This window comes from Heloderma suspectum, chromosome 4 (assembly GCF_057233095.1).
Source record: "Heloderma suspectum isolate Gila_16-S chromosome 4, 16-S_ref, whole genome shotgun sequence".
Lineage (NCBI taxonomy): Eukaryota > Metazoa > Chordata > Lepidosauria > Squamata > Helodermatidae > Heloderma > Heloderma suspectum.
This window is the reverse complement of record NC_139461.1, coordinates 118,560,304-118,704,482: the sequence shown is the minus strand read 5'-3', so window position 1 is coordinate 118,704,482 and position 144,179 is coordinate 118,560,304. Positions and strand designations below refer to the sequence as shown.

At 46.9% G+C, this 144,179-nt stretch overlaps 1 protein-coding gene across 1 annotated transcript; it reads left to right on the top strand.

The window, feature by feature from the left end:
- Positions 1 to 39,748: 39,748 nt before the first annotated feature.
- On the top strand, positions 39,749 to 91,422 carry LOC146347366 (glutamate decarboxylase 1-like). The gene is made up of 15 exons (XM_084848133.1): positions 39,749 to 39,881; positions 56,381 to 56,515; positions 60,449 to 60,691; positions 62,925 to 63,015; positions 66,528 to 66,640; positions 67,906 to 68,021; positions 69,481 to 69,560; positions 72,226 to 72,280; positions 76,281 to 76,397; positions 79,328 to 79,392; positions 79,981 to 80,059; positions 80,932 to 81,081; positions 82,318 to 82,425; positions 87,265 to 87,354; positions 90,192 to 91,422. Exons 1-15 carry the CDS (start codon positions 39,827 to 39,829, stop codon positions 90,363 to 90,365), a joined length of 1,671 nt encoding a protein of 556 aa, XP_084704259.1. The 5' UTR covers positions 39,749 to 39,826; the 3' UTR covers positions 90,366 to 91,422.
- The last annotated feature ends 52,757 nt before the right edge of the window (positions 91,423 to 144,179 follow it).

Below are 144,179 nucleotides of genomic sequence, written 5' to 3'. Positions count from 1 at the left end.
GAGAAGGATCTTGGAATTGTTGTCGATCACAACCTGAATATGAGCCAACAATGTGATGTGACTGCAAAAAAGGCAAATGCGCTTTTGGGCTGCATTCATAGAAGCGTAGCTTCCAAATCCTGGGAAGTACTAGTTCCCCTCTACTCAGCACTGGTTAGGCCTCATCTGGAGTATTGTGTCCAGTTCTGGGCAGCACACTTTAAGAAGGATGCAGACAAACTGGAGAGGGTTCAGAGGGGGGCTACAAAGATGATCAGGGGACTGGAAACAAAGGCCTATGAAGAGAGACTGAAAGACCTGGGCATGTTTAGCCTTGAGAAGAGAAGACTGAGGGGAGATATGATAGGGCTCTTCAAATACTTGAAAGGTTGTCACAGAGAGGAAGGCCAGGATCTCTTCTCGATCATCCCAGAGTGCAGGACACGGAATAATGGGCTCAAGTGACAGGAAGCCAGATTCCGGCTGAACATCAGGACAAACTTCCTGACTATTACAGCAATATGACAATGGAACCAATTACCTAGGGAGGTGGTGGCCTCTCCCACACTGGAGGCATCCAAGACGAGGCTGGACAGCCATCTGTCAGGGATGCTTTGACTTGGATTGCTGCATTGAGCAGGGGGTTGGACTCAATGGTCTTGTAGGCCCCTTACAACCCTACTATTCTATGATTCTATGATTAACATTCCTCCCTTTCCCTGACCTCCAATTGTTTGGTGGTTTCCTGGCTTTTGTGCAGTTTTTTTTCTCATTGTAAAAGGTTGGAAGGCCTCTGCTGAAGCTTAGTTACTGTCAAGCAAGAGCTTTAAGTGGCAATGTGGTGGTAGTTCTGGTATTTTTGTACCAACTCCTTTTGCCTTTGGCCCTGTCTCTTTTTGCCTTCAGCCCCACCCACCACTGGAACATGCCCCCGAGAGCTTCTCTGAAACTGAATTTGGCCCTCAGGCTGAAGGAGGGTTCCCATAGACCTCTATGTGTGCAGGCTGGGGATGATCCACATAGACTAGCAATTGCCAGATGTCCAGCTTGTAAGCTTCCAGAAGCGTTTGGCTGGCTGTAGTTGAAAGCAGACATCTGGGCTAAATGGACCTTCCAATCCAGGAAGGCAATTTTTATGGTCTTGTGTTCTCCACCCACTGATTTTGTGGGTATGGCTTTCAGGCCAGAAAGGTGGTACCAAGAACATTTAAGCATCAGCACCTGTCTTCTTGGAAATGAACCCTTCAATAAAACTGGTCATCACTGTTAACCGGGTACACTGAGTATTCTTCTATCTGCCATGGGTTCTACCATTGGAGAGGGAGACCTGAGCTGGTGCTTCTCCAGCATCAGAACTCCAGCACTGGAGAACACAAAAAAGAGGGTGTTCCATGGGCATGCTGGGAGAGGCTGCATATCCATGAGGTCCATAGCCCTTTGTCCTTGACATGCCCCAGAACAGTCTGTGTGAAACAAAGGTCAGAGACATGGACTTTCCAACTATATGTAGTTTCTTTCTACAATTTAACCTGTTGCACCCATAACTCTCCATGACAGAAATAAAGCAGGTTTTAATCATAAAGGTAGGAAAGGGATGGAGTGAAGCATTGTTTTTTTGCCCCAGGAAAGCATCTCATGACCATACCAAGTCAACTCAATCCTTAAGCTGGGCCACATGTACATGGCTGCATCCAAGTCCATGGAACATGAAGCTTCTGCATGCAATCGAGCATTGGCTTTGGGCTGGGAGGGAGTCTGACAACAGGGAATTAAAGTAAACTGGCCTTTGCTATTGCCTGAAGAGTGTTGTGGGGCTGGGTAGTTTGGTCTGGAAAACTAAACCAGAAGAAAGTGATCAGATGGGGTGGAGTAGTGGTGGTCCGAACTTCTGCTGCAGACAACTCTGAGACTCAAATTACAATTACAAATTGTTTCATTTTTCATTTTTATTTTAAAAAAGGGAAATATAGGCTGGGGGAGTACAAAGTTGGTTGCAACAGTAGCCTGTGGGGGAGGAGTGATTCTTTCCCTTCAGGCTGTTTTTGTGCTCAAATCCACAATAACTCCCCTTTTTCTCCACACCCACAAGAGCTCCCCCTTGAGTGGAAAGGCAATCACCCCATCTGCTCTTAGTCTATAGGGTTATTATTAGTCTGTAATTGTGTTAGTCTTATAGGGTTATTAGTTATTTGTTATTATTAGTCTGTATAGTCTGTATTAGTCTTAGTCTGTAGGGTTATTATTTCCGAGTTCAACAAATCTGGGCAGACTAATTATGAAAATCATGCAGTTGGCTGGAGAAGCTTAAGGATGCAATCCTATGCACGTTTAGAGTGAAAAAAGTCATACAGCTCCCAGCATTCCCCAACTAGCACTGTTGGCTGGGGAATGCTGGGAACTGAGAAGGACTTTTTGTCTGTCTAAACATGCATAGGATTGCACCTTAAGCAACCTGCAACATTTCACACCAAATCATCCCTTCTCCCCTCTGCTGCTGCTGCTACACTCAACTTCACAGTGCCTCAGTGGCATTTCCTGAAAAAACCAACACACTAGGAGAATGGATAACAACACTGGATATGCTGCGGGGTTGTCATACACTACTCTCTGAGCTTCTCCACATGGAAGCCTTTTGTCCCGTGATTTCACCAGGGCCTCGGCTTCCAGAATCTTTCCCGGAATTTTCCGGAATTAAGATAAGCCCTTTACATAGACTTCCCTTCCCCGTCCCTCCCCCCCTTTATCTGTGAGTTCTACATGTTTCATTTCTACAGCCACTAGATGGCGCAGTGGTCTACCTCCTCTTATTGAGAGATTTCCTCTTTATGCATAGAAATGTAAACTGGATCTGTGTGTTACTAGTTGTTATTTCCATTTCAAATTAATCTGCCAAAATGCTTGGAAAACACAAGAGCGGTGCTGGTGGTTGACGACATTGTGTAATTGACCTGTAAACGTCTGTGAGTGGCCAATCACGAGTGTGCAATAAATCACTCGTGTAAAGACCCCCTCTATCACCCCCTACCAGCAATATGGCTTTAAAATACTGGGCTACTTTGCAGGTATGGCATAATAACTCATGCTCTCTCAGCCACAGCACCACTGCCCTTCAGTATGGACACAATAAGTGTGGGCTTTATTCACATTGGCAGGGTGTTCTTTTTATCCTGCCAGCGGGAATATACAATATATACATATACATATACATATACATACATACATATATATGTGTGTGTGTGTGTGTGTGTGATGTGAATTAGAAACAGCATACATGAGCTCCTGTCTTTGTTGCTACTTTTTGTTTGGGGTATGATATGTTACTTCCCAATCCCAGGTACATTAGCATGCTGGATTTCTCCATTGTTTCCATGGGGCAGCAATCACTTCTCCAAGGGAGAACAAGATGGATCATATGTGAATCAGGGGATGTCTTCTCCAAACAACTCTAAATTTTTGATCTTTATGGCCCACTAAATGTTAATTATAGCTGTGACTTCACTCATTGGCTGAAAACACCGAAAAGTGGTAACTATGTCATTTCTCACAACATGATTGGTCAGAATAGTGTCTTCGCATTTTGCCGTTTATCTCTGGTGCTCCAAGGACTATAGACTTGCTTTAAAAAAGAAAGAAAAAGAAAGCTTGGAATCTGAGTGAGCTAATGGTCCAAACCGGCACTGGGTGGCATGGCTAGAATCCTGGTAAATCCAGCCAGCAATATGGCAACCCTATTAGTATGGTTCTAATCTGCTCTCAAGCCTGGTCTTGCCCCTCCATTATCTGGCTCTTATACACTTGCTTCTCTGTGTATCCCAGTTGTTAACATGGTCCCAGCAAGAGAAGGCAAGGTTACCAAAGCACTCCGTCTACATTTTTTAATTACTGAACAAACTTTTACAAGGGGAACAATTCAAAGAAAATACTCATGTAGTTAACAATTTCACAAGTTATGTTCAGTCCTTAGCCATGATCTTCCATGCCCCCAGACACATCTGACTACTCCAGCCATAGCTTCACAATTAGGTTGGGTTTGTTTTTTTTTTTAATTTAGCCATAAGGTAGCTTGGGATCATCCAATTAAACTGATTGACAGTAGATTTGGAACAGAGAAAAGCAAGTACTTCTTCACATGATGCATAATTAATTTATGGAAGTCTCTGCCACTAGCTTAGACAGCTTTAAAAGGAGATTAGACAAATTCATAGAGGATAGATCTGTCAGTAGCTATTAAGTAATGACAGCTATATGGAACTGCCAGGTTCAGAAGCAGTATACTTATTTATTTATTATTACATTTCTTTACTGCCCAATAGCCGAAGCTCTCTGGGATGTTCACAAAAGTTAAAACCATAAAATAAACCAATATGTAGGTGATACGATACACATGACACAGCACTCCAAAACAAAACAAATGACCAACAATAGCACATCCAGTATATAAATTCATACACACACACATGAAAGACAGAAATCCTAACAACAGAGTATTGAAAACGGGCGTCAAGAGCGGCAGTTTGGAATGCCTGGAGATGAAAATTCCTTAGGAGAATTGTTCTCCAGATTAAGGCCATTGGGACTAAGAGTTCTCAGTCTAGAAATGCAGAAATATTCCCTTTCTTCCAAGCACGACATTATCTTTTGTTTGTTCTGTTGGAAGCAACTGCAAATCAGAGAGACTATGTGAAGGTGAGTCGAAATGTCTTGCAACAGGCTGCCCCAGGTTGTTGTTGTTGTTGTTTTGGTAAGAATCACAGATTTGTGATTACAGAAACATGTTCTTAGGTCTGTTGTAGTTTTCCCTACATATTGCATACAACATCCTTTTTTTTTTTTTACATTCAATTAAATAAACCACATAAGTAGAAGTGCATGCTAATGATTGTCTAATGCAATAGGTTTTGTTAGTAACTGTGCTCCTGAAAGAAGTGGTTTCTTGGAGAGAACTGCAGGTAATGCAACACATTGATTTACAATAGTATGATGCAGGGTTGCAAGTATTTTGTAGAATTGCAGCCTTAACTAACAATTTATGCAGATTGGGTAGTTTTCTGAATGCAGTGCATGGTGGAGAATTAATGGCTTCCATTAAACAAGGACGATAGTATATAACAGAGTAAGGGTGCAATCCTATAGAGATAGGCGGTCACCTCCAAACTCGGAGGCAACTGCCTATCCAATGCAGGGCAGGAGAAGCACGGAGGGGATCGTCCCCTCCACACTTCAGCCACCCTGCATTCATGGCACCCTGCAGCCACGGGAAGGCGGAGTGGGGGAGGCGGCTGCTGGATAACACATAGGATGTGTTATATCGGCATTTCTGCCTTCTCTGCCCTGGAATGCCCCCCGGAACTCCCCATTTTCACTGCTCCATGCTCCTCTTCCGCGTGTGGAGCACAGGGCCATTTTGAGCTGCCCGCGAGGCAGCACGGGAGGGGGGGAAGGTTGGTTCTCCAAGAACTGACCTCGGAGTGTGGGCTTTGAGGTCGGTTCCCGGAAACCCACATATCCTATGGCCATCTAGCCACTGACTAGTGGCCATAGGATTGCTCCCTTACTGTCTTTAATTATCTTGTGGTAACTAAGGGCAGCTGGATGGTAGTCCACAACAAAGGGAATGCAATTTTCTTTTGATGAGTTAGCCTTTGCATCACAAGGGAAGGTATCCCTGGATATTACTGATGCTTGACTGATGTTGTAGTCAATGATATTATATATATAAACAGATTTTGAAATGTGAAACGATTCAGCATAAAACACCAGCTTCAGTCACAAATAAGAGTATGCTACAATGCCACTTATAACTATGTTAACCTCTCTGTTAGGGTGTGTCCCGGCTCATTTGCAAAACACCAAGCAACTATTAGATGAGTTTCATCAGATGGAGTTTGTGGACATAAATCATATGGAGAGCTTCGATCTTGAAGCTCTGTACACCAATGTGGATAATGACGGAGCAAGATCCAGTTTGATAGAACTTTTAAAAGAAAACTATCATTTGATGAATTGTTATGCTTCCTGACTGAGGACATCGATGAACTGATAGCTGCATGTTTACAGCATAATGTCTTTCATTTTAATGGGGAAAATATTTCACAGAAACATGACTTAGCAACGGAAAATCAATTGGCACTATTAGTGGCCATCGCAAATATGAACTCAGTTGAAAGACACTGTATTGATCATGACATCCTCCTGTATCACTCATATATAGATGATATTATAATTATAACACGTACAGCCATAGAAGTAGATAAAGAGTTTGATGCAACGAATGGGGTGGGCAGTATAAAATTAACACAAGAGCAGCCAGATGTAGGTAACTGGCTTCCCATTTTGGATGTGGAATTAAAGATCTGTAACACACAGTTCGAAACAAGGCGGTATAGAAACCTATGAAAGGGGATATATTATTAAAGTATAATTCAATTATAATTGTATTTCCGCAGTACCCTGTGCTAGTGAAAAGGCATGTAATAAAGAACATGATTCAGAAAGCTGTTGGGGTGTCTACAATTAATTATGCTGTAAATCATGCTATTTACAGAAGGCAGTAAAACTGGCAGAGTCTAATGGTTATAGCATAGCAGGTCCAGCTGTTAGGAGTGTGAGGGATACCAAAGGACTACCTGTTTTGAAAATTTCCGTTTGTGACAGATAGATTTGTATGGGAAGCCCATACAAAAGATCCTTGATTGTTGTAACATCAAGGCTAATGTTCTTTGTACTGCCCCTGTAATATTGAAACAACATCTTGTGATTGTGAGGTCTCGGCTGTATGATACTAAATGCTGGACATGGGAATGCCCTCTCTGTGTGGAAGGTAAGGGGGAATATACAGTTAAGGGTGCTGTTTTCAAAACTGAGTATTTGGAATGTAATTCCTTTTACCTTGGTGAAACTGGTAGGGATAAGGGATGTACGAAAGTCACCTTTTTGAAGGGTGACATTCGCGGTGGGGGGGAGGTGCTCCGTCCCTCCCCCTGAAATTCTCTCTGGCCGGCTCCGCTCCGCAGAGATTCCTCAGAGCCACCAGCTGGGGCCGCCCGCAGCCAGACATCCGGCCGCTGGGCAGCCTGCACAGGAACGCAAATGGCGGCTGCTGTAGCCGCCCCCATTTGCGTCCCTGTATTTTGCCATGATATGCTACGTAAATATGTACATAGCCTATCACGGCAAAAACCAAAACAAAACAGCGAACGCAAATGACGGCGGCTACGGCGGCCGCCATTTGTGTTCCCCTTTTTTTTTTGCTGTGATAGGCTACATAAATATTTACGTAGCCTATTACGGCAAAAAAAAAAAAAGGAACGCAAATGGCGGCCACTACACCATTTACGCCCCTCTCTTTTGTCGTAATAGGCTACATAAATATTTATGTAGCCTATCACATGGCAAAAAAAGGGAACGCAAATGGCGGCCGCCATAGCCGCTGCCATTTGCGTTCCCTTAGTTTTTCCGTGATAGGCTACGTAAGTACTTACGTAGCCTATCACGGCTTCCGCAGGGACGCAAATGGCGTCCCTGCGTTAGCCATGATAGGCTACGTAATGTAAGTATTTACGTAACCTATCACGGCTATATGGAAGAAGCGAATGGCGGGCGCAGATACGGCCGCCATTCGCAATGCAGTGTGGACAGCAGCAGGTAGGTACTCCATTCTGGGCCCATTTCGCGGGGGGGGGGCAGGGGGCTTCGTTCTGCCATGGATTTCGGGGGGCCAAATGCACTGGCATTCAGCCTCACCGAGATCCGTGGCAGAATTCTCTGACATCCCTAGAAACTAGAAGACGTCTCCCAAAAAGATATCAGGAGCAGGTGGCTGATATTCAGCATAATGAAACACGTGCTAGACTTTGGTCCCCTCATGAGGGAGACACATGCTGGCAGAGCAACTTTAGTGAAGATCTCTGGGCTAGCAATTGAATGGAGCCTCCAAAGAAGAAAGATTAAGGAGGCAGTGTTTAGTGATCAGAAGAATCTTGATGTCGATGTGAAGGATGAGTTGAAACAAGCCATGATGTTTATTAATGATGCTTGATTGGCTGTCGAATGTTTCCCTCACTGAAGTTTGTCCTGTTCCTGAATGGTTCTGGCTCAGTTTATAAGTGGTATTATAGCATACTCTTATTTGTGACTCAAACTGGTGTTTTATGCCAAAATGTTTCACATTTTAAAATATGTTTATATATTTTTTAAATCAAAAAATTCAAAACTATGATAAAACCTAATATAAAACTTTTAAAGTTTAAAACTATAATATAAAAACAAAGTAAAAGCCAGCAGCAGTGCAAAGATTAAAAAAATACAACAACACATTTAAAAACAAGATAAAATGAAGGACTAAAATGCATTGAAGAGTAAAAACACCTTTACCTGGCACCGAAAAGACCACTGTGTAGGTGCAAGAGGAGCCTATCTGGGCTGAGTCCACAACTGGGGTGCCATCACTGAAAAGGCCCTCTCCTCCGTAGCCCCCACCTCTTTTGGGCAGTAGGTATCCACTTCTTTTGGCAGGAGCACCTGGAGAAGGACCTGTGAAGATGATCTTAGGGTTCAGACAAGTATATATGGGAGGAGATGCTCCTTCATGTAACCTGGTTCCAAGCTGTATTGGGCTTTAAAAGTTAATACTAGCACTTTCAATTGGGACTGGAAATGGACTGGAAGCCAGGGAAGATCTAATATGTTCATATTGATGAGTCCTCGTTTACAATCTCGCTGCCCTATTTCGGACCAGTTGAAGTTTCCTAACCATTTGCAAAGGCAGCTCCACATATAATGCATTGTACTAATCTAGATGAGAGGTTACCAGATCATGGATAACTGTATACCACTGAATCTAAAGAGGACCAGATGGGCCCAATCCAACAGGGCTTTCCCTATTTTCTTAAAACTATCAGTAAACACTAATGATTGCACATAAAACCAATGCAAAGATGAAGTGAATTTTTATTAAATTTTATAGGAGCACCCAAAAAAGCTGCAATCTGGCACACATTTGGAGGTGTGAAGGAGGAGGAGATTGTTTCTTAAAATTCTTGAACAATAGTAACAGAGTTAAATTCAGTCAAGATATATTGTGTTGGATCCAGTTTTTGTTTAAAGTAGACCCACAGATATGAACTAAATTTGAGTTAGTCATGACTGACGTAAGTCCCATTAATTTCAATAGGTCTACTCTAAGTATGACTGAAGTATGACAGACACAGCATTTTAAAGGAATGCTTAGTGCAATTTTGATGTTTGGGGGAAAGATTTCCCAATGCGAATTATAGTAACCTGCTAATTCAGGCCACCACAAATTGGATTGCTGCACTAAAGAAGCATGCTTGGGCAGAGACTAACTGAGGTTTTATGCAGATTTTATTGCAGTGCAACAGACTGTCAGTAAAATATTTAAAAACTGCAGAGTTGGAGCCTTGAGACATTCTCAGTTCATTATTTGTTCCATTTCTTATTGTTTTTCTGGCTGAGGATCTATCTGCAATGTTAATTGGTAGACTAGACATCAGCTGGTCCTTCGTAAAGAAAAGGCTCAATTAGTTCCTTGATTTGTTGTTTGGTTTGCTGCTGGCTCCTTATAGATATGAGCTGATGCAAACATTTTATTATAAGATAAACATCATAAAGTGTAGCCCAGACTCCCAGAGCACATTTCATTTCCCACTATCACCATCTTTCCCAAGAGACAGTGCAGAGAGATACATTACTCCATCACAGTTTTCTGAAATATTGCCGCCATAGTGATACTGAAATGAATTACACAAAACTTATCTGCTCTGCTTCTTAAAAGGGTTGGAATGTGTGTCTGCCCACCACTGCTCATCAGTGCCAACAATAACCTGTGTTTTGCGTCTCTGCAGTACTGTTCATGCAGCTGCCTTGGCTTGTCGTTGTGATACTGTTCCCACACTCTTCTGCATGTTCACCGTACACTGATGGTTGATATATACATCCTAAGCATGTTCAGTCAGAAGTGTGCCATTGAGGTCAAGGGGCCTTACTAGGGAAAAAGTGGGCTTAGGTCTACCACCTTTGATTCCCTATGCTCCTCACATGGGAAGGAAGGACGTTGTGCTAGCCAGATGGGGTCCAGAAGGGCTACCATTTTGGAAAGCCTTTGGCTAAGTCCCTTCATTATCATCCTCTGCTCCTACTGCTCAGAAAAAAAAAAAACCCATCAGAGCTCTGCCTCTGCTGAATCTGGTCATTGAGGAGGAAAGGGAGGAGAGCAGTAGACATGTTTCTGATTTGACGGGGGTGTCCTTCTTGATGCTCATTTCTTGCCTGAGTTCCTTCTTGGTATCCTGTGGCTGGGGGAAGGGGCAGTATATGCCCATATATGGCATCCAGGTAGTGGAGGAGGACCCAACAGCCTGCTAGAGCAAGTGGAGGAGAGCCCCTTTTGTGCATGCTCTGGAAAACCAGGCTATGCAAGAGCAGTCACTCAGCACTGGAGTGCAATGGTACAAAGAAGAAAGAACAGTTAAAAAAACATCAATTTGGGGCCTGGCTAGGGGTAGGGTTGATGTAGGGACACTAGTGGAGCTCCATCCGCCTGCTCTAAATGATGGCCCGCCATTGCTTGTACCTGCAACAACATGTTGCCATCTGTCATCTCCCAGTTGGAGATCATGGTTTCAGCAGGCCACTACATTCCCCCCTGCCCTCAGTTTTCAGTTCTTCCTTTCTGATAGTCAACATCTTGTGACTACTAAGCATGCTCAGTCCCCACTGGGCCATTTTTGGGGGGTCCTCCCCTTAATTTTTTTTGTATTTATGCAAACTTTGGGGTTCTTCCAAACATGCTGATAGCTCCCCTTTGTTTATGAGTGGCTCTGTTTTTCAATCCTGTTGGCACTCACTACCTGAGTTTGCTATTAGAAGGAGTGATTGTTTCTGGTCATCTTTCTTTCGGTGCCTACTTGATTCTCTATCTCTAACATAATTGTGTCACTTTTCTGATACTGAGGGATCTGTCTTTGTTTACTAAAATTTCCTTATACTGCAATTCCATAAATGATTACTCAAAGGAAGCCCCATTGCGTTCAATGGATCTTACTCTATTTGTTGTTGTTTATTTGTTCAGTCGTTTCCGACTCTTCGTGACTTCATGGACCAGCCCATGCCAGAGCTTCCTGTCAGCAGTCGCCACCCTCAGCTCCCCCAAGGTCGAGTTCATCACCTCCAGAATATCATCCATCCATCTTGCCCTTGGTTGGCCCCTCTTCCTTTTGCCTTCCGCTTTCCCTGGCATCAGCATCTTCTCCAGGGTATCCTGTCTTCTCATGATATGGCCAAAGTACTTCAGTTTTGCCTTTAATATCATTCCCTCAAGTGAGCAGTCTGGCTTTATTTCCTGGAGTATGGACTGGTTTGACCTTCTTGCAGTCCAAGGCACTCTCAGAATTTTCCTCCAACACCACAGTTCAAAAGCATCTATCTTCCTTCGCTCAGCCTTCCTTATGGTCCAGCTCTCACAGCCATAGGTTACTATGGGGAATACCACTGCTTTAACTATGCGGACCTTTGCTGTCAGTGTGATGTTTCTGCTCTTAACTATTTTATCAAGATTTGTCATTGCTGTCCTCCCAAGAAGTAAATGCCTTCTGATTTCCTGGCTGCAGTCAGCGTCTGCAGTCATCTTTGTGCCTAGAAAGACAAAGTCTGTCACTGCCTCCACGTTTTCTCCCTCTATTTGCCAGTTATCAATCAAGCTGGTTGCCATAATCTTGGTTTTTTGAGGTTTAACTGCAACCCCGCTTTTGCACTTTCTTCTTTCACCTTCGTCATCTTACTCTCTACTAGATGTAATTAGAATAGCTGTAAATTTGAGATGACGATGATGCATAAAGTTGCCAGGGGCTGTGTAAAAATTAAGAATAAAATAGGCCCTCTTTACATGTTTACAATCTAGAACAGGGGTAGGCAATCTGGTGCCCTCCAGATGTTTTGGACTACAACTCCCATCAGCCCCAGCCAGCCTGAGCAGTGGTAAGGAATTATTGATCTATTTTATTCCTAATTTTTTCAAGAGGATTGCACGTATTGTTATTAATATTGCATACATGATAGATGTTCTCAACATGATGGTTAGGCAAGTGCAATACTGCAGTACTGCTTGCTATGTCTTTAAAGTGACCTGTGCTTTGGCCCATAGACCCAAACTTCTGGAGGGCACCAGCTTGCCTATGCCCGAGTTATGTACTGAATATTGTTTTTAGGGTTTGATTATGTGTTGTTGTTTACATTTTTACTTAAGGCACTGTCCATGCTAAATATAGACTATAAATCTGAATAATAATAAAATAATAAGTTCATCAATGAAATATATAAATAAGAGATGGGATGCTACAACCCCTATGCTATCTTTGCTGTACCTTTCTTGACATATACATTCCCTGTGTTTCTCTGTCCCTTCTCTTCTCTCCGTGTGAGCATGTGGCTATCTCTGGGCACATCCACGTGATGCTTATGTGGATTGCCTTGTGCTCAAGCACGGTCCACTTGTGCCAGGGACTTCAGCCTGAACTGCTCCCCTCCTGCTCACGTGTCCAGTGGGAACAATTGAGGATGAATATAATCTGTGAAATGCAGCTGGCTTCCTTGTTATGATGTGGAAATGTCCCCAGGGTGCAGGGCAGGACCTGCATGGCTTTTTGAGGCGATTCCCATGTTTTCCATTGTGCATAGCATGGCTGAACAAAGAGTGTGGGCAGCTGCTGTGCAAATGTACCCTTAGGGAGGCCAGATGTCTCCTATTATAAAAGGTCACGACTTATTCCAGAAGACCAGAATGCTTGGCAACCGCTGGTTTTTATGTTATGTAATGTATTTTTCTGGAATAAAACAACAACAGTGGCATGAGCAATGCTAGCGACTAACTTCAGTTCCTGCAGTGTCACACATAATGGTCAGTGTTCTATTTAGCAACTTGCTCAGATGAAGTTCACCTACCAAAGTAAAGTCATTTACAATACAATCATGTACATGTCTACTGGCTTCAATGGGACTTACGATGATAACAAGACAGACAACACTAGCAACACACACTAAGAAAGCTTTAGTAAGCCATCCCCTCAAAACAATCAGTGATTTACCAGGGACAAGAACCAGACAGTAATGAATTACTGTCCCTGGTAAAAGACTGCAGAAAAGCCAGGAAACCAACCACCAAATGATGAGCAGTCAGTGTAAAGGAGATGTGGCCACCTGAAGAACCCTGGAGGCTCACTTTGGAACCTCAGGAGAGCCACTTTGGGACCTCAGGAGAGCCACTTTGGGACCCCAGGAGAGCCACTTTGGGACCCCAGGAGAGCCACTTTGGGACCCCAGGAGAGCCACTTTGGAACCTCAGGAGAGCCACTTTGGGACCCCAGGAGAGCCACTTTGGGACCCCAGGAGAGCCACTTTGGGACCCCAGGAGAGCCACTTTGGGACCCCAGGAGAGCCACTTTGGGACCCCAGGAGAGCCACTTTGGGACCCCAGGAGAGCCACTTTGGGACGTCAGGAGAGCCACTTTGGGACCTCAGGAGAGCCACTTTGGGACCCCAGGAGAGCCACTTTGGGACCCCAGGAGAGCCACTTTGGGACCCCAGGAGAGCCACTTTGGAACCTCAGGAGAGCCACTTTGGGACCCCAGGAGAGCCACTTTGGGACCCCAGGAGAGCCACTTTGGAACCTCAGGAGAGCCACTTTGGGACCCCAGGAGAGCCACTTTGGGACCCCAGGAGACCCACTTTGGAACCTCAGGAGAGCCACTTTGGGACGTCAGGAGAGCCACTTTGGGACCTCAGGAGAGCCACTTTGGGACCCCAGGAGAGCCACTTTGGGACCCCAGGAGAGCCACTTTGGGACCCCAGGAGAGCCACTTTGGAACCTCAGGAGAGCCACTTTGGGACCCCAGGAGAGCCACTTTGGGACCCCAGGAGAGCCACTTTGGGACCCCAGGAGAGCCACTTTGGGACCCCAGGAGAGCCACTTTGGAACCTCAGGAGAGCCACTTTGGGACCCCAGGAGAGCCACTTTGGGACCCCAGGAGAGCCACTTTGGGACCCCAGGAGAGCCACTTTGGGACCCCAGGAGAGCCACTTTGGAACCTCAGGAGAGCCACTTTGGGACCCCAGGAGAGCCACTTTGGGACCCCAGGAGACCCACTTTGGAACCTCAGGAGAGCCACTTTGGGACGTCAGGAGAGCCACTTTGGGACCTCAGGAGAGCCACTTTGGGACCCCAGGAGAGCCACTTTGGGACCCCAGGAGAGCCACTTTGGGACCCCAGGAGAGCCACTTTGGAACCTCAGGAGAGCCACTTTGGGACCCCAGGAGAGCCACTTTGGGACCCCAGGAGAGCCACTTTGGGACCCCAGGAGAGCCACTTTGGGACCCCAGGAGAGCCACTTTGGAACCTCAGGAGAGCCACTTTGGGACCCCAGGAGAGCCACTTTGGGACCCCAGGAGAGCCACTTTGGAACCTCAGGAGAGCCACTTTGGGACCCCAGGAGAGCCACTTTGGGACCCCAGGAGACCCACTTTGGGACCCCAGGAGAGCCACTTTGGAACCTCAGGAGAGCCACTTTGGGACCCCAGGAGACCCACTTTGGGACCCCAGGAGAGCCACTTTGGAACCTCAGGAGAGCCACTTTGGGACCCCAGGAGAGCCACTTTGGGACCCCAGGAGAGCCACTTTGGAACCTCAGGAGAGCCACTTTGGGACCCCAGGAGAGCCACTTTGGGACCCCAGGAGACCCACTTTGGGACCCCAGGAGAGCCACTTTGGGACCCCAGGAGAGCCACTTTGGGACGTCAGGAGAGCCACTTTGGGACCCCAGGAGAGCCACTTTGGGACGTCAGGAGAGCCACTTTGGGACCTCAGGAGAGCCACTTTGGGACGTCAGGAGAGCCACTTTGGGACCCCAGGAGAGCCACTTTGGAACCTCAGGAGAGCCACTTTGGGACCCCAGGAGAGCCACTTTGGGACCCCAGGAGAGCCACTTTGGAACCTCAGGAGAGCCACTTTGGGACCCCAGGAGAGCCACTTTGGGACCCCAGGAGACCCACTTTGGGACCCCAGGAGAGCCACTTTGGAACCTCAGGAGAGCCACTTTGGGACCCCAGGAGACCCACTTTGGGACCCCAGGAGAGCCACTTTGGAACCTCAGGAGAGCCACTTTGGGACCCCAGGAGAGCCACTTTGGGACCCCAGGAGAGCCACTTTGGAACCTCAGGAGAGCCACTTTGGGACCCCAGGAGAGCCACTTTGGGACCCCAGGAGACCCACTTTGGGACCCCAGGAGAGCCACTTTGGGACCCCAGGAGAGCCACTTTGGGACGTCAGGAGAGCCACTTTGGGACCCCAGGAGAGCCACTTTGGGACCCCAGGAGAGCCACTTTGGGACCCCAGGAGAGCCACTTTGGGACCCCAGGAGAGCCACTTTGGGACCCCAGGAGAGCCACTTTGGGACGTCAGGAGAGCCACTTTGGGACCCCAGGAGAGCCACTTTGGGACCCCAGGAGAGCCACTTTGGGACGTCAGGAGAGCCACTTTGGGACGTCAGGAGAGCCACTTTGGGACCCCAGGAGAGCCACTTTGGGACGTCAGGAGAGCCACTTTGGGACCTCAGGAGAGCCACTTTGGAACCTCAGGAGAGCCACTTTGGGACCCCAGGAGACCCACTTTGGGACCCCAGGAGAGCCACTTTGGAACCTCAGGAGAGCCACTTTGGGACCCCAGGAGAGCCACTTTGGAACCTCAGGAGAGCCACTTTGGAACCTCAGGAGAGCCACTTTGGGACCCCAGGAGAGCCACTTTGGGACCCCAGGAGACCCACTTTGGGACCCCAGGAGAGCCACTTTGGAACCTCAGGAGAGCCACTTTGGGACCCCAGGAGACCCACTTTGGGACCCCAGGAGAGCCACTTTGGAACCTCAGGAGAGCCACTTTGGGACCCCAGGAGAGCCACTTTGGGACCCCAGGAGAGCCACTTTGGAACCTCAGGAGAGCCACTTTGGGACCCCAGGAGAGCCACTTTGGGACCCCAGGAGACCCACTTTGGGACCCCAGGAGAGCCACTTTGGGACCCCAGGAGAGCCACTTTGGGACGTCAGGAGAGCCACTTTGGGACCCCAGGAGAGCCACTTTGGGACCCCAGGAGAGCCACTTTGGGACCCCAGGAGAGCCACTTTGGGACCCCAGGAGAGCCACTTTGGGACCCCAGGAGAGCCACTTTGGGACGTCAGGAGAGCCACTTTGGGACCCCAGGAGAGCCACTTTGGGACCCCAGGAGAGCCACTTTGGGACCCCAGGAGAGCCACTTTGGGACGTCAGGAGAGCCACTTTGGGACCCCAGGAGAGCCACTTTGGGACGTCAGGAGAGCCACTTTGGGACCCCAGGAGAGCCACTTTGGGACCCCAGGAGAGCCACTTTGGGACGTCAGGAGAGCCACTTTGGGACCCCAGGAGAGCCACTTTGGGACGTCAGGAGAGCCACTTTGGGACCTCAGGAGAGCCACTTTGGAACCTCAGGAGAGCCACTTTGGGACCCCAGGAGACCCACTTTGGGACCCCAGGAGAGCCACTTTGGAACCTCAGGAGAGCCACTTTGGGACCCCAGGAGAGCCACTTTGGAACCTCAGGAGAGCCACTTTGGGACCCCAGGAGAGCCACTTTGGGACCCCAGGAGACCCACTTTGGGACCCCAGGAGAGCCACTTTGGAACCTCAGGAGAGCCACTTTGGGACCCCAGGAGACCCACTTTGGGACCCCAGGAGAGCCACTTTGGAACCTCAGGAGAGCCACTTTGGGACCCCAGGAGAGCCACTTTGGGACCCCAGGAGAGCCACTTTGGAACCTCAGGAGAGCCACTTTGGGACCCCAGGAGAGCCACTTTGGGACCCCAGGAGACCCACTTTGGGACCCCAGGAGAGCCACTTTGGGACCCCAGGAGAGCCACTTTGGGACCCCAGGAGAGCCACTTTGGGACCCCAGGAGAGCCACTTTGGGACCCCAGGAGAGCCACTTTGGGACCCCAGGAGAGCCACTTTGGGACCCCAGGAGAGCCACTTTGGAACCTCAGGAGAGCCACTTTGGGACGTCAGGAGAGCCACTTTGGGACCCCAGGAGAGCCACTTTGGGACGTCAGGAGAGCCACTTTGGGACCCCAGGAGAGCCACTTTGGGACCCCAGGAGAGCCACTTTGGGACGTCAGGAGAGCCACTTTGGGACCCCAGGAGAGCCACTTTGGGACCCCAGGAGAGCCACTTTGGGACCCCAGGAGAGCCACTTTGGGACGTCAGGAGAGCCACTTTGGGACCCCAGGAGAGCCACTTTGGGACCCCAGGAGAGCCACTTTGGGACCCCAGGAGAGCCACTTTGGGACCCCAGGAGAGCCACTTTGGGACGTCAGGAGAGCCACTTTGGGACCTCAGGAGAGCCACTTTGGAACCTCAGGAGAGCCACTTTGGGACCCCAGGAGACCCACTTTGGGACCCCAGGAGAGCCACTTTGGAACCTCAGGAGAGCCACTTTGGGACCCCAGGAGAGCCACTTTGGAACCTCAGGAGAGCCACTTTGGGACCCCAGGAGAGCCACTTTGGGACCCCAGGAGACCCACTTTGGGACCCCAGGAGAGCCACTTTGGAACCTCAGGAGAGCCACTTTGGGACCCCAGGAGACCCACTTTGGGACCCCAGGAGAGCCACTTTGGAACCTCTGGAGAGCTACTTTGGGACCCCAGGAGAGCCACTTTGGGACCCCAGGAGAGCCACTTTGGAACCTCAGGAGAGCCACTTTGGGACCCCAGGAGAGCCACTTTGGGACCCCAGGAGACCCACTTTGGGACCCCAGGAGAGCCACTTTGGGACCCCAGGAGAGCCACTTTGGGACGTCAGGAGAGCCACTTTGGGACCCCAGGAGAGCCACTTTGGGACCCCAGGAGAGCCACTTTGGGACCCCAGGAGAGCCACTTTGGGACCCCAGGAGAGCCACTTTGGAACCTCAGGAGAGCCACTTTGGGACGTCAGGAGAGCCACTTTGGGACCCCAGGAGAGCCACTTTGGGACGTCAGGAGAGCCACTTTGGGACCCCAGGAGAGCCACTTTGGGACCCCAGGAGAGCCACTTTGGGACGTCAGGAGAGCCACTTTGGGACCCCAGGAGAGCCACTTTGGGACCCCAGGAGAGCCACTTTGGGACCCCAGGAGAGCCACTTTGGGACGTCAGGAGAGCCACTTTGGGACCCCAGGAGAGCCACTTTGGGACCCCAGGAGAGCCACTTTGGGACCCCAGGAGAGCCACTTTGGGACCCCAGGAGAGCCACTTTGGGACGTCAGGAGAGCCACTTTGGGACCCCAGGAGAGCCACTTTGGGACGTCAGGAGAGCCACTTTGGGACCCCAGGAGAGCCACTTTGGGACGTCAGGAGAGCCACTTTGGGACCCCAGGAGAGCCACTTTGGGACGTCAGGAGAGCCACTTTGGGACCCCAGGAGAGCCACTTTGGGACGTCAGGAGAGCCACTTTGGGACCCCAGGAGAGCCACTTTGGGACCCCAGGAGAGCCACTTTGGGACGTCAGGAGAGCCACTTTGGGACCCCAGGAGAGCCACTTTGGGACCCCAGGAGAGCCACTTTGGGACCCCAGGAGAGCCACTTTGGAACCTCAGGAGAGCCACTTTGGGACCCCAGGAGAGCCACTTTGGGACCCCAGGAGAGCCACTTTGGAACCTCAGGAGAGCCACTTTGGGACGTCAGGAGAGCCACTTTGGGACCCCAGGAGAGCCACTTTGGGACGTCAGGAGAGCCACTTTGGGACCCCAGGAGAGCCACTTTGGGACCCCAGGAGAGCCACTTTGGGACGTCAGGAGAGCCACTTTGGGACCCCAGGAGAGCCACTTTGGGACCCCAGGAGAGCCACTTTGGGACCCCAGGAGAGCCACTTTGGGACGTCAGGAGAGCCACTTTGGGACCCCAGGAGAGCCACTTTGGGACGTCAGGAGAGCCACTTTGGGACCCCAGGAGAGCCACTTTGGGACGTCAGGAGAGCCACTTTGGGACCCCAGGAGAGCCACTTTGGGACGTCAGGAGAGCCACTTTGGGACCCCAGGAGAGCCACTTTGGGACGTCAGGAGAGCCACTTTGGGACCCCAGGAGAGCCACTTTGGGACCCCAGGAGAGCCACTTTGGGACGTCAGGAGAGCCACTTTGGGACCCCAGGAGAGCCACTTTGGGACGTCAGGAGAGCCACTTTGGGACCTCAGGAGAGCCACTTTGGAACCTCAGGAGAGCCACTTTGGGACCCCAGGAGAGCCACTTTGGAACCTCAGGAGAGCCACTTTGGGACCCCAGGAGAGCCACTTTGGGACCCCAGGAGAGCCACTTTGGAACCTCAGGAGAGCCACTTTGGGACGTCAGGAGAGCCACTTTGGGACCCCAGGAGAGCCACTTTGGGACGTCAGGAGAGCCACTTTGGGACCCCAGGAGAGCCACTTTGGGACCCCAGGAGAGCCACTTTGGGACGTCAGGAGAGCCACTTTGGGACCCCAGGAGAGCCACTTTGGGACCCCAGGAGAGCCACTTTGGGACGTCAGGAGAGCCACTTTGGGACCCCAGGAGAGCCACTTTGGGACCCCAGGAGAGCCACTTTGGGACCCCAGGAGAGCCACTTTGGGACGTCAGGAGAGCCACTTTGGGACCCCAGGAGAGCCACTTTGGGACGTCAGGAGAGCCACTTTGGGACCCCAGGAGAGCCACTTTGGGACGTCAGGAGAGCCACTTTGGGACCCCAGGAGAGCCACTTTGGGACGTCAGGAGAGCCACTTTGGGACCCCAGGAGAGCCACTTTGGGACGTCAGGAGAGCCACTTTGGGACCCCAGGAGAGCCACTTTGGGACCCCAGGAGAGCCACTTTGGGACGTCAGGAGAGCCACTTTGGGACCCCAGGAGAGCCACTTTGGGACGTCAGGAGAGCCACTTTGGGACCTCAGGAGAGCCACTTTGGAACCTCAGGAGAGCCACTTTGGGACCCCAGGAGACCCACTTTGGGACCCCAGGAGAGCCACTTTGGAACCTCAGGAGAGCCACTTTGGGACCCCAGGAGAGCCACTTTGGAACCTCAGGAGAGCCACTTTGGGACCCCAGGAGAGCCACTTTGGGACCCCAGGAGACCCACTTTGGGACCCCAGGAGAGCCACTTTGGAACCTCAGGAGAGCCACTTTGGGACCCCAGGAGACCCACTTTGGGACCCCAGGAGAGCCACTTTGGAACCTCAGGAGAGCCACTTTGGGACCCCAGGAGAGCCACTTTGGGACCCCAGGAGAGCCACTTTGGAACCTCAGGAGAGCCACTTTGGGACCCCAGGAGAGCCACTTTGGGACCCCAGGAGACCCACTTTGGGACCCCAGGAGAGCCACTTTGGGACCCCAGGAGAGCCACTTTGGGACGTCAGGAGAGCCACTTTGGGACCCCAGGAGAGCCACTTTGGGACCCCAGGAGAGCCACTTTGGGACCCCAGGAGAGCCACTTTGGGACCCCAGGAGAGCCACTTTGGAACCTCAGGAGAGCCACTTTGGGACGTCAGGAGAGCCACTTTGGGACCCCAGGAGAGCCACTTTGGGACGTCAGGAGAGCCACTTTGGGACCCCAGGAGAGCCACTTTGGGACCCCAGGAGAGCCACTTTGGGACGTCAGGAGAGCCACTTTGGGACCCCAGGAGAGCCACTTTGGGACCCCAGGAGAGCCACTTTGGGACCCCAGGAGAGCCACTTTGGGACGTCAGGAGAGCCACTTTGGGACCCCAGGAGAGCCACTTTGGGACCCCAGGAGAGCCACTTTGGGACCCCAGGAGAGCCACTTTGGGACGTCAGGAGAGCCACTTTGGGACCCCAGGAGAGCCACTTTGGGACCCCAGGAGAGCCACTTTGGGACCCCAGGAGAGCCACTTTGGGACGTCAGGAGAGCCACTTTGGGACCCCAGGAGAGCCACTTTGGGACGTCAGGAGAGCCACTTTGGGACCCCAGGAGAGCCACTTTGGGACCCCAGGAGAGCCACTTTGGGACCCCAGGAGAGCCACTTTGGGACGTCAGGAGAGCCACTTTGGGACCCCAGGAGAGCCACTTTGGGACGTCAGGAGAGCCACTTTGGGACCCCAGGAGACCCACTTTGGGACCCCAGGAGAGCCACTTTGGAACCTCAGGAGAGCCACTTTGGGACCCCAGGAGAGCCACTTTGGGACCCCAGGAGAGCCACTTTGGGACCCCAGGAGAGCCACTTTGGGACCCCAGGAGAGCCACTTTGGGACCCCAGGAGAGCCACTTTGGGACCCCAGGAGAGCCACTTTGGGACCCCAGGAGAGCCACTTTGGGACCCCAGGAGAGCCACTTTGGGACCCCAGGAGAGCCAATTCAACATCACTGCTGTAGTATTTACTGTGCCCCATGGAACTCTATGGGGGCTGTTGTGAAATGACCCAGCTCTGTCTGAATCAGCAGCACCCTTTCACTTGCATATCACTGGTCTATGTACTGTTTCTTGGTGTGACTTGTATCAGAAGCCTGGGAAATGGATGTGTCTGTGACTCTGTGTAATTACTTATGAATACCTACATTGCCTCAGGTTCTGTACTGTCTCTTTGATCTATAGCATTGTTTAATCATTACAACAAAAGCTGTTTAATTTCAGGGCGAAGCAAATGGTTATCACTTCCCTTTTATATGTTTAAGACTTCCACAGACGCAAGAAGGGTGGATACCTGTGGCAACAAAACATTTAGGACTGAAAAGCAGTCAATGAACTATTTTGTTTGCGTGATTACAGTTGATAAAGGAGAAGCTTATTTAAAGTCTGCGCACCTGTACTTGCTCCTATGTTTCTTTTTCCTACATTATATTACCTCTTTTCAACCTTCCATTAATTGATTCTGTTAGCCCCTATAATAAATTTCCCAGATTACCTAACTGCCTTGCATGATATGGGACTGCAATCATGGCACATCCATTGGTATGTCAAAATAAAATAAAATAATAGGTGTACTGAATGCAGTTTCATGGATAAATTCTAGCAATCTCATAAACCTGCATTTCAGTGGAGGGTGGTGGCTCCGATGTCAGTGGGGTAGTAAATCCACTCCAGGTTTCAGTTGGAACCAGTCAGAACTCTAAAGGAGCTAAGATGCTTCACACCTTGGAGAGCTCCTTTAGAGTTCTGACTGGGTCTAATTGAAACCCGGAGTGGATTCACCGCCCCACTGACATCGGAGCTGCCAGCCTCCACTGCTTTCTTTAAAAGAAATCATTCTTTTACACTGCTATCATTCTTTTAAGTGTTAAAAAAAGAGAAGATCTTACAGATCTTGGGCAAATGTCCCACAAAATGATTGTGTGAGGAAGATAGGCAGAGAGAGCAGCCTGCTACATGTTGCCACAGCAGCTTCATTGGTGGTGCCTCATGGCTTTTGCTCATGTGGCTAAGGTGGCATGTTGCTTATATATGACATTCGCAAGACAGGTCTTGCCTGGTAGCCTTTATAGCAGTCAGGACCTGTTACCTGACAAACCAGGCACCAGCAGGCAGCACACTGGGGCAGGTGCCTTGGTCCCAGGAGACTCAGCAGGTCTCCCTGCTGCTGCTGAGGCTACCCAGCCACTTACCTGCCCATGGTGGTGACTAGTGGTTAAGGTGAGCAGCGCTGCTTGGAGCTCTGGACCACACATGCGTACTCACTAGCCCTGCCATCTTAATTATATCACCCCTGATGTGTGCAACAGGGGCAGGGCTGGCATAATTAAAATGGTGGGGTTGCTTGGTTTGTGTGCACGGCGCAGAACTCGTTTTGAGCCAAACTGCTGGGTGGGCATGTAGCCTGCCTGCCTGTGTTGGGGGGTGCCTGGGGGTGTTGTGACTGTGACCCTGGTAAATCTCTCTTGGGTGGTGGCAAAGAGGCTGAATTCATGCCAGACATCCCTTAGGTCCAGCATTCAGAAGAATGCACTGCAGGTGCAATCCTCAGCACAGAACAGTTGCTTTTTATAGATAGTGGGGATGTATGGACTGGGTAAAATCCATTCTGTCTGTATTTTGCAGATTGCCAGGCGCCTTTTAGTCCATTGTCCATTCATCCATGGTATTGGATTTCTTTTGTTTCTGATTTTGCACAAAATTGCATGCGCACAAATCCACACTTCTGAAAATGCACACATTTCCCCCCCCAAATATGAATTTTTGCATTTTAGCCGATGGGGGAAATGCACATTTTTGGCCATTTTTTTTTTTAAATTGCGTATTTTTCCATGATGAAAGTTGTGCAAAATTCAGGAAAGTTAGAAAAAATGGTCCGTAAGTCCGCAGAATCCGCCCGATGGTCCACTGTGGAATCTGCAGGTCAGATTCATGACAATCCAAACTCATTGGTCCCATTGCAGATTCCTCCAGCATCCCTAATAGATAGCCATTTGGAATGCCACTGAAAGACAAACCCCAAAGCCTGGGAGCTAGAGGCTTAGTGTTAGAGAACCTGCTTTGCATGCAGAAGGTCTCAGGTTCGATCCCCGGCTTCTCCAGGTAGGGCTAGGAAAGAATCCTGCCTGAATCCCCGGAGAGCTGCTGCCAGTCAGTGTTGACAATACTGGGCTAGATGGACCCATGACTCAGTATAGGGAAGCTTTCTCTATTCATAGTATGCATTGGTTTTTCTTTTCACCCTACAATGATGTCCCCTCTCCCATCTTGCTTTTGTGAAGTTATGTTGCTTCTCCTTCTCCCTGCTTTAATTCCCATCAGTTATACTATAAGAAATGTAGGTGGACTCCTCTTAAGGTAGAATTCAAATCCCTCTGTTTATAGGAGTCTTGGAAAGAGACTCACCGTTCTGCAATGTGGGAATCACAGTACTATTTAAAAGAAAAGAAAAGGGAGATATTCACTTAACAGACCTTATCCTGCGGCTAATTCTGTTAGCTGTAATCCTGTTAGCTGTGGTTAATTCTGTCAGGGGAAGGCTTGTGATGGTGACTGTTAATGTGCTTCCATCATCAGGGAGAAATTGGGATCAAACTGCTGGACATCAGTGATTTTGCTTTTTCCTCTTGTAGAATTTTATTAATGCACCTTTTTGAGTCAATCTGTTCCCTGGAATGAAGCAGTGTAATAAAAGGTAGATTTTTTATTAACTTTCTCGTTTTCTTTGTGCCCCGAGGAAAAGTAAACTTATTAAATTACTAGCTGCCCCACTGCCTGTATATGAAGAAATTCAGGAAAGCTTATTAGAAGCAATATAAGATTCATTTTGCCCTGATGAGGAAAATGCTATGAGCACAGCAGCTGCTTGAAAGGCAATTAGCTTCCCTAATGGTTGTGGTAGACAGTGAAATTCCTCTAGAATTAGGTGTAGATGTAGATAGACCAGCTAAAGTTATAGAGTATCATAGAATAGTAGGGTTGGAATAATGGAGTAGGGATAAGACTCATTCTCTCTCTCTCTCTCTCTCTCTCTCTGCATCTCTACAGCAGCCTAAAATTCTGCAATTAAAACAGGGCTTTCTGCTTCTGTTTTAAATGCAGGATCACCACTGACTCCCTTTACATGCGCTTCCTCCCCTGGCCCCCTCCCCCATATCGGAGTCTTCCATTATCTGTCATTGATCTCACTCCTCTTCTTGCCGCTTTAACTCTTTGCATGGAGGGAACTCAAGCGGAACACAACGGGGTAATTTGATTGCTCATTATCTGCGATCTATTTACAAATGGAAGAAAGGGCATTTAGTGCAGGAGGGTCATGGCAGGGTCATGGCATCATGTAAAGAGCCCGCAAACTTCTGTGAAGGAGCAATCTCAATCGCAGGATAAAAGCTCCGTGTGATGAAGCCTTCTCTCTCTGTGTGTGTATGCGCGTGTGTGTGTGGCCCTCAAAGCTGAAAAGTTTGTGCACTCCTGCATTAACTCTTTCAATTTTAGGTATACACTTGACATTTTAGATGTACATGTGAAATCATCCAGAGAATTCTTTCAAAGCAAGAGAAATCCTAGAAGGCTGAAGAAGGAAGATTCAGCAGGAAATGATAGAATAGTCAGGCTGGATATGAACAATGAGAGTGGGGCCCCTCAACAAAACATTGCAGCATAACCCTGGTGTGCATGTGAACCCATGGCTGATGGGGTTGAAAAAGCAGAAGTTAGCATCAGAAGACAGTATTCCATGCTCTAAATTTGGATCTTGCTTCATGCACAAAATGTATTTTCACTTCTTCTTTTAGTGTTTTAACATCAAGGGAGCAATCCTATGCTCTGTGTGTGTGTGTGTGTGGGGGGGGGGCTGTTGGATGTTATGGACTACCCTCTGCATGGATGGAGATGGAAGTCTATAAGCAGAGGCCTCCCTGGTGTTGCACAGGAAAGTTCTACTCCCATTGTTCTAAACTGAGACACTCATTTAAAAGTGCAGCCAGTTTGCATGCAAGTCAATGGAGTACTTGATTTGGCCTGGGAGGAGGTCTGAGGAGGCAATTTACTTTTCTGCAACCTGAATGATCTTGGGGATTTTGACTGAGAATCCAAATCAGGCGCAGCCCCACCTTAACCTAGGGATGTACAAAATTGCCCTTACCTGGCTCCACCGGGTTCCGCTGGGGGGGGGGAGGAGGTGCTCCGCACCTCCCCCCCAGAATCCTTGGGCTGCAGGTCACGACACAGGAAGTCAAAGGTTGGCAGGAGGCTCAAGTCAACAGTTTAGTTATAGTTAACAGTTAGGTTATAGGAGTCTGGATGTTTGCTCAGGAAGAAGAAAATAATAATTTGTAGAAAGTTCAACTAAAGGTCAGAAGAAATATTAGGAAAATAAATTTATGTTGCAAAAGTGAAGAGGAAACAACCCTCCTGATTAGTTAAGGTTGGGGAGGAGAAACAACTTACTTAAAGATATAAAAGCCTAAGGCAGAAGCAGAGAGAGACAGATAGAAGCAAGGAGTGAGAGAGAGAGAGAGAGAGAAGGAAAGAAACCCAGAAAATGAAAGAGTCAAAGCTGTTGGAAGTGGATAACTGGTTGAGAGAGAGTGAGACTTATGACAGTAAGATGCTCCTTGGATAAGGAACCTGGATAAAATAGGGACAAAGTTTAGTTAGGCTGGCTGGCTGCATTTATCCCTGGTTGTTTTATTACGCTACTGCTCATATGGTTTTTGTGTGTGCTGTGTGCATATATCCTTTCAGATTTTAATTTTTTTTCCTGGTAACATTTTTCTTCTGTAAAATGGTAAACTTTGTTGTTTGAAACCTTGTGGTAATTTTTCTCTAGGATTACCTGCCCCTAAATGAGATACCTGAGACCCAGAGAGTTTTAAGGCTGGTTTGGTGGAGGCAGCCAGAAAAAAGATTTCCACCTGGTGGCAGGAGAGAAGGCCACAGGAAGAGAAGGGAAAAAAGGAGGGTGGGCACATTATTTTGCCTGTTCTCCTTCCATTCATTGAACAGCGTATTCCTGGTCCATGACAAAAGCTAATATGTGTTGGCTGCATCAGAAAAAGCATCATAACCAATATATGAAAAGTAATAATACTAATCTAAAAGGTAAAGGTGTCCCCAACCAGTTGTGTCCGACTCTAGGGTGCGGTGCTCATCCCTGTTTCTAAGCCGAAGAGCCAGCGCTGTCCGAAGACGCTTCCGTGGTCATGTGGCCGGCATGACTGAACACCGAGGTGCACGGAACGCTGTTACCTTTCCCGCCGAAGCGGTACCTATTTATCTACTTGCAATTTCTTGCTTTCGAACTGCTAGGTTGGCAGAAGCTGGGACTGAAGACGGGAGCTCACTCGGTCACGCAGTACTTGGGTCTCGAACCGCTGACCTGCCGACCTTCTAGTCTGCAGTACAGCATCTTAACCACTAAGCCACCATGGCCCCAATATACTAATCTACCCAATACTAATGATGCCTCATTTAGAACTGTCATGTATCTGATCAAGTAAGCACTTACTCATGTGACAACACATTTGTTAGTCAGACAAGACTTTCTTTTTGTGCCAACAGATTTACACAGTTACTCTTCTAGATTCTTGAATTCTTTATCATCTGTTTCAAAAAGAAGGTTGGGGAACTTAGGACTGAGCAAAAATGGCCTCCTGAAATTTCTCCATGCTGTTTGTGAGCAGAAAAGTGTGTGTGTGTGTGTGTGTGTGTGTGTGTGTGCCTTTTGCCAAATATTCTTGGGAGGGGGAAGTGCAACTTTCTAACAGTTTGGGAGGGGGAAAGAAAATGCTCAGAAAATCTGTCAGAATATTCTCTTCTGAGAATCTCCTACAGGGCTTCGGGGGGAAAATCAATTATTTATCAGAAAAATCTTTTATAAGAAATTTCAGCTCAGCCCTATGTGAAGTGGTTAAAACAAACAAACAAAAAAAAAGCATTGGAGCAGAGCATCAAAGGCAGGGCAGATGTGAAACATTAAGTGATGGGTGGAAATTTGGAAGGAATAGGCAGAAAATGAGCTATTGGACTTAACATATATCATATCAGCAAAAATGCAATGTAAACAGTACAATGTTAAGCACAGTCAGAAAGGCATCATCCTCAGCTTTGAGGGTTTAAATGTAAAAGGAGCATTGTTTTCTGCCTCATGGCAGATGTTTGAATGAATGATCCAACTGGTGTTTTCAGCTTTATATGATTATACCAACCATAAGCTCTCAAACAGTCCACCATGAGGTCCAGAGGTTATAAGGATGTGACAAGTCCTACATATGCTTGGCTCCTGATCATAACATCTTTTGTGTAATCTTCTTTGGTGCAATATGAAATTCCCCCTCTTAAGAAGTCCTAATTTCATTGCCTTTTGAAGAATCTTACCCTAGGATGTTTGTTTGGCCGCAACATTTACCTTGTCATTGGCAAGGCTCATCCATCTCAGGCCCTGAGACAAGCTTTGGGGGCTCATAGTCATAATCTCACCTCAAAGAAGAGGAGCATTTCTACATGGGTCCAAGCTCTTCTCTGGCTTGGGTTAAAATATGAGCTGGAGAGAATGCCCTAACTAGGGATGTATGAAAATTCCACCATGGATTTTGGGGAGGCCGAATGCCAGCGCATTCGGCCCCCCGAAATCGATGGCGGAACGGCCGGCCCCCCCCAGGATGAGACTTACCTTGGGCGGATCTTCCTGGCGGCAGCGGCTCCAGTGGTGGCTCCAGCGGCGGCTCCGGCGGCGGTTCGGCGGCGGTTTGGCGGCGGCAGCTGCCGGTCTTCTGACCGGCTGTCGCCACCGCCATTTCCAGTTAAAAAAAACACACACAAAAAGTGATAGGCTATGTAAAGATTTACGTAAAGAATCGCTGCGGAGCACAGCCGGCTGGCCAGGATTTCGGGGGGGGGGGAAGGAACGGAACGCCTCCCCCCCAACCATAAACATAATCTGCGAAAGGTAAGTACCTTTCGTACATCCCTAGCCCTAACCCCAGCGTCAGCTTGTCTGGCAAAAGGGGGGGACGTTGCAGGCAGGTGGGGTGAGAAGAGGTGGCTGCTGCCTATTGGGTGCCCCCCCATGGCACCACCAGGCAGGGGAGGGGTCGGCAGAGCCCTCTTAAGCTCTGCGCCCCCTCCCAAACGAGCTCTGGCGGCTTCCTCCCACCCTCCCTTAAGCAGTGTGGGTTTATGCCGGTTACCCTTTTGGGAGCCATGTAGGAATTTTTGGCTCACAGTTAAAATTGGCCATTTACTGTGTATCTTTTTGCCTACTTCACACTATTATTGGGGCTAGGGTGCATTCAGTAGGTGAATACAGTCCAATCTCTCATAGGTGACATTCCAGTTGGCGGCTAGGACGGGCAAAAGCAAAAAGAGATTAGGGATGGTGCGCATGCAGAGGCACCTTATGGTGACAGGTGATGCCTGAGGCCCCCCGAACGGGTTGTGCAGCTCGGCGGGGGATAAGGGTTGCCTGGGAGACCAACCCTCCTCACTGACCCAGGTTGGGGGTGACAGGGGAAGGTCTACCTCCCCCAGAAGAGGGCAGTCCGGAGGGGCGGTGACATCACCGCCGCCCCTCAGGCTGGGTGTGCTTTCGCCTGAGAAGTGCCAGCTAGTTGCTGGCACAGTCAGCTGCCCGTCCTAGCTTCCTCTTTGCAGATATTTTCAATAAATGTGGCCCAATTTTCAACCCAAGCCTTGTTGTTGTCTGACTCTTCTATGACCCATCTCCACTCGCAAATTCCTAGCTCACAGTATAGCCACACTGCTGTGCAGAGGAAGGTAAGTTAAAATTCAGAATCCTTTTGAGTGGTCTCCTCGGTGGCAGTCGTAAGGGGGGAAAGTCCTGAGCTATAAAGAACAAGCATAGCAAAAGAAGTGGTCTGCAATACTGTTGTTGTTGTTGTTGTTGTTGTTATTATTATATTTCTTTATACCCCACCTTTTTCCCAATACTGCGACACAAGGTGGCTTACAAAAATTAAAACATATACAATTAAAACATATGAAAATATACAAAAGTTAAATATAAATTAAACAACAATACAATTAAAATTATATTAAAACAGCATTTTAAAACAGCATTTTAGCAGCTTACCCCCAGGTTCCAACTATGTCTCAAAGGCCTGCTGGAACAAGAATGTTTGTTTATTTACTTATTTATTGCATTTATATCCCACCTTTTTTCCTCTTGCAAGGAACCCAAGGCAGCGTACATAATCCTCCTCCTCTCCATTTTATCCTCACAACAACAACCCTGTGAGGTAGGTTGGGCTGAGAGTCTGTGACTGGCCCAAAGTCACCCAGTGAGCTTCCATGGCTGAGTGGGGACTAGAACCCAGATCTCCCGGCTCCCAGTCCAACACTTTGCGCACTACACCACACTGGTTTTAGTCCGCCTCCGGAAAACACATCAAGGAGGGAGCCATCCTAGCCTCCCTAGGAAGGGTGTTCCACAGCCATGGGGCAGCCACCAAGAAGGCCTTCTCCTGAGTTCCCACCAAACGTGCCAGTGACAGTGGTGGGACTGAGAGAAGGGCCTCCCCAGAAGATCTCAGGACATGGGCAGGTTCATAAGGGAGGATACGGTCTTTGAGATAACCTGGACTTGAGGTGTATAGGGCTTTATAGGTCATAGCTAGCACTTTGAATTGTGCCCGGAAACAGACTGGAAGCCAGTGAAGCTGTTAACAAGGGAATTGTATGCTCCCTGTAACTAGGCATGGCAGAGAATTCCACCATGGATCTCGGTGAGGCCAAATGCCAGCGCATTCAGCCCCCCGAAATCTATGGCGGAACGAAGCCCCCTGCCCCCCCCCCTGTGAAATGGGCCCAGAACAGAGCCTACCTTGGTCGGCCGTTCTGGTGCTCCTCCAACGGCGGCCGCATCTGCAGCTGCCATTCGCGTCTTTCGAATGGCCGTGATAGGCTACGTAAATACTTACGTAGCCTATCATGACTAGATAACGCAGGGACACCATTTGTGTCCCTGCGGAGGCTGTGATAGGCTACGTAAAAAAAAAGGGAATGCAAATGGCGTCTACGGCAGCCGCCAGTTGCGTTCCCTTTTTCACCGTGATAGGCTACGTAAATATTTACGTAGCCTATCACAGCTAAAAAAGGGAACGCAAATGGCGGCCGCTGTAGCTGCCGCCATTTGCATTCCTTTTTTTTCCCCCCATGATAGGCTACGTAAATATTTATGTAGCCTATCATGGGCTGGCGTAGGGATGCAAATGACATCCCCTACACAGGACGCCATTTGTGTCCGCACCAGCCTGGCAGCGGCTGGAGGCCCCGCTGTGGGTTGGCCCGGCCAGTGGCTCTGCGACCTGGCAGCAGAGTGTAGCCAGCCAGGCAGGATTCCAGGGGGGAGGAACAGATTGCCTCCCCCCCGTCAAGGATTCCAGGGGGAGGAACGGATCGCCTCCCCCCACCTGCAGAACCCGGCTGAGCCAGGTAAGCGGGGTTTCGTACACCCCTACCTGTAACCAGCCCCATTCAACAATCTGGCAGCAGCTCTTTGAACCAACTGCAGTTCCTGAACACTCTTCATAGGCAGCCCCATGTAGAGCGTGTTGCAGTAATCCAAACGGGATGTAACTAAGGGATACACAGTGTTTTAGGAATACTGTTGTACTGTATCTTGGCAAGTGAAGAAGGTTAGGATATGCATAGATTGAAAGTTCAATGCTACAGAACATTTCTCCACAGGAAAATATTACAGTTCCAGCAAGTAATGGATTAGGATGTTCAAGTCTGACCTTTTGAAGTTTATGTCCAAACTTTAAATCAATAACTAATAACTTAGATTTTACTGCAGCTCTAGGGAAGATTAATTGCCCTTCTGGATGAAGTAAGGTGCAGCCTTTAACTGCAAGTGCAATTCCTAAGAGGACTTGATAGGCAAATTCACATTTACTTAACCATAAAATGGGTATTCTTTCATTTATGATGATTGAAATGAGACACCTCTCAAAAAATTGTCACCTTCTACTTGACATTCATCAGCTTTAAATGCACAATTGGCAGAATCATGTGAATTCCATCTGTCATACACAAACTGTAGTGGTTCTTCAATTTCCCTGTGCACTCATAAAGCTCTGTTAGTGGAGTGTTGAATTCAACACCTTGTTGCAGCAAGTCATAAGACTTTAAAATTTTTTTTTTTTTTTACTCTAATGTATATACCACTTTCCACAGAGTTATCAAAGCGGTGAACATACAATGTCTGTCAAAACGACTAGAAAACATTGCAGTAAAACTACATAATAATAAGTAAAAGCTGATCAGCAGCAAAGTTCCACACTGTACTGTGCACTACAGACCATAGCTGTCTGAGTTACCCTTCAGGGAAAGCCTGTGTAAAGAAATGGGCCTTGAGAAGAAGTCTGAATGTCCGAACTGTGGGGGCCTGTCTAATGGCAGTTGGTAAGGTGTTCCAGAGGGTGGGTAGACAGTGTCTACCAAGAGCTTCACCAATAATTTCCAGCTGTACTGTATCAGCCATGGAGAGAAGGAGTGGACGAAAGTCCCTTACCTGTCCTCGAAGGACGTTCGCGGTGGGGGAGAGGCGCTTCGCTGCTCCCCCCGCGAAGTTCAGGCCGGGGGGGGAGGCTTCCCGCCTCGCCCTGGCCAAAGTTCAGGCCGGGGGGGGAGGCTTCCCGCCTCGCCCCGGCCGAAATTCAGGCCGGGGGGGAGGCTTCCCGCCTCGCCCGGCCGCGAACGCGAAAGTTTTTTTTTTAAAAAAAAAAACGCCCCCTGATAGGCTACGTGACGATTAACGTAGCCTATCACGGCTAGATCTTCAAAGTCAGCCATGATAGGCTACGTTAATCGTTACGTAGCCTATCAGGGGGCGTTTTTTTTTTGTTTCTTTGATTGCAATGGTGGCGGCGGCAGCCGGTCGAAAGACCGGCTGCCGCTCCTGCCCCGCTCGAACACCCACCGAACCGCCGGCCGGACCTGCCGCCGGGAGGGACATTCGGCGAAGGTAAGTCCCGTCCCGGGGTGGGGGGCGGGGGGGGGGTTCGGAGGATTTCTCCCCGAAACTTGTTCGGGGGGCCGAACACGTTGGCGCTCGGCCCCCCGAAGTTTCGGGGAGAAGTTCTCCGCCAACCCTAATGGAGAGACATAATGCCAGCACCTGTTGCGTTTAGGACTAGAACATCAGACTGTGCTTAAGTGTACTGATATCCTTGTTCGCTAACAGTGCATCTCTCAGCTTCATCAGTCTCATCCACGTACCCAGTCTATCAACTGTCCTGACCTTGGCTGGAAGTCTAATACATGCTATGTTACATATGTAACACAGGGATGCTTTGTGACCGAAGGATGGTTTATGCATTTTAGACATAAATAAATTAAATATGTAGCATACAGTTGATCCTCTCTTTTACCTCCAGTTCAGTGCATGGGGCCCCAATCTGGATTGAGACTGCTGCGCACAGGTAGGGAAGGTTTAAACCTTCAGCCACTTTTCCCCCTAAATCCCCCCCACCCATGAGGCTTTTCCTTTTTTTAGTCCCCACAATGGGGGAGGAATTTAAGGGTGAAGGAGCTGGATGGGGAGGTTTAAACCTCTCTTGCCCATCTGCAATGGTCCCAGTCCAGACCAGGGCCTCACACACAATCTTAGGTGGTAAAAAGAGGAGATCACATCCAGATTATGGGAAACAATAGTTCCCCTCTGTTCTGTGCTGGACAGGACACATCTGGAGTGTTGTGCCCTGTTCTGGGCACCACATTTTAAGAAGGACATTGACAAACTAGAGTGTGTCCAGAGAAGGGTAACCAGGATGGTGAGGGGTCTGGAAACCAAGTCCTATGAGGAATGGTTGAAAGAGCTGGGTATGTTTATCTTGGAAAAGACTATGAATAATATGACCATTGTCCTCAAATATCTGAAAGGATGTCATGCAGAAGATGGAATACAGTTGATCTTTGTTGCTCAAGAGAGCAGGATTAGAACCAATGGGTGGAAATTACAGGGGAGCAGATTTTGGCTAAAAATTAGGAGGAATTTTAATCATCATTATCATCTCTATACTGCCCAATAGCTGAACCTGTCTTCGTTACAAACCACAAATACAAGATAATACAAACATAATATAAAATCTTTAACATACAACATTTAAAACAATTTAAACAGCTAAAGTAGTTGCTAGATACTTGACCTGATAAAAACAACTGACATAAATGCCTCTTCATATACCGTCAAATGCCTGGGGTTAGGGAACAGCCTTAACCTGGCGCCGAAAACATGACAGTGTTGGTGCCAGGCAGAACTCAGAGGAAGGCCTCAGATGTTGATTGTAGCGTCTGAGTAAATTCATGACTGGGTAGGTTCACTTTAAGAGCAGTATGACAGTGGAACAGACTGTCTCTGAAAGTGATGGGGTCTTCTTCTCTGGAGGTATTTAGGCGGAGGTTGGATGGCCATCTGGCAAAGATGCTGTAGTGGCAACTTACACTGCAGATCCTGCAGTAGGCATTGGGGTAGACTAGATGATCTCCAACATGTAGCCCTATGGAGGCCTGGCTGTAGTCCCTGCATACTCTCATAATCCAGGGGTGCAGTAGCTCCTGTTTTCAGGCCTAATCGGGCCCTTAGAGCACCCCGGTGTGGTCCACACAGCCTCTTGGGTTTCCTCCAGGGAACGGGGCTTAGGCCCCAAGCCCTGCCCCCTGGAGGAATCTCCTCAGAGGCCATCCTCCTACTGCTATCTCCAATCTCAGGTCAGAGATAACAATGGGGATTCCCGCTGGCATGTGTCAGCAGTGAAACCCCCACTGTTATCTCTGACCTCGGATGGGAGATGGCAGAAGTGGCTATTGGGACTCACTCATGCTGGGTAAAGTGGACACTCCCCCCAGGCATGGACAAAGCCCCATGCTCCTCAGCCCCACTGCTCTCTCTGATCTGAGATGACTGAGATCAGAGAGAGCAGTGGGGATGTGTGCTGTTGGGCATTGGGGTTCGCCCATACCAGGGAAATGCTCTACTCATGTGCAGACAAGCCCTCTTCTTCTTTGCCCACATCACTTCCTTCCCACAATGGGGGAAAGATGTGGGGCAGGCAAAGAAGCTGAGTCCCCTTCGGAGCAGTGACAGGGACTCAGCCGCTTATCCTTTGCCCACCCTGCCTCCTTCCCTCATTGCAGGAAGGAGGCAGGGTAGGTGATGAATGGGACAGTGCTGACCTAGTCCCCATCAGAGGAGCAACTGGGTTAGGCTGGCTTCACTTCGCTGCCTGTAAACTTTCCCAGTGAGGGAGAGCCCGGAAGCAGTGGCCCCAAGTCACTGACCAAAGCGCCAGTTGGAGGAGCTCTAGCCAGTGCATTGGCCAGGGACTGGATGATGTCAGAAGGCATGGCCCCACCCCCTGACATTATCCAGCCTGCAGAGGGCTCAATGCAGGGTCATCCAGCCACCCAACAACAAACAGTTTGACACCCTGCTATAGTGCTTCTTCACCTGGCTGTGAGCTAGACCTTCATGCACTGAACATACAAGTCTGAAAAGAGTTCTGTAAGCACATTCAGCTGAAACCCGCATCAGAAACCATGATAAGGCAGGGTTTGTGATCATGGGAGCTCTCTAAGCATTTACAAAACCCTTTCCAGAACTTCAAGCTCAGAACTTCAAGCAAATTAAGGTTTAATTTGCAGCTGCATGTGCAGAGACATTGGGGGTGGGGCTTACATATGCGCCCACATCCCCCTCCCCACTTCTGCCCTATATGCAAGTAGACAAATGCCTGCATGAGTCTTCTACGGTTCTTAGAAACCAGAGAATTTTACAGCCGGCATGAACAAATGGGCCAAGTTACCTGCCATGCTTTGTGCACTCACAGTTGTACACACACACACACACACACACACACTTCCAAGCCTGCACATGCAACTGTGAACAAAGACATTTACACAGCTGGCATAGCATGCTTTCAGTGGTTGTTGTTCAGTCGTTAAGTCGTGTCCGACTCTTCGTGACCCCATGGACCATAGCACGCCAGGCTTTCCTGTCCTGTGCTCTCTCCCAGAGTGTGCTCAGGTTCATATTCATTGCATCAGTGATGCTATCTAGCCATCTCATCCTCTGCCATCCCCTTCTCCTTTTGCCTTCAATCTTTCCCAGCATCAGGGTCTTTTCCACTGAGTTTTCTCTTCACATTAGGTGGCCAAAATATTTGAGCTTCAGCTTCAGTATCTGTCCTTCCAATGAGCACTCAGGGTTGATTTCCTTTAGGATTGACTGACTTGACCTCCTTGCAGTCCAGGGGACTTGTAAGAGTCTTCTCCAGCACCACAGTTCGAAAGCATCAATTCTTCGGCGCTCAGCCTTCCTTATAGTCCAGCTCTCACAGCCATACATTACTACTGGGAAAACCATAGCTTTGATTATAGGAACCTTTGTCGGCAAGGTGATGTCTCTGCTTCTTACTATGCTGTCTAGGTTTGCCATAGCTTTCCTCCCAAGGAGCAAGCGTCTTTTAATTTCATGGCTACAGTCACCATCTGTGGTGATCTTGGAGCCCAAGAAAACAAAATCTGTTACTGCTTCCATTTCTTCCCCTTCTATATGCCAGGAAGTGATGGGGCCAGATGCCATGATCTTAGTTTTTTTTAATATTGAGTTTCAAACCAGCTTTTGCACTCTCCACTTTCACCCTCAACAAGAGGCTCTTTAGATCCTCTTTGCTTTCTGCCATTAGGGTGGTATCGTCTGCGTATCGGAGGTTGTTGATAATTCTCCCGGCAATCTTAATTCCGACCTGTGATTCATCCAACCTGGCGTTTCTCATGATGTACTCTGCATATAAATTAAATAAGCAGGGCGACAATATACAGCCTTGTCATACTCCTTTCCAAATTTTGAACCAATTGGTTGTTACATGTCTGGTTCTTACTGATGCTTCTTGGCCCTCGAACAGGTTTCTCAGGAGACAGGTTTGGTGGTCTGGTACTCCCATCTCTTTAAGAATTTGCCACAGTTTGTTGTGATCCACACAATCAAAGGCTTTAGTGTAGTCAATGAAGTAGAAATAGACCTTTTTCTGGAATTCTCTTGCTTTCTCCATGATCCAGCGAAAGTTGGTGATTTGATCTCTAGTTCCTCTGCCTCTTCGAAACCCAGCTTGTACTTCCGGTAGTTCTCGGTTCGCATACTGCTGAAGCCTAGCTTGTAGGATTTTGAGCATCACCTTGCTGGCATGTGAAATGAGTGCAATTGTGCGGTAGTTTGAACACTCTTTGGCATTGCCCTTCTTTGGAATTGGAATGTAAACTGACCTTTTCCAGTCTTGTGGCCACTGTTGAGTGTTCCAAATGTGTTGGCATATTGAGTGCAGCACTTCAACAGCATAATCTTTTAGGATTTTAAATAGCTCAGCTGGAATATTGTCATCTCTGCTAGCTTTGTTGTTAGTAATGCTTCCTAAGGCCCACTTGACTTCACTCTCTAGGATGTCCGGCTCAAGTTCAGTGACTGTGCTATCATGGCTATCAGGGACATTAAGATCTTTCCTGTATAGTTCTTTTGTGTATTCTTTCCACCTCTTCTTAATCTCATCTGCTTCTGTTAGGTCCCTGCTTTCTTTGTCCTTTATCATGCCCGTCTTTGCACAAAACGTTCCCTTGAGATCTTCGATTTTCTTGAAGAGATCTCTAGTCTTTCCCATTCTGTTGTTTTCCTCGATTTCTTTGCATTGTTCATTTAAGAAGGCCTTCTTGTCTCTCCTTGCTATTCTCTGGAACTCTGCATTCAGTTGGATATATCTTTCCCTTTCTCCCTTGCTTTTTGCTTCCCTTCTTTCGTCAGCTACTTGTAAAGCCTCATCAGACAGCCACTTGGCTTTCTTGCATTTCTTTTTCTTTGGGATGGATTGAGTTGCTGCCTCCTGAACAATGTTACAGACCTCTGTCCATAGTTCCTCAGGTACTCTGTCTATCAGGTCTAATCCTGTAAATCTATTCCTCACCTCCACCGTATATTCATAAGGGATATGATTTAGGTCATACCTGAATGGTTTAGTGGTTTTCCCCATGTTCTTCAATGGTAGCCCACCACAAGCAGCAAAATTCAGGCTATCATTCAAGTGCAGCAAATTGCTGATTTTTAAAATGTTATTTTACCATTAGCTGAAGGTACTGTTTGGATTTCTGCCTCAGGTACCAAAATGTCTTGGACCATTTCTGCAATATGGAAGATTTATAATTAGATCAGAGGGTTTCTGGTTGTTTTCCATAGCCGAAATCTGCTAACGTAGGTGAACAATCTCATGTTTTAAAATGTGACCCAAATTTCTCTTAATAAACCACATGATTGATGATGTAACTTAATTAAACAACATTTCATAGTTCCTTGGTTTAATTTTTAAAAACTGCTTGATCTTCCTGCAAAACATGAGAGATGCTTACTAAAGAAGTCTCTTGACAACAAACATTACTGTGGAATCTTATCTCCTATTATCCTCTTTATTGATTTACTTCTACTATTACGAGATGCATGGTTAATGCCTGCCTGATTACTCCCATTTCCTCCAGTGAAACAAAAGCCCATATGATTGCTCAGCTGGGAAATTACAAAGAACTTTGATCAAAACCTGATGAGTGTTCCCAAAAATGAAAGGAACATCTAGAAAGTCACAGGAAATTAGATGAAAGGCATTTAAAAATATGAAAGGAAGGTGTGAGGAATTATGTGGTCCATGGAGAGTATCTGAAAGACGTGAATAGAAAACATAACCTTATTAAGGCAGCAGTTCCTACGCACACTTACTAGGATGTCAAATCCCATTGAACACAATGGTACTTATTTCTGAGTAAATTGGTTTCCTCTGTGAATGGGTTTTTCTCGCTTTAGCAAAGAAGGAATAAAGCAGAACTTGGTGGACAAGTCACATATGTAGGGCCAGCTTCAGGGTTTGTGAGCTTTTGGGCACAGACTATCATTGGACCCCTTCGTCATCTTATAAACATAAAACATAGTGATATACAATATTTATTTATTTATTATTATTACATTTATACCCCACCTTTTTTCTTCTTGCAAGGAACCTAAGGTGGCTTACATTTTTATCCTCACAGCAACCTGTCAGGTAGGTTAGGCTGAGAGTCAGTGACTGGCCCAAAGTCACTCAGTGGCCTTCATGGCCGAGTGTGGACTAGAACCTGGATCTCTGTAGTCCCAGTGCAACACACTAACTGCACTAGTTCTTAGATGGGCACTTTACTACAAAGCATTTGATTAAAGACATGCTGGTCCAGTGCCTCAACCAAACTCTATGGCTGCATTGTTTATGCTTATATTTGTGTAAACGAGGAAGCCCTGCCCTCCACACTTGTAAAAGGAGCATGGGGCAACTGAAAAGGGCTGGGGCTGGGGGGCGTTCTGGGGCAGGGAGAGTGGATCTGTGCGTACGACACATCCTATGTGTCGTATGGCAGCTTCCTCTCCCAGGTGGCCGCCCCAGAATGATAGCGAGGCAGGAGAGGTGCAGAGGGCATGATTCCCCCCCCCCCGTGCCTCTCCTGTCTTGCTTTGGATATGCAGTTGCCTCTGATTTCAGAGGCGGCCACCTATCTAGTTAGGATTGAGCCCTTAAATGCTAATTGATTGTCAATTGACTGATCAGATATGCTCAGTTAACTGGCTATTATTTGCCTCTAGACAAATATCCCTTAAGTAAAAAGCCTGAAGGGAAAGAAGAAGTACTCCTAACCTCATATAAAACAACAAAAACAGGGGCATTTAATAAACAGTTTGCCATTGAAATAATGTACAAGTAACAACAGAGAATTATAATATAATAATAACAACCATGATGCTCTGTGATATACAACTCAGCAAATGTAATCTTGCAACTACAATGCTGTATATGGTACAACATCGTCTGCATAATAAAAATCCCCAAACAAAATACATTGATATGTATATTTTTTTTCTGATCAGTTATGAACTAGCTCTGTACAAACACAGGCAGGATTGATAAGTATCCTTACCCATGACACCTATTGCTCCCTATGTGACAGTACATGAGCTAGGGAAATGGCCATATTCAATTTCTGTAAAATGACATATATTCTCCAATAGAAAGCCATATTCTTAATAGAACACAATGGATGTGAAAGGTGCTTTACTGCACCTGAGTCAACAAGCTGTTAGAAAATCCTAAGAGCCTTAGAGCAGCAATATCACTTTAAAAAGAAAACCCCACACAAAACAAAACAGAATTCTTTGTCTCCACCCATCTTGCTTAATAAGTAGCCGAAACGCCCAGAGGCACTGAGCACTCAACAAATATAAAACTATGTGCTACATAATAAAACAAATTAGTTCAGCAGCACATGCACTCGAAAAGCAAAATTGTTCTGTTACTACTGTGGATATTTTTCTCTGGTGTATGATAATTCAGAGAGACAAAGAGATGGATTTCCAGGCGGTTACCCACGCGACAAGTAAGTCTACAGATATCACTAGATGATCAGAAAACATATCTAGCTGTTCGAGACCTTTAAAAAGAGTAATCTGCATTAGATGCGTTTCATAGGTAATGAAAGGTTGAAACAGCATTCTTGTCCTTCCAGTGTGCACAGATTTATAATGTTGCAACTCCTTCAAGGTGTTTCAGTGACAACTATTAGATTCAGGAAATTTGGGATTAGAATCCTTAATTCTTTAATTACGGGAAGAAAAGTATAGAAAGTGCTCCCTAAGGATATATAACAAAAGTGATCTGCTCCTTAATACAATTAATTTGCGGCTTTTAAAAAGTGCCAGGAAAGAAATTATGTCTTAAAAAATTTCTTCCTTCCCTGAAAGTTGAAGAAAAGATTATACAAATAATCAGAAGGTATCAATATCAAATGAGTCTCTTCAGTAACTTATTGCAAAACCAAATTTTACTGGGCATATGATATTATCTCTGTCCTCACACCAAATGTGTACTTGCTTGCAAGAATTCCCCACACCCTTCAATAACACACTATTGTTTTTCAGTAGTTAAGGCAACACTTTCTAAGAAATCACTGGTGGTTTTCTTTTTCTGCTGATCTAGCTGTTGTGGCATTGTAGTACAGATGTAAAGAAAGTGAGAAGTTGTGTCCTCTGGGAGCTAATTCAGATATTACATTTTTGCTGTGTATTCAGATTCAGTGAGAAATCTGAAAAAGTAATATGTGTTATGCTTCTGGGCACAATTCAGGGCAATAGTATTAGCAGTGCAAGCTGGTGGCTTCAATTTCAGTGGGTCTGCGAATCTATTTCAGTCAGAACCAGCCAGAACTCTAAAGGAGCTATCCAAGGTGCCAAACCTATTTTGAGGATAGAGTTCAGCATCTTGGATAGCTCTTTTAGAGTTCTGGTCAGTTCTGACTGAAACCCAGAATGGATTCGCAGCCGCACCAAAAGCAGAGCCACCAGCCTCCACTGAGTATTAGTCTCTAGAACCTTAAATAGTTGTGGCCCCATATACCGCCATGAGATTTGGGGTTGGTCTGGATGATCTGGAAAATGATTCCAACCTTTTGATACTGTGATTGTGACAAGGACGTAATGAAATGAAACTGGTAGGACTGCTGGTGAAGGCTTGATGGCTCTGGCAAAGTGACCAGGTACATTTCCTTTTTATTGACATGGGCAGAGAGCACTGTATAGGTGGACTCTGTTGGGGGAAGAGAGTTTTTGGGGGATGGGCTCACCTTTCCCATTCCTGATGAATGTGCCAATTTCGCCTGTGTAGGATGTGGACAAAGGGAAAAGTTTGAGTTAGTTGTAGCTGGGAGAGACTTAGAGATGAGAACATAAGAAAAGCCATGCTGGAACAGACCAAGGGTCCATCTAGTCCATCATTCTGTTCACACAGTGGCCAACTAGCTGTCAACTGGGAACCCTCAAGCAGGACACAAGTGCAACAGCACCCTCCCACCCCATGTTCCCCAGCAACTGGTGTGCATAGGCATATTCCCTCTGATACTGGAGGTAGCACAGAGCCATCAGGACTAGTAGCCATTGACAGCCTTCTCCTCCAGGAATTTGTCCAACCCCCTTTTAAAGCCACCCAAATTGGTGGCCATCACTACATCCTGTGGTAGCAAATTCCATAGTTTAACTATGTGCTGTGTGAAGAAGTACTTTCTTTTATATGTCTTGAATCGCCCATCAATCAGCTTCATGGGATGACCCTGCGTTCTAGTATTATGACACAGGGAGAAAAAAAGCCTCCCTATCCACATTCTCCTCACCATGCATAATTTTGTACACCTCTATCATGTCTCCCCTTACCCTCCTTTTTCCAGGCTAAACAATTCCAGCTGTTGGAACCTTCCCTCATAGGGGAGACGTTCCGGTCCCTTGATCTTTTAGTTGCCCTTCTCTGCACTGTTTCCAGCTCTACAATATATCTTTTTTTAGGTGTGGTGACCAGAACTGTGCACACAGCAGTCTAAGTGTGGTCACAATATCAGAGAGGTCAACAATATCAGAGTGTCAGAGAGTAAGTTGGAGCTCTGGAGGCCTCATCAAAGCACACGAGTCCCTGAACTGACTGGGAGAGCAGTATCTATGTGTGAATGCTAAATTTGTGAATTCCAGTCTATGCTCAACCTGTATTTGTGTGTAAATAAACCATATATTGCAAGTAAGGATGGCACTGGTGCCCAATTCTGTCCAAGAATCTAGCGGAACCCACCCGCCCGTGCCCCTGAGTCACACTCACTGAGCCCCTATCCCCGCTCACCTCCTGCCTGTGCTTGCCGAGCCGCCCGCATGCATGGTGGCATCGTGCTCCTCGATCACCATTTTTTAATAAAAAAGGTGATTGCAAAAATGCACATATTTCCATATACACAAATGGGGCTGTGAATAGCCCATATACACAAGATTACGGGTGTTTGCTTGGCTGTAATCTTGCGTATATGAGCCATTCATGGCTCCATTTTGCATATACACAAATCTGCACATTTGCGAAAATGCTCAGATTTGCATATATGCAAAATGGGGACTTGAATGGCCCATATACGCAAGATTACAGGCAAGCAAATGCCTCTAATCTTGTGTATATGGGTGATTTACAGCCTCATTTTGCGTATACACAAATATGCACATTTTCGCGATTGCCATTTTATTTTTCAAAAAATGGTGATCACAGAGCTCAATGAGGCTCTCCGGGTGAGTGCCGGCAGCTTGGTGAGCAGCAGGGAACTTGAGCATGGGTCTGAGTGTGTGAAAGTGGGGGCAGGGACTGGGTGGGCACCCAGAGAACCCAGACAGGAGGGTGACTGCCCATGCCTAATTGCAAGGACATTGTAAGTTCTTCATTCTAAGGAAAGAAAAACTCTGGGTAAAGCTTGCAGCCCTCGATTTGTCACCAGTTGGTGAACTGGTTGCAAGGGTGTAACAATACTCTTCCTGTATTTGCCCAGGAAACCTGTAAGATCTGTTGGAGATGTTTGTCTAAGGGTACTGGCAGTAAATTGGAGTGGTTGGCTAAGGCACACTGAATGTCTTTCTTGGGACTGCACATGTCTTCTACAGTTGTGCAGTTCCATCCTAATGTTGAACCCAAACTTTCTAACCATCTGCAAGAGCTTTGTTTGTTTATTATTCAAGCAAACATTCTGTAGCCAGGAAAGGATATGTACGTACAATGTCAGGTTTCCATACTTCCTATTAGTAGCTGCTTAGTTCCTTTCTGCCTTTTGCTTATGCAGGTATATATCAAAAAAGGTGCACCATGAGAGGAGCAGAGGGATCATTGTTGGCTGTTTCTCTATGGTACAGATTACGGTGTGGAGATCTTCTGTGTCCCTCAAATGATTCCAAAGAGAGGGAGCCCCTCCAAAAACTAATCTGGCCTGCAAGCTTGTTGGTCTTTCGATCTCTGGGAATAACTGCCTCGCTACCCTATTGAAATTAGTTGCTTTTTATGCACCCCCTGTGGGTGTTGTGCTGAGCTGTTATAACACTACACCCAGTTTCCACACTGCTGAGGACTGGGATGACTCACTTTGTTGGGACTTGTTGACCTGGTTGACACATCATGACAAGAAATTGTGGGTTATTTAACTCATGATTCGATGGGACATGGACCACATGTGAACTGCTTCCAGTTTCTGTAAACAACCTCTGATCAGCCCAATCGGAGATTATGAGCATGATGTGTGAACCTGGACCAATGGGTTGTTTAGGGGCTAAACAACCCAGTGGTTTACCCAACTAAAAATCATGGGTTAACCAGTGGGTTGTTTAGCCCCTAAACAGTCCATCAGTCTGGCTTTGCCTGTTGTACCAACAACCTCTGACTAGGCTAATTGGAGGTTGTTTACAGGAAATGGAAGCAGCTTGCACCAGGCACACATCCCAGCAACCCATCATGAAGTGTGGACTGGCCCTTAGATTCATTCTCAAGATGTACTCATTTCTTACATTTTTCTTCCATCCTTCCTCCAAAGAGCTCAAGACAATGTACTTTGTCCCTCCATTGTTTATTCTCACAAGAATCCTCTGAGGTAAGTTAGGTTGAGAGGTAGTGCCTGGCTCAAGATCTCCCTGATTAAGAAAACCTAGCAAGCTTTGTGGGTGAGAAGGGATTTGAAGCCAGGTCTCCCTAGTCCAAATCAAACACTCGACCAACCCTCCCCAACATTTGAGGGTTGGTGGTGTATCGCCCCTGCAGTGGGCAGTGAACTCTTAGGTTAGAAGTGCTAAGATAGTGATAGATCAGATTCAAAGGTTTACTTACAAGGAGTACTTTATTGGGTAACTTACAGCACACAGGCATACCCAATGGTTGGATCAGGCTGCTTCTCTGAACCATGAGCTGTTGGGTCAAATGGGTTTTATACCATACATGTTAGCAATGAGGCAGCGCAACACTAGCAAGCACCCCTAGCATTCATTCCCAGCATAGGCTAGAAGTGCTTGGTTCTCAAGCACAGCCACTTGTAAACAAGCTTCACTTCTCAGTAGGGATGTCAGAGAAATCCACTGCGGATTCAAATGAGGCTGGATTCTTTGGAATCTGGCCTCAGGAATCCGCAGCAGATCGGGACTACTTACCTCCGCTCCAGGAGGACTGGAGGCAGAACGGCACTCGGCTGCTTCTTGCCAGGCAGAGCCGTTCGCCTCCTCCCTGTCCCTGCCATGTCTTTAAAAAAAAAAAAAAGGCCATCAGCAGGATGTGCCCATAGACGTATATGCAAATAGACTCATGAATCTTGCATCTAAGTCTATGTGTCCATAGGCTTATATGCAAGATTCATGGCTCTATTTCGCATATAAGTCTATGGGCACATCCTGCTGAAAGCCTTTTCTTTTCTTTTTTTTTTTAAAGACATGGCAATCAGCAGGGACAGGGAGGAGGGGAACAGCTGTGGCTGGCAGGAGGGGAGGTAAGCACCTCCAAGCCAGTCCCCCCCCCCCGGCATTCGAGTGGAGTGGAGCCGCTCTGGAGGATTCCGGGGGGAGGAATGGATCACCTCCCTCCCCATGGATTCCCCACCAGAACAGACAGTGGGGAATCCGTACACCCCTACTTCTCAGGCACAGCCTGAAAAGGCTTTCTACTCATTAGTAAGGAATGTGCTGAGAAGGCTGTTATCGGCCCTTTGAATCATCTTCACATGCTCAGAGGCTTACTAGCAAGGGAATTGCACCAATAATGAACTTAAGCAAGCATTATGGATCTCTAGGCCCCTCCAACACTACAAATGACTTGGCTATGCTCCTGGGGCCAATACAGGTGAGTACATTTGGAATTTGAGAAAGTGTTGCTCTTACAAAATGGCTGCCATGGAGGTGGGGCTTGCCCGTTCATAAAATGGCTGCTATGTTGGGCATGGCCAGTCAAAAAACACTCCTTTTCCATCCCAGAAAGCAAACTGATAAGATGGCAAGAAAAGTACTTTGCTTAAGAAGCAGTGGTAGGGTCTGACCTTCAAAACACAGAACTGATGTTTTGAACCCCAATAAAATGATGCTGGAGGGCAGCTATTCGCTTTACACCAGGCCATCCTCCCAGTGAAAAATAATATTTAAAAAAAATCTTAAGAAATAACATAAATACCAGGAGAGGCAGAGAGCCTGTCAGGCATCAAGAAGTTGTTCATGGGCATTGGAGACTTAAATTGTACAGAACAGAATTGCTTAAACTGTATAGAACAGAATTGCTTAAATTTTACAGAATTGCTTAAATTGTACAGAACAGGTTGAGTCCATGTGAAAATGATATAAACCGGATATGAACTGATTCATACACCCTTAATTCAAAGTACCAGCGCATTCAAATGTGCTATAAATATGAATATAAATATAAATTTATAATGAATATATATTCTCATAGAAATATGAAAATATGACAATGGAATATGGAAGATAGCATTGAAGTCATACAACTGCAAGTAGTGAAACTGGCCAGTGACAGGACTGATTTGTCACGTCACATTCATTTATTTATTTATTTATTTATTTATTAATTATTTAAAACATTTCTTGGCCTCCCTTCAGGGCAGAAGCCCTCCCAAGGTGGCTTACAGCAATAAAAGACATAAAAACACATACATTTCCCTTGCTTTCCCTCCAATGCTCACCATTCCCATTAGCAAGTTTTTGGCAAGTGTTTAAAAGGAGTTTTAAAAGGAATTTAACATTGGAAAGGATTATATCATTGTAATTACTTCACTGTCATTTTGCATAAGTGAGTCACTTTCCAACTCTTGTGCTTTCTTTTAATATAAATGTACAAAACTAGATTCTGTGCAAAATGAGAATAGATTTGCATTTTCAATACTATATATTTTAATGAGAAATCCAAATTGCAATATATGCCATAAAATACACAAAAACCACTGGTTAAACCTGTGGATTGGCACATATAATATAGACTTCCATTTGTAGCAGATGCAATTTTGTGGCAGATATGCAAATATCTTTGGAGGTATCTGCTTTTAGTGGATAACGTCAAGTAATTACGTTGTAATGTTATTTCTTTTCCATGGAAAACACTTCAGCAAAAAATCAAATGGAACAATACAAATATCAGGTTTGGCATGTCTCATTTTGTTTCCCACACTAAGCCAAGTTCTGGAGAAGTAATTATAAAGCCAACATAATGTAGGGATGTTGGAGAAATCCTCCACAGACCCCAATGAGTCCGGATTCTATTGAATTCGGCCCCCAGAAGTCCACGGAGGATCAAATCTCCTACCTGCGCCTCCAGGAGGAATCCTCACCAGCCGGATGCTCCCCACTGGCCAGCTCCGAAGTGCCAGCGATACAGCTGCCATGTTGTATCGCTGGCTGAAGGGGACTACTGCCTGCGGACGCAAATGGCATCCGGGATGCGATTTGAGGCCGTAAAGGCCTTCATTTAAGATAAATGCAGCCATAAATGCATTTTATGCTCGCTGGGTACACTATCTCCCTCCCTCCCTCTCTCTCTTCCTGATCTATCCCTTACTGCTTCAGCTGGCAGCTCTTTTAATAGCAGTAGCAAACACACATCTATTTTGTGTGGGTATAAGGAAAACTAGGGATGGCGGAGAATTCTGCCATGGATTTCAGTGAGGCTGAATGCATTGACATTTGGCCCCCCGAAACCTGTGGCGGAACAGCCTCCCACCCCCCCGCGGATTCCCCCCTGGGACAAAGCTTACCTGGGCCAGATGTTCCTCCGGCGGCAGTGACGGCTCCGGCGGCGGTGGCGGCAGCTGGTCTTTCGACTGGCTGCCACGGCTGCCATTTGCATCTGCTGTTTGCTGTGATAGGCTACGTAAGTATTTACGTAGCCTATCATGGCAAGCTACCCCCCCCCAAACAAACAGCATACGCAAATGGTGGCGGCTATGGAGGCCTCCATTTGAGTTCCCTTTTTTTTGCTGTTTAGCCTACATAAATATTTACGTTAGCTATTGCGGCGAAAAAAAAAGGGGAATGCAAATAGCGTAGTGGGAGCTATTTGCGTTCCTTTTTTTTGCTGTAATAGCTTACATAAATATTTACGTAGGCTAAAATGGCAGGAAAAAAAAGGAATGCGAATGGCGCCCACTATGCTATTTGCGTTCCCTTTTTTTCTGCCGTAATAGCCTATGTAAATATTTACGTAGGATAAAACGGCGAAAAATAGGGAACGCAAATGGCGGCTGCAGTAGCCGCCGCCATTTGCGTATGCTGTTTTTTTTGGGGGGGGGCTGCTGTGATAGGCTACGTAAATACTTACGTAGCCTATCACGGCAGCCTGGCTGGATGCAAATGGTGCCCGCTATGGCGGCCGCCATTTGCATCCGCAGCAGCCCGTCCACGGCTGGAACTCTGGCTGTGGACGGCCCTGGCCGGCTGCTCCGTGGAGCCGCCGCGGAGCGGAGCCAGCTGGGCAGGATTCCAGGGGGGAGGACCGGATCGCTTCCCCCCCACTGAGGATTCCAGGGGGAGGGACAGAGCACCTCCCCCCCCGTGAATCACATCCACGAAAAGGTAAGTGACTTTCGTACATCCCTAATAAAAACACACACAAAAACTAAGTTACATGCTACATCTACTAAAAATTAAAATATTCCCCAGTTTGCAAGTCACTATTACACTTGAGAAAGAGATACTCAAGAAACCAGTAAACATCCGAATGGTAGTAAGTTTTGAACAAAAGGAAATGCTTTGACCCTTTTACTGAATAAGAAAGGCCTTTATTTTCAATGTGAGACAAAAGTGTACAAAGCCCTTCCTCCTAATTAGTAAAGAAGGTGTACCCTTGCTTATACAATGCCTCATTTTGCAGTACATAAACAGTTGACTTATGAAGGCATTACTAATTTAAGAAGCTTTGCCCATAAGGTCCGAGGTAAACGAGATACTGCCACAATAGAAAATCCTCTGCAGGGTTTTACACCTTTGCATGTTTCCAGCTTAGAGAATATATGATTTAGAACAAGCCTTCTGAATGTATCCATAGAAATAAAAATGGATGCTATTAGAGAGCTGAAAGTTGAAATAAAATAATTAAAGTGATGTAGTCTTACAAAATAGAATGGGTCTAGACATGACGTTGGCTCAGCAAAGAGGAGTATGTGCTGTAATTAACCAATCTTGCTGTTTCTATGTCAATCATGACAGTAAAATAGAAACAGATTTGGAAAAAATAAGAGGCTGTACATGTTTTACACCAAGTAAATCCTGACCAAGTAAGAGGATGGTTTAATTGGCTAGATGACCTTCTCCCAAATATTAGAATAGCACTGAAACATCTGCTGGCCAAAATCTTAATAGGTATACTAGGAATTACTCTGTTGATTGTCTTAGCGATCCTAGCGTAGAAAGTATCCTTCTGTCTCTGCCAGAAAACAAGAAAGATCCAGATAACCCCTCAACATGAATTCCTCAGTATCATGGTAGCTATAAAAAAGGAACCTGAGTATGCAGAATTACAAGTTAAATATGAATAAATGCATGTTATTGAAGGGACAGAGAGAGATGGAAGTAATATCTTAATTGAAGAAGAGACAAATAAGCTAGACCAGATCGAAGTGTGATGCTTCCTTTAGTACAGAAGCATCAAAAGGGTGATTCACAAATCTTTTATTCACTCCCAAAGGCACACCTACCCATTTTGGTTGTACACACATAGGCACTCCACAAGATCAGATTCCTGTGAAACAGGCGGGAGGGGGAGCACAAAGCAATATTGTGTGGGGGGGGCAGTCCCTCCAGACTTTTACTGCATGTGTGGGATGCATGTGAATAGGACTAGTTCTATAAATGCTGTATCTGGCAGCTGGGCAGTATCCAGTTCTGCTCCTGAGCCTCTGTACATTCTGTTATGGCCATGGGACCCACTGCTAGTGCAACAGGAAGACTTAAAGCAACACCAGAAATGAGCAGAAATTAGGGATGGCGGAGAATTCCGCCACGGATCTCAGTGAGGCCGAATGCCGGTGCATTCAGCCCCCTGAAATCCATGGTGGAACAAAGCCCCCCCGCCCCCCCAGCCCACAAAAGATGTGCAAAACGGAGCACCTACTTGGTGCCGTTTGCGCTGTGTTGTGAATGGCGGCTGCATCTGCGGCCGCCATTCGCTTCACGATTTTTCCCGTGATAGGGGAAATTTTTCCCATTTGCATCCCTGAGGAGGCCGTGATAGGCTACATAAATATTTACGTAGCCCATCACAGGAAAAAAAAGGGAACGCAAATGGCGGCCACCGTAGCTGCCGCCATTTGCGTTCCCTTTTTTTTGCCGTGATAGGCTGCGTAAATATTTACATAGCCTATCAAGGTGAAAAAAAGGGACACAAATGGCGGCAGCTACGGCGGCCGCCATTTACGGCCCTGTGCAGCCCAGTAGTGTCTTGATGTCACTGCGGGTGGCCCCGGCAGGCGGATCCACAGAGTCGCTGCAGAGCGGAGCCGGCCGGCGAGGATTTTGTGGGGAGGGACGGAGCACCCTCCCCCCACCGCGGATGTCACAAAACGATACAGGTAAGTTGTTTCATACATCCCTAGCATAATGTTTGTTTCCGGAACGGGACAGGTCAGCAGAGCTCCCTTCTGTGCTCCCTTCTGGAATGAGCTAGTGGGTCCCACTAGCATGCAGGCAGCACTGGATACTACCCTTTGATTTGTTAACAGTATGTCGGACATGATGAGTAGATCTATTTTTATTATAATTTGCTATTATTAGTAATTCCTGTATACCACTTAATGCAGTAACATCTCTAAGCAATTAACATAAAAATATTAAAAATCACTGTGTGTGTGTGTGTGTGTGTGTGTAAGCATTCTGTCTAGCCCCTTTCTTCCAATATTTAGGAATACCAGTATTTCACAGCTCTCTTGTTGGCAAAAGATAGTCAAGGCACTCAAACTCTTAGCTGTTTTGTAATGCAAATTACACATTGCATGGAGTTCCTTTCTTTTCCCCTGTGCTTTTTCTTTTCTTTTTAAACTCAAAGCAGCCTGGGGCAGGCTGCATCTTAGAAGAAGAAGAGGAAGAAGAAGAAGAAGAAGAAGAAGAAGAAGAAGAAGAAGAAGAAGAAGAAGAAGAAGAAGAAGAAGGGTGGGTGGAGAGACTGCTTAACCCTTTCTCCTCCTGTTGCCTTTTGCCTCAAAATCGCCATGCTGTGCTTTCAACCACAGCATGGGAATAGATACAGGGATGATCTAGGGAGCCTACATTTTTACTCAGTTGCTGTGAAAATGCAGTTTGAGGGTGGCCGATCTTGAGTTGGGAACGGGCTGATGGAGGAATGGTTAAGTAGCCTCTCTCCATGTGCTTTACTTCTGCTCAGACAGAGCCTGACCCAGTCTGGTTTGGGTTAAACATACTCTCTCTAGAGTGGCTGCTTATGAATTGCCAAAAGAGAGGACATGCGTCACCAAAAAAAGAAAACAAAACAGCACATGCTAATTTGATGGGTATAGATGCAAATTTAGACATTATGATTATAATTTAAATAGAAATACAGTGCTTTTCATGGTAGTGTGGAAGACTGCGACTAGGTGACATGCATGATGCATTCTGAGTCTGCTGCTCAGGGGCTGTTCATGGGCAACGTCATGGCCCAGCTCTTCCTTCTGATGGTTTAAACTCTACTTGAACTGGACATCCCATCAAATAGAAGGGAGTCATCTGGCAGGTGTTCAAACAGAGGACTGTCCTCTGTAAAAGAGGACACATGGTTACTCTCTCTCTCTCTCTCTCTGGGGCAATCTACATTACAACTTTAAACTGGTTTCAAACCTGTTTTTAGTGATTACGGCCACCAAATACAGGTATTCTGAGAATTGTCGCTCTAGGAAGAGGGACCACTTGGGCAGGGGACAGGGGTCTCTAGCAAATAATTTTCAATCTCTCTCCCCCACCATATCATAGAACTCTATCTTTAAGCCTTATGCTTTGTGTGTTTAACAGAAGTCTAACCCCTATAACCAACAGGAAACTATTTGGGAACAGGGGGCTAGTACTGAGGGAGGCATGGATGGGAGAGCTGCCTGGTAAGGAAGGAACAAAGCTGCTGCAACTTAGGAACTGCTCAAAAGCTATGGGGAGCATTCAAGAAGTGAAGTCCCTAGTCAGGCACAGTAAGTAGATGGTTAAATGAATGCTACAGGAAGGAAAAGTGAGCTGGGACGTGAGACAAAGCCATGGGCTTGATGCAGTGGGGGTGAGAAAAATTGGCTAGGTCTGGAAAACTCCAAGGCCTTTTGAAATGGGGGAGAAGAGAAGGAAGTAAAGGGAATATTTAAAAGACTAAGCTTGGATGACAAGTTCCCTAAGCTAGGTCTGGTCTTGTTGCTTTTATGAACACTACATCTCAGCTTTTGTTTCTCAGAGAAAGAAAATTATATAACTAATTCCACAAAATAGCAAGATTGCATTGTATTCTGCTGTTCAGTATTTGCCAAAGAATGTCTGTGTTTATGGTGGCGGTGGCAGGGGAGCTGCTTACTGGAATTCACTTTGGCTTTTTAAAGACACAAAGCACTAACGAAAAGGTGAGATCATGTAACAGGTGAGAGGGTGGGTGATGACTTGAGTCTTTTGCCTGAATGTCCTAAAACCTTATGAGAAAGGAGGACTTATTTTTCAAAAGCAAGAATGCCTAACAGCCACCTAGGGCTTGTGTGAGTCTACCAATGGAGTTAAAGGCTGAGGGTAGTGTGAAACAGGAAATGTTTGTGTGTCAGTTGAAAACAAAACTAAGGGTGCAATCATCTGCATGTTCAGACAGAAAAAGTCCTATAATTCCCAGCAATTGTAGGAATTTTTTTCTGTCTAAACATGCAGGACAGGATGCCCTAAAATGGAAGACAGAAGAACTGGATCGCTCAAGCCCCTGACCGCTTAACTGGTGGAGGGATTAAGGTTGTGGAGTTGCCTTTGCCATCTCCAAAATTGTGTATCCCCTCTCATATATATCTATAAAATAATTGGGGCTAGGAGCCCTCTAGTTCTATATAGCACAGCAAAATAAAGCCTTGAGGAAAGGAGAGCGGAGAAGGAAAAAAAAAATGCCCTGAGTCCTGTCCCTAGTCCTGAAACTCCCTTCTCCTCTGCCACCTTCCCAAGAGGCCTGAACAAGGCCCCATCTACATGATGCTTGACTTGTCCATTGCATCATTGGAGCTGTACAGCTCCTGTGCTGTGGATGCTCAACGAGCCAGATATATGGGGCGAGTTACTGCACAGTTTGGTGCGGCACAGGAGCCTGGTGAGCACTGTTGCCGCTGTGAGCAACTGCATCCCTCTCTGCTGAGCGCTGGCAGAGAGGGGTGCAGTTGCTCTCGGCAGCGGCCCTCTCCCATTGGAACTGTGCCCCTGTATTGCCCCAGCCGCAGGTTTCGAACTAGGGGTGCACGAAAGTCACTTACCTGGTCTCGCAGCTTGCTTCGCGGTGGGGGGGAGGTGCTTCGTTGCTCCCCCCGAAGTTCAGGCCGGGGAGGAGGCTTCCCTCCTCGCCCGGCTGAAATTCAGGCCGGGGGGGAGGCTTCCCACCTCGCCCGGCTGAAATTCAGGCCGGGGAGGAGGTGCTTCGCCTCGCCCGGCCGCGAAATAAAAAGTTAAAAAAAAAACAAAAAACGCCCCCGTGATAGGCTACGTGACAATTTACGTAGCCTATCATGGCTAGATCTGCAAAGTCAGCCATGATAGGCTATGTTAATCATCATGTAGCCTATCACGGGTGACTTAAAAAAAAAAAAAAGCGCGTACGCAAATGGAGGCCCCCATAGGGAGCCGCCATTCGCGTTCCTTATTTGGTCGCTGTAGTCTATGTAAATCTTTACGTAGACTACGGTGAAAATAAGGGCAACGCAAATAGCGTTGCCCTTATTTTCGCCGTAGTCTACGTAATCTTTACGTAGACTACAGCGACCAAATAAGGAATGCGAATGGCAGCTCCCTATGGGGGCCGCCATTAGCCGTACGCGCTTTTTTTTTTTTAAGTCACCTGTGGTAGGCTACGTGATGATTTACGTAGCCTATCACGGCTGCCTTTGCAAATCTAGCTGTGATAGGCTATGTTAATCGTCACGTAGCCTATCACGGGGGTGTTTTTTTTTCTTTTTCTTTTATTGGAATGGCGGCGGCGGCAGCCGGTCGAAAGACCGGCTGCCGCCTCTGTCCCTGTCGAAGACCTGACGAACCGCCGCCGGGACCCGCCGCAGGGAGGGACATTCGTGAAAGGTAAGTCCCATCCCGGGGGGGGTGCGGGGTGCGGGGGTGTGTGGAGAATTTCTCCTCAAAACTACTTCGGGGGGCAGAATACGTTGGCACTCGGCCCCCCAAAGTTTCGGGGAGAAATTCTCCCCCATCCCTATTTCGAACTCTTAATTTAGAGGTGCCAAGATAGTGATAAATCAGATCCAGGTTTACTTACAAGTACTACTTTATTGAGTACCATCAGCACACAGGAGTCCCGAATGGTTGGATCAGACAGCTTCTCTGAATCCAGAGCCATGGGGTACAATGGGTTTTATACCATACATGTTAGCAGCGAGGCAGCATGAGAGCAGCAAGCGCCCCCTAGCGTTCATTCCCAGCATAGACTAGCTGGGCTTGGTTCTCAGCACAGCCACCTGCAGCTTTAAGACAAGCAAACTTTTCTTCGCAGGCACATCTTGATTCACTCATTAGTATGGAATGTGCTAGGCTGCACTATTGGCCCTTTGACTCATCTTCACATGCTCAGTGGCTTACTAGCAAGGAAATTGCACCCATAATGAACTTAAGCAAGCATTGTGGATCTCTAGGCCCCTCTAACACTACAGGTGACTTGATTATGCTCTTGGGGCCAATACAGCCCCTCTCTGCCGAGCACCAGCAGAGAGGGGCGCAGTTGTTCTCAGCGGCGATTATTGTTACACGCACCATGCTGAATTGTGTTGGGCTTTTTAAAAACAGTGTTCACTATGAATTCATCACACACAAACAGACAGAGATAGAAATACAGATTTTAAAGAACACAATCAGAAATAAACCTTGCTAATGCTTCTCGAAAATTTATTTATTTATCTACCTATTATTTATTTATTTATTTATTTATTTATTTATTAAATTTCTTAATCGCCCATCTGGCTGGTCACCTGGCCACTCTGGGCAATGTGCAACAGTACAATTTAAAACAGTAAAATTATACATTAAAATATGATTTAAAAATACCCTAACCCACCCCAAACGCCTGCCTGAATAACCAAGTTTTCAGTGCATGGTGAAAGCTCATTAAAGAGCTCCCTTTCTCCCACTTCCTCTCAGCCACATCTTGCATAGGATGAAGCACCGCTTCCCTCTCCCAACACAACTGCGCCCTTCTCAGCTGAGCACCGTCAGGATGGGAAGAGAGAGGGAAGAGAGTGAGGGAAGAGAGTGAGGGAAGAGAGGGGAGGAAGAAAAAGGCGTCACACTCAATGCCCACCCCACATCCTCCGCAAACCGCGATGTCACCCCGAGGGATGGTTAGATAGCGCACCCCACCACGGTGAAGCCGCAGCAGCCAAAAAACTCAGAGGAAAAGGACACCTTGGAAATCTGCATTTTCCGGGCGGAAACCACAGAAGACTGCGAAGTGACAAGTGCATCGTCTATGCTGAGGGACCTCGACTTGCACCCGCCCCAGAGTAAAAGCTAGGTGTAGATGCACGCCAGCACTACAGGACTCCTGTTTCAGGTTGTCTAGAGCTATGAACTGCACAGCTCCAAAGATGCGATGGACAAGTCGAGCACCAGATGGATGGGGCCCTGGAATATTTCTCTTAGGGTGGATAGGGATACACTGCAACGTTTTGTTTCTGGCCCCACATTAATTATTGAAATTGCAAAGGCAGTCTCTCACTGGGAAGTGAAGAGCCTGCTGCAGCATCTACTGCCATGTTCTGTAAGCAAATGAGTTGCAGCTCCTCTCTGGCATGGCTGTTTTTAACAGGCCTGCTTCTAGGGATGGCGGAGAATTCCGCCACGGATTTCAGTGAGGCCGAATGCACTGGCATTCAGCCCCCCAAAATCCATGGCGGAATGGCCTGCCCCCCCACCCCCCCGCAGATCCCCCCCAGGACGAGACTTACCTGGGGCGGATGTTCCGGACAGCGGCGGCTCCAGCGGCGGCTGCGGCGGCGGCTGGTCTTCCGACTGGCTGCTGCCGCCTCCATTAGCAGTCTGGTCTTTTTTTTTTTTACATAGATGTGATAGGCTACGTAAAGACTTACGTAGCCTATCACATCTGGGTTAAAAAAATAAATAAAACCGCATATGCAAATTGCAGTGGCTACGGCAGCAGCCATTTGTGTTCCTGATTTTTTGCCGTCTTAGTCTACATAAATATTTATGTAGAGTATTACGGAGAAAATAAAGGGGAACGCAAATAGTGTAGCAGGCGCTATTTGCGTTCCTTTCTGATTCGCTGTTTTAGCCTATGTAAATATTTACGTAGGCTAAAACGGCGAATCAAAAGGGAACGCAAATAGCGCCCACTATGCTATTTGCGTTCCCATTTATTTTTGCCGTAATAGTCTACATAAATATTTATGTAGACTAAGACAGTGAAAAATAAGGAACGCAAATGGCGGCCGCCGTAGCCGCCGCCATTTGTGTACGCGTTTTTTTGTTTTTTGTTTTTTAACCCAGTCATGATAGGCTACGTAAGTCTTTACGTAGCCTATCACAGTTGAATACATGGATGCAAATGGCAGCGGCTACGGCAGCTGCCATTTGCGTCCCTGCTACCCAGTGGCCGGATGTCCAGCTGCTGGCAGAGCCGGCTGGCGGGTCTGCGGAATCCCCGCGGAGTGGAGCCGGCCGGGCAAGACTCCGGGGGGAGGGATGGAGCGCCTCCCCCCCATTAAGGATTCCAGGGGGAGGGACAGAGTGCCCCCCCACCGTGAAGCAGATCTTCGAAACGGTAAGTAACTTTCGTACATCCCTACCTGCTTATCATTTGTATATTGACTTTTTTTAATGACTCTTTTGCTCCTTCCCCTAGATGAACAGGACCATACTGAACATCAGCAGTGGAGACAAAAACATCTTTCTAGCTTTCAGGGAGAATGTGAGGAGAGAGAAAAAAGTACTACCATTGAGAACTTTGTAACAAATTTTTCAAATGTCTATGAGTCAGGTAAGGTTAATCTTTTATTTTCTCTCTTTCTCACTCACACACACACACATACATGTGTGTGTGTGCGCGCGCGTGCGCGTGTGTGTGCATACACATGTAGAAAGTAAAGACGTGGAAACCAGTTTGTACAGCTTGTGAATCCTCCCGCCCGTGACCTCCATGTTGGTAGGGATGTCAGAGAATTCTGCCACGGATCTCGGTAAGGCCCAATGCCAGTGCATTCGGCCCCCCAAAATCTGTGGTGGAATGAAGTCCCCCCGCCCCCCCCCACGAAAGGCGCACGAAACAGGACACCTACCTGCTGCCATTTGCGCTGACTTGCGAATGGTGGCCGCTTCATCACTATAGCCGTGATAGGCTACGTAAATACTTATGTAGCCTATCACGGCTAACGCAGGGACGCCATTTGCGTCCCTGCGGAAGCCGTGAGAGGCTGCATAATTATTTACGTAGCCTATTACGGCAAAAGAAAGGGAACAGAAATGGCAACAGCTATGGCAGCCGCCATTTGCGTTCCTTTTTTTTTTTTTTTTGGCTGTGATAGCCTACTTTATGTAGCCTATATTTACGTAGCCTATCATGGCAAAATACAGGAACGCAAATGGTGGCAGCTACGGCAGCCGCCATTTACGTCCCTGCAGGCTGCCCAGCAGCTGGATGTCCGGCTGTGGGCGGCCCCGGCTGGCAGCTCTACAGAATCTCCGTGGAGCAGAGCTAGCCGGAGAGAATTTCAGGGGGAGGGACGGAGTGCCTCCCCCCCACCGCGAATGTCACCCTTTGAAAAGGTAAGTGACTTTCGTACATCCCTAGTCTAGAATGGTGGCCATGTGAAGGAGTGCCCACCTGCTGAAGAGGACTCCTCAAGAAAAAAGTCCTCCTCATGAGGAGGACTTATTTCACAAGTCTCTAAATGTGCTGCAGCTGAGTGCTGGGTAGAACTCTGGAAGCTCCAGTGTATCTTTCAGTGAGAGTTTACTTGCTGCTCATTAACAGCATCTTTTTATTTGTTGTAGTACACTACACTTTTGATCGTGCTCTATGAGTTGACTGTGCTTCTCGGACTGCATTTTGTATCTGACTGTTTGTGTTTGGACCTTGGCTGCTCCTCAGACCTTTCTCTTGGAGCTCTACCTCTTGCTTGGTAAAACTTTGCTGTTGGCCATTGCTTATTTACTGACTACTCCTGCCTGGAACTTCACTTTTGTTGGACTGATATTTCTGTGCTTGACCATTGCCTATTGGTTGACTTGCCTTTGTATTCCACCTTAGTTTGCCCTAGTGGTGAGCCTGATGCAGCCATAGCAGGATGTAGGGGTGGCGGAGAATTCCGCCACGGATCCCAGTGAGGCCGAATGCCAGCGCATTCGGCCCCCCGGAATCCATGGTGGAGCAAAGCCCCCCCACCCCTCCACACCACGAAATGCACACGAAATGGAGCCTACCTGGTGCCATTCGCCAGTGGGTGCTCCTTGAATGGTGGCCACATCGGCGGCTGCCATTTGCCTCCCCAGGAATGCCGTGATGCCACGGACGCTATTTGCATCCCTGCGGAGGCCGTGATAGGCTACGAAATACTTACGTAGCCTATAACGGCAAAAGGCAGCCATGCAAATGGCGGCCACGATAGCCGCCACCATTTGCGTAGCTGCCTTTTGCCATGATAGGCTACGTAAATACTTACGTAGCCTATCATGGCAAAAGCGGGGACGCAAATAGCGTTCCCTACGCCATTTGCATCCCCGCTTTAGCCGTGATAGGCTACGTAAGTATTTACATAGCCTATCACAGCTAAAGCAGGGACGCAAATGGCGTAGAGGATGCCATTTGTATCCCTAGCAGCCTGACAGCGGCTGGAGGCCCCGCTGTGGGTTGGCTCGGCCAGCAGCTCTGCGGACTGGCCGTGGAGCGGAGCCGGCTGGGCAGGATTCCGCGGGGGAGGAACAGATCGCCTCCCCCCAACTGCGGACCCCAGCGGAGCCAGGTAAGTGGGGTTTCGTACACCCCTACATGTTGGACATGACAGTGGAAACGCAGAAAGTGGAGAGGTAAAGCACTTGTGTGCCCATGTGGTTCTTCTGGGAGCAAATATTTGAAGCAGCCGACAGATTACAGAAGAGAGGAGAGGAGAAACAAAAAACCTGGGCTCTTGTTTATGATGAGATATTTGGTACATTGCTTTTCTCTGTATACCCTTCTGTGTACTCAGGTCAAAGGGTGACGCCCTCCTTCAGGTTCCCCAGTGTTTGGAAGTGAAGTTGCTAACTACAGGCAAAAAGATGTTCTCACTTGTGGCCATCACTCTGGGTCAAACTGCATATTATGTTAATTATGTAGCTGAGCCCTCTCTTTTTACTCTAGGGTAAATGCACATGGCCCTGAGTTGAATTGGGACCACTGTGCATCAGGAGGAAGGATGAAACCTTCCCCAGCAGCAGTTTACTTCCCAACACCTCCCTCAGGTGGAGTGAAAAAAAGGCTCTATTGTCACCACTGCAGGATTTTTCTTCTTTTTAAAATCCCTGTGCAGTGTGGTATTTTGGCAGGTAAACAGCTGTTGGGGAAGGTTTCAGCCTCCCCTCCCCTTGTGTGGTGTTCCTGATCCAGACTAGGGTCATGCACTGTTAATGCTGGGGTTAGAAAGAGGGCTCAGGTAGATGTGCTGAAGAGCAGAGTGTTCTGTTATATGTAACTAATGCAATGTGTAGCGTGACTCTCTGGAACTCTACAGTTCCACTCTATGGAACTTTGCGTAAGGGACAAAACACATGTTACTTTAAAGATGTAGGAAGCAGCGACATCTTTTTCCTGTTTTTAATCTAGAGTCAGCATAGGGGTCCTGATCCAGATTGGGACCCTAGTGTGGAGGGGCTTGAACTCTTCCCTCCCCCATTGCAGTCCCAATCCAGATTAGGTTACCTGCGCCGGCAATTTATATTGCCAAATAGTGATACATTTTCTTGAATGGTTCAATACTTGGCAATCCAAATTGCATACCTGTGGAGCAAGGGGCTGATCCAGATTGGGACAGCAGCCAAGACGATAGAGTTAACCACCCCCTACCCACCATGGTAGCATCCCAACCCATATTGGAAGAACCCCCGCATTTACCCTTAAATAAAGTGATGTATACTTTAGGTCTAAAGTGTACTCAGGCATGCTTTGGGCCTAAGATGGCTCACTTATGACTTTTAGGAAAATGGCACAAGGCTTTTAATTTCAGAGCCCTTGTGTAGAAAACCAGAAATAACCCTTTTCAGTACAAAAACTAGTCTTGAAATGATTTTTATGATGTTATTCATTTATTTAGTCATTCATTTAATGTACTTTTAAGCTGCCCAATAACCAAGGTTCTCTAAGTGGTGTACAATACATTAAAAACATACAGTCCAAATATTAAGACAAAAAATAGAAACACAACACAAGGCCTCTTTTGTGAAAATTATGTAGTAATACTTCTGCTAAAAGATATCGCCACGTTCAAAATATAGTGAGAATCAGTTTTTATTCTCATTACAAACAAATGCTAAAGAGCATATATAGCATTCTATTATGTGGTTCCTTTCTTCAATCATCCATATACTGCAAAAAGAAGATACTTAAGACTGTAACCTGGAGATTTCCTCTGTATCTTTAAAGCCATGACCTGCACCTGCTGCACTCACAGGCACATCTAGAGATCTATTTTTATCCTGAAAGGCAGCTGGTAAATCTGTAAAACAAACAAACAAATCCATAGGTAGGCAGGCCAGGAGTAAAATGGGTGAAAGAAGCCGAAGCAAAATTGCTTCCCTATTCAGCCTTCAGCTGCAGATTTAAAGGTACAGGGGGAAACCCCTTGCAATGTGGGAACCCTATGAAAAGCCCCTTTGCCACATGCGTCCCCCTGAATCCTAAATTATTAAAGATAACTTCCTTGGGATTTTATTCTCCTAGACCTGCTGCCTGCTCGGAATGGAGAGGAATTTACAGAACATTTCCTTCATGAAGTGGTGGATATTTTCATGAGTTATATAAAGAAGACCTATGATGGAAAGAGTAAAGTGTTGGATTTTCATCACCCTCATCAGCTTTTGGAAGGGCTGGAAGGCTTCAGTGTAGAACTCTCTGATCAACCAGAACCTTTGGAACAAATACTTGTGGATTGTAGGGATACCTTGAAATATGGAGTTAAAACAGGTAACAAATGGCATATTATGTTGATAGAGCATTGTTTAAAGAAATGTAAAATGATTGCAATGGCTACTAGTCATACTATCTATAACCTTCAGATTCAGAGGCAGAGGCAGTATACCAGTTGCTCTGAATACCAGTTGCTGGGCAACAACAGTGGAAGAAGGTTCTTGTCTTCATGTCCTAGTTTGGGGCTTCAAAAGAAGCATCTGGTTGGCACTGTAGGGAACAGGATGCTAGAGTAGGTCAGCCTCTCTTCTTATGTTCTTTTGTACAGTATATGTATGTCATAATACAGTGGTTTTCAATCTTTCTGCCTTCAGGGTAGGTACAGGCTCAGTTCATATACTCGTCTGGTAGAGGAGTACATATGCCCCTCCCCATCTCCATGCACATAAAGTAACATGTGATAAGGGATCTTTGCACATACAGTTGTACACCAAACATATGTGTTCTCCCCCATCCTCCTTAAAGGTGGAATACTACACAAATCATCCCTATATGGCCATTTCCCATCCACATATCACTTTACATGTGTGGTGGAGGGGACGAGCATTACACAGTGTTTTAACCAGCTCTACACTTACTTCAGTGATGTATACACTGATGGCCTTCCTCCCCTCGCTCTTTGTATTCATGAACTTTGTATTCACGAACTTGAGATCCTTCATCTTCTGGAGTCATTAGGGGAGGGTGGCATAGTAGCAGAAGTAGTTGAAGGAGGAAGCTGCAGAGTCCGATGTTGTATTGCAGGGGTGCACAATCTTTTTGGCGCCAAGGGCAACATGTAATGCTAGTTCAGGGGCCACACACACACACACACCAGTAATCTCTATGAAGATCTCTGGGTGCAGGAGTGGATAGGACAGGCAGTAGGAAATTTGGTGGCAGTGGGGAGGTCAGGGCACCCTAGAGTGTGTGCGCGTGCACACACAGTAAAGACCTTGGGAAGTCATATGTGGTCCCTAGGCCACAAGTTGTGCACCCCTGATGTATTGGAAGGGAAATGAACAGAAGAACCACAAGGAGGAAGGAGGCAAGCTTGAGACACCATGCTGAAAAATGTAGTCCTGTACATTCAAGCCCTCTAAAGGAAGTGTTGGTTCTGCTCATGTTTGTGGCATAATGAGAGATGTACACCTAGTTCTTCACAATGAGGTAGTAAGCCTGCATCTGGACAGGATCACCTCAGACTGCACATGATGGAATTATATTGTTATTGTTATTGCTATTGTTATTGTTATTATATTTATACCCTGCCTTTTCCCCAGTACTGGAACACAAGGCGGCTTACAAAAATTAAAACATATACAGTTAAAACATATGAAAATATAGGTTAAAATATATGCTCCCTCGTGGTCACTTTTCAGACAACAATTCCAATCTAGGTTTAGTGGAGGCACACAGAGAAAAGAGCAGGATTTCTGTGCCTCCTATTCCTCACCCCACCCTGGTGGTGTTTTCAGTAACAACAATTCTAAACCAGGAAGGGAATTTCCCTCTATAGAAGAACTATGTAGAAGACCTCTCCTTTGTTATAGTCATTTCTGGTTCTGTGGTATGCATATTTTAAAGTGCATACACATAACACAGCAGTGTCCTTGTCCCACAGCAGCTGCCGTACCTCTCAGTACATACACACACACATACAAAATGCCATGCAGGCCTCATGGCACTGTCTAATTATGTAGTAACCCTTTGATGCCTGGTATCCAGCTCTATAGCAGTCCTGCTTCCTTTTTCTTCCTTTTTCTTTCCATTCTAAATTCCAGTGGAGAATTTGTACTAAGGGATGTACGAGAATTTCGTTTCAGTTCGTAAAGGATCAGAACTTGCCTTGTTCGAAACTCTGAATGTGAGCACATTTTGTCGGAAAAAGCTCATGCATTTCTAAAGTTGTGTTTGCATTTGAGAAATGTGCATTTTTTCAAACAAATATGTATTTTCATGGTTTAGTCAATAGGGGGAAGTGCGCACTTTTGAAAAATATGGATGGAAATGTGCACTTTTCCAATTCAAAATGAGCACGTTTCCCTATTCAAATGAAACAGGTTGCAAAGGAGAATGGGAGTGAAGCGAACTGAGCTTTGAAATGGAGTTCAGAATATCTCAGTGAGCTTGAGCCTCCCTAGTTCTCCCATCCTTACTTGTACCTCTGTTTGGAAACTGTTGAAGTGTAATGCGTTTCTAACATTTCTTCCAAAACAATGATCTGTTTTAACGTATTTGTATTTTTAAGGACATCCTCGTTTTTTCAACCAACTCTCCAGTGGCCTTGACATTATAGGGCTTGCCGGGGAATGGCTGACAGCTACAGCAAACACAAACATGTATGTACTGTAATCTTAGATTTTTGCAAGATTAATTTGAGGTTTAAGTAAAAACAGCAACACAAAACTACTTTTCAGTGCTCTTTAAGAATGCAAAGAACTTATGGAGATCCAGCAAGCAGAGACTAACCATTTTTGGAATAAACTGGGAGGACTGGTATATTGGTCTCAGAGACAGAGAACAAACAGAAAGGAGACAGGAGCCCAGTTTCTGCTAAAATAATGAAGGCTTCAGTTTATGGCTAAACTGCACATCATCTTAATCATGTTTTTTTTTTTAAAAAAAGCATCCTTAAGACATGCCACACACCCTCCTTTTTTAAAAAAAAGCAAAAAAGCACCTGCAGGAACTCTGATCTGGAACTCTGAACCACAGCATGGGGAAAGAGTGAGTTAACTCTTTCCCCCATGCCATTTTCCAGCTGGAAATTCCCCCTCTACTAAATTCACTCTTGCTCCCAAAAGTGCTGGTTGCAGCAAACAGCATCTTCTGGGACAAATAGCAGGATATGGCATGTAGATGCTGCTTCTGCTAATAAGAAGAAAACACAAATGAAGTGGTAGAGTCCTGAGATGATAGAAAGGATATGACTGTAGGATGAAAATCACATTTTTCACATCAACCTACATTTATTTATTTATTTATATAGACATTTATATACTGTGCTTTGAGTACAGTGCAACACTCAGAGGAACTCACAAACAATTTTTAAAACCACAATAGAATCTAAAAACCATGCATTCAATAAGAGAGAGAATAAAAATACAGAGGCAATAAAGATACAGAGGTAGAGACCACAGATAAAACAACCACAATCCTGCCAATAAAAAACTAGCATAGCAAGAAGCAGGTTTTCTTTCTTTCTCCCTCATGAGCTAGGTTACTGTACTTGTTTTAATTGGTATTAGTATTTGTATTAATATTTGTATTGGTAGGCCTTGTCCAACTTAGAGCCATTGAGATCCCATTGTACCAAAGTCATCCACTACCCACAGGTCAAACACACTGGGTTGTATCCAATGGTACCATTCTGCTAGCGAGTTTCTTCCACTTGGGGAAACCCCATTTTCATCTTTGTGCAAGTGTTGAATACATTGATACTACTTGCTCAAGCCATTCCACAACTCATTACAATTTCACGAGGATAGGTTTTGCTCGTGCTGTGCTAGTTGTTTCGCTAGCAGTTGTGCAAGCACTAGCAGTTGTGCAAGCACTAGCACAATGCCACCTCTTATATTTTTTCCACTACCATTCTGTTGAATACAACCCACAGAATGATGGTGACTTGGTTGTGGTGAGGCATAAGTAACCATCCCGCAAACATCAGAAGAGATCGCTCACTGCAGTCCACTGACTGGCCACTACAATCTTTCTGTATCCCACTTTTCCACTTCAAAATCTTCAAAGTGGCTCACAGTAAAACCAATAAAATTCCAACAAATCATCCAAGTGAAAAATAAAAAAGAACCCTTAAGCAGAGCAAAATAAAAGACTAATGTCAATAAAACTACCGAAACAGCCAATAAAGTGATAAAACACAGCAGTAGTGGAACCTGTGTTCAGTTGTAAAGGCCTTGATGGATAGAAAAGTTTTAACTAGGGACCTAAATGCTAGTAATGTTGTGTCCATGGAGTCATGGACACATCTGGGGAAAGTATTCCACAGACAGGGTGCCACGACTAAGAGCATCCTCTCCCTGGACTTCACCTATGTAAGCTTGGAAGGCCACCTGGAGATGTAGATCTTAATTATTGGTCAGGTTCATATACAGGTCTGAGTAGCATAATTAAATAATCAGAATGTATCACTGGGAGTAATACCATTCAGTTTTGACACTTTGAAATAAGTCCTGAGAGAGCTTTCTGGACAGACATCAAGATTTTTTTAAAAAAGTGGAACTAATTCTGCATGCCTGGAAGGCCTCTGAACCATGTTTCTCAAACAGCACCCACAATGCACAGCAAACTGCTTTTGAAGTTCAGTAGAACTTCAAAGCCAAAGCATGAAAGAGATAATCATACATATGGCAAAAGTTCAACAGGAGCAGTAATAATTGCTGCTGGAATGGCCCTTTCCAAATTTCCTGTTTAGCAATGGATCTCTGCCTGCTTTCTATGGAGCACTGTGACATTTCAGCTCTCTATTAATAGAACATATTTGGTGTAGTTCGAAACGTTCTTTGCAAGCCTAGCAGTGCACATTGGACCTGTGCAGCGTACTATAACATTTCTCTTTACTGTTGTGGATTAAAACATCTATACATCTACAGTTAGTTAATGCTATTACACTCTGAACTTGAATTTTGGCTACAACTATGCAATATGACTGTAAGAGAGGCTAAAGGGACAAAAGCACATGGACAAGGTGCAGTATGATTAAAATGGCATTTTGATCAAAGGAAAGGGGAAACTTAATTATATATCCTCTGGTCTTGAACCCTATTATGTACTTACTGTACAGGGATCTTTATTTACTGACCAGCTGGTAAACGCTCCTATCACTTTTCTGGGCAAAGCTGTGCATACAGACCTGGAAGGCAACTTAGCAGTGCTTCAGTGTTAGATAGCAGCATAGCGTTCTTCCACGTTATTGTTCACTCTGCATTGTTGAACAGAAAACATTTGCTGGCGCTCCCTAACATTGACAATAGCAGGCTTTTGTCTTTGAGGCTTTTGTCCACAGTCAACTTTTTATCCCATATTTAAGCTTCTGAGAATCCTACGCCCTGCCAGGCTGAAGCTGGCAGGGTGGGAGGAATGGCAGAGGTGATCTTTGCCTCCCCATCCTCTGATCCCCTATATTTTTGCTAGACGGGCTTTTCAGCCTGTCTAGTGAGGGTACTTCAGAAGGAGAGGGAAAGAGGCTGGAGGAGGCACCGGATAAATTTTACCCTGGCTTCTCCAGTCTCCTCCCCACCCACCTGCCCACTTTTCCCCCTCTCTGAGGTTGATTTTCTGACCTCAGAGAGGCAGCCATTGTAGTTCTCTCTGTGCGGCCGGCTGCAAGGAGTCTCAGATTGGATCTCTGACTCCCCCTTCTGAGGTCAGAGTGCTGTATCTGACCTCAGAAGGTGTTTTTCCAAGCCAGGGATCATAGGACTGCTCTCTGTCAGTATTTCAGATCATCTTGGAATCATGCCAGGTACAGCATGGGCCCTGAATTCCTGTCTAGTTGCGCATAGGTCGTCAGAAGCAACAGCTACTTGCTCGTTGATGGGAATGGCCATTCACCTGTGCATCCAAAGATGCATCCAGTCAGCTCCTTTGGGCCAGGATGAGCATTGTGATACAGGCGCAGATGTACACCAAATCCAGATGTGTTTCTACAGCCACATGTGCATGCAAAGAAACCTATATCTCTGTGAGCAACTCTCTTTTTCTTGACTGAGATGGAAATCTGTAGCGATTTGTCTTCATTTATTTTTGTTTGTCCAGTAGTTCATCTGAATTCCTTTTGGTGCTTCTTATTTTTCTTATGATCGTGTGTCACTTGCTTTAAAACATTTATTAGGTTTACTTATGAAATAGCTCCAGTATTCATTGTAATGGAGGAGATCCTACTTAAGAAAATGCATGAAATTATTGGATGGGGAGAAAGTGAAGCAGATGGTGTATTTTCTCCTGGTAAGTAGATAAAACACTACTATGCCTTTTTCAAATCCAGGAACCAACATGGATCATTTGGTGACATTTTATATCTGAACATGAATGTGAACATAGTCTGTGTCTAGATAGAAAATGTACTCCTGTGTTATGTATTTTTTAAGCTGGGGACAGAAAGTGCTATAGCTAGATGGGCAAATTAAAACTTTTAAGAACTTTAACGTTTTGATTTGCCAGTCTATTGATTTTTTATCCTATGTTGGCTTAAGGACATGAAGGAAAATTTCCTATCCCCTCTTCCTTCTAGCTGCCCCCTGCATTCCATCCCAAATTGTTCAGGGGAAACCCACTCCCAACTCCCCAGAGAGGCTATTTGACGGCTTCAGGGGGGATTAGGGGATGGAAAACTTCCCTTCCATGAATGCTGAGTTAGTTTATTGTATTATCCAAACTATTATCTTTATCTCTAGGACTGATCTAGAAATACCGTCCTTGACATGATAGTTTTCTTTGTGTGTTTTATATGGGGAAATATTTAAACATCTGATCTGATGTCCTGACTAAGGTCTGAAGTGGTGCAGGTCAGCAATATATACATGATGTGAGACCTGCTGATCATACAGCTTAGCTCTTACTTGTAGATTACATCAATGCAAAAGGCTCCAGGGCAGCCAAAATACTTTCAGACGTCATCCTCAGCCCTCCCATGCTACTCCCTATTTTCAACCATTTCTGTGCCATCTAAGGACTTTACGGTGTTGCCACAACAATTTACCTGTGGATGGCACCCAATTGTATTCATGTGTGGAACCATGTTACTGGATCGGTGCAATGAAGTGACACTGGAGTACTGCAACAGGTTACAAAAGTATGCAGGCAAATTATGCATTGCATCACCATGCTAAACACTGAAAGTTGATGGACACATTATTGTTGCCTTGTTTATTGGAGTCCCCCCATCTGTACATGGTAGCTACATGATATGTACATGCTATATACATGCTATGCCCATATAGCAGGCTTTTGATGTGCACTGGTGCCTAAGTGGATTGGTCAATTTTCTGTGTATCACCACAAAAGGGTGGGGGGAATTGAGAGAATTGCCTGATCTGGAGAACTGCTAGATAAATTGGTAAGATAGATCCATGTAATTATTTAAAGCTAGTAGCTCTAGCTGGTAGCTCAAACCTGTGCACTGGGTCTGCCTGGTGCTGTGATTGGACCATTCATTCCCAATAAGACTAGATGATTCAAGTGGAAACATAATTTATTTCTTTGTCGTCTAGGTGGCAGTATGTCAAACCTCTACAGTGTTTTAGTTGCCCGCTATAAACGTTTCCCTGAGATTAAAAGCAAAGGCATGGCAGCCCTTCCAGACATTGCACTCTTTGTTTCTGAACATGTGAGTATGCACAGGCAGGAAAGTCTGTGTAAAACTATCTGTGATAGACAGCAAGGCCTTTTAATAACTAAAGATCATGAAAAGATATGTTATTACTTTTGCCCACTTTCTTGTCCACTCTGCCTAGTTTTAGCACTCATTACCTTGCCGTGGACAAAGGTTAGCCACCGGTTGACAAGGCTGGGAAGGAATTTTATCAGGATTTGCAGTTGGTCTCAGAGATGAGTGGGGGTTGCCTTCCTCGTAGCAATATTGTTAGTTTGTCATTAAATTGCATTGTTCTACATTTGTGATGCAAGTTCTCACTGGACGCATTGTGCTGGATCCAGATGGGCTCCCCCAGGGCCACCCATAAAGCATAATGGGTGTCACTTCAGTGTCCCAGCCGAACTCATGAGCTGGTATCCCTGATACCTAGGCTACAGGATGGGCCCACAGTATTGGCTTGCACCATGGTAGGCGCAAGATTCCTGCCACTCCCACCTATGTTATCACAGCACACAGGCTAGTGGTATCGGTTAGCATGTGGGCTGCCCAGTGATTGGATCCTTGCCCTGTGCCACACCAAACTCTGTGAGCTGTAACCAATAAAAATTGTAGCCATTTTGAACCCATCTCAGCCTATGAGTAGTTATTGCCCATGTGCTCCACCCCCACGTATCTTCTTCCTAACTTAATCTCTGTTGATTCTAATGGAGGTTAGTCATGTCTGACATAACTCATGCGCCCAATGTCAATTTCACAATCTAAGATTTAATAAAATAAAATGAAGACTAATAACTTGAGGAGTGTCATAAGTACTGTATGAACTGGTAGTTATACTTTCTTCTGTAGAACAAAATAGGATTTGAGATTATATATGTTATGGAGGTGTTATTTTGACACCCTTCACTAGCAGCCACAGAATTTTACAGTGGGCAGTTTCACACTGTACTTGACTTTCAATCTGATTCAATATAATTATTTAACAGAGCAATCCTATACATGTCTACTCAGAAATTAGACCGACTGAGTTAAAAGAGGATTATGTACAGATGCCTAGATATCCCTTACATATGCTATATAGTGAGGTTCTCCTTAAGCTGTTTTATTCTAGCTGTCCCACAAGCATATCCATGATATACTAAGAATAATAACCCATTAATTTATTTAGTGTATTGCTACATGTCTTCTTTTTTGTTACTTCTATTCTTAACTTTATTTTGAAATAAAATAAAATTCCTTGTGGGGCAGAATGGTGCATACTGCCACGCAAATAGGCATAGGATTGCAGCCTAAGTAGTATTTAAATTGAATTGCACTCCCACTGATGCCAACAGAACAAAAATGGCTTAAAGCTCAGTGTCATCTGTTTTCAGAATTCTTTAAGACAGAACCAATTATGAAGCCACCTTTTTGACTCTAATGCATGTTGTGAGAGTTTTCTTCTCTTTAACCTTTTCATCCTTAAATATCTAAGAGCCATTATTCTGTAAAGAAAGCTGCAGCAATTCTTGGAATCGGGATGGATAATGTTATTGCTGTCAAGTGTGATGAAAGGTAAGGTCCTCAATGGCTCCCAGTGCATGCTTTTTATGTGTATCTCCCTTCATGCAATTTGCTGATGTGGATTTGTAGAGATGTATGAAACCGTTATCTCTTCAGTTAGTTTCACCTTCTGACCTCCTATATTTGGAACACATGCCCATGAAAGGAAATGTACCATTTATTCAATGCAGGTCGGAATCAGTTTTTCTGTATTACAGGCATGTTATCTGCAATTCACTTAATTGCTCGGCACATCATTCAACTTCCCAAAGCAATTAAATGCACAGACATCTCCATAAGCAACTGGCTTAATTGTGCAACAGCTTGTGCATCCAGTAGCCAACTTTTTCACAGATTTGAGAAAGATTTCTCAAACCTGCGGCCTCTTTGGGGCACTCCACTAAAAATCTTTTAGAAGTGCAGGTGAGGAGAGGGTAACCTTCTCAAAGGGCAGAACAGCTGATTTTGATGGTGGCCTCCTGCCAGCTGCCATTTTATTTTCCCAGAATGCTCCAGGTGTTGTGTCATTCCAAGGCATTCTAGGAAAATAAAATGGTGGCCATCACAAAAAGATAGCAGCTATAAGCAAGAAAAACAAAAATAAATGGAAGTGAATTTAATGAATATATAATGAAAGGAATGCAAACTTAGAAAATAAATAATGAAGTGAATTAAGTATATAATAAAGAACATCAATAGATTTATAAACAAAAAGGATTTTGCACATCCCTAATGTGGATCCTTGTTCCTCTTCAAAGCAGTGCACACAGATTACTTTTGCTGAGAGGAAGGAAGGGAAAGTGGCTCAATTGAAACCTTATGCAAAATAAATAAATAAAAAAATCCACCCTCACTTCCAGGGCCCCATCTACATGACCCATTTACTCCGGGGCTGCTGTGATCCGAGGACCTTTGGGACAGACGACGCAGTTGCCACTTCGCAGCCAAACCATGGTTTTCACAGGGCAAATGTGGATTTCTGCAGAGGCGTTTTGCTGTGATATTTTAGCTTGCTGTGGGTTTACCATGGTAGCTGAGCTGTCTGTCCCTTCCTCTAACTGACTTTGCAGTTTGTGACAGGCATGGGGTAGACATGCTTAGTGACTGTGTCACTCTGTGATGCCTTTTCACTCCTCCCCATTCCTCCCTGGTCCTTTGTAGCTGTGCAGTAACAGAGAGGTACACCCGAAGCCTAGAGGGATCCATTTTGGAATGATGGGTAGGCATGTACCTCTTATGCAAACCATTGTGAGAGTGCAGGGCTGGAGGACTGCTGCTGTGATTGTGTACAAACAGTTGGCATGGTAATGAAGGGGCAGATTATCCACATCTTACCAAAGATGGACAGACAGACACAAAAGAACCCCTAAAATACAAAACAGCCACTAAAACCCCGAAGTGTCGCACCCCCATCATCACGTGCCTGTGCAGCTGCACATTTAAATATAATGGTAAAAAAAAGGGCAGTGCAACTGTCTCAGTTTACTTCACTTTAACAGCCATGTGTCAGGGCACAGCATATTTTTCCGTTGGAGAAGTCTGCAGTGCATCGTGCATGTACCTCAGCAGAAGCTAATTCGCAGCTGCAATGCTGCGCAGTAATGATGGAGTGAACGTTGAAAGCGGTGATGTGTAGATGGCCCCCAGGTGAGCAGGAAAGTAGGGATGTATGAAAGGGACTTACCTTGTCCCGCAGCTTGCTTCGTGGTGGGGGGGAGGCGCTTCGCTTCTCCCCCCAAAGTTCAGGCAAGGGGGGGGAGGCGCCCCGCCTCGCCCGGCCAAAATTCAGGCCGGGGAGAAGTGCCCCGTCTCCCCGGCTGCGAAAGAAAAAGTGGGGAAAAAAAACTGCGATAGGCTACGTAACGATTAACGTAGCCTATCATGGCTGACTTTGGAAATCTAGCCGTAATAGGCTACGTAAATCGTCATGTAGCCTATCACGGGTGTGTGTTTTTTGTTTTTTGTTTACTTTTTAATTTTGTAATGGCAGCGGCGGCAGCCGGTCGGGAGACCGGCCGCCGCCCCCGCCCCCGCCGAACTGCCGCTGAACTGCCGCCGGGAGGGACATTCGGTAAGTCCCATCCCGGGTGGGGGCCGGGGGGCCAGCGGAGAATTTCCCCAACACTTTCAGGGGGCCAAATGCCTCGGCGCTCGGCCTCCCGAAGATTCGTGGAGAAATTCTCCACCATCCCTACAGGAAAGTGGGGACAAGCACATCCTCTGTGGCATCTTCATTGCCTGTCTCCACAGCCCCCCATACATTGAAGGGCTGCAGCAGGGAGCTCTTTCTGCTCATGTGGGCTCACCAGATGATTTAGAACATAATTAGAGTTCCAAATCGAGTGGGGAGCCTACTCAAGCAGAGAAGGGTCCCTGCTGCAGAAGTTATCCTTCAACACATGGAAGTTGCAGTCTGACATCAGTGGGGATGCAACGGAGGGGGTGTAATTAATGGATTCAACCATGCTCTACCCCTCATGCATTTCTAATTGTGTGTGTGTTGGGGAGAGACATCTAAGGCTTGAGTCTTATGGAGATTCCTTTCAACATGCAAAACTGCGAATACTTTTGCTTGAAGGAGGGAATGGAACCTGCCCTTAATTCTGACATATTTGGAAGAATGCACCTTTAGCGACATTTACCAACAGCTGCTTCTCTTTTCTTAATCCCTTAACAGGGGGAAGATGATTCCATCTGAACTGGAGGGAAACATTCTCAAAGTTAAAGGACAGGTTTGATTTCTCCCCTTATTCTACCACTGTATATGCTTATTACCCTCAGGACAGGACACCTCCCTGTGGTTGATGAAGTATGCTCTTGCCTACAAAAGCTCATGCCCCAATCAAGTTGTCAAATCTTTCAGGTGTGATGTATATGGCTACCCTTCTGGAGTGTATTTCTTAATCCCAAGCTTGCAGTATCCAAAATGAGCTAAATTTGACCTCAGTAGAATATTTGGAAATGGGTGTGAGGTCAGAGCACCAGGCTTTTTCTAGAGGAGGTAGTGAGCAGGCAGTTGAGGATAGCTACTGCTGCTATTCCTTGCTGCTAGTTCATTCACTCACCAGAGGACAAGAGCAGGTGAATGGGATGGTGGGGATGAAGGCGGTGGCAGCAAAGTAACTACAACTAGTCTCAGCCAATAACCAAAACCAATCACTGAACCCAGGCCCAGTGAACCTTTTTATGGTATACAAACATACCATATGGAGCAACCCCAGGTAGCAGGGAAATAATATCTACTGTATAGCCAGAGAAATACTGTATTCCAGCCAGGCACAGGCTATTGGGAGGATAGGTCCTCTCAGATGTTGCAAGAGTGAGAGCTGCACCACATGCAAGCTTTATATGGGAAACAGCTGCCTGGAGTTGGTGAAAATCAGAGCAGGCTAATGAAAGCTGGAAACTCAGAACAATGAGAATATAAAGACATCAAAGGAAAAGTAAATGGGCAGTTGATAGTAGATGCGTTGGCATACAAGGGGGCAGATACAGTGCAAACATATGCATGCCTAATCAGAAGTAAACTCCATTGAGTTCAATGGGGCTTACTCCTAGGTAAGCATGTTTAGGATTGCAACCTAAAAGGCTTTTGGAGGGGTTTGAAGAAGTGGCTACAGTAGTGGGTCAGCTTGAAGCAAGTGGAACTGGTCAGTGAGAAAGATGGGCCTTTCCATCATGAACATACAGCTCCTGGCATGGAGCAGAGGGTTTCCTCTTGAGCTTGTCAGACTAGGATTTTAGGAAAGTTATGCTACTTAATATGTTCATAACTTAAAATAAGTCAATTACAATGTTAGAGGTTTCTTGGCAATACATTAGCTTCAGTCCAGCAAGTCTCTTCATGCATGCGAAAAGGCTGAATATCCCACATGCTTCTCTGGGCCACTGTACCCAGTTCTGTCTCTTTAAGGCTTATGATGTAGGCCTCCAAATTGTGCCTATTACTTACTAATAAATATTTAAGTCTGTACCCATTTAATCTATTTATTCTTTGTATCTCACCCTTCCTCCAAGGAGCTCAGGGTGGTGTACATGGGGTCATCCCATTTATCTTCACATTACACATCAATTCAGCACTGTGAGATAGGTTGGGCTGAGAGATTGTGATTGGACCATCTTCACATAGATGTTGAGCAAAGATATGAACTTCAGACTTCTCAGTACAACAGTCAGACCACACTGGCTTTTTCTGGCCACTGTTCCTAAATGAGAGATCAGTGTACAATGGTTTTCATTCACTTCCACAAGCAAAGCCAATCCATGCATGGAACTGCTCCCTCTTTAGAGACAGTTGAAGAGCTTCATTTACATATGCTGACTGAAGATCCTGCAATGCAAACCTGTTGTTGGGTCTCAGCATCTGTGTATAGGTTGCTGGGTGTACTGAATCTACACTTACTAATCCCATGATGATTAATAACTTGATCGCAGGTTTTTGTGAGTGAGGATAACTGCCTTGGCATGTCATAACTAGCTTTGAGTCTATAGATGGTTAACGAGTTCCATCAAGTACTGTGCTGAATTTTTTTCTGCTCTCCCCCCATTCAATTTGATAGAAAAAATGCTTTTGGGGAAAAATTCAAAGGAGAAGAAAATGTTGGTGAATTCTCATGGGTTGGGTGCTGGGTTCTTGCCTTAGTTATGAGGTGGCTGAGGGGTGTGTGATGGACCTACAGAGACTGTCCTGTTTTTCACTGTACAGTCATTTCTGCAACCTCCCCAACTGCCCTTACTTCAGTTAAAGCCTAGGAGAAAATGTTGTGAGGCAACATCTCCCATGGGGCATTTTAAGATCAGGAAATGTGGGCATCTGAAGAGACAGAGCAATGGAAAGGGTAGGGATGTCAGAGAATTCCGCCACGAATCTTGGGGAGGCCGAATGCCAGCGCATTTGGCCCCCCGAAATCAGTGGCAGAACGGTCTGCCACCCCCCCGCCCCACCCGGGACGGGACTTACCTTGGCAGATCTTCCTGGTGGCGGCGGCTCCGGCGGCGGTTCAGCGGCGGTTCGGTGGTGGCGGTGGCCGGTCTTCCGACCGGCTGCCGCTGCTGCCATTTCCAGTTAAAAAAACAAACAAAAAAATGTGATATGCATAGTGTACGTAAAGATTTACATAGCCTATCACGGCTAGATTTTTAAAAAACACTGTGATAGGCTAGTAAATGTTTACGTAGCCTATCATGGCTGATGAAAAAAAAACAAAAAAAACGCGCGTACGCAAATGGCGGCGCCCATAGGCGCCGCCATTTGCGTTCTTATTTTGGTACGTCTTAGTCTATGTAAACATTTACGTAGACTAAGACGGCGAAAATAAGGGGAACGCAAATAGCGTAGATGCTACGCTATTTGCGTTCCCCTTATTTTCTCCGTCTTAGTCTACGTAAACATTTACATAGACTAAGATGGCGAAAATAAGGGAAACGCAAATGGCGTAGCGTCTACGCTATTTGCGTTCCCCTTATTTTCGCCGTCTTAGTCTACGTAAATGTTTATGTAGACTAAGACGTGCCAAAATAAGGAACGCAAATGGCGGTGCCCATGGGCGCCACCATTTGCGTATGTGCGTTTTTTTTCTTTTAAATCAGCCATGATAGGCTACATAAACATTTACGCAGCCTATCACGGCTGACTGCAGGGACGCAAACAACGGATCCGGCTGGCCAGGATTTGGGGGGGGAGGGACGGAGCGCCTCCCCCCCCGGCCAGAATTTCAGGGGGAGGGACGGAGCGCCTCCCCCCCACGAATGTCACCCTTCAAAAAGGTAAGTGACTTTTGTACATCCCTAGGAAAGATGTGTAACAGAGGAAAAAAACCCACACAACACCCACAGCCACCTCACAACTCCACCGCCACAGAGATGCAAGAGTATATGCAGTCCTTTTGACATCAAGTTAAGACCTCTGCCTGAGCATTTTAAGTTGGACAGTCAGTCTTATTGCATTTTATTGTATTTTTACTGATATAAATAACAGTTATAGCAATATCAATATTAATTTTTATCTTTAATGTTGAAGAGCCTAGATCTTTTCAGGCCCATGGAAATGTTTGTCATTTTTTGCACCCCTCTTCCCCTGGATTCTCACTTTCCTTTGCTGGATTCCCACTTTTCTCGCACCACCTTTCCTGGATTCTCTCTCTTCTTTCTCCCTGCCTTCTACTGCCTATCTCTGTGGTCACCTCAGAATTGCCAAAGGCATAGCGAGGAAGCAGGAAGGCAGCAGATCAGTCCAAATCTCCTGGCTTCCTGCTTTCTTCGGTGGTGCTGAGGTGGTAGGCAGGAATATCAGGCAAAGGCTGGGGAAGGTGTGTGGGGAAGTGAGGTAGGTATGCGGGGAGAGTGCAAGGAGGTCTTGGCCTGCACCAGCGCACCCATGCGTAACAAGGTGCCAACCCCTGGTCTAGATGCTGCACAAAGCAACATTAAAATCAGTATACCCAGTCTGCTTGCTTGCAATCTAAAAAAATGCACACGCACAAGGCTCAAGAAGGAAAAGGGAACAGGATACCCCCCCCCCCACACACACACACACCAATAACATTCTAATTCAATTTGACAGAATATAGCTGAAATGTCTTGGTTGTATACCACTTGGCCACCATATCCTATAATGGTGTTTGTTAGGAAGTTGACTGGATTTTACCGCTCACTGTACCAATGGGTATGACAAAAGAAGGGTCCCTTTTGCACTAATGCAGAAAGGTTTTTTTTGTTTTTGTTTTTCTTCAGGGGAAGGTACCATTGTATGTTAGTGCCACAGCTGGGACAACCGTGTATGGCGCCTTTGATCCTCTTGCCAACATTGCTGACATTTGTGAGAAGTACAGCCTCTGGATGCATGTGGATGTAAGATTCCTGTTGTTTTCTATTACATATTGCCACTGGTGCTAGGCTGAAGTTCAAGATTTTACTTCCTTATTTACACACACACACACACACACACAGTATTCTTACGATTACAAAAAAGCCAATGTATTGGTTGGTGCCTTGTAAAATCAATTGCTGTGCTATGAACAGAGAGCCATTAATGCCGTATCCACTTAAGCAGAGTGAAGTTGTCTGCATTTCTTAACATTATTCACTTAATACAAGTATAGCTTCAAAATACAATCTCTGTCATATCAGAACAACACCCTAGGTCAAGTTAAACCTAATGGGATGGTGCAAGAGATTATTGTTTCACATCAGTATTTTTCCTCCTATGACTAATTATTTATTCAATACACAATACAGCACTTTTTTAAAATAATACTTTATGGTTAAAAAAAGTGTCTTTATAAAGTAAATTAGGTCTTTTGTGCTGAATAAAAAATTAGTCCAAGAGGGAAAAATACCAAAGAGAAACAATAATCTCTTGCACCATCCCGTTAGGAGTTACTGATCATATATGCTGTGCAACTGTCACGAGGTAGCCAGTTTGTATTCTTCTAATTTTATTGCATTTTATCCCACCATTCTTCCAAGAAGATGAAGGCAACCTTGTGCTCATAAAAAGATCCTAAGTGGTACCAAAGGGTATTAAAACCCCAGATCTTTCTATGGGAGAATTCACCTACTCTTCAATTATCCCCAGGAGAAGCCAGTTTTCAAACCTTGGTTTAGATAGCTGGAGTCAGAGATTTAGAGTGAAATGGAAATATCAAGTAAATGTCAAGGCAGAATCTATGCCAACCACAGACAATGGAACCTGTAAAAAATGTGAAGTGGTTAATATTGCTAATAGAAAATGGCAGCAACAATACATGCTGAACACATTTGAAAATGACACACAATGTGGCCAAGAAACACTATATAGGCTGAACATGTACCGTAATAAAGCTGAATCTGAGATGAAGTTATAACAGAATTCTTGTTGACAAGATTTCTGGATTACATCTCATTTCAGTACTTCATCAGAACTGACTTAGGAACAAAATGTTTTATTTCTCATGGAACGTAGCCTCAAATAACCCTCTGGCCTCTTGTATATCTCTTCCAAAACACATATTACCTTGTAAAAGAATACAAGTATTTAAAAAGTGAACGGAACATAAATTTAAATTGATATCCATGTCATATTTTTAATTTTTAATGGGTTCCACTGAGGTTGTTTGTGGTTTTTCTGTATTCTGGGGGACCCTCTCCTTTGTGCATAGGGCTGAACCTGTTGCACATAACTGAGGCTTTACAGCAAACCACAAAGGGACATCTTGGGAAAGTTTGTGGAGCTGTATGACACTCGGTACAACCAATTTCAATGCTGCTTAGCTTAGCTGTAGTTCCATTATTAGCTCTCTAATAAAGGATTTACTCCCCCCTTTCAAGTTTACAATTGCCAAGATTCCTTGGGAAGAAGACGGCTGGCTCCAGAGAGTGGCAAGGTTGACCATTTGCCAGGGGCCCTAAGCCAACATAGGGCCCACTGCCTTAACAGTGCTACCATTTCCATTTCTACAGAATATGATATATCCAAGGAGATGAGTTGCATAGAACTATCAGTTTGCATGCCACACCTCTTCTAAGTCAGGGAAGACTGCTGGGTGCTATGCTCAGGCAGCCAGCACTGGAGGAACCCATGGCAATTAGACTGGTATAGAACTGGTTTAGATTTGTAGTGCAGATGTATGCACACAACTACAAGTTAGTTCCATCTGGTCAAAAGGTGGATTATCTTTCTACAGACCTTAACCTATTTGTTTATACTGTATGAATTTAGGCCAAATTTTCAAAATACTTTAAGTTTAGTTGGTAAGAAAAACAAAGTACAGAGGTGGAGACAAACACAGCCACTGTTTAAAACTTCCATTTTTAAGATTGAGTTGGGATTTCCTGCCTGACCATTGTGAGGGCTCACATTAGGGAACAGTACTTAAAAACACAAAAAACACAGCAAAAATAGCCATTACAATCAGTGTGATATATAAATGTATTAAAACTTCATCTTGTGAACAAGCCTTACCACTTGAGGTGGTCACCTTACCTGCCTCAAGATAGAGCCAGCTGTATGATAGCCTGGGTTTAATTGGAAATGATTTCATATATCCTTTTCTTTTCCCATACATAGAGCTATTTTGTTTTACCACTTGAGTTCCAAGAATATCCTGGGTCATCTCTGTGATGGCCTGGGGACAAAGGTGAGGTTTGGAGATCTCCAAACCATCATAAAAGAAATGTAGAACAGCTGCCATCATATCTAAACACAAAGTAGGTCTCTGATGAAAACCCCACTGCAAAATTGTATTTTCAAGGAGCCCAAAAGGACCAAGTAATTATGGGGAGTCCAAAATACTTTATAAAAGGACCTCCTTTAACTAGGGAATGTAATTGGGCCTGGAGGCTTGTAATTCTTCATTTCCGGAGAAAAAATACATTTAAGCCAGAAAAATGGCTACAGGCATACAGTATGTTGCAGGCAAAAATACAAAGGAGAAGGAGGAAATCCCTCCTGGATGATCACACCTCCACCAGGCATTCTGGCCCTAGGGGAAGTTATTGCTGTAGCACATGAAGTTATCTATAACCTAGTACATGCTTAGATAAGCATATGCATAACTTAGAACAACCCCACCTTCCTTTTAATAGCCAAAGCCATTTTAACTGGACAGGGAAGGGACCCACCCACTTTGGGATATGAACCAATCAGAGATGGCCATTGCAAACTATTTATAAATTGGGTTATTGACCCTTTTTGTAATGTTACAGGTTACATTTCTAAGGGAATGTTGAAATAAATAATGCTATTGCTGGCAAGAGGGGGGAAATCTTCAATTAAGATAAATGTGTTTCATTTCCAATAGGCAGCATGGGGAGGTGGTTTGTTACTGTCAAGAAGGCATTCCCATAAACTGAGTGGCATTGAAAGGTGAGTGCATTATTGCATTCTTTATTTGTATTGCAGTGAAATTAACATCTTCCAGTCATTCCCTTAACTTCTGGCCCTTTTTTTCTGCAGCAGAATATAAAGAATATCACTATAGTAATAGTGAGTCTTAAGAGGAACTAAAATGAGTTGTCATATTGAGGGAAACACAGGGGCAAGAAACATAGACTGGCAGCAATTTTTATATTATAGAAGATCTAAAAGTTCCTTTACACTCTGTTTTCCATATACATAGTTTTATAAAGTTTTTGCAGCAACAAATGCTCCATTTCCTTTCTCTTCAAAGTCCTTTGGTATTCTACTGCTTTATTTCTTGTCCCCACATTCTTCTGTTGAGTTGCTTTGATGAGAGATTTCTGCCATTAAAGGCAGCCTAGAAATAATGTTAGATAGAGATAGGTATAAACTCTGTTGATTGACGTTGCTGATAATTAACTTCTCTATAAAGCATTATTAGTCAGCAACTTCATAATGATGCTTCCTACTCATGTGTATGTATTTAGTTATATGCTTCAGATTATATGACCAAGCCTATTCATGCCCTTTTTAAAAATTTTCTTCTTTACCGAGGGCCAATTCTGTTACCTGGAATCCTCATAAACTGATGGGTGTTCCACTACAGTGCTCAGCTTTCCTAATCCGAGAGAAGGTAACTTTCCCTTTCCCTTGCCATCAGAGGCAGACCTAAGCATTTCACGGTAGCCACAGGATTCCTACCTAATCAGTTTCAAATACCATCTCCTAGGGAAGGACCAGCAGGATAAGTTTCACACAAGCACAATTAGGGCTCGCATCCTTTCTGCATGTCCTTGGGGCTTGCTTTGGAGAAAACATGTATGGAATTGGGTTGCAAGAGCTCTTAGTTCTGCACTTGGGGAAAAAGTTGTTCTGTGAGTTTTTCAATCACAGTTTTCTGATGATGAATGTCTTTTGAAGTGAGGTACTAGAGTATATACATGCCCACCATGTGACTGCTGCCTGTGACTACAAAAGCAAGGACAATCAACTCCTAGCAAGCCATAATACATGGATAGTGGATAGCATTCGGTGTGGGTGGATTGTAAGTTGTGCCTGGGCTGTTCTAGATGATTTCTGGGAGAGACACAGCATTACTGTATGTATGTTATATGATTTGTTTTTCACATTTTATACCACTGTTCAGGCAAACCTGAACAGCAAATATGAGTAAAGTTATTATCAGGAAAGAGGGCCAATGTGGTGTAGTGGTTAGAGTGTTGAACTAGGACTCAGGAGACCCATGTTCTAGTCCCCACTCGGCCATGAAGCTCACGGGGTGACTTTGGGCCAGCCAATGGCTGTCAGCATTACCTACCTCACAAGGTTGTTGTAAAGATAAAATGGAGAGGAGGAGGACCATATGAGCCACTTTGGGTTCCTTGCAAAGAACACTCAAAAATGGTGACAAGGAAAACTGGCACCAGATGACAGCTATGAGGGCCATTTATTGGTGGAGCATGTTTCGAAATGTAGCATAACTTGACAGTTCTGTCCCTCTGCTAGGGTCTTCTGCAAGCCTGTAATCAGCTTTGTGCTGAATATCTCTTCCAACCAGACAAACAATATGACACAGCTTATGACACTGGGGACAAGACAATTCAGTGTGGTCGGCATGTTGACATCTTCAAACTATGGCTGATGTGGAGAGCTAAGGTAGGAAACATCTTATTTCAGGTCTAATTTCAGGCATAAAAATAAAAAGATGATCATAATGCCATGGGGATTTAGGTGGAGGTGTGGGAGAGAGAGAGCAGGAAAACTGCTGGTGAAGGGAGGCTGCTCTCCACTTGCCCAAAGCAAGCCATGAAATCCTTCCACATCAACTCATCCACTGAAGAACTTCTGCACATCTCCCACAGAACCATAGAACATGGCAGAAGTTTGTGAGGGATGTTCCAAAGGGCACATTTAGTTCATGCAGGGCATTGGCCAAGCCTGCTGCACCATATGAAGCGAGAGTGCAACCTAGAGCACACCAAATACTGTCACTAATGGAAGACATGCAGGTTTTTCTGCCATTATTGATCTTCCAACTGAGGAAGCCCTGGTAAGTGTCTGAGAAGGAACCCCTGGGTTCTTCATAAGGTTGTTGTGATAGTAAAAATAAGATAACCCATGTTCACTCTTGTGGGTTCCTTGGTTGAAAGGAATGAATGAATGAATAAAAGTAGTTAGCTTCCATGATGTGGCATCAGGAAACCATTCGCCTTCCAATGGGTGTTATCTGAATGAGAAAAGAAAAAAAAAGAAAAACACTGGTGTAGCCATCCCAAAGAAACAAACTACACACATCCTCATACTTAACTATTGGCTAGCCTTTACAGAAATATAACATGTGGCTCAGCCTACATTCAAGGCAGTTTTGTACTTCCATTTAAAATAGGGATGAACAGCAATTAAGCAACATATTTCATATTATTTTTAATCCTTTGAAATAGTAATTATTACACTAATTATTCAATAAAATGAAGTTTCTTGAGATTATATTTTAGCGGTCTACATAACATTTACTTATTCTAGATAGCTTTTTCATTAATGTATCTTGGCCTCTCTTACTGGCAAAACTAGAACCAAAGTAACTGTAAGACTTCAGTTCACTGTAGTTCCCTTGATTTCAAGTACTTCGATTTTTTGTCTTGACCTGCGCTGAGTGGCTTGGTTCATTTTCTTGAGTGCCTTATCTGGAATGATTTTTTTCTGCACACAATGCAGCTATAGTCTTCTTATGACATATTGAGGTCTGGCTTGTGTATGCTGATCTGAAGAATGGTCAGCAGCCTAGATTAGATGACTCCTCCTTTGTCAGTTAAGGTAGTATGGACTTAAGCGGCCTGGATGTAAGTTGTAAACCACTCTCAGTATGTCTCTCCTGCTTGTGATATCTTACAGGGCACACAAGGATTTGAAGTTCTTATCAACAAATTTCTGGAACTTGCAGAATACCTTTATAAGGAACTGAAATCAAGAAAAAACTATGAGCTTGTATTTGATGCTGAGGTGAGTATTAACAAGGATCATGTTACTGGATTAGACATCTATATGCTTTACACTCCACATGCTATGGAACTCCTGTTTGCAAAGTGTGATGTGGATCACTAAGAAGGTTGAGGCAGTTAGTTGCCACATAAGGTACTAGCACCTTCCCCAAATTTAGTTTTTCTTATTTTTTTGTTCGGTTGGAAGGTGGAGCTGTGATTTCTTTGTCTTGCTCACACGTGCACACATACACACGAACAAGAGGTGTCCATGGGGTATGCTCTATTGGCCCATAGCAACTTCTACTCCCTGTTTTCCAGAGCCATTTTGTTTTCCTAAGCGGTTCTGGGTCAGTATGTACATGGCTGTGTGTATGAGGCAATTTTATTTATTTAGTTATTAAATTTCTGTCACACCTTTCCACTACAAATAGTGTTCAAGGAAGTGAATGACAATAAAATACATAAAATACAAAACCATAAGCAAAACACAAGAGCAAATCCATTAAGGGTGCAATCCTATTCAGTAGGCGTCCGCCTCCAAACTCAGAGGCAACCACCTATCCAGTGCAGGGCAGGAGAAGCATGGAGGGGATCATTTTCTGCATTTTCTGCTAGATAGCCGATTTTGGCTGTCTAGCTGCGGGCGGGCGGGGGAGGTGAGCGTGGGTGGAGGCTGCTGTACGACACATTGGATGTGTCGTACAGACATTTCTGCCATCCCCACCCTGGAATGCCCCCAGCCATGCCCTTTTCTGGCTAGTCCGCGCTTGTCTTGTGAGCATGGAGGACGGGGCTGTTCTGCGCTGCCTCCGAGACAGCGCAGAAGTGGAGGGAGGTCAGTTCTCTGGGAACCAACCTCGGAGCATGGGCTCCGAGGTTGATTCCCAGAAAACAACATAACCTCTGGCTATCTAGCCGCTGTCTAGTGGCCATAGGATTGCTCCCTAAAATACATCAATTAAATTAGTCTTGGGAAACATAAGAACAAATCCATTAAAATACATCAATAGAATTAGTATTGAGTCCCAGTATTGGGAAAAAGGCAGGATTTTAATCATCATCATCATCATCATCAAGTCAGCTTAAAAGGAAAAACTGGTCTTTACCTGTCAGAAGAAGGCAATCAAAGACAGGGAGTTCCAGAGCTGAGAATAGCCATCAAGAAGACCCTCTCTTGACTTCCTGCAAAAATAAAAAAAAATGTGCCTCCCGTGGCAGTGGGACAGAGGAAGGAACCTCTCCTTAGGATCTTAAAACCTAGGCAGGCTCATATGGAAAATGTGGTCTATCAAATAGTGTGGTCCCAAGTCTTGTAGGACATATAGGCACTATACCTTTATAGGTATAGTGCCTATAAAGTCCTACAAGACTTGGGACCACACTATTTGATAGACCACATTTTCCATTATAGGTATAGTAGTAAATTTTGAAATGCAGGCACTCATCATTAGGGATGGCATGGATGCCCACTTCCATCCAGGAATCTGGTGAAACCTCCACTGCCTGCACCCCGAGCCCCTCTTGCCATGTCCCTGCCCCCACTTGCCCCCTACCCATGCTTGGCAAGTGACCCACACTCACCCCAGTAGCCTCGTCGAGCTCTCTGGTCGCCATTTTTTGAAAAATAAAATGGCGATTGCAAAAAGTGCATATTTGTGTATGCACGAAAATGTGCATTTTTGCGAATGCGCACATTTGCATATACAAAAATGCACTTTTGCTAATGCACATTTTTGCGCATGCACAGAAATGAGCATTTTTATGATTGCCATTTTATTTTTCAAACAGTGGCAACCGCAGAGCTCAACAAGGCCTCCGGGGTGAGTGTGGACTGCTTTCCAAGCACGGGACGGGTCGAGCACGGTCTGGGGACCAGCAAACGGGGGCAAGGGCTGGACAGGTGCCTGGACAACCCAGATGGGGGTGGTTTCACACATCCTACTCATCATGACAATCCCCATAGGCACGGTGCCAAGGAGAGGCCAAAAATTCAGGCCGCTGTGTCAATCCAGATCAACAAACCAGTTTGAGCAGTTTTCATCTCCACCAGGAGCAGATGGTTTGTAAAGCTAATGGGTCTTAATTGCCCAGTCAAGACCCGGCCACCCCAAAATACTTTGCATTGCATATAACACCAAACAATATATTGTTGCTGGGAAAATAAATTTCCTTGCCACTACTGTGAAGATCGCAGCTAAGCTCAGAGCTAACACGGGATTTCGATGGGGGTGGCAGATGATGACATTGATGATGACTGCTAATTAAAAATGGCTGGTTCCACATCCATGTGGTCTCTGCCTTTACTGTTTATAGGTCATAACCAGAAGTTTGAATTGTGCCCACAAATCCATGCAAGTGAATTTTAAACAATTATATATTTTATTATATAATGCTTTCTTATATAAACCTCTTAGATATATTATATCAGGTGGTATAACTACTTTCAAATAATAAATAAATAAATAAATAAATAAATAAATGTTAGGTGGATGGGACAGTAGCATTTCCAGTGGCCATGAGGTAGGTGTTCAGTACTCTGCATAGCTACAAATACAAATCCCTAGGATTTGTAGAAGCCTAATAAAGTGAGCAAAGTAAGCAAATTAGATACAAATCTGCTTAATTTAATAATTTGTATGGGCCACAATTTCAGCTTCCACTGGTTTTGATTTCCATTCTGATTTTCAATAAAATCTTTTCAGCAACTTCTGTACTGCAGTTCATGCAGATGCCTACTTATCCATCTTTACATCTTAAAATTGTAACCAGCCTCTTTACCAAACTGGAGACCTTGAAAGCTTGCATAATATCTTGGGAATATCTCCTAATAAAGGTATTATGGTGATACGGATTTTTGAAATTTTATTTTATTATTGTTATTTACAACATTTGTATACTGCTCCACATCAAACAGATTCTGGAGCAGTGAACAATAAGAGATAAAATAAAAGAACTTTAGAATATGTACAATGTTTCATAAAGGTTTGAGCATCTGAACAATGCGTAGTTTTCACAGCATCCCAGGTAAAAGGATTAGACTCAAAAAGGATGTGCAGAAAGAATCAAGATATATAAAAAGTAATAGAAGTACTAAAAGTAAGTTGTCTCTGTGTTGTTTATAGAATATTCCTACACAGACAGAACTTCAGTTGCACTCAGACCTCCTGATTTCATGTAAGCCTGGCCTCTGGAAAAGAACCAACTTCAAAAAGTGAATATAAATCATTTAGATGTAGGGATGGTGGAGAATTCCGCCATGGACTCCAATGAGGCCGGATTCTTAGAATCCGCTGCCAGACTGCGGACGCAAATGGCGTGCAGTGTAGCAGACGCCATTTGCACCCCTGCTCTTTGCCGTGATAGGCTACATAAATCTTTTGCCATTTGCGTGCGGGTTGCTTCATGCGATAGGCTACATAAAGATTTAAGTAGCCTATCACGGCAAAGACCAGGGACGCAAATGGCGTCCGCTATGCCGGACGCCATTTGTGTCTGCAGTCCAGCAGTCCGGCAGCAGATGGACCCGGCCGGCGGCTCTGTGGACTCATTGCGGAGCGGAGCCAGCCAGGGAGGATTCCGGGGGGGGGAATGGATCACATCCCCCCACACAGACCCCCTGGCAGGCTTGGGTAGGTGGGGTTCATACACCCCTATTTAGATGCACTAAAGTGCTGAAAGTGATAATTATAACTGGAAAGGATTGGATCCAGACTTACGTTGGAAATTATTTATGAACAAATACGTCACAAAATCATTCAATAAAATCAGTTAATCGATAAAATCAGTTTGTCAGCTTGTCAGTCTTCTTGGTAGAATGTCTGAAAGTTGGACTTTAAGCTCATACAGAAGTATTACAACAAGCTGTAACAATCATGAATTAAGGTTGTAACAAAATCAGCCAAAACAAGAGTTTCAGAATTCGTAGGAGATGTTTTGACACCCGTGGGAAATGGGGGGTGGGGGTGGAGCCTGATCCCAGGGGTGGATTGGCCTTCATGCCATTTTTTGATAGTTCAGGTGGAAGGAGATGCTTACAGTCTTGGCAGTCATGGTGGTGAGAGCACTTTTGCACTTCTTATTGCCCCAAATAGCATGAAAATTCCTTGTTGTGGGTCTAGTACATGGGTGCAGAACCTCAGACCTGGGACCAAATCCAGCCCTCCAAGTGTCCCAATCTGGCCCTCTGGGGGTCTCCAGAAGGCCAAGCCCTTTCCTCTAGTCCCGAGTACTTGGTGGTTTCCTGTGTTTTGCAGTTTTTCCATCACTGTAAAAAATAGAGATGTCTCTCCTAAGGCTTAGTTCCTGGAAGTAAGAGCTTTAAGCTAAAATAGGCTATGTGTTTTGGCCTCACTCCCTTTTGCCTCTGGCCCCACCCATCATTGGAATGTGCCCCTGAGAGCTTTTTCAAAATGAAATCTGGCCCTTGGGCTCAAAGAGGTTCTGCACCTGTTGCCTAGTAACATAGAGCAAGGCATTCTGGGAAGAGGAAACATGATAACTAGAGCTCTGCAATGGGCTTTTCACCCTGGCTACTAAGTGGCCACCCACCAATGCCACCAACATGGTAAATGCCTCTGGGGAAATCAGTGGACTTATGTTTGGTCCACATTTATATACAGGTTAAGTAATGGATTTCACTGGAGAAGTTGCTGGAATGTTTTGTTTTTGTTACTGTTAATAGCGATATTTGTTCTACGCTTCAAATTTTATGTGAGATGGATTATTCAGAATCTGCCCAGGTAGATTTCTGAAATGATGAAGTTTAGAATGTCCCCATGCAGATTGAATAAAGGGAAAAATGTGTTGCAGACATACACAGACATTTAATATTTTATTTTACAATGTATTTATTTCAAAGCCTGAACTTACCAACGTATGTTTCTGGTACATCCCGCCAAGTCTTCAACAGATCCCAAAGGGACCAAACAGAGAAAAAAGACTTCATCAGGTAAATGTTCTCACACAAATTTTCTGTCAGCCAGAGAAAAGTGTGCATGGAACTAGGACTCTCCTCTCTATGCAGAGCAAGTGAAATCTGCAACAGCAGAAGGTTTGTCCCATCCCTCCATTTTTTCCCCCAGCTACATGTCAAAGATAGGGATGAGCAACTTGTCCATTTTTGGTCTGTGTGATTTTCACACATCCTTAATTCTCTTCTCTCATTAATCTGCGTTTTTTTTTTTTAAAGACCTCTCAAATTATATACTTAAATAAATATTTTATATACATATTTTAAGACATGTTTAAATGCATATTGTTCTTAAAATTCATAATTCTATGCTTGTTTTCTCTCAAAATATGTACTTGGATGTATATTTGATACTTTTAAACTGCCAAGAACTTCACCACAACATTCAGAGAACTGCAGAATCCAATAAACGGTGAAGAGATGCGTATCAGATAATTCTGCATAGAAAATTGCAAGGTTCAAATTCCTTAAGCGTCCCTCATCAGACCATTGATGCCAAATGCTTCTAGACATTTTCCCTAGTGTTCAGTTCCTGACACTAATGCTCCTGGACAGGAATTTATCCTATTCACTGCTTGCACCAACTCCTATTTTGGGGAAAGTTGCCTCTTGGATTGTGTAGATCATCTGGTGCCTTCCAGACATTTTAGACTACAGACCCATAACCTCAGCCACAATGATGGTTGGGGATTATTGAATCTGTAATGTAACACATCTGGGGAAGGCTGGTGTACATAATCTGATCTAAGAGGGGCTTCACATGTTAGGTGGAAGCACTGGACCAGAAAGTGTGAGCGAGTTGTGCTTTCTCTTTCCATGTTTCTAGGCTAATGTGTGAACAGGGGGAGAAGTGCATCTCCTGTAGGAATGAACTATACAGTTTGTTCTATGCATTTGCCCAAGGAGGAGAGGTTTTTTCCCTCTTACACAAACTAGAAAGGAGAAGTGAGTGACTTGCAAATACTTGCAGTTTTGACACTTCTACATAATGATCAAAACCATGTGCTGAAGAAACATGTCTGATCCCTGAAATAAAGATGCTAGTGACTGAGAACAGGCTGCCCAGAAGCTGCCAGGGTTAGGACCAGGAACCTTCAACTCTGTGTGCAACTTCCACATGTGATAAGCTATAGAATGGCAGATTGAGATCGGTGCATCTTCCTGGACAGTAATGTATTTCTAGTAGGGATGTACGAAAGTCACTTACCTTTTCAAAGAGTGACATTCGCGGTGGGGGGGAGGCGCTCTGTCCCTCCCCCCAAAATTCTGTCTGGCTTGCTCCGCTCCGTGGAGATTCCATGAAGCCGCCAGCCGGGGCCGCCCGCAGCTGGACATCCGGCCACTGGGCAGCCTACAGTCAAAAAACAAACAAACAGCGTATGCAAATGGCGGCGGCTACGGTAGCTGCCATTTGCGTTCCCTTTTTTTCGCTGTTGTAGCCTACTTAAATATTTATGTAAGCTATTACGGCAAAAAAAAAAGAACGCAACTAGCACCCACTACACTATTTGCGTTCCCCTTTTTTCCCACCATAATAGCTTACATAAATATTTATGTAGGCTAAAACAGTGAAAAAAAGGAAACGCAAATGGCGGCGGCCATAGCCGCCGCCATTTGTGTACACTGTTGTTCTTTTTTTAGCTTGCCGTGATAGGCTACGTAAATACTTGCGTAGCCTATCACGGCCTCCTCAGGGACGCAAATGGTGTCCCTACGTTAGCCATGATAAGCTACGTAATTATTTATGTAGCCTATCACAGATATGATGAGGAAGTGATGTCAGCACAAGTCAGCACGGACGGCAGCAGGTAAGTGCTCAGTTCTGTGCACCTTTCGTGGGGGGGGCAGGGGCTTTGTTCCACCACAGATTTTGGGGGGCCGAATGCACTGGCATTTGGCCTCACCAAGATCTGTGGTGGAATTCTCTGACATCCCTAATTTCCAGGCTCTAGACTTGTCTTGCCCCCATAGGCGGGCCACTGGATTCTTCTAGATTTGGAGGGCTATAAAAAGTTTCCTGTTTGGGCTGAGATTTGTCTGAGCATCAACAATCTTTCTGGCTTGGATGAGTTTTAGTGTGTTCTTCAGCTCTGACTCCCTGGCACAACTCCTGGCTCTTGGATCCTAGCTCCCCTCTGACTACTTACTGCCTATGGCTGACAGTAACCTAATGCTTGTTTTTTATTAGATCTTTGGTCATTTCAGTCAGCCATAAGTTTCAGGTCATGTGGTTGATGCTGTTGCCTCCAGTGTTTTGTATCAGTATGATCTAAGACAGCTAGGGATGTATGGATTTTGCATCTGTTTCTGTCTGCATTTCATGGATTGCCAGATGCCTTTCATTCCATCATCCACTAATTGATGGAATTGGATTTTTTCCAATTTCCCAAATTTGGGCAAATTCATATTTGTGGAAATTCCCCCTTTTTGTAAATGCAGAAATCCCCCCCCCCAATTCATAAATCCCCTAAAATGTGTGTTTTCATGCTTTGGACTACAGGGAATTGTGCATTTTCAGCCAGTTTTTTAATTTCATGCAATTTTCTACCACAAAATTTGTGTAAAATTCTGGAAAGTTAAAAAACTTATCTGAAAGTCTCCAGAATCCATGCGACTTGGGGAAAAGCCCATCTACTGCTGAATCCATGGGGAGGATTTGCAGAAATCTGAACTCATTTGATTCCATTGTGTATTTCTCTGACATCCCTAAAGACAGCTAGATATTATTTTTAAAGGGCCATGCATTATTATTATCCCAGAAAGGGATTTTCATCCCAGAAGGTAACTGTAACTTTCTTTCTTTTTAATATGTCCAGGTTGCTCCAAAAATAAAAGCAAGGATGATAGAAGAAGGCACTACAATGGTTAGCTATCAGCCTCATGGGGACAATGTGAATTTTTTCAGAATGGTCTTCTCTAACCCAGCAACCAAGAAATCAGATGTTGATTTCCTCTTGGAAGAAATCGAAAGGCTTGGGAAGGATCTGTGATGGCCAACACTAAATCTTGAAAAAGGGAACCAACATTACATTGGCATAATAGATTCTGTATAAATGTTCATCATTTTTTCCATGTTTGCTGTACTGAACCTTTCTCTCTCTTTTCCCCCTAGCAATTCATGGTGGGTTGTGGTTGAAACTAAGAGGCTTACAAAAGAGGGAGAGAACTATGATTACTTTTTTACACTGGGGACATGGCAGCTTGTGCTTACCTTATTAAGGGCACAATCCCATAGCCACTAGACAGTGGCTAGACAGTGGCTAGACTAGCTTTTGGGAACTGACTTTGGAGCCCGTGCTCCGAGCTCGGTTCCTAGAAAACTGCCTGCCTGTCACCTCCTCTGCCACCTCATACACAGAAGTGCTGGTCTGAGTCTTCCTATGCATTGTCCAGCCTCCTCCCATGTTCTGAAGTCTGGTGATTAGACAGCCAAATTTGCCCATCTAGTCACAAATGCAGGGTGGCCAGAGCATGGAGGAGAAGATCCTAGATTGGATAGGCAGTCGCCTCCGAGTTCGGAGGCAGCCACCTATCCCCATAGGATTGCTCCCTAAGTGTATAAGGTGGCCAAGAGGTCTTTTATCTTTTCTTTACTTTTGAAATGCACTCCACCCCGGCAGAGGAGGTGTCTTCTCACATAGGCTTGCACTCCAGATCTCTTCCTGGAATGCCCATTTGACCATGCAACATTTGGTGGTCACGTGGGCTCTTTAGGAAGTGTTGCCAAGCAGAAAACCTGTGTGAGCAGAGCGTTGCACTACTGAGAGCATGCACACGGTATTTTAAAAGTAAAAAAAGAAGAAGATAATGTTAGCCCCCCTCCTTCAAAAGAGGCAGAAAAAAACAATTTCTCTTTTGCAGGGAGCAACATTTCACAAAAGTAGGGAGTGGGGTTCAATACAGCACTAAGTACACACACCTTGGGTTTGTTAGTGTCTTCAAGATAGGAAGAAACCATGTTTACAAGTGGTACTTGTGATAATCAACATTTCTCTTTGTACTGTAACTACCTTTAAATATATAGTCTATTAATATATCATGTAAGCCAAGCTTATAAAGAAATAGCCATTTACTTGATCACCTGTGATGAGAAAGAGTTGCCTCCAGGTGTCCAGATAGGGAAACTTTACAAACATTGGCTTTGTTAATTATTCTTTTGGGCCAATTATAACTAATACAGTTAGTTATAGGGATGTGTGAAACCTGTTCCTTTATCTTCATGGAATGTTGTACTTTGCCTTCCCACATTCTTAGATATGGAAAATCGACAGGATGTCCTGGATAGTCTTCCTTTGCTGAACAACTTGCAGATGTGGGTATTTTCCCCCTCCAAAAAAAGCCATTTTGCAAACTGAGGCACATCCCAGTGGCAGGTTGATTTTCTGCATGTTCATAAGTGAAATGAGCAAATGTGTGTTCACACGTGCAATATTGCTGATGGCACCACCATTTCCATTTCACTTTGCTGTCTTGGCTTGCTGTATGAGCACATGCATGATGTAGGAAGGGGAGAAGAGCAACATTGGATCTGCAAACATGTACCTAGACTGTCCTTTAAAATGCCAGCCATAGGAACAAAAAAAATATTGTTTTGCTTTAGTGCACATTAGGTTTTGCCTATATACTCCCCCTTCAGCTCTAGTCACATGTACGTATGCGTTAGTTGGGGATGGGGATGGGGATGCGGACAGAGTTGAGTTTTCATTCAGAAGCCTTTCAAGGAACTATTGAATTAGGGATGGCGGAGAAATCCTCTACGGACTCCAGTTAGGCTGGTTCTTTAGAATCCCCCCCCCCGAGTCCATGGTGGAGTGGACTGCTCCCCCCCCCGCAAAGTCCAGTAAGGATGGACCCTAGCTGGTGCCAGCCAGTCTGCATCCATCTGCTGCTGTCCACAGCCATCTGCTGAGGACGCAAATGGCGTCCAGCGTAGCGGACGCCATTTGCATCCCTGCCCTTAGCCGTGATAGGCTACTTAAATATTTCCGTAGCCTATCACTGCCACGGGCAAGGACACAAGTGGCGTCTGCTACGCCGGATGCCATTTGCATGGCAGCGGACAGAAGTCTGTCTGCGGATGGGCCTGGCCAGTGGCTCTGCGGACTTGCTGAGGAGCGGAGCCAGCCGGGAAGGATGCAGGGGGGAGGGACGGATCGCCTCCCCTTCCAGTGGACGCCCTGGACCAGACAGGTGAGTGGGGTTCATACACCCCTATATTCAACCCACATGTTGCCCACAACTAAGAAGCTGCGGTTGTCTGCAAAGAACAATTCCAACAAAATTTAAGAATTGATGCCCTAGTCACTAGGGGCCAATATAAACTTATGGTTTTTTATGCTTCAGATGAGGCTTCCTTCCCCTCCTTTCATATTACGCTCTCTCTGTTCCATATTAGAACCGCAATTTCCTGCTACCCTGTTACCACTTTCATTACCCTGATTATTCCTTGATTTCCGAGTAGGGATGGATGAAAGGGACTTACCTGGTCCCGCAGCTTGTTTTGCGGTGGGGGGGAGGCTCTTTGGTTCTCCCCCCGAAGTTCAGGCGAGGGGGGGGAGGTGCTCCGCCTCTCCCGGCCAAAATTCAGGCCGGGGGGGAGGCACCCCATCCCTCGCCAGCGAAATTCAGGCCGGGGAGGAGCTCCCCGTCTACCCGGCCGCGAAAAAAAAAGTAAGTAAAGAAACACACACACACACACACACACACACCCGTGATAGGCTACGTAATGATTTATGTAGCCTATCATGGCTAGATTTCCAAAGTCAGCCATGATAGGCTACGTAAATCTTCACGTAGCCTATCACGGGTGACTTTGAAAAAAAAAAGCGCATACACAAATGGCGGCGCCCATGGGGCGCCGCCATTTGCGTTCCTTAGTTTGGCACGTCTAGTCTACGTAAAGATTTACGTAGACTATGGTGAAAATAAGGGAATGCTATTTGCGTTGCCCTTATTTTCGCCGTAGTCTACGCAAATCTTTACGTAGACTAGATGTGCCAAACTAAGGAACGGCCACCATTTGCATACATACTTTTTTTTCCCCCAAAGTCACCCGTGATAGGCTACGTGACGATTTACGTAGCCTATCACGGCTGACTTTGGAAATCTAGCCGTGATAGGCTACGTAAATCGTTAGGTAGCCTATCACAGGTGTGTGGGTTTTTTTTTTACTTTCCTTTTTTATTTTGCAATGGCGGCGGCAGCAGCCGGTCAGAAGACCCCCAGCCGCCGCTGCCCCTGCCGAAATGCCGCTGAACCGCCGCCGGGACCCGCCGCCGAGAGGGACATTCACACGAGGTAAGTCCCATCCCGGGGGGGGGGGGCGGGGGGCCGGCGGAGAATTTCACCACCAATTTCGGGGGGCCAAATGCATTGGCATTTGGCCTCCCAGGGATTCATGGAGAAATTCTCCGCCATCCCTATTTCCGAGTAGATTTCATTCATGTGCTCTGCTCTTCCACTTTCATTACTGTATAAGGGCATGTAATTCCCCTCCCATGCCTGTCCATGTACAGCTGTGTTTGTATTTCCCTTCTGTCCAATCACAGCTCTCAATGCCCCCATCTGGTCTTCCGGCTACAGATAGCATAGCTTCCTCAGCACTGGAAGTTTGATCACTAACAAGCAAAGGGCTGGATGTGCTTGTTCATGTCTGATCTGGGAAGCTCAGCAGCGTCAGCCCTGGTCAGTGCTTGGATGGGAGACCGCCTAGGAATCAGGCTTCCTGCATTGAGCAGGGGGTTGTTCTATCCCTTCAAATGACACTAACTTTTACCTCTTTCTATCCCCTGCTTTGGCTTAAAAAAAAAAATGAAGTGGTTATCCTCAAATCTTTGAAGAATCCTTCGAAGAATCCAGCCTGATTTCTCTGCACACTTGCAGTCCTCTCCATGGTCACAGCAGGAAAGACACACACACACTCCCATCCAGGCAGACAGTCATCACTATTCATGAACTAACATCAATAAAAATGTCAGTGGTCAGTTTTAATGTCATCTCATGGGCAGCGGACAAAAACAGGACAGTCTTTGAAGCTTTGAAGATGCAAGCACCCCCTCCCCCAAACCTGAGCGTCTCCTGTCTCTGCATTTCTTGATCGGAGGGAGAAGAGGGTAAAATGCATCCCTGCAATGAAGGGAGACACATCTGATCCACCACCCCACCAAGCTCAGAAGCAACATCCTCTGTTGTTTCAGAGTACCTTATTAAGTTCAATGGGGCTTACTGGAGCAATGCAGAGTAACAGGGTGATCTTATGTCTACTCAGAAGTAAGTCCCATTGAGTTCAATGTGGCTTACTCCCAAGTAAGTGCGTGCCCAGGATTGGGGCCGCAAGAAAACAATACAGCAGAAGTTAAGCTACTGGAAGAAGGGGGGAGGGGGGTAAGGGAGCGTGTGTAAAGGTAGTCAGTTGTAATCCTGCATTTAAAATGGAAGCAGAAAACCCCATTTCAAATGCTGGATTTGAGGCTGGTGGAAGATCCATATTTTTCAACTTCAATCCATGGTGGCAGATGTGGTCTGTGATTGGGTACTGGTTTTGTGTGTCCCCCCTTTAAAAATCATATGAAATTATGAGGTTCCCGTTTTTGATTTTATGTACCCTTATTTTACCCAGTACCCAGGGACAGATTGGGTACATCTGTCCCTGGGTGGGACATTGGGTCCCTAGGTGGGTGGGGGAGTCTTCTTCAGCCAAGCAGGACAAAGCCTTCAAAGTTAGGATTTCACTGGCTACTTAGGCCACAATGCTATGCATGTTTAGACAGAAAAAAAGTCCCACAACTCCCAGCATTCCATGCTGGCTGGGTAATGCTAGGAGTTATAGGACATTTTTCTGTCTAAACATGCATAGGATTGTGCCATTCATGCAATTCATCTGGCAGAGCTTGGCATCTTTTAAGATTTTTTTTTAAAAGCAGTTGCTTTAGGCACTACTGCTTGGGTGGGAAAGCAATGTCTGTCACCTCCAAATCAGAAGGCAATTTGCTTTCAGTGGGATTTCCCTCTGTGGCAGATAAAAACAGGGCAATCTTCAAAGTTCTGAAGCTTCGAAGACGCAAGCAGCCCCCTCCCAAACCTGAGTGCTAGGGTGCCGCCTCAGGCACCCCTCTTCCATGCGCCAGCTGTCAAGGGCTGGCACAGGGAAAAGAGCCTCGGCAGACACCCCCGAGCCTCTCGTCCTGGCCTCCAGCAGTTGTGGGGGGGGGGAGAAGAGGAAAAGTGCCTCCTTCTTCCCTCCACCCCCACCTGCTACAGCGGCGGCAGCAAGGGACAAAGTGGTCATTTTCCATAAAGGCCAGGAAAACTCACAGAAAATGACCAGCCTCCTCTCCCATGCCACTGCCGCAGTAGCAATGATGGGGGGAGGACGGGAGACTCTGCCTTCTTCCCCTCTTCTTGCTGAGGGAAGTGGTGCCGAGGGGGGGTGGAGTGGCAACTTCTAGCCAGGCTTTGAGCCCAATCGGATGCTTGCACCTTCCCCCCCCACACACACACGGGGATAGAGGAAGAGAGGGACGGTGGGCAGCGAATCAGCAGAAACAGGGAAAGTTACTGCTCCTCCAATGAGAGCCACCTTCTTTAAGAGCAGGAAAAGAGCACAGCACTCGAGTGTGACCCGTGCTTGCGCATTTGGTGAAGTACTGGAATGGGGAAACAGGGTGAGTGTGAATAATCGCATTTTAATGCGATGGCATTTAACTCGGCAGTCTACCGACTTCAATGTGCTAACACACACAATGTAGATCTGGCCTAGGGCATCATAACCTCAGCTGCCCCTTACTCTGAACTAGAGATGCTGGAGAAATTTGAGATGGACTAAAATGAACTCAGATTTCTAAGAATCTGACCTGTGGAATCCACTGCGGAGCGGCTCCCTCAGGCTGCATGGAGTCTCTGGACTTTGGGATGTTTTTTTTTACTCTCCCAAAATTTTTCGCATATTTATTCATACGAAAATACACACATTTCTGCTGAGGAAAAGTGGAATGGAATGGGAATATGCTAGATGTTACATACTCAGGTAAATTATGTAAATTGTTATGAAACCTCTTGTGTAATTATTTGCGTATTTTTTAGGGATGTCAGAGAATTTCGCCACAAATCTCAGGGAGGCCAAATGCCAGCGCATTCGCCCCCCGAAATCGGTGGCAAAATGGTCTGCCCCCCCACCCCCACCCCGGGACGGGACTTACCTTGGGCGAATCTCCCTGGTGGCTGCAGCTCCGGCGGCGGTTCGGTGGCGGTTCGGCGGTGGCGGCGGCTGCAGCGGCTGCCACCGACGCCATTTCCAAGTTAAAAAAAAACAAAAAACGTGATAGGCTATGTAAACATTTACGTAGCCTATCACGGCTAGATTTTTAAAAAATACTGTGATAGGCTACGTAAATGTTTACGTAGCCTATCATGGCTGAGTGAAAAAAACAAACAAAAACCCGCGCGTACGCAAATGGCAGCGCCCATGGCGCCGCCATTTGCGTTCCTTATTTTGGCACGTCTAGTCTACGTAAATATTTACATAGACTATGGCAAAAATAAGGGGAACACAAATAGCACATTGTGTTTTTTTTTTCACTCAGCTGTGATAGGCTACGTAAACATTTACGTAGCCTATCACGGCTGACTGCAGGGACACAAACGGCAGCGGCTACGGCCGCTGCCATTTGCAGTCCCAGCAGGACAGGATTCGTGGCAGGAGGGATGGGGCGCCTCCCCCCTGGCCAGAATTTCAGGGGGAGGGACGGAGTGCCTCCCCCCCACCGCGAATCAAATTTCGTCACAGGTAAGTGACTTTCGTACATCCCTAGTATTTTTCCGTGTGATGAAAAAAACCATTCACATCCATCTGTGATAGGGATGTACGAAAGTGAGTTACCTTTCCGTGGATTATGTTGATGGTGGGGGGGGGGAGGCGTTCCATCCCTCCCCCCGTAATCCTGGCTGGCTGGCTGTGCTCCACAACAATTCTGCAGAGCCGCCGGCCGGCTCCGCCAGCAGCCGGACATCAGGCCGCTGGCTAACAGGGATGCAAATGGCGGCGGCCATAGCCGCCGCCATTTACGTCCCTGCAGTCAGCCGTGATAGGCTAAGTAAATGTTTACGTAGCCTATCACAGCTGATTAAAAAAAAAAAAAGCGTGTACGCAAATGGCGGCGGCCATGGCCGCCGCCATTTGTGTACGCGCATTTCTTTTTTTTTTAAAGTCAGCCGTGATAGGCTACGTAAAGATTTACATAGCCTATCACGGTGGTTTTTTAAAAAAATCTAGCCGTGATAGGCTACGTAAACCTTTACGTAACCTATCAGGTTTTTTTTTTTTTTTTAACTGGAAATGGCGTTGGCGGCAGCCGGTCGGAGACCGGCCTCCGCCGCTGCAGCACTGCAGCTGGAGCCGCCACCGGAGCCGCCGCTGGAGCTGCAGCCTCCAGGAAGATCCGCCCAAGGTAAGTCTCATCCCAGGGGTGGTGGGGGGGTGGCGGGCTGTTCCGCCACCGATTTCAGGGGGCCGAATGCGCTGGCATTCGGCCTCCCCGAGATCCGTGGCGGAACTTTCGTACATCCCTAGTCTGTGAGCAGACTACAGCACAAAAGGTGCCTGACAACCTGCAAAACATAGACAGGTTGGATTTTATACAGTCTGTACATGCCTACTCTGAACATACAAAAACACTAAGGCTGCAATTCTACACCCAGTTTTCTAGGAGTAAGCCCCATTAAACTAAATCATGGGACTTACTTTTGAGTAGACATGTATTGGATTGTATTGTAAGTCTAGCCCAGTAGGATTAGTTTAATAAGGTCATGATCCTATGCATGTTTAGACAGGAAAAAGTCCTACGACTCCCAAAATTCCCTAGCCAGCCATGGTCCCTGGGGAGTCCTGGAGGTTGTAGGACTTTTTCTGTCTAAACATGCATAGGATTGTGCCCTTAGTGTGCGATCCTATGGCCGCTAGTCAGCGGCTTGATGGCCATAGGATAGATTGGTCCCCAAGAACCAACCTTTGAGTCAGCACTCCATGGTTGGTTTCCTGAGAACTGACCTCCATCCCCGCCCGCGCTGCCTTGTAGGCAGTGCCCATCAGGCCCACGCTCTGCGCTCGTAAGAGCAGAGTGGAGCAGCGAAAACGGGGCATTCCTGGGGGGAGGGCGGGGAGGGCGGAAGTGCTTTTCAGATGCTTCCTACATGTCGTCCGGCGTCTGCCCCCCCGCTCCAACTTCCGATGGCTAGACAGCTGAAATCAGCTGTCTAGCCGCGAATGAAGGGTGGCTCAAGCACGGAGCGAAAGATCTCCTCTGTGCTGCTCCTGCCCTGCATTGGATAGGTGGTCACCTCTGAGTTCGGGGGCGGCTGCCTATCCCCATAGGATTGCGCCTTTAATCACGTTTTTTAGTTTGGGGATTCTGTTTCTAATGAAGATAGGATGAGGCCAATGTAAGTTCTTCTTACAATTAACAGGCCTAAGTGCCAGTTGATATGCAAGAATTGTCTTTGGCTTGAACCAAATGGATTAATGCATGCAAGCTCATTTTATTATCCGATGCCAGCAGTAAGTGAAATAAGCCTTACGATGACTTGAAAGTACATTTCTTTCTGCAAGATCTGGTTGAAGTATATATATTTTTTTATATTTTGATGTCTGACGAAATCCTTGTGTATTTATTACAAAATTATCGTTGTGCAACGTTGATATGGGGCATTGTCAGCATGGACCTGGACAGGATCCTCAGTAAGCACAGAATAATAAATAAGAAGGTAGTTCCTTAGCTGAAGTGATTTGGATTTAGTGTATGTAATCCAGGATACCCTCAACAGTGTTACAGTAACATTGTCATTGTTTAAATGGCTATGCTAAATAAAGTAAGAAGTTTACAAACGCTCTTCTGACTGTGTAAAGCATTCTTCATTCCTCAGGATCCCATATATGAAACATGCATGGTCAAACACAGAAGAGACTGTTCTGATGGTCCCCTGGATGGTGGGACCATCCGTGAGACACACAATGGTGGGACACACAATGGTGTGTGCCCCCTGCTCATTTTGTGTTTGCCAAGAAAGAGTGTGGAACTTTCTATAATTAAGGCTGAGAAGCCCATCTCTTCTGCAGGGAGACAAGCCATCTAGAATTGTTTGATTTTGATTCCAAAAATTCTAGATTTCTCTGGGTTGCACCTGAGGGTAGAGCCAAGGCAGAATTTGGACCCTGGGGAAATCCGGCAGCTCAGGGGTGATCCAAATTGACACTTCTCACAGCTGCTATTAACCCCCATTAAAAAATCCCAGCAGTTCCTGTTTACAGTTCTCCCATGTCATGTCTCGCATGGCCCTATGACCCAGAGACCTGCTGCCAGCAGTGGAGGCTGGTGGCTCTGATGTCAATGTGGCAGTGAATCTGCTCCAGGTTTCAGCCAGAACCAGTCAGAACTCTAGAGGAGCTATCCAAGGTGCTGAACCCATTTTGGTGACAGGGTTCAGCACTTTGGATAGCTCTTTTAGGGTTCTGACTGAAACCCAGAGTGGATTCATTGCCCCGCTGACATAGGAGCCACCTTCCTCCATTGCTACCAGGCATAGTAATGGGTCGATGGTCTGGTGAGGTTCATGGCAGCTTCATATGTTCATGTTGTAGACTGGTTGTATGTTGGCATTGCAATGGTGGAGAGGAGGAGCAGGTTCTGTGGGTTCTTGTTAGTGAGCTCTTGCTCAGGTATGGGCCACCCATGGGCTCCCAATCTGGCCCTCCAGGGTTCCACAAACAGTCAGACTAGTGCTGTGCCAAAACATTTTCCCACGTGTTTTCTGATCATTCTCATTCCATTTGACAGAAAAGAAATTGCTTCCAAAAAGGAATTCAAAGGAGGAGAAATTTCAGAGAAATTCTCATGGGTTGGTTTGAGGTTCTTGTGCTTACCTTACTTGTGAGGTGGCTGAGGAATGTGCATGAGTGTCCTGTCTGTCACTATACAATAACCTCTGTGGCAGCCTGTAGCCTCCTCAGCTTCCCACACTTCATGAGGAAGGCATCATGAGGCAATCCCTCCCTTGGGGAGGGGGGTGGTCAGTCCAGGAAATGCAGGTGGTCTTGAGGGTAAGAACAGTTTGACAATGGTACCAATTAGTGTTGTGCCCAAAATTTCTTCCACATTTTTTTGACCAATCTCATTCAATCTGATAGAAAAGAAATTGCTTTCGAAAAGACATTAAGAGGAGGAGAAATTTCGGAGAAATACTCATGGGTTGGGTTTGGGGTTCTTGTGCTTACCTTACTTGTGAGGTGGCTGAGGAGTGTGCATGAGTGTCCTGTCTCATAGAATCATAGAATGGTAGGGTTGGAAGGGGCCTACAAGGCCATCGAGTCAAACCCCCTGCTCAATGCAGGAATCCAAGTCAGAGGATCCCTGACAGATGGCTGTCCAGCCTTGTCTTGAATGCCTCCAGTGTGGGAGAGCCCACGCCCCCCCTAAGGAATTGGTTCCATTGTCGTATTGCTCTAACAGTCAGGAAGTTTCTCCTGATGTTCAGCTGTCTGTCATTGTACAATAATCTCTGCAGCAGCCTGTAGCCTCCTCAGCTTCCCGCACTTCAGTTAAAGCCACTGTGAGGAAGACAATTGAGGCAATTCCTCCCATGGGGCTTTTTCAGTTCAGGAAGTGCAGGTGGCCTAGGAGGCTGCAGAGCAATGGAAAGATGTGTAACAGAGAGAGAACATACATGCAGCACCATCGGCCAGCTCGCAGTGATTAGGTAAGCTCATTTGTAAAAGAAATTCCAAATTCTACCTCAGAAAAGTGGAAGCCTCACCACAGTTGATGCTGTTGCCCCCTACAGAAGCAGTGCAGTAAACCAAAAACCCTTGGGAAAAAAGAGAGAAGCTGTGCTACAACCCCTGCCCACCATGAGCCCTATCTGTGCTGGAGATCTCTCCTACCCCAGGAGAAATGTGGTTCAATGGTCCCCCCAGTTTCCCTGCCCACAATTAGGGATGTACGAAAATCACTTACCTTTTAACGAAATTGATTCAAGGTGGGGGGGAGGCACTCTGTCCCTCCCCTCGAAATTCTGGCCGGGGGGGAGGCGCTCTGTCCCTCCCCCCCGAAATTCTGGCCGGGGGGGAGGTGCTCCGTCCCTCCCCCCCCCGAACTTCTGGCCAGGGGGGGAGGCACTCCGTCTCTCCCCCCCCCGAATCCTGGCCGGCCAGGTCCGCAAATGGTGGTGGCCATAGCCGCCGCCATTTGCGTCCCTGCAGTCAGCCGTGATAGGCTACGTAAATGTTTACGTAGCCTATCACGGCTGATTTAAAAGAAAAAAAAAACACGCGTATGCAAATGGCAGCGCCCATGGGCATTCCTTATTTTGACACGTCTTAGTCTACGTAAACATTTACATAGACTAAGACGGCAAAAATAAGGGGAACGCAAATAGCGTAGATGCTACGCTATTTGCGTTCCCCTTATTTTCGCCGTCTTAGTCTATGTAAATGTTTACGTAGACTAAGATGGCGAAAATAAGGGGAACGCAAATAGCATAGCGTCTACGTAGACTAGATGTTTATGTAAACTAAGATGTGTCAAAATAAGGAACGCAAATGGCGGCGCCCATGGGCGCCGCCATTTGCATATGCGCATTTTTTTCCCTTTTAAATCAGCCATGATAGGCTACGTAAACATTTACGTAGCCTATCATGGTATTTTTAAGAAATCTAGCCATGATAGGCTATGTAAATCTTTACGTAGCCTATCACGTTTTTTTTTTTTTACTGGAAATGGCGGCGGTGGCAGCCGGTTGGAAGACTGGCCGCCGCCGCACCGCTGCTGCACCGCCGCCGGAGCCGCTGCTGCCAGGAAGATTCGCCCAAGGTAAGTCCCGTCCTGTGGGGGGCGGGGGGGCAGACCGTTTCGCCACCGATTTCGGGGAGCCGAATGCTCTGGCATTCGGCCTCCCCGAGATTCGTGGCGAAATTCTCTGACATCCTTACCACAAATAGGCTGGAGAATTTTGAGAGGCCATTTGTGCACAGCTCTAATGTGGGCTCCTTAAGTGAGGTGGTGATTAGCTGGCCCAGCCCCTTATGGCACAGTAGCATGCCTGGTTTGTGTTTGGCTTCACTGGATTCTCTGGGTTCTCCCTATCAGACGCTGGGATGGGAAGGTCTTGTGAAATCTTGCTGTTATGGCGTGAAGCTTTCGAATACAGCCTTGCCAGAGCACTAGTTGATGAGGCACTGAAAGGAGAAGCAATATTGCATATCTAAGGTATAAAATAAATCGAGAATGAGTTTTTACTGTTTCTCTGAGGCTTCTTCCATTCTCATAGGTGATGCACGCTTCCCTTGGGCAGCTCTTTATGGCCTTATGAAACTTCTCTGAACAATAATGACTTACCCATATATTTTCACATCTGTGCTCTCTGCATTACAAAACATGTCAGTTCAAATTTTATTAATGCTTTTAATGATTATGGAAGCATTAACTCCCTATCCAAACCTCAAGGGGTGTGTATATTACTTTTGCCAACATATATTGCAGTCTTGATTTAATTTGTCTAAATTAGCATATGCTATTTCTAATGTAGGGCTCATCACATTTTGTTAGAGCATCTAGCTCTTGGATATTAAGACTGGAATCCTATACACCCTTACCTGGGAGCAAGTTCCATTGATCTCAATGGGACTTACTTCTGAGTAGACATATTTAGGTTTGCTCCACTAGAATCCCTCAAAGAAATAGCCTCACGTAATTCAGCATGCATAGATATTATTAAAGGACTATGAACCTTTACACACACCAGGAATTGTTCCCTTTTTTTTTGTTAATGTGCTAATGCTACAGCTGTAAAGTGACCATTAACAGAAGAGCATTTCTTTTATCTGACACATCTCCTAACTAATCTCAGTGCTTGTGTTGGGAAAAACAAGGAAATAAAATGTGATTTACTGTTTCAAGCTAGATGAGGCCATACCAAAGTTTGAGTTATTGCATGCATTCAATGTGCAGCACAATGCTAAGCATGTACACTCAGTAGTCAGCACCAGTGAGCTCAGTAAGATAAGAGCCCCCTTTAGAAGTGAAGCCGGAGCTCCACGAGTTCAGTGAACATGTGCAAGGCAAGGGGTGGTGCTGTGGCAGCAGGGTGCAATGTCACAGCGGCAGGCTCCAGCCCCTGTACTGTGCACAGTCCAGCATACATCTGCAATGTGCCTATGCAGTATGCACATACACTTGTACAGACATAGGTATTTCCCCCTGTGACTGGGGATCTTGGAGAGAGGAGTGTTGGAACACATATAGGGCAAAGCCTGTTGCAGATACACTGAACCCTATGCTATGTACATCTATTTAATGTTTGTTTGTTGGTTTGTTGGTTTGTTGGTTTGTTGGTTTGTTCATTGAAAATGTTCATAGCCTCCCTTTTCAGAAAGTTCAAGGTGGGTAAGGAAGATCTACCTCTGTCTCTCCGCCCGCCCGCCCACCCGGCGCCCATCCATCCATCCATCAAAAAATACAATCAAGGGACAACACTAAAACATTATCAATTAAACCAAACAGGTTAAAAACCCATCAAGAAAAGTTCATGGGGGGAGCAATCCTATGGACACTAGTTAGCAGCTAGACAGCCATAGGATATCTGGTTTTCCGGGAACCGACCTTGGAGCCTGCACTCTGAGGTTGGTCCCTGGAGAACTAATCTTCCCCTGCTCCTGTGCTGCCTTGCAGGCAGCACGGTACAGCCCCATGGTCTGCGCTCCAAAGAGGAGCGCAGAGTGGCCAAAACGGGAAGTTCCAGGGGGTGTTCCAGGGCAGGGAAGGTGGAAATGCCGGTCCTATGTGTCATCCGGCAGCCTCCTCCCTGCTCCACCTTCCCACATATGGACAGCCAAAATTGGCTGTCTAGTTGCAAATGCAGAGCAGGAGAAGTGCAGAGGGAATGATCCTCTCTGTGCTTCTCCTGCCCTGCATTGGATAGGCGGTCACCTCTGAATTTGGAGTTGGTCACCTATCCCCATTGTGCCCTCACTAACCAAAGGTCTTCTTGGTAGAAGAACATCAGCTATGGGGTGGGACATATCTCTCTGGACAGGGGATTCCAAAGTCTGGGTGCGTGCAGCCACTGAAAACGCCCTTTCTCTCATGGAACCTGTAGAGCCACTGGAAAGGGGCTTTAGTCCCAAGTAAATGTGTATAGTCCACCAACTATGCACAGTCCAATCCTAAGCACTGGACTGTGAATGGCTGTAAGTCCCACTGTAGAACTCACATTCATAGTGAGTTCCACTCAATTCATAACAATTTTCTTCCAAGTAACTGTGGATAGGAGTGCAGCCTAGTTTCTTAGGGTGAAATCCTAACTAGATAGGCAGCTGCCTCTGGCTTCGGAGGTGACTGCCTATCCAAAGCAAGGCAGGAGAGGCACGGGGGATCATTCCCTCTGTGCCTCTCCTGCCTTGTTATTTTTTGCTAGACAGCCATTTTCGGCTGTCTAGTGGTGGTGGTGGGGACACCGGGAGAGGAAGCTGCAATACGGCACATTGAATGTGTTGTATGTGCAGCTCTGCTCTCCCTGCCTCAGAACACCCCCCCAGCCCTGCCCCTTTTCATTCCCTCCGTGGTACTCTTGTGAGCATGGAGGACAGGGCTTCTCCATGCTGCCTCCAAAGCAGCGTGAACGAGGGGGGCTGTCAGTTTTCCAGGAACCGACCTCGGAGCACGGGCTCCGAGGTCGGTTCCATGAACAGAGCATATCCTATGGCCCTCTAGACAATGTCTAGTGGCCATAGGATTGCTCCCTTAATAGCAAATAGCAGCCACATATAGGGAATATGCCTGAAGGTCATGGACAACATAATGGAGCCCTGTTTGTTGTGGCATGACAACTGCAAATAATATGTCTTGGATTGTCTGAAATGGCTGTTGTAGACCAGCTTGGAGATGCTGCTGCTATTCTCATGGGCATGGAATTCTGGAAAAGTAATCTTCTTATCCAATAACGGTCACTTCAGATGTGTGGGTGAATTGTGCCCAGAAGTCTAAGAGCCAGTTCATATGTGCATGAATATAATTTGATGTACGTTATTACTTGATGACTCAGAGCTGGATGTGTGAACTGACTCCATTGAAAACTATTGGGTTAGAGGTGATGTATGGTGATATGGAAATTATATCTGTGGTGTTTGTGACCTGTAGCAACATCAGCAAAGTTAATAATTTAGTTTAGGATATGAGTTTGTCAGACCAATATTCCTAACTGGGTCTGTTCCCACCCCCTAATAGTTCTTTTGTAGTTGGAAGCCATCCTATGCTTCATTCCTGGAACTGAACTTCAGTGATGCTTCCATTACCCTAGTAATTCCCTTCTCTATCTTTCCTGTGGCTCCCCTTAAATTGTAATGGGGCTCAAGTTGATGACTGAAGATCAACCTGCTCTGCTATAATAACTGATAATGAAGCTGCAGGGCACAAATTAAATATATTGTGCTGATCCAGGTGCTCCTTTTATTTGCCCATAAAGCGCATTTCATGGTATTGTTCCCTTGCTTGCTTTACAAAATAATGCATTCTACAATGAGCCACATAGAAATTTGAAAGTTGGGTTTTGCATTCTGTCAACAGTAAAAGCTTGACTCTAATGAGGCTACTTGCTTATAATGTGCAATTCACAAGTAGATAGGCATAATATGGCTTTTTGTGTATTTTACATTCTACCTGCTTTGACACAGCCTGGTAGCATAACGGGAACACCTCCTGTCTCCTGGAGAAAAAGAGTCTGGTAGAAAATTCCAGCTATTGTGACTTTTAGAACAAAATCACTACCCCTTTTCTGAGCAATTTTAACATCGGCATCCCCTCTGTTTTTTGGTCCTTCACATTTATGGAAATGGGATAAGGGTTTTTTTTAGCTTTTTCTTCTTCTTCAGTCCTTCACTAGTGCACACATTTGCAGGACCACAGTTAACATTTTTAAATTGTATCTGTACAACAGCAGCTGATATACTACGCAAGCACATTGATATGCCCTCTGCACATCTAGAAATGCCACATGTCAAATTCCCCCTTTTATAACGTGTTGAAATGCCAGCAGTCAAATTCCTCATTCACTTCGGCTGTTCCCTTGACAGCGAATGAGGCAGGAGCTATTGCTGCGGGTGTAATTACTGCAGGAGTATGTGGAGCTAGGAATGTCTGTTGCTGTGGAATCCAGCCCTTTGGGGGCTTGCTGGAATCCTGGCCAGCACCCGACTCCACTCACATTTGTGGGCTGAGCTACAGGCTTTCCCCCCAAATCCAGGAACTTCTTCTGTTTTAAAAAATTTACATAAATAGAAGTGTGCAAATTCCATGACTTACACAAATTTCAGCCACAATTTTTGTAATTTACACAAATTTCACAGGCAATTTGCACAAATTATGCAACTTACAGCCAAAATTTGCATAAGTCACACAACTTGTGTGCTGCAATTTGCACTCATTTCTACTTATGTAGATTTAAAAAACTTGGAAAAATCCACAACCTGGCTTGCTGCAGATCTAGTTGGACCAGTAGGGATGTACGAAAGTCACTTACCTTTTAACGAAATGTGATTCGAGGTGGGGGGGAGGCACTCCGTCCCTCCCCCCGAAATTCTGGCCAGGGGGAGGCGCTCTGTCCCTCCCTCCCCGAATCCTGGCCAGCCGGGTCTGCAAATGGCAGTGGCCGTAGCCGCTGCTGTTTGTGTCCCTGCAGTCAGCTGTGATAGACTACATAAATGTTTACATAGCCTATCATGGCTGAGTAAAAACAAAAACAAAAAACCGCACGTACGCAAATGGTGGCATCCATGGGCACCACCATTTGCATTCCTTATTTTGGCACATCTAGTCTACGTAAATATTTACGTAGACTACGGCGAAAATAAGGGGAACGCAAATAGCGTAGATGCCATTTGCGTACGCACGGTTTTTTTTTTTACTCAGCCGTGATAGGCTATGTAAACATTTACGTAGACTATCACGGTATTTTTTAAAAATTTAGCTGTGATAGGCTATGTAAATCTTTACATAGCCTATCACTTTTTTTTTTTACTGGAAATGGCAGCGGCGGCAGCCGGTCGGAAGACCGGCCGCTGCAGCCACCACCGCCGCACCGCCACCGCCCCGCCGCCGCCCCGCCGCCGCACTGCCGCCGCACCGCTGCTGCCGCTGCCGCCGCCAGGAAGATTCACCGAAGGTAAGTCCCGTCCTGGGGGGGGCAGGGGGGCCAGACTGTTTCACCACCGATTTCGGGGGGCTGAATGCGCTGGCATTCGGCCTCCCCGAGATTCGTGGCAAAATTCTCTGACATCCCTATGGACAAGTTCATGGGGAAACAAGCCAAAGTTTGTGGGGCTGAGTTGATGAAACCTTAGCGAGCTCCACACTTTGGACAGATTCCTTCAACATCCCTATGTGGAGCTTATTTCTGCTTTGCTAATTTAGCACTCAAAGAAGCATGTGAATAATGTAGGAAAATGTTCCTTGCTGCAGTGCTGTGCATGTGCACACTTGCACAGGACTGAAGAAAAATAAAATAAACTTTTAAAAAGCTCAAACCATTTGTGCAATTTTTGAGGAAAACATAAACGTAAACATTTACGTAGACTACGGCGAAAATATGGGCAACGCTGTTTGCGTTGCCCTTATTTTCGCCGTAGTCTACGTAAATGTTTCTGTAGACTACATGTGCCAAAATAAGGAACGCAAATGGCGGCACCCATGGGCGCCGCCATTTGCGTACGTGCTTTTTTTTTTTCAAAGTCAGCAGTGATAGGCTACGTAAACATTTACATAGCCTATCATGGCTGACTTCAGGGATGCAAACGGCGGCAGCTACGGCCGCTGCCATTTGTGTCCCGGCAGGACTAGAGGATTCGCGGCTGGAGGGATGGGGCGCTTCCCCCCCGGCCAGAATTTTGGTGGGGAGGGATGGGGCGCCTCCCCCCGCCAGAATTTGGGGGGGAGGGACGGAGCGCCTCCCCCCCACCGCGAAGCAAGCTTTGGGATCAGGTAAGTGACTTTCGTCCATCCCTATTTGAAACTGTTGTGGATTTCTCTGACACCTCTACTCACATCATATGCAATATGCCATGTATCCATCCTACATTAGGGATGTACGAATCCCTTACCTGGTTCCGCTGGGGGGGGGAGGTGCTCCGTCCCTCCCCCCGGAATCCTCGACAGGGGGGGAGGCGATCCGGTCCTCCCCCCTGGAATCCTGCTCAGCCGGTTCTGCTTCGCGGCAGCTCCGCGGAGCAGCCGGCCAGGGCTGTCTGCAGCCGGACTTCCAGCCGTGGACGGGCTGCTGTGGACGCAAATGGCGGGTGCCGTAGTGGCCGCCATTTGTGTCCTTCCAGGCTGCTGTGATAGGCTACATAAGTATTTATGTAGCCTATCACGGAATGCCCCCCCCAAAAAAAACGGTGTACGCAAATGGCGGCGGCTACGGCGGCCGCCATTTGCATTCCCTATTTTTTGCTCTTCTAGCCTATGTAAATATTTACATAGGCAATTATGTAGGGGTGGATGAAAGTCACTTACCTTTTCTTGCAGCTTGTTCGCGGTGGGGGGGAGCGCTTCGCTGCTCCCCCCGCGAAGTTCAGGCCGGGGGGGGAGGCTTCCCGCCTCGCCCGGCCGAAATTCAGACCGGGGGGGAGGCTTCCCACCTCGCCCGGCCGAAATTCAGGCCAGGGAGGAGGCTTGCCGCCTCGCCCGGCCACGAACGCGAAAGTTAAAAAACAAAACAAAACGCCCCCTGATAGGCTACGTGACGATTCACGTAGCCTATCACGGCTAGATCTGCAAAGTCAGCGATGATAGGCTACGTGAATCGTCACGTAGCCTATCACAGGTGACTTTAAAAAAAAAAAGCGCGTACGCGAATGGCGGCCCCCATAGGGAGCCGCCATTCGCGTTCCTTATTTAGTTGCTGTAGTCTACGTAAATGTTTACGTAGACTACGGCGAAAATAAGGGCAACGCAAATAGCGTTGCCCTTATTTTCGCCGTAGTCTACGTAAACATTTACGTAGACTACAGCGACCAAATAAGGAACGGGAATGGCGGCTCCCTATGGGGGCCGCCATTATCCATACACACTTTTTGTTTTTTTTTTAAGTCACCCGTGATAGGCTACGTGACGATTCACGTAGCCTATTACGGCTGACTTTGCAAATCTAGCCGTGATAGGCTACGTGAATCGTCACGTAGCCTATCAGGGGACGTTTTTTTTTTTTTCTTTTATTGCAATGGCGGCGGCGGCAGCCGGTCGAAAGACCGGCTGCCGCTCCCGCCCCGCTCGAACACCCGACGAACTGCCAGCCGGACCCGCCGCCGGGAGGGACATTCAGGGAAGGTAAGTCCCGTCCCGGGGGGGGGTGCGGGGTGCGGGGGGGGTGCGGAGGATTTCTCCCCGAAACTTGTTCGGGGGCCAAACACGTTGGCGCTCGGCCCCCCGAAGTTTCGGGGAGAAATTCTCCGCCATCCCTACAATTATGGTGGAAAAAAAGGGAACCACAAATAGCGTAGTGGGTGCCTCCTTCCCAGATGGGATTTTCAGTAACTGATGTGGTCAACACTGCCCGAGATAAATTTTTCCCTGCAAATATGTTTATGAACCACCATGGCAGAACTTTGGCAAGCACATCTCTGCACTTCTCATTCTTCAGCACCAGGTGGCGCAGGTAGCCCACGGTAACCGTCTTATGGCAAGAACATTGGCAGCAGTGTTGAGGTGCTCAGTTTCAGGAAAACTAAATGAGCGAGTTAGAGGGAAATAGAGAAGTGAAAGCCCTTGCCTTGTTTTCCAGTTAATGACATATTTAGCTCCACCTTGGTTTCTAAAATGATGTGCTATCCCTCACACACACACACACACACACAGACACACACAAATCATGTACGTGAAGCAGGGGAAAGGTATACACCTGCAAACTGTGCTGTGTGTTCATTAAACATGTGTCTATTTTGCTTCAATTTCATGTGTTTGGAAGTTGGAACACAAAATAGGTTTCAAACCAGTTTAATTGTGGCAAAATAGACTAAGGGAGCAATCCTATGTCCCCTAGACAGTGTCAGAGGGACATAGGATTTTCAGTTTCTGGGCTCTGACTTCAGAGCCCAGAAACTGCACTCACTGCCCCCTAGCCCACCCCCTACCCCAACCTCTCATAGCCAGCTCAGTTCTCTCCACAGCGGCTATGTCTCCGGGCTCAGAAACAGAGCATGGAGACAGGGAAAAGGGGGTGGACCCAGGGGTGGGTGGGGAGGAGACTGTAGAAGCCATTTTGCACAGCTTCCTATGCACTATGCAGCCTTCCCCACTCCCGCTTTGGAACTCCCTGGCTAGATAGGTGAAATCGCCTGCCTAGCCAGAAATGCAGGGCAGCCAGACCATGGAGGTGATGATTGCCTCCATGCTCTGGCCGCCCTGCATTGGGTAGTCATCAGCCTCTGAGTCATCAGCCTCTGAGCTCCATAGGACTGAGCCCTAAGGGATGATCCAGTTCCTGTCTGGATACACCCCTTTGCAGCAGTGCTCTATGCACCCACAACACAATAGCCTCACATTTCCTCCACATATAGAACAAAAGCATGGAGGGACAGTGTGATCCTCCTCACCTACCATTTGTGAAAGGAAAAGAGAATACCTACAGCAGTTGCCTTCTACGATGCCTCTTGACATTCATGTGCAAATTGTGGTGTGCAGCAAAAGGATTCTTCTCATTTCCATATATGACAATTGGGGATGGATGAAACTGTCAGTTTTGGTTTCTTCCATATTCACATTTTTGTTTTAATCTCAAGTCTTTTTCATCCCATTTATGAAGAAATGGACAAATTTTGGAAAGCTATCAAAAGGGAAGCAAATGAAATTCTCACATGTCTACACTGACCAAATTCAATAGCTACAGCTATTCCAAGCATGGGGAGGACCACATTGTGTCTGCCTGCCAGATAGCTGTTGAAGAGGAGGAGTCTGTCAGAATAAGAGAGGCCGCAACCCTGCTTCAGCACCACAAATATAACTGAATACACAGGGATTCAAGCCCTGACTTAGAAAAGCAAACTACTCAAAGGGCTGGTTTGCACATCATGATAAGCCATGCTGAAAACAAGCCATGCTGGGTTGGTTGATTGCTCACTAAGCCATTCGGCTGCCAATGACTGGGTACTTGCCAGTTTGTTGTTGTTGTTCAGTCGTTCAGTCGTGTCCGACTCTTCGTGACCCCATGGACAATAGCACACCAGGCCTTCCTGTCCTGCGCTGTCTCCCGGAGCGTGCTCAAGTCCATATTCATTGCATCGGTGAAGCTATCTAGCCACCTCATCCTCTGTCATCCCCTTCTCCTTTTGCCTTCAGTCTTTCCCAGCATCAGGGTCTTTTCCAGAGAGTTTTCTCTTCGCATTAGGTGGCCAGAATATTGGAGCTTCAGCTTCAGTATCTGTCCTTCCAATGAGCACTCAGGGTTGATTTCCTTTAGGATGGACTGATTTGACCTCCTTGCAGTCCAGGGGACTCGTAAGAGTCTTCTCCAGCACCACAGTTCGAAAGCATCAATTCTTCGGCGCTCAGCCTTCCTTATAGTCCAGCTCTCACCCTCCCACCTGCTCCCAGCATGTATCCCAGGGGCCTTTTCAGAAAAACTCGTCTATACTCCTGCTCTGATGTGATTCCCCCCCACCCTTTCTTGCCTTGTAAAGCACCTGCATCATCATCATCATCATCATCATCACCATCATCACCATCATCACCATTATTACTATTTCTATACCTCCCCATAGCCGAAGCTCTCTGGGTGGTTCACAGAAGTCAAAACATTAAAATACAATATACGAAGTTTAAAAACCCTTTACATAAAAACATACGGACAATATATACAAACAACATATAACAAAAAACTTAAAAAAATAAATAAATCCAACAATAAAACACAGCTTAGAACAACACTGCTTAAAACTGTATACAAAACGTATGGACCTGGTAACAGTGGTGCACGCATTGGTAACCTCTAGGCTTGATTCCTGCAATGTGCTGTACTTGGGGCTGCCTTTATAATTAGTTTGGAATATAAGCCAAAGGAAGAAGAGTTCTAAAAGGGGAAGGCCTGCTGGAATAACAGCGTCTTTAATGCCTGCTTAAAAACCTTCGGCGAGGTCAGCAGGTGCATTTCATCCGGCAGGTCTTTCCACAACTGAGGGGCAGCAAAGGAAAAGGTCCTCCTGCATGTGGCTGCCAGTCTCGCATTAGGCAGCCGCAGCAGAGAGCCCTCAGAGGACCTTAGGTGGCAGACTGGGATGTAGGGGAGAAGGTGCTCCCTAAGGTACCTTGGACCTAGACCCTGCAAGGCTTTAAAGGTAAGAACCAGCACTTTATATTTTGCTCAGAAACAAATCGGCAGCCAACGTAAAGATTTTAAAACCGGTGTAATATGGTCTTCACAGGATGTCCCAGAGACCAACCTGGCTGCCATGTTTTGTACCAGTTGATGTTTCCAAACTAAACACAAAGGCAGCCCCAAGTACAGCGCACTGCAGAAATCAAGCCTAGAGGTTACCAGCGCATGCACCACCGTTACCAGGTCCATATGTTCCAGGAATGGGCATAGTTGGCATATCAGCCGAAGTTGATAACAGGCACTTCTCACCGTTGCCTCCACCTGGGGTGCCAGGAGCAGGGTTGGGGCAAGAAGCACCCCCAAGCTATGAACTTGCTTCTTCAGGGGGAGTGTAACCCTATCCAGAACTGGTTGACGACATACCTCAATACCTGAATTAGGACACTTCACGATGAGCACCTCTGTCTTGCCTGGATTCAAATCAGCTTGTTCTCCCTCATCCAGCCCATTACCAACTTCAGGCAGTCATTCAGAGGAGTCATACCTTCCTTGGATAAAGATGTTAAGGAGAAATAGATTTGAGCGTCATCAGCATACTGATAACCATCAGCCCTAAACCTCCTGATGATCTCTCCCAGTGGTTTCATGTAGATATTGAACAGCACTGGGGACAGAATGAAGCCCTGAGAGACTCCACATAATAGTTCCTTTTTTGAGGAACAACTATACCTGAGTGACACCAGCTGGACCCATCCTGAGCAGTGCCCCCAACCCCCAACTCCCTCAGACGATCCAGAAGGATACCATGGTCAATGGTATCAAATGCCACTGAGAGATCCAAAAGAATCAATAGGGATGCACTCCCCCATCAATTCCCAGGTGAAGATCATCCACCAAGGCGACCATGGCAGTCTCAACTCTATATCTCGCTCTGAAGCCAGTTTGAAACAGGTCCAGATTAGGGATGGGTGGATTCCCTACCTGCCGGTCTGTGGGGAATCCACCTGTGGGGGGAGGCGATCCATCCCTCCCCCCAGAATCCTCGTGAGCTGGCTCCTGTTTGTGGCGATTCCACAGAGCCGCAGGCTGGCAGCTGGCTCCGTATCACTGGCCAGGCAAATGGATACAGCCACAAGAGACGTAGTGGACACCACTAGCAGCCATAAAGGCCTTAGTTTAACCTAATTGCAGCCATTTATGGCTGCCTTTAGGTTAAACTAAGGGACTTTAGGCCGCAAGTGGTGTCCACTATGCCACTTGCGGCTGTATCCATTTGCCCGGCCAGCGATATGCAGCCAGCCTGCGGCTCCACAGAATCACTGCAGAGAGAGGCTGGCTCTGTAGGATTCCTGAGGGAGGCGGAGGTGAGTGGTGCCACTCCGTTGCAGACTCTGGAGGCTGGATTTCTTAGAATCCAGCCTCATTGGGGTCTGTGGTGGCTTTTTCCGCCATTCCTAGTCCAGATAATCAGTTTCTTCCAAGACTGCTTGGAGTTGAATGGACACCGCCTTCTCAATTACCTTCCCCCAAATGGCAGATTACTTACTGGCCTATAAGTCTAGGCGGTCAAGGGAAGGCTTCTTCAGAAGTGGTCTAACAATTGCTTCTTTTAGATATGATGGAAAATTACCAAAAGTTGCTTTACAATCTCCCCTCCCTGGACTACAAGCCAGGATGGGCAGGAATCAAGAGGGCAAGTAGTCTTTTTGACCAAACCAAACAGCTTGCCCACATCATCAGGAGTCACAAGCTGAAAATGATCCAGGTTAATTGTGCAAGCAGAATTGCTGGACACCCCACTGTTGATTTCTGCCCCCACAACAGCATCCAAGTCGGCTCTTATCTGAGAGATTTTATCTGCAAAAAAACTCATTAAAGGCATCACAGCGAGCTACTGAAGGTTTCAAGAACAGATTCAGTGTGTGTGTGTGTGTGTGTGTGTGTGTGGTGGGGGGGATGACTCAGCTACCTAACCACACTGAAGAGCTCAGCTAGGCATGAGTTTGTGGACGCAATACGTGCAGAGTAGAAAGCTCTCTTCACTGCATGTATCGCCACCTCATAACTAGGGGTGCACGAAAGTCACTTACCTGGTCTCGCAGCTTTTCGTGGTGGGGGGGAGGCGCTTCGCTGCTCCCCCCGTGAAGTTCAGGCTGGGAGGGGAGGCTTCCCGCCTCGCCCCGGCCGAAATTCAGGCAGGGGAGGAGGCGCCTCGCCTTGCCGGGCCGTGAAATTAAAAGTAAAAAAAAACAAAAAAACGCCCCCGTGATAGGCTACGTGACGATTAACGTAGCCTATCACGGCTAGATCTGCAAAGTCAGCCATGATAGGCTACGTAAATCGCCACGTAGCCTATCACGGGTGACTTAAAAAAAAAAAAGCATGTACGCAAATGGCGGCCCCCATAGGGAGCCGCCATTCCCGTTCCTTATTTGGTCGCTGTAGTCTACGTAAAGATTTACGTAGACTACGGCGAAAATAAGGGCAACGCAAATAGTGTATCTTTACGCAGACTACAGTGACCAAATAAGGAACAGGAATGGCGGCTCCCTATGGGGGCCGCCATTTGCGTACGTGCTTTTTTTTTTTTTAAGTCACCCGTGATAGGCTACGTGGCGATTTACGTAGCCTATCACGGCTGACTTTGCAAATCTAGCCGTGATAGGCTACGTTAATCATCACGTAGCCTATCACGGGGGTGTTTTTTTTTTCTTTTATTGGAATGGCGGGGGCGGCAGCCAGTCGAAAGACCGGCTGCCACTCCCGCCCCGGACGAAGACCCGACGAACCGCCGGCCGGACCCGCCGCCGGGAGGGACATTCGCCAAAGGTAAGTCCCGTCCCGGGGGGGGTTTGCGGGGGGCGGGGGGGCGGAGAATTTCTCCCTGAAACTTGTTTGGGGGGCCAAACACATTGGCGCTTGGCCCCCCGAAGTTTCGGGGAGAAATTCTCCGCCATCCCTACTCATAGCTCTTCAAGTGATCCCTAAGACATGTCTTGTCGGATTCAAGTCAAGTTTTCCACCATCGGCACTCTAGTTGTCATCCTTGCTGCTTCAGCTCCCTCAGTTCTTCTGTAAACCATGGAGCTTGTTTGGAAGCGGGTAGGAGAGGACATCTAGGAGCCACCGCATCAATAACCCTGGTCAGATCTTTATTTCAACAGAGACCAGGGACTCGACAGGGTCATTATCGGCACCAGCCAACACCCTCCCACCCAAGGGATTTTGGAATCGCAATAGATCCATCAGCCTTCAGGGGCGGACCATCTTAATTGGTCCTCCATGCCTGTGGAGGCGGGTAGTAGCCGTGATACCAGCCCTGACCAGACAGTGATCCATCCATGATGATGTGGAGACTGATAGAATCTCCACCCACAGATCATTCTCCTGATTAGAGCAGAATATCAAATTGAGCATGTGACCAGCTTCATGTGTTGGCCCCTTGACCACCTGCGACCAGCCCAAGGTTGTTATGGTTGCCATGAACTCCTGAGCTACCCTTGGCAAGCTAGAACCGAGGGGGATGTTGAAGCTGCCCAGGACTAAAAGCCTGGACGACTCCAACACCAGCTCTGAGATCAGCTCTGTGAGCTCAGTTAGGGACTCTGTTAGACAGCAGGGTGACCGGTACACTAAAAGGATCCCCAAACTGTCCCTGGTCCCAAGGCTGAGTTATGCACACTTGATGTGAGCCAGTTCCTTCACAGTGAGTCTGGTCAGGGGGATGTTATTTATTTATTTATTTATTTATTATTAAATTTATTAATTGCCCATCTGGCTGGTCACCCAGCCACTCTTGTCGATGTACAGCATATAATAAAACAGTTTAAAACAATAAAATTCTACAATAAAAATGTTTTCTAAAATACCCTAACCCACCCCAAATGCCTGCCTGAACAACCACATTTTTAATGCACGACGGAAGCTCATTAAAGAGGGGGCATGGCGGAGTTCCTTAGGGAGGGAGTTCCACAGAGTGGGGGCCACCACAGAAAAGGCCCTCTCCCTCGTCCCCACCAGTCTAGCTGTCCTGGCTGATGGGACAGAGAGAAGGCCATCTGAGGCTGATCTTGTTTAGCGGCGTGTCTGGTGTTGCTGGAGGCGCTCCTTAAGATAGGCTGGGCCGGAACCATATAGGGTTTTAAAGGTCAAAACCAACACCTTGAATTTGGCCCGGAAAACAACTGGTAACCAGTGCAACTCCTTCAGCACTGGAGTGATGTGTTCTCGCCGGCGGCTGCCTTTAATCAGATGGGCTGCCACATTCTGTACCAGCTGCAGCTTCTGAACTGTCTTCAAGGGTAATCCCATGCAGAGTGCATTACAGTAGTCTAAACGAGAGGAGACCAGGGCCGATGGGAGCAGATGGTCGGGAAGGAAGGGGCGCAGCCACCGTATCAGTTGGAGTTGATACAGCGCTGTCCGGCTCACAGCTGACACCTGAGACTCCATGGACAGCTGGGAGTCCAAAATGACCCCCGGGCTGCGGACCTGGTCTTTCAAGGGTAGCCGTACCCCATTCAACACCAGGTCAACATCCCCCAGCCTCCTCTTGTCTTCCACCAAAAGTACCTCGGTCTTGTCAGGGTTCAGCTTCAGCTTATTCCTCCCCATCCAAAAAAAATCTTTGTGGTTATCTTTGTGGACCACTGCTATGCCACCTCCTCATCCTCTTCTCCTTACCTGCTCTACCACGGAGTACCTGACTGGGAGAAGCTGCCTCCATACAGGCCTGCTTATCTCCCCTAGCCAAGTCTGTATAATGCATACCAGGTCAGCCTTTTCATCCAAGATTGATTAAATCAAGGGTGGTTGCAATCCTATTCTGGACTGACCTGGCATTGCAAAGGAGCAGGCAAAGATTCTGCGGGTGGCTTGGCCCGCTCCCCAAGGCACCTGGGCTGACAGGGCACCCAGAAGGCTGGGTAGGTGTAAAGTACCTGCATTGGCATATATATGCCATATCTTTGGAGTGTTTGTGTGCGTGTGTGTGTGTGTGTGCGCGGGGGGAGCTTACCTTATTTTTAATGCAAGGCAGCTGAGAGTATTTATTTTCTTTCTTTAACACTGTAATAAAAGGCCTCCTTGGCTGCTCCTTGCAGTTGGGATGAGTGATGTTCCTCTTCCTAGCACAGCTATGCGTGAATGTGTGATTGACTTACCTCTAGTTTAGTGCATGTATTGTAGCTGCAATTTGGGACCATGGCGATTCGGGAGGGGGATTTAAGTTTCCCCCCTTCTGTTTTCACACTGTAATGCCCCCTGAGGAGAGGGGGTAAAAACACATATTCTGCATGCAAAAATTCCCAGGTTCAATTGCTGGCATGTCTAGTTTCTATTTATTTATTTAAAATAAATAACTACAATATTTTTATTTTTACTTATTTAAAAAGGAGCTTAGGTATGGGGACAGATAACTTCTGGCTATGAGCCACTGCCCATCAGATCAGGACACAACGCAACAGCTTTGTATGTTCAACATAGTTGGATGCAGTTTTGGAGGAGTTGCCTGTCTGCTGAATTAGAAAAAAAACCAAAACCAAAGAGCACTTTTGCGGTTGTTTGTCAAAGGGTTTATCTGCAGCAGAAAGATTCTCATGAAACAACTCACATGGCAACTTTCAAACTATTCCTTCACTGCCCTTTCCTGTTGTGGGAGATTACAAGGAAGTGATTTTAGCAATTCTTGAAATCCTTCATTGAATCCTTTATTGTTTGTGATCGTGAAAAGGATTCTTATTAAGAGATTAGGAAATCTGCTTTGTGTCTGACTTGGATTTTCGTTATGATGACATGCCTAGAATATGTAACATTCTGATTGCTTTGTTACAGCTGGTGGGAAATCAATCAGTCCTTAAGTGGCTTTTCTGTTGGCTAGAGAAAAAGAAAACACTGTAGTCCATCACAGATTAGATGTGACTATGTTTCTCACAGTGTCTATTAAATTACAAAAAATAGTTATTAATGCATCAGCTTTGGATGAAGAGCTGGCAAGGCAAATTTGAAAAATAAAACAATTGGATATATTTTTGTACTCTATTATTTCTCATTTCTGCACCCTTTTTTTAAAAAAAAATACCTTATGTATATTATTACTTCCATAGCCATAATGTTTGTTAGTTTGTATGATGCAAACCCCTCCCAAGGCAGTTCAAAGAAAAACAAGAAAATGCCACATAATTTATCCAATATCAGCAAAACCAAAATCCAAAACTAAAAACATTAAAATAATAACAATTAAACAATCCAGAGCACCACACCTAATAATTTAAAGTAGGTTGAAATAAAAGTCTTCAACATCTGTTTAAAAGCCAATAAGATAGAGGTGTACAAAATTATGCATGGTGTGGAGAATGTGGATACAGAGACATTGTTCTCCTTCTCTCAGAATACTAAAACCTGGGGTCATTCTATAAAGCTGATTGGTGGGAGATTCAGGACAGATAAAAGGGCGTACTTCTTCCCACAGTGCATAGTTAAACTATGAAATTTGCTACCGCAGGATGTAGTGATGGCCACCAGTTTGGATGGCTTTAAAAGGGGGTTGACCAAATTCCTGGAGGAAAAGGCTATCAATGGCTACCAGTCTTGATGGCTATGTGCTACCTCCAGTACCAGAGGCAGTGAGCCTATGTACACCAGTTGCTGGGGAACATGGGTGGGAGGGTGTTGTTGCACGCCTGCTCTGTTTGTGGGTTTAACATCGACAGCTGGTTGGCCACTGTGTGAACAGAATGCTGGACTAGATGGACCCTTGGTTTGATCCAGCATGGCTCTTCTTATGTTCTCATGTTATGTTCTTATGGTTAATTTTGGTTAGTGGTTATCTCCTAGAATGTGTCATAAACTGCCACTGTTAGGGCTGGCTTGTGTGCATACACAAAATTGTAAGTTTCACATCTGACCAGCCTAGGGTAGTCATACTGTTCCCTGTTGTGTATAGAACCTTTACTGTAAACCAGGCTTTATATGCATAAATGCCTTTTCTGCAATGGACAGCTCACATGAATGGAGCCTACTCACCTAGGCATTTATCACACATGCTCAGGTTCACATGACAGGCTCTAGATTCAATGCAACAGGACCCACAAGCACACAGTTCCCTCCCATGTATCTAAGACACAGCAGAATCCGAGCAGCGTGGACCACGCTAGGTGCCTTGGGCCTCACTGCATACTGTGCCACTGTGGCTACTTGCTCCAAGCAGGAGGAACTGCTAGCCTGACCTCTGCTGGTGTAGCACCCACCAGATGGCAAGACGATAATGCTGCACCTCTCAGTCCAATGGGGATCAAGTGATACAAGGAGCCAATAAGGTTCTCTGGCTCTATAAAGCTGCTGACAAACATTCCAGGTTCAGGTGCTCACTTAAATGGCTCCTTGCTCAATTTCCTGCTGAACCATCTGGCTTCCTCCATGCCATCAGCAGTGACAACATGCACCTGACACATCTGGGCTGTGTGGACTGGCCCTTGGTCTCCTGTGGACCCTCCCCCCACAAGTTTTTATAGGAGATGCCAAACGAGCCAGCCTTGTAAATCAATGTCAGCTTCAACCAAGAGGTGAGCTTTTTAAAAGCCCCCAGCCCTGAATTAAAGCCAGAGAATACTCACTGGCTTCCTAATTCTGCCTCTACTGAGTATAAGGGAACATGGTGGTCACATTACATTCAACAGAGGGCACAATTAATGAGCTGCAAGAGCAAACTGGACTATGGGGGAAAAAAGATTATCCTCTATGGAGGACTCAGAAAGAGGGCCAAACTGAAGGGTGGGTTGGGGGACCCCATCCACCACCTACTTTCAGATTTGTCCATCACTGCATATTTTGCTGGTGCAGTGTTCACTAATGGAGGCTTTGATAATGGGGAAAAGAGGGTGAGCAATTTTTCTGAGCCCCTAGAGTTCTTCTGATTGTTTTTCCAGACAAATTTAATTTCTGAGTTACTCCAAGGAGAATTTTGGACAGCTCACCCATCTCTAATTTCTAGCTTGCACATGCTGGCCTTGACCCTGGTACCTGCTCTGTCTCCTGCATTTTTACTTTTCTGATCACTTCAAAAGCCTTCCTTGCTGATCTTGCATATAGCAATGTTTTCTATCTTTTCCCTCCTCCAGGTAAGTGAAATAAATAATGCAGATAAAGGAAGTTTCAGGTGGCCAAAACAATTTGTTGCCTTTATCAAATGCCTCCAACACTAAATCACCCACAAGCTGTTTATTGCCTTGTTCTACTCCTACATCTCTTAATTATACAAAACCTCAGCAGTTTGTTTAGTTTTTAATTAGCATAATCCAAGTACAGAGTTCACTCTGGGCAAGGACACAGGGATATTGATTATCTGTCCTTTATGCCACAGGGTCAGGAATCATTTCTGTGCTGTGCTTATTAATATATGTTCATAGGAACGGCACTGAAAATCTATCATTAATATTGATCTTGATTTTCAAGCAGTCAGTGGTCATTGACGCAGGCAGATAAATTACTGGAATGAATTTTGCTATCGCTTGCTAAGACTTTTCATATTGATAGATGCCCTATTGAACAACGTTTTCTTTCCCTTTCTCAAAATACTAACCATGCCAATAGACTTTCAGATGAATATGCGTGGGAACAGGTTCACAAATCATTGTTTCCAAGTTCCCACAGAGATATACTCAAGAGCAGATGCTTTCCAGGGAACCCTGGGACTCCTTGGAAGCTTATCAGGGCCACCTCAGTGAGTTGTCATGCATGGCAGAGAACTTTCCCCAAAGATCACTTGCCATCCATCTTTCCTTCTGGGGAACTCTTGTGTGGTGCTGTAGGGTGCACTTTCAGATCCTTTTGGGAAAAGTCTAGGGCCCAATAGGCCTGGCCATTGCCCTATATGAACTCTGTGTGTGTGTGCCCCAGAACATCAGACTTCTGGACTCACAACTGGGTTTCAGCTTGAACTAAGATGGGTAGCACCAGTGGCACCACAACATAGTCTTTCTTCTAAAGGAAAGGAAAGCAAAGGTAATAAAAAAGGGTGGGAGAGAAGAAGAAATACAGAGAATGGGGATGTGTCTTCACTGCAAATGTTTAGTGATTTTTATACTAGTTGAACTGGCAGTGCTTCTCTAAAATAAAGTTTTAAAACCCTAGGAACTATCACTTAGTGTGGGTAGTGTGGGTTGTCACAGAGAGGAAGGCCAAGGTCTCTTCTCCATCATCCCAGAATGCAGAACACGGAATAATGGGCTCAAGTCACAAGAAGCCAGATTCTGGCTGAACATCAGGAAAAACTTCCTGACTGTTAGAGCAATACGACAATGGAACCAATGACCTCAGGAGGTGGTGGGCTCTCCCACACTGGAGACATTCAATACGAGGCTGGACAGCCATCTGTCAGGGATGCTCTGACTTGGATTCCTGCACTGAGTAGGGGATTGGACTCGATGGTCTTATAGGCCCCTTCTCAACCTTCTAGTCTATGATTCTATGAGGAATTCTAGAATCTCTTTTAGGAATCTCTTTGCTCTCCCACCCTGAACTGCAATTCTCAGGACGCTTTAGGGAGAAGAAATTACTGTGAAGCCAGTCTGTCTACAATGTAGGTATGCCCTGAGACAGACACACATACATGCACGTGCACGCGCGCAAGCACACATATGCAGGCAGGCATGTGTACACACAGAGAGAGAGACATATACATCACAAATTAAAACAGGGTCTCACATTCCAGGTAGAGGTTAAATTTATGTATGAGGTCTGACTAGGGATGTCAGAGAATTCTGCCACGGATCTCGGTGAGGCCGAATGCCAGTGCATTTGGCCCCCCGAACTTCGTGGTGAGACGGCCTGCCCCCCCGCCCCCCCCGCAGATCCCCCCCAGGACGAGACTTACCTGGGGTGGAACTTCCAAGTGGCGGCGGTTCCGGCGGCGGCTTTGGCAGCGGCAGCTGCGGCAGCTGGTCTTCCAACCGGCTGCCACCACCACCATTTCCAGTCTTGTAAAAAAAAAAAAAGACGTGATAGGCTACGTAAAGATTTACGTAGCCTATCATGGCTGGGTTTAAAAAAAAAACACACACAAAATGATAGGCTACATAAATCTTTACGTAGCCTATCATGGCTGGGTGGGTTTAAAAAAAACACAAAAAACCGCGTACGCAAATGGTAGCGGCTACGGCCACTGCCATTTGCGTTCCTTATTTTGGGCCATCTTAGTCTACGTAAATATTTACATAGACTATGATGGTGAAAATAAAGGGGAACGCAAATAGTGTAGCGAGTGCTATTTGGGTCCCTTTTTGATTCACCGTTTTAGCCTACGTAAAGATTTACATAATAAAGATTTACGTATGCAGCGGAGCATAGCCGGCCATCGAGGATTCCGGGGGGGGAGGAACGGATCGCCTCCCCCCCCATCCAGGATTCCGGGGGGAGGAACGGAATGCCTCCCCCCCCCACCATCAACATAATTCGTGAAAGGTAAGTCACATTCATACATCCCTAGGTCTGACAAGGTTGAAGACTATTTCCCTAAAATATGCTCCAGAATCCTTAGCAATGAACTGGGTTTTACAGATGCAATCTTTGAAAAAAATGGATATGAAATTACGTGACCTGCAGTTCCTGGATTAATATGTAGATCAGAACTCAGTTATCTAATGCCTCTAGATTTCCCATATGTCCTGACATAATTTTCAGCTAAAAAAATAATAACCCAAAATACATTAGGGCTGCAATATATCCCCACTTACCTGGGAATAAGCTCACATTGAACTCAATAGTACTTTCCTTTTGAATGGACATGTATAGGATTGCACTGTTAGAAATGCATATTTTGAGAGAAACCTGTGTTTAGATACCTGTATTTAAATATGAATTTTCATGCAGTTTTTTTTTTTATTGCAGATTCGTGTGGAAACAGGACAGAATAGGCTTACAGTGAGCACATGCAAAAGTAACACTGTCTGGAAACAGACTGATTCACCCATCCCTAGGTTTCTGTGCATGATGTTCAGAGATCCTTTGGCAGATGCATTAGCATGGAAGAGATTCACTGAAGACAAACAGTTTCAAAAGCACTGCATCAGAGCAGCTTCTGAAGAACCTCGAAATGCAGTGTGATATTAGCAAGCAGTCCATCCAGCAGCCTTGTTTCCCCTCGCTTGGTGGCAGCAGAATCCTTATTTTTATCAACCTCTGTGTGTGTGTGTGAAAGGCAACAGTATTTCAAAAATTCTTGACATCTCTGTTCCGGCATATGTAACTGCAGACTGGAAACATTAGGAGGATGGTGGTGAAGTGGTCTACAATATCTGAACAAAAACTGAACTATTCTGGCACTACAGCCCAAGTGGTATGTGAGGATTTTGGCCAAAGAGCTTCCGATATGTAGAAACACTTACAAACCATGGAAATTGATTGTAAAGCTGAGAATTAGAAACACATTCAGATTTGTGATGGTTTCCCATTCCCAGGATGTGCATATCTTGAATGAAGAGTCCTATTCACTTGATGTGCTTGGGTCAAGATCTTAATATAACTTTGGCCACCTAGGTGAAATCCCTTTCTGCCCCTTTAGTCAACCAACCCTTCCATCCAGAGCAGATTGATCCACACCAGGCCTGCACAAAGTGCAGATGAACAGAGCCCACTAAGGGCAGAATTAATCTGCTTTTGCTTCCTCCTTAGGACTACAAGAACTGAGAGGTACCAAGACCCAGATGAGGTTCCCATACACGGTTGATAGTGTTTTTCTTGTGGGGGGCAGGGACACCACAAGTTGTGAAGGCCTGATTTACACGTTCAGCCAAATTATGACATGGTCCAGCTGGGGCTGTAGACACAGCCAAGTTATGGCTCAATCTTGCTGGGACTGTAGACACAGTCAAATCAAGTCCTGCTGGGACTGTATACAACTTCAAAATGCAGGTGGAAGGATGCATGGCTGAAAGCCATTAATTTTCGCATGTCTAAACTGAGATTTGATTCAAAGACATTTCAGTTCACAGCTTATTCTTTAGCCCCTGCACTAGCTCTGTTTTCAAATGCATTTCACATGGACAGATAGTTAAAATGGTGGCGACAGCAATGGGCAGTATGCAGCAGTGGGTACTAGGGATGAAAAGGGGGTTCTTGAGACCAGAAAGGTATTCGAGGACTTCTACTAGCTTTCTAAGTATTATTCACCCCGAATCTTGCAAATGGTATATACAGCCTTAGTCATATTCCAGGCGTAAATGAGAAGAACTAATTCTATGTATGATTGCCTTACCACCAGGTCTGCAATGATCATTTCCATGGAGTTTTCTTACTATCTCCAAGGTTAATCTCCAAATGGAAGGGAATTGACGTGGTGAAATATAGACCAGACAAGCTAAGCTAAACACTGATTGCATGACATTGACAAGAGTGCCAATGTTTGTTTATTCTAATGTAGGATCCAGCCATTGTTCAAATACACTGTTACTCGCTTACTTGCTTATTTATTACATAGCTCTATGAGAAGAAGCACTTTGCCGAATTGAGCGAGAAAAGACCTTGATTCTCCCTGCCCCAGTCCACTGCCTCTGATATCAGTTTCCTTTTCCTTGCTGATGTTCTCCTTAAAGCAGAGTGTGGCCCTGATTTGCTTGCCCTTTTTCTTGAGACTTTAGTGAATGCCACCAGTTTTACTTTAATTAGGTTTGAGCAGGTTTGAACCTGTATGTGATAAGCTACACATACATCTGGGAGTGGGTCCGTCCCACCTTCACCTCATAATTGGTAGGGCCTAATTTCTGCAGAACTTCATAGGGTCCTTGCCAAGGGTCCCTCCAACACATCCCCAGTGCTGTGTGTGAGACCAACACCTTCTCGCCAGGTAATAAATTTCAGTCTTTGGCATGGCAATCATAATGTTGTTTTTGGCATTGCTGTGCCTCCTGTAACTGTCTCTGGGCCAGTTTACTCATATCGGAGAACTAGGTAGGGTTGGCGGAGAATTTCTCCCCGAAACTTCGGGGGGCCGAGCGCCAACGTGTTCGGCCCCCCGAACAAGTTTCGGGGAGAAATCCTCCGAACCCCCCCCGCCCCCCGCACCCCCCCCGGGACGGGACTTACCTTCACCGAATGTCCCTCCTGGTGGCGGGTCCGGCCGGCGGTTCGGCGGGTGATCGAGCGGGGCGGGAGCAGCAGCCGGTCTTTCGACCGGCTGCCGCCGCCGCCATTGCAATCAAAGAAAAAAAAAACACCTCCTGATAGGCTACGTGATGATTCACGTAGCCTATCACGGCTAGATTTGCAAAGTCAGCCGTGATAGGCTACGTCAATCGTCACATAGCCTATCACGGGTGACTTTAAAATAAAAAGCGCATACGGATAATGGCGGCCCCCATAGGGAGCCGCCATTCCCGTTCCTTATTTGGTCGCTGTAGTCTACGTAAATGTTTACGTAGACTACGGCAAAAATAAGGGCAATGCTATTTGCGTTGCCCTTATTTTCGCCGTAGTCTATGTAAACATTTACGTAGACTACAGCGACCAAATAAGGAACGCGAATGGCGGCTCCCTATGGGGGCCGCCATTAGCGTACACGCTTTTTTTTTTTAAAGTCACCCGTGATAGGCTACGTGACGATTGATGTAGCCTATCATGGCTGACTTTGCAGATCTATCCGTGATAGGCTACGTGAATCGTCACGTAGCCTATCAGGGGGCGTTTTTTTTTTTTTTTTAACTTTCGCGTTTGCGGCCGGGCGAGGCGGGAAGCCTCCTCCCCGGCCTGAATTTCGGCCGGGCCGAGGCGGGAAGCCTCCCCCCCAGCCTGAATTTCGGCCGGGCCAAGGCGGGAAGCCTCCCCCCCCAGCCTGAACTTCGCGGGGGGAGCAGTGAAGTGCCTCCCCCCCACCGCGAACGTCCTTTGAGGACAGGTAAGGGACTTTCGTCCACCCCTACGAGAACCGTGTCTGCAAGTGTTGGGTATATATGTCTCCACTGACATCTCCTCTTGGGATTCCAAACTCAACCACCTGTCTGCCAGTAGTGTCAAAGGTCTTCACACCTTACAGCTGTATAATAATTGAAATGGGGCCATCTTTAATTATGCCTGAGGCACCTCTCTGATGGCAAACATAAGGGGTTCCAAGTAATTATCCCATTGGGTGTGGTGCTCATCTGCAGACTTCCTTATCATGGATTTTACGGTTTGATTAAATCTGTCTATCAACCCATCCGATTAAGGATGGTAGACTCATGTTCTCAGATATTTTATTTGAAGCAGCTGGCAAAGTTGGGTGAACATGTGAGACATAATGCTCTTCCCTTGATCTGTAATTATTTCCTGGGGTATTCCTACCTGTGAAAATAGGTTCACTAAAGCCCTTGTCACCCCAGGGGCTTTCATGAATCTTATGGGATATACTTCAGGAAACCTAGTTGCATAGTCCACTATTACCAACACAAAGCGGTTCCCCTAGCTGTTCTATCCAGAGGGCCAATGAAGTCCATTCCTATTTTTGAAAAAGGCTCACCAACTATGGGCATTAACTGTAAGGGGACCAGAACAGATCAAGAGCTAGTCTTCTGACACCACTCACAGGTGCTGCAAAACTTCTTTACATCTTCCCATATAGAGGGCCAAAAGAAGTACCCCAACAATTGTGCTAGTGTTTTTGCTACCCCCAAATGACCTGCCCATCTAGAACTATGGGCCTGATACAAGGCCTCTTGTCTACACCCACGTGATAATAGTATTTGCCAAACTATTTGCCCTGTTGGTGAAGAGTGGGTCACTCTCCATAATACTCCATTCACCAGTTCAGAGCAGGGTTCCCTGCCTGGGCTCTTCTTCTTCAACAGCCTCTCTGTCCATTATAGCCACCATGACTCTTACCTTTTGTAAAGAGGCATCTTGTGTTTGCCAGTCTCAAAACTCTAGGTCACATCTCCAAAGATTAGCAGACTCTTCCCATGAAGTAGAGGCTCCTTCTTCTGCCACAGGTTCTGAAATAAAAGCTGCTCCTGCGCCGGGATACAGGCTTTTTTTTTTGGCCAATATTTGTTTCCAGTAAGGAAAATATCTTCCCAGGAGTATGTCACTGGGTAAGTCTGATGCTACTGACACCACTAAAGTGGCCTCATATGGTCCAACCTCCATGGTTGTCGCAAAAAGGGGCATGAACCCTCCTCTCCATAAATACACTTCAGGGTCCAAGGACCCAATTTGGGGACCTGAGAGGGCACCAGGTTTGCCATCACTATTGTAATGGTACTTCCCTTATCTAGGAGAGCCTTTATGGTCTGGCCTCATAATTGAGTCTGCACCTACGAAGGGGTGTCTCCCTTTGCCTCAACATAACTAGTCCATGTTGCAGACTCCAGGTAATCAAATTCCATCATGGGGCAATCTCTTTGATGGTTTCCAATCTGCTCACAAGTAAAACAGGGTCCCTGTGACTTATCCCGAGTTTCGGTCCCCTCTGTTAGTTGCGGTCCACTCTGTCCCTCCCCCTGGAATCCTCCCTGGCCAGCTCCACTCCACGGCGGCTCCACGGAGCTGCCAGCTGGGGCCAGCCACAACTGGAGTTCTGGCCATGGCCGGGTTGCTGCGGCTGCAAATGGGGCTGTCGTAGCGGCCGCCATTTGCGTCCTTGCAAGCAGCCGTGATAGGCTACGTAAGTATTTACGTAGCCTATCACTGCAAAAAGCAGGGATGCGAATGGTGGTCACTACACCATTTGTGCCCCTGCTCTTTGCTGTGATAGGCTATGTAAGTATTTACATAGCCTATCACAGTAAAGGCAGCCATGCAAATGGCGGCCACAGCAGCCCGGCTGCGGCCGGCCAGGAGACCAGATGGAGCTGCAGCCGCTGCTGCCGCGGCCGCCACCACATCCACCCTAGGTAAGTTCCATCCCAAGGGGATTCCGCGGGGTGGCTGGGGGCGAGAGGCCATTCTGCCACGGATTCCAGGGGGCCGGATTCTAAAGAATCTGGCCCCCCAGAATCTAAATTCTAAAGAATCTAAAGAATTCTAAAGAATTCTAAATTCTTTAGAATAAAGAATTCATAAAGAATTCTAAAGAATTCTAAAGAATCCGGCCTTACTGGAATCTATGGCAGAATTCTCTGACATCCCTAATCAGGACCCCTGGGTCACCCTCTCTCACCTTCTATATATCTGCCCTCTGAGTCCTCTCTCTTCCTTACTATCTCCAGCTGCCTTATTAGTTGTTGTCTTTTCTAAGCTGACAAAAAGCATTTCAGCAGCTAGAAAATTGTCCATAAGATGAGTCGCATTTTCCAACTTGGGAGGACGATGGCATATGACCCAGGACCAGCAATTAGGGGGCATCATTGCAAGGATTGTTGAACAGCAACTTTGTCTATTACAGCCTCCCCCTCTGAACCTGCAGGTTTTAACCATTTCTGTTCCAATTCTTCTAGGGAAGTGGCAGTTTCATGGGGAGTCTCTCCTCTGGCTCTGACATAGCTCCTAAACCGTTGCCTGTACGTTTCTTCATTATTTGATATTTATCAAAAATGGCTGCTTTTACCTTGTCATTGTCTAAGGCATCAGCATTACTAAAAACCCTGTATACTGTTTGGGCAGGGCCTGTTAGATATGGAGCAAGCAGAGATGCCCATTGTGCTCTAGGCCACCTGGCTACTGCAGCAACATGCTCAAAGGTCACTAGATAAGCTTCTATGTCATCCTCCTTGGTCAACTTTGTCAGCTTAAAGATTGCATTTGGTGCCTGTTCTGCTCCAAATTGAGTCACTGCCCCCTTTAAGCCCGCTGTTTCCCTTACCAGGGCTTCCTGCACTGCCTGTTAACTCAGTACTAGTTGTTCCAACAATTCTCCCTGGGATTGGATCAGGACCCCTGTGGGTCAGACAGCCTTTCCCACCATAGAAGCTGCTGGTTGTGGGAGGAGACTACAGGCTGTTAAAGCCAGGTGTCATGGGCAGATATCCAAGGTGAGTCAGGAGCCAGAAAACGGAAGATGAGCAAGGGAGTCAGTTTTAGGTAACACACAGGGCTTAGAACCAAGGAGAAGGCAAGAGGATGGAGTTGCGGGACAAGCAGGAGTCAAGGCTGAAGAGTGAAGCCATGGAGCAGGGCCAAAGAATAAGTCAGAAGTTAGGACCAAAGGGCAAACCAAAGTACACCCAGAAATGCACCAGAATACAAGACCTTGTTGCTCAGCAAGGCTTTATTCATACAGGAAGCTCTTTTATAGTCCTTCCTGCCCAGGAAGGTCCTATGGCCAGCTTGGGTAGGTGGGGCCAGTCCAGGGCCTGCTCCAACCTGTAGTTCTGTGGCTCACCATGGAGCAACCACACATGGATCCAAAGGCCGCCAGTTCAAGCCTTGGCAGCTCCTGACGCTATCACTACTGCCTGGAACCTTCCTAGCCCTACAGATCACGTGATCCCAGAGAACCAATCATATTCCATTACCTCCCAAATCAGCTCCACCTTCTTATTCTGGGCAATGTCTTGCTATGGGCAGCCACCAGAGTAGAACAGGTAACTAAGTAGTTACTGTCCTGTCTAGCCTGTCCCAGGCATATACCCTAACCCCGGCGCCAGCTTGTCTGGCAAAAGGGGGGGGACATTGCGGGCGGGGGGGTGAGAAGAGGTGGCTGCTGCCTATTGGGTGCCCCCCCATGGCACCACCAAGCAGGGGAGGAGTCGGCAGAGCCCTCTTAAGCTCTGCGCCCCCTCCAAACCAGCTCTCTCGCTGCTGACCTGGAAGCGACGACCAACTCGTGGCTGTCAGCAGAACCGTCCCATCGCTCCCCCCGAGATTGCAGCCGGCATGCCCGCGGCCTGTCCGGTGCTGGCGCTTGCTTGAGCGGCACACATGCCTCATCGGCGCCAGCCTCGCTGCTGTGGCGCGCACACTGGCGCTCGCCACTGTGGCGCGTGCGCCCCTTGCCTCCGGATCGCCGGTGGGGCGGCCCTTTCGCCAACGCTTGCTGGGCCTCTGGGGGCGGTTGCGCTCGATGCTGCGGCGGGCGCGCCCCTCGCCTCCGTCTCGCCGGGCGGGCGGGCGGCCATCTCACCGGCAGTTGCCGCGCCCCCGGGGGGACGCTGGCGCTCTGGCTCGCCGGGAGACGTGGCCCCTTACTGGGTCTTGCCGCGTCTTCAGAGGGGGGCGCCCGCGGCTGCATTGCGCGTGCCCCTCCCCTCTGGCTCGATCTGGGGGCAGACCTCTCACCGGCGTTTGCCACGCCTCGAGGGGCGCGACCCTTGTGACTGCGGCACGCGTGCCCCCCACCTCCGGCTCGCCGGGAGACGCAGCCCCGTGCCGGGTCTGGCTGCGGCTCCGGGGGCGTCGGCACTCACCTCGCCTCCGGCTCGCTGCACGCTGCCAGGTTCGCTGGCCCTCCTCGGCGGTGCACACGCCCCTCGCCTCCTCACCCGCTGGCTTCCGCGGTGAATGGCCCCTGCTCCTTTCAGTAGCTGTTCTTGCTGCTGTAGGGGCATTAGCGAACAAGACCCAATGCGGTGTAGCTGCGAGTGCATTTGCCGGGGGGGCCGTGTGATCCTAGTTCTAGTCCCCACACAGCCATGGAAGCTCACTGAGTGACTTCACGGGCCTGTCACAGACTCTTAGCCCAACCTACCTCACAGGGTGGTTGTTGTGAAATTGTAGATGAGAGGATAATGTAAGCTGCCTTGGGCTCCTTGCAAGTGGTAAACGGGCGGCATATAAATGCAATAAATAATGATAATTACTAAATATATATAATGCAATACTTTTTCCCATGAGCAACGCGCTCAGCGCATGCCTTCTCTATCCCCCCCATCATTCATATCTGGCAGTTATACGGGCCGTTCATCCTTGGCTTTGCCCTACCTGGGGGGTGGACAGTGACTTGACTGCACTTGCCAGGCATTCGGCCCACTCATACCCTGGGCCTGCCTCCGCCCTACAGTAAAAGGCTATAGGTGCTGCCTCGGTTGACCTGGGGTCCTGCTGGTTAGCCCTCCCTAGGATCTCGACTCCTGTGGGTTTACGCCCCTGCCTGCGTTTGTGCTTTCAGGGATTGGCCGAGTAGTGGGTGGAGTATTGCACTGGGACCTAGGTCCTTGTTATTTTCCCTGGTGCTAGGCCTCTGGCAGCCTGATACCAAGCACCGACCCTGAACTCCACCTTCTTGCATCATGCCCCAGAAGAAGGGCCATGGGCAAGGAGGGGGAAGGGTAGGGCCCACCGCCAAGAGACCTCAACCTGGGCCCAACTCCAGGTCTGAGGCAGAGGCGGGCCCAGTTCTGACCTTAATCCTTGCTTGCCTGGAGGCTGCTGAGCGTTCTTCAGGAATTCCTCCCCCTCCCCTGGCCAGGCCTAGGAAAACCATGGCGGTCCAATCCGAAAGGATGCGTCAACAGACCCAACGCGGCTATTTTTTCTATTTCAGCACATCTGATGCCGTTGCAGCTTCCACCTCCTCTTCACCGGCTATTCTCGAGAGCCCACTGCCCCCAGAGGGGCTCTTTTCTCCTGCGACTTCCTCATCCCCATCACCCAAGCGACGCCATCCACTTTGTCGGTTGGGGATCAGAACATGGTCACAGTGGGTTCAGTGCATCTGGATGCCATAGAAGCATCGCCCAGCACCTTGTCTGCAGCGCGTCTGGGCGCCATTGCGGCCTCCACCTCTTCTTTGCAGGCTCACCTTGGCAGCACACTACTGCTGGAGGCAGCCCACCCACCTGAGGCAGATCCGTCAGCAGCGACGCAAGTAGCATCATTCACCTTGTCTGCTGGGACCAGGGCGCTGAGGCCCCCGATCCATTGCGCCTGCACACTATTGAGGCTACGCCCCGTCTTCGCAGGGTCTCCCAGGCGGCACACCACCATTTGAGGCGGTTCACCCTCCTGGGGCATCCTGTTAGCAACGTTAGCGGCATCATCCCCCCTACTTATAAGGGACCCTGGTACGGCTGCCCCGGGTATGGGTGAGACAACCACACACTCCTATATATGACTCCCGGGCCACATGCGGCTCCGTCAGTCATATCTCCAGTAGCATTTCACTCCCCTTTCACTAGTGTCCGGCTGAGCCCTGCAGGGTTAAACTTAGGATCTCTTGTCCCTACCCCCACACGCCCAGATGCCCACATACGTGGCAATGCTAGGTCCTTTCGCTAATCCCATGAGAGGAGCAATGCCCATCCAGGCTGCTTCTTCTGCATTTGGCCTTCACCTTAGGAGTGGCACAGCTGCCTTATGCCAAGGCTGTCCGTGGAAGGGCCACTAATAACCTTCTATGCGCTGGGACCTGAGAGACCAGGGCCTTTGGGCTACTAGTTATGTCTCCTTCCCTGCCGGATTGCAGCAATAGGTCTGACAGTGGCCTCCACCTATTGCGGGCCCAGTGATGCGGCACTGCATGCTGAGCTGTGAGTACAGCCCCATGGTCACATGCTCCCAAACCATTGCCATTTTCCGTCACGGGTGCTCCCTTGGTAGCAGATCGCACCCATCCATTTCCTGTCCAATAGCCTGGGGGTGGCAGGGTCCCCCGAGGGGGGGCCAAGACTGCGTGAAGCCTGTAGCAGGTTACTGCCCCTCCCAATGTGCCCCAGCCTGGTCAGAAGGGTGCCGCTCCTTCGGTTTTTTAAAATGCTACTCCCCATGACATCCCTTTGGGAGTCCAGGCTATTCCATAGCCTCTCTTTCCTGTAAGCCAGCCCATTCTTGATGAGACCCCCTGGGTGACTGGGCCCTGTTTGAAACACCTCTTCTGAAGATATGGTTGTCTCGGTCTGGTAGACCGACCCCTGGTCCCTGCTGGGCATGTTGCTACATGGGGTCCAGCAGTGTGGGCAGTGTTCTCACTTAATCAAAGCATTTGTCCCCTTCCCTTTTGACCTCGGTGTCACTTTCGCCCACAGGACAGTGGGCCTGTATGCCGCATTACATTCTGGGGAATCAAATTTGATCCCCTTGGGCAATGTTCTCTACCCCCCCACCCCCGACAAATCTCTGGCCTTCAGGCCGACTCCAGGTGGTTTTTTTTACATCTCCCTAGGGTCTCCCTCGGGGGCCCTTGTATGAAGTTGTAGAGCAATTTTCTCAATCTCCCCGGTAGGGTAGTGGCCCCTGGCTGTGCCTTCCTGTGCCGGCTTTGTTCGACAATACAGGGACTGCAGCGGCTGCACCATTGGACCAAGGTCACTCGCGCTGTGCGTCTGGATATGCAGTTGCGGCTTCAATATTGCGGGATTTTAATGCTCAATGCCAACCCGCAGATCTTACCGGGTGCCGCTGGTACCCTGAGTTTCAGAATCGTACGGCTGGTTTGGTGGTGCCCTGGGCAGCAGCCTCAGAGTTGGGCCACCACCGGAATTTGTCAGGACCAGCCTTCTAGAGTCCTTCCCCATTCACCTAGCCGTACACATTGGGGCCGACCTCATAGCCAAGTCGTTAACCCTCTTTGTACGACATGGCCACTGTGCGAGTTACTTAGTCCCTATCCCACAGAAATCAGGGATCATGTCGTTGGGCAGAGCATCCATGCCCCAGTGTCTGGGTGTCTACATCTGATTACGGGCCCACCATGTGCTGGGTTTTGGCACACCCAGTTGCTGATGCTTTGTCATGGAATCAGATCGACAGGCTCTGGGCCTTACCCTCATGGGTGTGTCTGTTACTAGGTACAATCCTTGCAAGACTACATGGGACCGGCATACCAAAGCTGAACATGTTATCCTAAATTACACAGCTTTACGTGCTGGTGCCACCAGGGCAGGTATGCGGTCCCGCACCTTAGGAGCAAACGTCAGTCAGGACTCATGGCCCTTCCCTATACAGCCTTGCTGCAATTCTGCATCTCTTGGAAGAATAAGGGGGATATAGCTAGAGCCAGGAGGGGTGAACTGGCCTTTTTTTTTTAGTCTTCTCGGCCACAACAAGGAGAGTTACTGACGCCAAGTCAGCTTTCAGTGCCAGGCATCCACCGTGAGGTGATGGCACGGCCGCCTCCACCTTTTAGCAAGATTCTGGGCACCCTCTCCAGATTCCCTTTTTGGGTTCCGAGATAATGGCCCTCCATTAGCCCCTCCCCACATGGCATTTCACTGTCCCACGCTGCAGCTTTAACAGCTCTCTGCGGGGCCTTTGGGATTTTTAGGGTTGTTTTGGGTTCCTTATCTGGCTTGTCCAGAAGGGCCTTCAGATACTACGATGTACAGGTCTTTCCCACTGTACTCCACCTACCCATTCAGAGGTTAATGCAAGTCAGGGTCATCACAGGTTACTGGGATACTGAGTCTGGAGGGGACCCTTGTCTTGTCAGTCCGACAGTTCACTATTAACAAAATTTCAGTTGAGCTGCTACCACATCAGCTCTAGCACGCTAGGACAGGTAATTTTCGATAGGAACCCTCTTTTGGTATTGAGCAATGTATTGAAGGCAGCTACTTCAGGTGTCTCTCACAGGCAAGTTATGGCAGTGGAATGATGGCAGTTCGAAGCATTCCAGCAGGGCCCTCACAATTTGACCGCTTTCTTTCTGTTGCAATTTTCCCTTTGCTTGTCCTAATGTTTTCTTCCTCAGACGGCCGGACTCGACGTACGCCAGTACGGGTGCTCTTATGCGGGCACAGTATGGTGTTTTGGGCTGCATGTATGGTTTTACGCCAGCCTTCGGATCTTAGTTTCCACTACCCAACACACTACGATCCAGTGGCTTAGCAGATGGAACATGCTGTGGGAGTCGCCCCCCCCTCCTCACCCTGTTCCACCAAGATTTGGTCAGTCTTCCTCTGCAGGTCCAGGTGCTGCACTCTGGAGGGAACGACTTGGGCTGTAAGCCAGGCAAGCACCCGATTGAACGGGCCTTGATGAAGGTGCAGTTGGTCCGGCATACCTGGCCGGAAGTAGCCATTACGATTCTCACACCTGGATCAATTGGAAGGCTCAGAACGACGTTGCCGTTGGCAGGGCGCGTCAGAAAGTGAACGAAGAAAGGACTTATGGCCTATGTGAACGGGGTGATGGATGCACCACCCACAGGAAATTCTTTGGACAAGGAGGGAGCATTACAGGCAGGACGGTGTCCACCTGTCTAATGTAGGGAATAGCATATTTCTGTCTGATCTGCAAAGGGGCCTGCGGGAAGTTCTTCTGCGCAGGTGAGGGGAGTTCACAAGCACTAGGCTTGTGACTCCTGTGGTGGCTAGGACGGGCAAAAGCAGAAAGGGATTAGGGATGGTGTGCATGCAAAGGCACTTTATGGTGACAGGTGACGCCTGAGGCCCCCCAAATGGGTTGTGCGGCTCGGTGGGGGGATAAGGGTTGCCTGGGAGACCAACCCTACTCACTCACCCAGGTGTTGTGCGGCACCGGGTTGGGGGTGACACCGGAAGGTCTACCTCCCCCAGAAGGGGCAATCCGGAGGGGCGGCGAGATCGACGCCACCCCTCAGGCTGGGTGTGCTTTCGCCCAAGAAGTTCCAGCTAGTCGCTGGCACAGTCAGATGCCCGTCCTAGGTTCCCCTTTGCAGCTATTTCAATAAATGTGGCCCAATTTTCAACCCAAGCCTCGTTGTATGACTCTTCTTTGACCCATCTCCGCTTGCAAATACCCTACCCCCGGCGCCAGCTTGTCTGGCAAAAGGGGGGGGGGGACATTGCAGGCGGGTGGGGTGAGAAGAGGTGGCTGCTGCCTATTGGGTGCCCCCCCATGGCACCACCAAGCAGGGGAGGAGTCGGCAGAGCCCTCTTAAGCTCTGCGCCCCCTCCAAACCAGCTCTCTCGCTCTCGCGGCTCCCTCCCGCCCTCCCTTAAGCAGTGTGGGTTTATGCCGGTTGCCCTTTTGGGAGCCATGTAGGAATTTTTGGCTCACAGTTAAAATTGGCCTTTTACTGTGTGTCTTTTTGCCTACTTCACACTGTTATTGGGGCTAGGGTGTGTCCAGTAGGTGAATACAGTCTAATCTCTCATAGGTCACATTTTAGTGGCGGCTAGGACGGGCAAAAGCAGAAAGGGATTAGGGATGGTGTGCATGCAGAGGCACTTTATGGTGACAGGTGAAGCCTGAGGCCCCCCGAACGGGTTGTGCGGCTCGGCGGGGGGATAAGGGTTGCCTGGGAGACCAACCCTACTCACTCACCCAGGTGTTGTGCGGCACCGGGTTGGGGGTGACACCGGAAGGTCTACCTCCCCCAGAAGGGGCAGTCCGGAGGGGCGGCGAGATCGACGCCACCCCTCAGGCTGGGTGTGCTTTCGCCCGAGAAGTGCCTGCTAGTCGCTGGCACAGTCAGATGCCTGTCCTAGGTTCCCCTTTGCAGCTATTTCAATAAATGTGAGCTGAGCCCAGCCCTGTAGCAGTGCCTGCAAAAGAGACAGCTGACAAGTTTTTCAACTGCTTCATCTCAGATCAACATGGCTGCTTCATGGACATTGTTGTCTTCCCTATGCTCCTTGCCCTCAAACCTCTCTCTTCCTTTCTCCTCACCCTTTTGGCAAACCTTTCTGTCTGGAGCCATCTGCTTTTCCTGAGCCCCAGTCTTGTCTTGTTGCCTATCTACCTTCTGCCTAATTTGTCATGACGTTACAGGACCTTATCCTCTTTTCATCTGTCCCTTGGACCAACTCCCGCTTTGCCTTCTGCCTGGACCTAATTCCTCCCTGTGCCTGCTCTGCCAAATCTCTTTGCTGGCTTGCATCATGCAAAGATCCTGTGAGGCTGCCCACATCCTGGGCTTTCTGGCCCAATTCCTGACAATTCCACACTTTAATTACAAAGAATGCATGATCAAATATTAAAGCAAAGTGAGTGCTGTCAAATTAGTTGTTCAGACAAATATTTACCACTCCTTGGGATGACTAAACAACTTGTGTGGGGGGAGCGTCTTAATTTACATAACTATCATCGCTACAACAGCTTAATCATCTCTTTTGTCTGAATATATTCCATTTTTATATTTGCATTTCATTGGCCACCTGCCATTTGTTTAAAGGGTAGGGGATGTAATTAGAAGCACTGGCAATACACTGTTATACTTTTTTATGGCACAAATGCAGTTTGGGCATCATTATTGAATCCGGTGCAATGTTATACACTGTTGGAATGTCTCTGCTCTCAGAAATGTAACTGAAAATGCCAATAAATTGAAAATGTCTCTTAATCTTGATATCATAATGCATTTTTGCTTAATAGAGACCACAAAATATAGGGGTGGCTGGATTCCCTACCTGTTCTTCCACTTGGGAATCTGCCTGCAGGGGGAGGCGATCTGTCCCTCCCCCTGGAATCCTCCTTGGCCGGCTCTGCTCCTCAGCAATTTCACAGAGCCACCGGCTGGCTCCAAAAGCACCAGCGATATGGCCGCCATGCCATCTCGCTGGCTGAGGGGTATTGATTGTGGATGCAAATGGTGTCCAGTGCGCCATTTGCGACTGTAAAGGTCTTAGTTTAAGGTAAATGCAGCTGCATTTACCTTAAACTAAGATCTTTACGGCCACAAATGGCATTGTTTTTGTTCAGTCATTAAGTCGTGTCTGACTCTTCATGACCCCATGGACCATAGCACGCCAGGCCTTCCTGTCCTCCGCTCTCTCCCGGAGTGTGCTCAAGTTCATATTCATTGCATCGGCGATGCTTTCTAGCCATCTCATCCTCTGCCGTCCCCTTCTCCTTTTGCCTTCAATCTTTCCCAGCATCAGGGTCTTTTTCAATTACTTTTCTCTTCGCATTAGGTGGCCAAAATATTTGAGCTTCAGCTTCAGTATCTGTCCTTCCAATGAGCACTCAGGGTTGATTTCCTTTAGGATTGACTGATTTGACCTCCTTGCAATCCAGGGGACTCTGCTTTTTTTCACGCGATAGGCTACGCAAATATTTGCGTATCCTTTCGTGTGAAAAAACAGGGCCGCAAATGGTGTGATGGACACCATTTGCGTCCCTGTTCTTTAGAATCCAGCCTCATTGGGGTCTGTGGTGGAATTCCCTAACAAAATGCAACGTTGTAGTGCAATGTGCCATGTTCATCACAGATCTGATGACTCCCCATGGTGTTCACACATATCCAGACGCCTTTTCCCACTGTAAAAGTAGACGGGCCCTCTGGCTTATACACTTATCCAAAGTAATAAAGCTAGTGGTGGTTTATACAAATTAATGGATGAAAGATCATGATCCAAACCCTGAGCCCTGAGACTAATAAAGCACAGCAATTGTTGACTCTTCTCTGGTGCTGCTTCAGGTAGCCAAGAGCTACCAAAAGCAGTGGACGCTGGTGGCTCTTATTTCGGTGGGGCTGTGAACCCATTTTGGGTTTTAGTCAGAACCAGCCAGAACTCCAACAGAGCTGTCCAAGGTGCTGAACACTATGGGGATTCACAGCCCCACCAAAATTGGAGCCATCAGCCTCCACTGGCATGGTGGTGGCAATGAAAAAGGACAGGTATCATGTGGTTCATGAAGGTGGCTGTAGCAGCTACTGGAAATGATGGCTACTGCAGACATGCCAAAGCTTCTGATCACATGGAGACTTCCCTGTTGTGAATCAATGGAGGCCCTATTGTGAATCAACTCAAGGCTTTTTTGAACAACGAATCCCTTCCTGTCCCCGAAATGTTAATGATTTCATGAAAGAGAGCAGGAAATTGCTCTTGCAGAAAGCTTACAGGAGCCCCCTACACACACACACACATAACATTTTCCCAGCAACATGACTCCTGTCTTACCTCAAAGGCAACAAGTGAAAAAGAAATGTGGCCTTTTAATTGGCAGTTCCACACAGTATTATTTTGAAGAGCTTCCTTTACTGTTTCTCCAATAGGCCTGTAGACACCCCCAATTCCCTGGAGTTTTCTCTTTTCATGAATACCATTCTTCTGTTTAAATATATATCTTAGATGGCTTGTTGTAGTTACACTGGTATTTAATTTAATTACACTGGTATCTTTAAGTCTCTCTCTCTCTCTCTCTCAATCTCTCTGCCTCTACTTATCCCCATTATTTATCTTGTCTCAAACAGTATTATCATTTGCCTTTTCCACAACCTAGCAGTGTGCTTCTTGTTTCATTTTATTATTTCCCAAGATATATATTTTCTATCACTGTCTGTATTCTTTGCCACTGCCTCATTGAAATCAAAATACGTTTTGCTCATATGAACATTGACTTATTTAGGGCACAATCCTATGCATGTTTAGACAGAAAATTGTCCTACAACTCCCAGCATGCCCCTGCCAGCATGGTTGTAGGACTTTTTCTGTCTAAATATGCATAGGATAGTGTCTTTAATCTTCCTTGTTTGTACATGCATATGAGACAGCTATGTTTCAAGTGTATACATCCTATATAAGGGAATTTTAAAAATCTCTTCATTAGACTGCACCACATTTTCTTTCTCTTGCATGCTTTGGCACTGATGCTACAACTAGAGCTGTGCACAAATGGCCTCTCAAAATTCTCCAGCCTATTTGTGGGCAGAGAAACTGGGGGGACAATTTCACTGAATTTCTCCTAGGGGAGGAGAAATTTTCCAACATTTTCTCACATAGGGCTCACGATTGGCAGAGATTGTAGTACATATTCTTTTTGGTTTACTGCACTGCTTCTGTAGATGGCAACAGCATCAACTGTGTTGATGCCACTATTCTGCCACTTTTCTGAGGCAGGATTTTGAATTTCATTTGGTGGTATTTGGGGGCTTGCCTAATCACTGCACGGTGGCCAAACATGCTGCATGTGTTTTCTCTCTCTGTTACACATTTTTCCATTGCTCTGCAGCCTACAAGGCCACCTGCACTTTCTGAACTGAAAAAGCCCCATGGGAGGAATTGCCTCAGGATGTCTTCCTCATGGTGGCTTTAACTGAAGTGTGGGAAGCCAAGGAACATACAGGCTGCCACAGATATTACTGTACAATGACAGACAGGACACCCATGCATACTCCTCAGCCACCTCACAAGTAAGGTAAGCACAAGAACCTCAAACCAACCCATGAGAATTTCTCCAAAATTTCTCCTCCTCTGAATTTCTTTTTGAAAGCAATTTCTTTTCTATCAAATTGAATGAGAATGTTAAAAAAAAAATGTGGGATAAATATTCAGCACAGCACTAGTTACAACCTGTGAGTTGGCCTTTCATTCTGGTACAGAAATTGTCTCCACTTTTTGAAAATCAGTCTTGGAAAGAACATAAGAAATGGCCTTATACCAGGTCAAATGTCTGTATATTAGGTCATTTGTCCATTTGGGTCAGTATTGTCTATTGCAGGGTGTTGAACCTCTTGCAGTCCAAGCGCAAATTCCGTTTCAGAGAAGATCTCGGGGACTGCATTCCAGGGGTGGGTGAAGCCGAAGGCAAAAGGGGGGCAAAAACACCCCAAACACCAGGATATTTGAACTTAAAGCTCTTAATGCACCTAAATAAACAATTTAAACATTTTAGAATGGGAGGGGGAAAACTGTGCAAAAGCCAGGAAAACACAAAACAATTAGCAATCAGGGGGAAGGGGCCAGGAGAAGGAGATGTGCCCATCTGGGGAACTCCAGAAGGCTGGATTGGGGCACCTCAGGTGGGCCAGATTTGGTGGGCCCTTGGTCTACTGACTGACTGACACTGGCTCTCCAAGGTCTCAGGCAAATGTCATTCCATCCCTTCCTATCTTCTCCTTTTAACTGGAGGAGCCAGGAATTGAACCTGGGATATCTGCATGCAAAGCAGGTGCTCTACCACTAAGCTAGCCTGTATAACACCCAGCCATGTACGGCAGCCCTCTGTGAATTCCAGAAACCTGGTTTTGCCACCTACCCAGGGCTACAGATTAAGAAAGGGTTTGTCCAGCACAAGTCAGGTCACAATTTATGGCTGGTGGAATGCATCGGGCCCAAATTGTGGCAGCCCTGACCTATATACTACAAGTCTGGGCCACCCATCTGTCTCTGTAAGTCATTTTTGAACTCTTTCTCTCACCTCTCTGGTCATGGTGGATGGAAGATCTGGCAGGTGAGGTTTCAGGCCTGGAAGGGAGCAAAGGGCATCAGCAAAGGAAGGGGGCACAGAGAGCATCTCAGCATCCTGTGACTAGGGAGGGACAGGACAGTCTATTTCTGTATTCACATCTCTGCGTCACATTCACATGTGTTCATTCATAAGTCCATTCTGTCTCATTTCCACGTCCATCTGCAATAATTATTTGTTTTGATTAGTGCTGTGCTGAAAATTTCTCCTACATTTTTTTGACCTTTCTCATCGTATTTGATAGAAGAGAAATTGCTTTCAAAAAGAAATTCAATGGGGAAGAAATTTCAGGGAAATTCTCATGGGTTTGGGTTTCTTGGGCTCACGTTACTTAGGAAGTGGCTGAGAAGTGAGCACAAGGGTCGTGTTTTTCACTGTATAATCATCTCTCTGGCATCCTCTGGGAAGGAGTCTGGGAAAGGAGGACCAGCCAGCAGCTGCACCGGGTGATCCTGAGCCTGAGCCTGCTTCTGCCCCCACCCACAGGTACTTAACGCGGGGCTGCCAGAGGCTGCTCGGAAAGGAGCCTGGGAAAGGAGGACCAGCCAGCAGCTGCACCAGGTGGATCCTGAGCCTGTGTCGCACTTGGAGTCACGTAGGACCTGAAAACCTACCCACCTGCTTCTCCAGAGACACCAGCAGCCACAATATCAGCAGCAAATAGCGGCAGCAGAGGGCAGCAGTTTTAAAGACAAGGGGAAAGGGGCAAACGTGGACTTTATCTGCTCCTTCTTAGCTGCTGTTCTCTTTTATCTCTTTTATCTTTTATATTCTTTTAAACTGTTGTGCTATTTATATCTTAACATTTTAATATGTGCCTGGGAGGACTATTGGGCAACTCAGGGAGTCAGAGAGATGCCACCATAACTGTGGTCACGGGCAGGGGGAGGTATGGTGTTGGGGGATTAACAGGCCAGATGAGGAGAAGAGGGGCTAGACACCTTACAGCTGTCCCCTCTTCTGGTTCTTCCCCCAACCTGATGGTTCCTGGCAGCCTTACCAGTCTGCCCTCGGGTCTGGTGGTGCTGCTGCTGAATGCCAGGTCGGTCCAAAATAAAATCTCCCTCATCCATGATTTGATTGTGGATGAGGGGGCTGACCTGGCATGTATTACTGAGACCTGGGTGGGGGAACTGGGAGGGGTCACTCTCTCCCAGCTGTGCCCTCCTGGGTACTCGGTGCAGCACCAACACCGACTTGAGGGTCGGGGAGGGGGGTTGCCGTGGTCTATAGGAATTCAATCTCCCTCTCCAGGCTTCCTGCTCATTCGAGCGCAGATCTTCGCTCATTCCTGCTCATTCGAGCGCAGAGTGTTTGTACCTTGTGTTGGGTACCCGGGACAGATTGGGGATTCTGTTGGTGTACCGCCTACCCCGCAGCCCATCAGACTCCCTGCCTGAGCTGACGGAGGTGGTCTCGGACTTGGTGTTCAGGACCCCTAGGATGATGGTCCTGGGGGATCTCAACTTCCATGCTGAGGCCGCTGTATCTGGGGTGGCTCAGGACTTCATGGCCACCATGACAACCATGGGGCTGTCCCAACATGTCATCGGCCCAACGCATGTAAAAGGACACACGCTTGATCTGGTTTTCTTGACTGGGCAGGAGGATGGTGATCTGAAAGTGGAGGAATTATTAGGGATGGGGGAGAATTTCTCCCCGAAACTTCGGGGGGCCGAGTGCCAATGTGTTCGGCCCCCCGAAGTAGTTTCGGGGAGAAATTCTCCGCACCCCCCTGCCCCCCGCACCCGCCCCGGGATGGGACTTACCTTTCCCAAATGTCCCTCCCGGCGGTGGGTCCCGGCGGCGGTTTGTCAGGTCTTCGACAGGGGCAGAGGCGGCACCCGGTCTTTCGACCGGCTGCCGCCGCCGCCATTTAAATAAAAGTTAAAAAAAAACAAACGCCCCCATGATAGGCTACGTGACGATTAACGTAGCCTATCACGGCTAGATTTGCAAAGTCAGCCGTGATAGGCTATGTAAATCGTCATGTAGCCTATCACGGGTGGCTTTAAAAAAAAAAGCACGTACGGCTAATGGCGGCCCCCATAGGGAGCCGCCATTCACATTCCTTATTTGGTCGCTGGAGTCTACGTAAAGATTTACGTAGACTACGGCGACCAAATAAGGAATGCGAATGGCGGCTCCCTATGGGGGCTGCCATTTGCGTACGCGTTTTTTTTTTTTTTTAAGTCACCCGTGCTAGGCTACGTGACGATTTACGTAGCCTATCGCGGCTGACTTTGCAGATCTAGCCGTGATAGGCTACATAAATCGTCACGTAGCCTATCACGGGGGCGTTTTGTTTTGTTTTTAACTTTTTATTTTGCGGCCAGGCAAGGCGAGGCGCCTCCTCCCTGGCCTGAATTTCAGCCGGGCGAGGCGGGAAGCCTCCCCCCCTGGCCTGAACTTCGGGGGGAGCAGCGAAGCGCCTCCCCCCCACCGCGAAGCAAGCTGCGAGACCAGGTAAGTGGCTTTCGTGCACCCCTAATTAACATCTGTCCCTTTGT

Excerpts from the sequence above, each read along its gene's own strand:
- LOC146347366 (XM_084848133.1), top strand. The coding sequence starts at position 39,827 with ATGATAATTCAGAGAGACAAAGAGATGGATTTCCAGGCGGTTACCCAC. Across the intron at positions 72,281-76,280 it reads TTCTCAAAGTTAAAGGACAG|GGGAAGGTACCATTGTATGT; the intron begins GTTTGATTTCTC and ends GTTTTTCTTCAG. Across the intron at positions 79,393-79,980 it reads AAACTGAGTGGCATTGAAAG|GGCCAATTCTGTTACCTGGA; the intron begins GTGAGTGCATTA and ends TTCTTTACCGAG.